General features: G+C 44.0%; 2 protein-coding genes across 3 annotated transcripts; one reads left to right on the forward strand and one right to left on the reverse strand.

Annotated features, from left to right (window-relative positions):
• Window positions 1-31,215: 31,215 nt before the first annotated feature.
• LOC119436437 (endophilin-B1-like) lies at window positions 31,216-93,382 on the reverse strand. 2 transcript variants are annotated; one of them, XM_037703283.2, is made up of 9 exons: window positions 93,098-93,382; window positions 91,985-92,126; window positions 89,176-89,301; window positions 79,807-79,940; window positions 62,264-62,350; window positions 60,243-60,332; window positions 52,021-52,121; window positions 41,709-41,797; window positions 31,216-32,174 (listed from the first exon to the last, which is right to left on the reverse strand). In XM_037703283.2, the coding sequence occupies exons 1-9, from the start codon at window positions 93,167-93,169 to the stop codon at window positions 32,152-32,154; spliced, it is 864 nt and encodes a 287-aa protein (XP_037559211.1). In that variant the 5' UTR covers window positions 93,170-93,382; the 3' UTR covers window positions 31,216-32,151. The 2 variants fall into 2 exon arrangements, with proteins under 2 accessions (XP_037559211.1, XP_037559210.1); XM_037703282.2 differs by having other exon boundaries at window positions 41,596-41,797; window positions 93,098-93,380.
• A 293-nt stretch (window positions 93,383-93,675) lies between these two features.
• On the forward strand, window positions 93,676-95,029 carry LOC119436438 (uncharacterized). Its single transcript, XM_037703284.2, has one exon. The coding sequence runs from the start codon at window positions 93,999-94,001 to the stop codon at window positions 95,007-95,009; it is 1,011 nt and encodes a 336-aa protein (XP_037559212.1). The 5' UTR covers window positions 93,676-93,998; the 3' UTR covers window positions 95,010-95,029.
• The last annotated feature ends 9,628 nt before the right edge of the window (window positions 95,030-104,657 follow it).

The following is a 104,657-nucleotide window of genomic DNA, read 5'->3' on the forward strand; positions in this document are numbered from 1 at the left end:
ATTACCCAGCACCTCCACCACAACTGTTACGGAGAGTTGGGCAGAAATGACTTTATTTACAGGAGATGGATGATGGTGAGCGCGCAACCAGGCCTAGAAGCACTTCGTCCTCCTCTTCCTTCCAACTGCTTCTGCTTCTTGTATGCTCGTTACAATATGTTTAGCATTTCTGTTGTGATTTCATCAGGACCTAAAGCTGTGGCACGCAAACTTAAAACAACAGAGGATAGTTCTAGCATAGAAATAACCTCAAAATCTGCTCATGAACCAAACATTCGAGAAGAGGATGGAAGACAGGTTGAGAATCGAATCTATAAACTCCTCTCTATCACCTGAGAGAGTTATCAATCTCACTGGTCATCTGAACAATAAACCCAAAGCATACAGGACACATAATGTGTTTTCGAAATCTTAAAAACCAAGTGCGCCCTTGGTTTTCAGCTTAGAAAACAAGTAGCAAACATTGCATTAATCTTCTGCTTCGGATGCTGTGCATTTAAATGTTCCAGGATAAAAGTTGTCATTGCTTCAGTTCTTGCGATACTGATTATGAACGTGTTGCTTCTACGCAGCTTTCCAGTGCCTGTAGTCCCTTGAGCATCCTACAAATTATTAGATTTTGAATTTTTACACACTTTTACAAAAAAATTACACTTCTTTCGTGAAGCCAATAATATAAAGCGAATACTAGGGGCTTCCTGGTGATTCACAAGGGATAAAAATTTAAGTGCCGTTTGCAAGCAATGCTGAAATCGCTGCATGAATACTATAACAAAAGAGCATATATGAACCCCCACAGAGAACTGTGGACCTATAACCACAAAGACCTAGATAAGAAGGTGATTACTGTACTATATTGCATAATCAACCCTCTCCTAAGAGGATATAGGAAGACTAGAGCTGAAAATAAGAACTAGCGCAGTTCGACATTGTCCATGAAATGTGACTGAGCCTGAATTAAGGGATAAAAATTTGTTCACCAAGGCCCAGTCCCTCAAACACTTACCACACTGGTCAGATCTGAAACCCAATGATATGTTGAGCGAGTTGAAGTCCCCAGCCAAAGCAATTTATTTCCCACAACTAGTCAGAACTAGTTTGTCTCGCACCTCGATCCCCACAGTCTAGAGGACATGTATCTTGCACACCCAATGTAAAATAAATATTAACTAAAGTACTATCGACCAAAAAGTTTACGGACCAAGGGATCAGACAAGCTGAATATCTCCGCAGCCTCAAAACGCAGCCTGGTATTCCTATTTCCGGCCTCTACTGGTATTTATGTGAACAACATTGCGATGTACGGTTTTACTGGTTACTTTTAAAGGCTGCTCGGTTATTTAGCGTTTTCTGAGATCCCATGGTCCGTTAACTTTTTTGGTCGATAGTTCATGGGTGACTGCCAAGCAGTATCAATTCTGGCGCAAGAATTTCACACTCGGGGGGGGGGGGGGGGGGGGGGGGACGCCAACTGACATGTTATCCTTGCCCTGCAACACAACTTAGTAGAGACAAGAATCACAAGACGCCTGCCTCTTGATGGGTGATCTAATTGAAAATTCCGCAAATGAAAAGTTTTACCAGCAGATAACCAAGTTTCATGAAGTAAAATCGCATCAAGAAAAATCTGAACTGCAAAACAATTTAAATCTGTAGAAACAGAATACCAATATGCAGTTTCACTGCAGCACCCTCATTATACATTACAGGGACAAGAGCAAAGCAGAGGCAACTGCCAAAATAGCGGCTGTGGACTTGATGCCAGTGATGTTTTTCTTTGTATTTCAAAACTCAATGTAAAGCAACTTCCTGTATGGGAAACCTTATTCTTTTCTGGGCCTGTGAATAAATTTCCACGTTTGATGTATCCAGCAAAAATATGTTGAAGGCCACCAGCCTCTGCTCAATAATCCTGGTTTGCCGTCCATGAGCTGGGGTCACAACTACTATGCCTTCTTGAGATCGAGGTGGAGTGGAACTAACATTCGGAGCTACAGGCTGTGCAGTAGCAGCTTGTAGCAGCTGCACTATCTGTGTAGAAACAACTCCAGAAAGGCACTCTGCGACACTTTCTACTATCCGCTCTATAATCTTAGCCACAGACACTTCTATAGCAGCTACAATTACTTCAGGCAGAATTACAACAGCCTGATTTTGTGCTATTACATTCATATGCCCATACGACCATTCTTTTACTACGGCATGTGTAGTCCTTGTCATCTTCATCGCTGAGACAGCTGTCAGCACCCTCAGCTTCCGGTAGAAGACATGCCCTGAGCCAACTTGATCCATAAAAGGTATGCATCCATTATAATGATTATATCAAATGAGCACAACACCCTCCAATTAGTTCAGACCATTCTCCAAGCCATGCATCCACACTCTGAAGCAATGGGAGGGATTAAACAGTGAATAAAAGCGTTTTATACCGTACCTTGATGTGGAACTTCGTGGAACTGGCTGCATTTTTTATATTTGTTTACTTCTCACACAGTCCATTTCTATTTAGTAATGCAGTGATGGGGGTTTGTTGGTAGAAAATCATGGCTAGATGCATTAATTGCTTCATAGCATAACAGAAGACTAATTAGTAACAAAGAGATACAAGGTGAAGCACGACATGTCTGCCTAACTTTGGGAGTGCAGAAGAAGGCGCAAATTCCTACTGTCACGTATTCATGATGAAGTGAAAATATAGGTATCCTGTTGCTAAACTCGCATTCTCATCGACAACAAAAGTGTGAACTTGCACATGGTCAATACCAGGCTAGTTGTCTTCATGCGCGCTTGCTTCTACTTTAGTTTATTGCCCGTAAGTGGTACTCCAAGATTCACATTGAAAGCACCACCTATGGAGGTCACACAATGACCAAAACTAGCCCAGAATTTCTGCACGTTAATGTGGATTCGGTTAACAGTCAAACGCTTTTATAACTAAGTGCTTGGGACCTCCAAAATCCTTCGTTAATTATACAGGTCACTTCATCGTAAAAATCGCACACCGTACCGCTTGCTACAGAGTAGGCTAAGCACATTGGCAAAAGAAAATCTTAATTTAGCATGAATTCAAGAGGTACTTACTAATTAACTCCCTGATTTTTCTCTGCACACTTAGTTTGATGGAATGTGCGACTGCAGCTGACACAATTTAAAGGAGAACTGCAGAGCATCAAATGCCGCTATTGTCTGCCGCATCAAAATTCTTGGTTAGTGTGAAGGCTCTTCACTATTAGTCGACCTTCACCTCCGTCCCTTGATGATGACGTCAGTTGTCAGTTTTACAAAGATCATTATGTCGGTTGAAAGTGAAGCGTGGGGGGTCATGTTGTCCAAACTCTCTCACATGGTGGCAGTCCTTATGTGCACTGCTGTTCAATAGCGGCTATGGAGGAAAGTGGCAGCGCCGCTACGCGCGTTCACTCTAAAGCAACAAGTTAGCCCTCGATGACACCTATATTTCTTCGTTGTACAGGCAAATTCGTTGTAGGGGTATTTATTCTAGAGGCGTTCACAATACACATGGCAGACAGAAATTCAGCTCGGACATACGAAATCCTTCGTGATGCAAGTTATTTCGCTGTAGAGGTGTTAGAATGGTCAACGACTGATTTTCCGGATGCCAATTTTTCGAACATGCCCAATAATTCGGACGCCATCACGGCACCGCCACGTACCCCATAGAATCAATGTATAAGAACGTCTGAAATTTCGGACACAAAAAACCTTAGCCGTCCGATTTTCCAGACATTTTGCCATGACCGCAGCTCCGAAGCGGTGTTAATCGAAACCACAACCACTGCCATTTTAATGATCTCACCCCCTTGAACCGGCGCTTTCGCAAGCAGATCTGCTGGTAGCCATAGCCACCACCGCGGCGACGCTAGGCCTAGCTACTTCGACGTTCGCTACCAAGCTTCTTGCTGTTCGGTGCCGTGTTTTTCATTGAAAACAATGCGCCGCTGTTAGCAATGGCGCCAACTCCGTCTTTGCAATTTTCACCAATGGCTTCGAAGCTCAGAAATTACGGCACAGTTGCATAATGCCGGTTCCCGAATGTCAGCTTCGCATCACTACAGCAGTGTTATGCGGTGAAGCATACCAAGAGTGGGAAGGGGCAATTGTCACGGGACACAGTATATATATATATATATATATATATATATATATATATATATATATATATATATATATATATATGTTTTCCCTAATTATACATGCGTGCACCCGCCGTCTACTATCACAATATGAGCACTGATACGTACTGGCAGGCCTTTAGAGCTATTTCGGACGTACCTGTGGTGACTTCACCACACAACTTGGTGCAAATAAAGTGTTTCATCTTTGCTAAAATGTTTTTCTGTGTACCGGCGATACATTTATGAACCTCATTGAATTTGACTTGATTAGCAGATTTCTTTGAATTCATGTGCTTTGTCAAGAAAGCAATCTATCTGCACATACAGGCCATCTGCATTACAGTATAGACCACTTATAACGTAACCGCTTATAGTGCAGGACCGGATATAGTGCGGTCTTTACAGACTCCCGTTAATTTCCCCATAGCACTCTATGTATACACGTATCGCTTATAGTGCAGTTGCGGGAAACGAAATACCGGTTACAGTGCGGCTGCCTGGGAGTACGGAAGTCAGCGAAGACGGCGAATGCTCCCCTCAAACGGGCGCCCCAAGGAGTGCTCGAGGAAGAAAGAGAGACGAAGTGGAGGGGAAGGGCACGTGGTGCGAACGTACAGCTAGTGAGGCTGAAACCAGAATCTTGAGTGCGAGTCGTGAAATATCGCTGCGCGCATAGCGAGCGAGGGCCACGAAACTGCCAAGGCCGGCCAACGCTCGCTTCACGATAACGGCAGTAAACGAAACTTCAGGGAGCGGGCGGCGCCGGCACGGCAAGGGGAAGGGCGCACGCAGAGACCGTGGAATGTGAGGGAGGAGGGCGGCAGAGAAGCGGATTTCACCTCGGCAACTCCGCCGCTTCGGTGGCTCCCCTCGCCCTCCCTCACTTTCGACTGTCACCGTGCGCGCCCGCCTCCATGCAGGCGCCGCCGCTACAGCCGGCCCGGCGCCAGCTCCGAAGTTTCGTTTTCTGCCGTTATCGGGAAGCGGGCGTTGGCCGGCCTGGGACAGCGCCGCTGCTTCCCTCTGCGCCGTAGCCGCAGCGTGCAAGGTCAACACGTGACTAGAAAGTATAGGAAGCATAAAGAAGAAAGAAGGGTTCACTGCCATTTTCTACGCGTGGCAACGGTAGCGTGGCTGTGACGTCGGCACGTGCACGCATGTTCCGGCGCAACGCAGAATTGGCGACCTTGCCATTTGAGAGAGGGTGAAATTTCCGCCGCATTTCTTTCTTTTTTTTTGTTCGCGCGCGACATTGAGGGGTCACTCCTAAGCTTTTACTCTATGGCGGTGCCGGTGCAATGCTGGTCGGAGGCGCCGCCGCGTGATTTGGTTCGAATTATCGGGATTCGACTGTAAATTGAATGCAAACGTTCTAGCCGCATTCCTCGACTGTCGCATACGCGTGGCAGCTCGGTGCACATGTTTTGCATATGTGCGGGCCTTGAAAATTGTTGCTTTGGTTATAGTGTGGTACCGCTTATAGTGCGGATATTCGCGACTCCGGTGACTTACGTTATAAGCGGTCTACACTGTATAAAGTAATCATAAGTGAGCACTTGTTCAGTCCAGACTTCATTTTGTGCTTGTTTTCTTTATTACAACTCGTTATGATTACGAAGATAATAGGCACACAGCCAACGTTGCACACTGCCTACACGTATGTACAGCTGCCACTGTAATTAAACAACACTAATACTGCCCGATTGACAAGCTCGCAACCACCAACGTTCACACCAGCAAGCACAACCCACAAGTCACCACGCCAAAGTGTATTGTGCAAAACGAAAAATTTCTGGGTTGCTGTTTGGGCACTTATATCTGCTTTCGCAATGAACAAGTTTGCGTCTTGTATTACTTCAGGTTTGCGTCTTGTTGTAAACATTGAACAAGTTGTAAACATTGAACAAAAAAATGTCACAGTTTCGCCCTAAAGGCGAAGCAATGAATGCGATAGCAACACAGAAATGTCATACGAAGTAAGGTGAGCGGCATTGGTAGCAATATGAATTGTAGTAAACATGAGCTGATTAAGTAAGCAGGTGTGCTGCGGCGTAAGTAGACCGACATGAAGAGAGACTCGATGACCACGAGAAGGCGCGTGTGAAACGGTGGTGTTGATGAGAAGCGCTTACCGTGGGCAGCGCGTGCGAAGGGACACACCTGTAGTGCTGCACTGCCGATCTGGGCAGCATTACATGTGTAGCGTGCGTTGGAAAATGTGGCCCGACTATTACTAACTGAATGAACAAGCGTGGTGTGAGCGCGCACAAACAAACATGAATAGATCACACTGAATGACTGCAGCCAACGACTGTCAAAACGCTGGCAGCGAGCTTATATACGCCGCAGCGGGCGAAGGTACGTGCGGTCTATCGCTTCAACGGAAACTGAGCGGCGAATGCACGGCGCATAAAGGTCAGAGCCGTGTGGAGATAAGAGACGGTGCGGTCGAACGAACGAAGACCGCGGTTGTTGGCAGCGTAGAAGTGCGCCCCCCCCCCGCTCCCTCCGGCGCTGGCTTCCCGCTTCCTTGCTTGCGCGTGGGAGAGATAAGAAACTGTGCGGACGAGCGACGAGCGTAGTTGTTGGCAGAGAAGTGCCCCCCCCCCCCCCCCTGCTCCCTCCGGCGCTGGCTTTCCGCTTCCTTGCTTGCGCGTGGGAGATTGAGTGCGTTCGCTCTCCGTGATAGCGCGCGTCCCCGCACGCTTCCGCTGGGGCATACGGCGCGCGGCGAAGATTTTATCTATACGGAACCTCACGGCGACGGCGACGACGGCGACGGCTACGGCGACGCCGACGGCAGAAATCCGGTTGAAGTGTCCATATAATTGCTATCGCAATAAATTGAAAATTGTAAACATTGAATAAGTTTGCATTTTGTTTTACTTCATTGCACCGCCTCGGATTCAAATTATTTTGACAATGGTCTTGTAGCGGCTGTTGTAAAATGTATTGTGTTGATGTCGGCTTTAGTAGCACGCGGGTGACTGATTTTTCAGTGGCAGTGAACCAGCCTAGAGTGAGGATGCCCTTCTGGCCTAAAGGAAGGGAAGGTAGGTAGGAAAAACTTTATTTCGTCAGCGTTAGGTGGAGTTATTAGGCGTGGTTTCTTCAGGCGGGCCAGATGGCCATCAAGTGATGTTTGATGGTGACCTCTTCAGCTCGTTCTATGGCCTGGAGTTGGGTGTCCAGGCCAGAACTGAGAAGCCCCGCCTCCCATGCTTCAGGTGAGGGAGAGGCCATGAGGTTAGGAGGAGGCTGGTCCTCCTCACAGTTCCATATTATGTGATTCAGTGTTGCTAGATCCCCACAGAATCTACAGAGTGGGCTTACTTGGTCGGGGTATATGTGTGCATATATGTGCGGATTTGGGTAAGAACTAGTTGGTTTGTCGTCACCGCCATGTGATTTCTCAGTGTTTGGTGAGCAACTAGTGTGTTGGGGGTTTTGTGTCTGTTAGGACTATAATATTGCATGATGTTGTGGTATGTGTATAGGCCTTTGCTGGGTTGTCTGGGGTCTGATGGGCTCATCGCTCGGCTGTCGAATCCTCGAGCGTGTTGATGTGCCGCTTCGTTCCCCGAGTTCTCCGCGTGTGCCGGAAGCCATACCAGTTCTATTGTTTTTTCCTTCCGTGTAGAGTGCTGTCCTTGGAGGATTCGCTTGATTGGTGTTGCTATTCGGCCTTTGACGGAAGGGAAAGAACCGAGCAGTAGCAGCCTTGCAGTCCAGCTTTACATACATAGTTCCACAATGATAGCAACATGCACTACATGTCAGCCCGAGTAGCCAGCTCAATCCTGTCATCCAGAAAGTGGGGGGCCCTCTGTGTTTCTTTCTGGTCACTTCAAGGCCACAGTGGCATTCCCACAGCAGGTGGTGCAGAGTGGGGTGCGCTCCGATGTCATAAGCCCAACAGATACCAAACAGCAGGTGCACTGAACGGCATACAGTCCCAGCTTCCTTGATGCTGCCTCTGGAATTGCGTGTTCTTCTTGAGGTGGACAGCTCCTGTTGACCAGGATTGACCAGGACAGAGAGCTGCAGGGGCGCCTTTTGGGGAGAAGGTGGGCATGGTGCCGCACCCTTGCCTGAAATTCCTATTTAGCTGCAATCTTGCTCGACATGTCATGGGCAGCACAACTGCCAAAACTGCCTTGTCGGAAGCCAGTATATGCACATCTTCACCCCATGCAAAGGCTAAAATTTAGGAGTGTGCAAATATTGTCGAAATTGTTGAATATTCATTTCTTTCAAATATTGGAGTCTTGAGGGAGGAAGAATGATGGTAGTAAGGACTGTTCCAAATGATTTCAATGTAGGACAGCTGCAGTTGCTGCGTAGATGCCAGTTCCTGAGCAAATGCACCAGGCAGGTATCTTCAATAAAAACACTTTTATGCAGCCTATTACCGAATTTGTTGTTTCGATTTATTATTCAGACAGTCTCACCATGTTCGCATCTCTTTAAGGCAATGTTTAGTGCTGTAGTATCTACATATCTATCCATGAAACACAACTCTGTAGGTGCATCTGGTGATATGCTGTTTCCTTGTTTCATTACACTGCAATGGTCATGGTGCCTTAGATAACAAAGCAGTTGCTACTTATTATTTACAAGCTCCTCAGTTGTCTGGACGTCTAATTGCAAACAATATTACATACATGCATCAAATCATGTATATATAAACCCAATTTTCTCACCAAGCAGGATCCACACAAACTTCATACTTCTCACTCCCTTTTGAAATAAAAAAATATTCACCCTTCGATACCATATTTTAAGGTAGTTTTTCCAGAATATTCGTATTTGATTCAATTAGAAAAATTCACTATTTGAACACGCTCACGTTGAAAAACACAACAAATGTATTTATGACGTTTCAGCTGGGGACCACATGTGGCTTTCTTGAAGTAGTGCTGCCAAGTACCAAACCATGGAGATCTACAAAGGCCTCCAGCACGTCAACATGGTCATAGTCTAGCCATTAAATATGACTGTTGCCTCTTTCATTCTCAAACCCTGAAAAATTATACTTATTTCCAAAAATATTCATCCAGATTTCCCTGGCTACATTTCATAGGTTTTGCACCTGTGTTCATTGCACCCGTGTTCGTCTTCCTTTCTGTTGTGCCGTCCTGTTGCGCACTATTTCAGGATGGTTCTCATGTGAAAATATCAACTAGCCCAACATTCAACTCTTTATCATGAGCAAGGTGCGGAGATCTTTATTACAATAAGTGCCATGAGAGTCATGCAAGGACTTCAGCTTGGCTTGGCTTCATTACTTTGCCTGTTGGTTTTGATTCAGCTTGAACAGTGCTGAGAATGAAGGACAAGTGTTGACATGTATCAAGCTAAAATTATCAAACACACTTAAGTTATGCTGCACCACGTGTTTGCAATTAGAATACTGTTTCTGCATCTGAATTGTTTTTATTTTAATTTATTTTCATATGCTTCATTTCTTGCATGTTAAACTATCAATAATTTTAATAAAAATGCTTTAATAGCTATGCAAATGCTGCTTGTACAGGGGGTTTATGTGCTTTGGCAGACACAAACTTTGCAAACAAATGCAGTCAACAAATCCATAATTAACAATATTTGTTACTCTTTAAATGTTGCAAATATGGTACATGATTATATTAGAAACGTGAACACAATTGTATTCAAGGGCCAGCTCGATTTATTTGACAATTCTAAAGCATTTGTGTTCCCAGACATTCATAATCAAATTTGATGCTCAATGTGCTAATTTCAACAAGGTGTTGCGTCCCGAATCGGCTGGGCGCATTCTTTGATTGTTTCCCATCGAGGCAGGCCCTTTCATGAGCGTCGTCCAGACGGCGACAGTGCCAGACACCGACGAGACGGGCAAACAAGCGCCACAACTAGGCAGTGCGCATTCTTTAGGTGCTTCCCCCGATGCCACCCCCTTCATCAGCAGCCGCCTACTTGGCGACGCGGCGCGACACCGGCTGGGACGCGATGACAAAGAAGCTCACGAAGCTTGCCCCCCTTCGTTAGACGCGGGGATTAGTGCAAAGGCCATTCTCCCGACCCGGGCAAGACGACCGTCGGAGGGCAAGAAACAGTTCACCGACTTTCGTGGAAGGAGTGTCAACCCCCTGTTTCCGGATTGCCTCGTCCTTGCTTCGAAGGTGCAACATTGGAGGCGGAGTTCAGCAAACAAGACGGCCCGTCTGATTGGCCGCATCAAGGTCATCTGATTCCCTAGTCGGGTCAACTAGGGAAGACCGATGTTTTATAAGGAGACACCTTGAGTGCAGTGGTGTGTCCTGACGAGTTCTGACATGTGCTCAGACATGTAGTGAGCTGAGACTTTCAAAGTGGTCTCCCATGGAGTGGGCTTCCATATTTGGAGCCACTGTAAATAGTGTAAAATAAACCCTTTTTTTCTCTCGCTCTTACTCCCGGACGTACTCATCCCTTTGGCTGAAGGATCACCGGCCTAAACGCTACCCGAGTCTCAACAAACTGGCAGCAGCGGCGGAATAATCTCCGACCCGCAACAAACTGGTGGCAGCGGTGGGATTAATCTCCGACCCGCAACAAATGGTGGCAGCGGTGGGATAATCTCCTACCCGACCCGCAACAAGTGGATGGCAGCTATGGGATGAATCCTAACCCCGAGCCGCGAGCAACTGGATGGCCATGGTGAGATCGACCCTTCAGCCAACGCCAGTCGCCGGCATCTCGTTCGCGACCAATTCGATGGCCGCAGTGAGATGGACCCTGCAGCCAACGCCAGTTGCCGGCAACTGATTCACGAGCGACTAGATGACAGCGGCAAGATGGAGCCTGCAGCCAACGCCAATCGCCAACTGGCTCGCGAGCGGCTGGATGCACGCAGCGCATCATGACTGCACGGTACAGGGTGAGTGCCTGGCTTTGCGCTTGAGTCATCGGATCTTTTAGCCTAGACTTTCTAAAAACCGATGAAGCGTGTACAACTGCCCATTTGATACTGTGGTTGTTGCGCATCCAAGCAGAAAGCAGCTTTCAGCATAGATCTGAACCAGCTACTAAAGCCAGACCTCATACTTTTGTGGGAGTAATTGGGACGTAGAGACCTACCGGAATTATAATCAGTTAAAGGCGACCCAGGATTTCCATTGTCTTGCAATTGATTCGATGCGGTGGAGGAGAACTTGGGGACTTGTCACTACTTCTGTGTATAGGCGTTTGGTTTATGCGATATTTTCCAGGCTTCAAATTCTCTTGGGAAAACAGAATTGAACCGCTGGTAGTTTTTTTACTTGTATTGTGATTTGTCCGGGTTTTGCAGCAAGTATTGTGGAATAGCTGAGCCAAAGCCTAAAGTAGTGACCATGGACCTCATGAGTTTGACTAGAGCTAGCTTGTTGCGTTTGTGTGAAGAGCTCGACGTAGAAATAGAGGATGATAAATCAGAAGCCGAAATTAGAGCAATTTTAGAAAGCAACAGTGATCAGGAATACTTTGAATACTTCGGCAACTCAATCAGAGTGACCTAGAATATGGGAGAGTGTCCAAAGCGCCGGCTCCGGCGAGGGCCTTTTTCTGTGAACTGCCGCGCCGCGCCGCTGCTGCTCCGGAGCAGCAGGGTCAAACAGGAAGGCAAAGGGTCAAACAGGAATGCAAGGAGCATTTATGGCTAAAAGGGAAAGTTGCAGGAGAGCAGACACTCCTTGGCTTTGTATACCTGTGGACAGGAGCAAATGCCAAAGAGGAAAACAAAAAAATGCTGGAATGCATATCAAGTGACATTAATGAGCTAGGAGAAGGGTGCGAGATTATTATACTAGGAGATATGAACGCACACATAGAAGACATGGACGGGTACACAGACTCAACAGGCAACATGATGCTGGATATGTGTGAAATGCATGACTTAGTTGTATGCAACAGTACTGAGAAGTGTGAAGGGCACATAACATGGGAGGTAGGGAGCCTGCAGTCGACGATAGATTATGCACTAATGTCACATAGGATGCACGATAGGCTAAATGTAATGAGCATAGATGAATATGGCTCCAGAAGTCTAGGTAGTGATCACAAACGTATTAAGGTGAGTTTTAGAAGGGAAATGAAAGTAGGTAGGAGGCAAGATGAACAACCAGGTGGGATATTTTACTCGGAAAAGCAGCTTGAAATAGCAACCCAGCAAATTGAGGAAGTAATTTCAGAGGATACAAAAACAGAATGGACATATGCAAATTTAACAGGACTATTTGAGCTAGAGCTTACTAAGGTACGAGTCAGGACAAAAGGGAACAGAAGACGTAAACCCAAGAGCTGGTGGGATGAGGAGGTTAAGAAGGCCATAGAGAAACGCCAGGAAGCATCCAGGGAACACAGATATTCAAAGCAGAGGGGTGAACCAGAAGCTGATGTAGGCAGAAAATGGAACAACTTCTTAAACTGTAGAAGGGAAGCATCCAATTTGATCAATGAGAAGATCAGAAGAAAGGGGAGCCAATGGTTGTCAGAAGTAAACAAAAAGGATAGAAAAGCAGCGAAGAAATTTTGGAAACATCTCAACTCCTTGAGTAATAAGACTAGCCTAGAGCAGAGGTTTATAGTTACAGCTCAAGGTGTTCGACTAGAGGAAGATGAGGCAATGGAACATATAAGAACAATGATGAGAGAAAAATTTAAAGAACGAAACATAGCATGTGCTCAATCAGGTGAGGATGGACTAGTCAGTGCAGTGGCTCCACTGGCACAAAGCGAGTGCGAAAGGGCAGAGAAGAGGGTTCCTAGTAGCACGTCGACAGGTCCTGATGGCATCCCAATTATGTTGATAAAGACATTGGGCCCAAAATCTAAGAAAGCATTAAGAGAGGCAGTGAGCAAAATGATAATGGACGGTAAAGCCCCTGACGGGTGGAGACTGAGCAGGATGAGCATGATATATAAGGGAAAGGGGGACAAAGCCGACATAAACAACTACCGTCCCATAACAGTGACGTCAGTGGTTTACAGGGTGGTGATGCAGATTATAAAGGACAGACTGCAGGCATGGGTGGAGAGCGAGGAGGTGCTGGGGGAACTACAAAATGGGTTCCGAAAACAAAGAAGGTTAGAAGATAATCTGTTCTCATTGACACAGTGTATTGAAATAGCAGAAAAGGAACACATGCCCCTATGGCTTGCCTTTCTGGATATCAAGGGAGCCTATGACAGTGTAATCCAAAAGGATTTGTGGGACATACTGGGCACTCTAGAGGTGGAAGATGGAGTAAGAAATCTTTTAAAAGATATCTATAAAAGTAACAGGGTGCTTATAAAATGGGGAAAACAAGGTATCTGGGCCTATAGAGATACAGCAGGGGCTTAGGCAGGGGTGCCCTCTGTCACCTCTGTTGTTCATGCTGTATTTACAAGGATTAGAGAAAAATTAGAGAGGAGCGGACTTGGCTTCAACCTTTCCTATTTCAAGCAGGGAGAATGGATTAAACAGTCATTACCAGGACTGATGTATGCAGATGACATTGTACTTATGGCTGACAGCAAGGAAGACTTGCAGAGATTAATGGACATCTGTGGTAAAGAGGGAGATAGCTTAGGTTTGAAGTTTAGTAAAGAAAAATCGGCAGTCATGACTTTTAATGATAATCAGGGCAGCGAGCATAGGATACAGGAGGTTACGCTGGAGGTGGTGGATAAGTACAAATATCTTGGAGTGTGGATAAACAATGGGGCTGAGTACCTAACGGAACATGAAAAATATGTGACGGCTAAAGGTAGCAGAAATGCAGCTGTGATGAAAAATAGGGCACTGTGGAATTACAATAGGTACGAAGTGGTGAGAGGGATTTGGAAAGGGGTGATGGTCCCTAGTTTGACTTTCGGCAATGCGGTCCTGTGCATGAGATCAGAGGTTCGAGCAAGGTTGGAAGTTAAGCAGCGAGGGGTAGGTAGACTGGCTCTGGGAGCACACGGAAATACACCAAATCAGGGGGTACAGGGTGACATGGGATGAACGTCATTCGAGGGCAGGGAAGCCAGCAGCAAGATAGAATTTGAGGAGCGATTGAGAGAGATGGCAGAAAAGCGGTGGGCAAGGAGAGTTTTCAGTTATTTGTACATGAGGAATGTTGATACAAAATGGAGGAAGCTGACCAGAAAACTGTCAATCAAATATTTGGACTGCAGGAGGGGTGCAAACCAGGAAACAGCGGTTAAGAAAAAGGTTAAGGAAACAGAGAGGGGTCTGTGGAAAACAGGGATGCAGACGAAATCAGCACTGGGCACATACCGAACTTTCAAGCAAGAAATTACCAAAGAAAATATCTACGATAATTCTAGGGGAAGCTCTTTGTTGTTTGAAGCCAGGACGGGAGTATTGCGGACTAAGATGTACCGAGTCAAGTACCAAGGTATAGACACGTTGTGCTGTGCGTGTGGAGAAGAAGAGGAAACGGCTGAACACCTCATACTTTTCTGTAAGGGGCTTAACCCTACAGTGCAAGGCAACGGGGCTGATTTTTTCAAAGCATTGGGGTTTAGGGACAGTGAAGGCAAAATAGACTTTAAGCGGGTAGAAATAACCAAACAGAGGTTATCTGATTGGTGGATAAAATTAAGGCAGGGGTGAAATTTCACCCACCACAAAGTACAAATTATGTTAATAGTCATGGCTAGGTGGCGTATGCCACCGCCCGATTTAAAGGGTTCAGCCTCATACATCCATCCATCCATCGTGGGCTTTTCGCGCTCGCGAAGCGCGCGGGAAGCGAGGGTCGTCTGCTACGCGCTGTAGTTTTTTGCGTTCATTTTCCACGCAAAGCACTTAAACTCTATTTAACTTCAACAGTGTGGTGCTGCATGGAGCTTACCCATCTTTGAGCGTTTCTTTGTGCTTGGGCAGCAAGATAATGCAAAAACTAACGTATCAAACACATCAGCGCGGCCTAGCTCCGCGGTGATAGAGTTCGGGAACGGTATTACGGTAACTGTGCGTGCGTAGAAACGCGCTAAATGAGCCCGCGCAAGGAAAGAACGTAAAAAAAGAAACGTTATTCGCATGGGTACGCGGGCAATAGCACCATGCTTGCAAGAATAAGAGTAACGAAAAAAGTAAATTACTCGCGCAGTCAAGTGAAATACTTACGTGCGTGCAGTGACGGCTTCGCTCACCATTGCGCGCTTTTCGCTCACGGTCAGCAGTGGTTTACAGCTACATGCTTATGTATTTATTCGAATATTTTTTTAGCCACGACAATATTTTATTATGAACAGAGCAGAGTGAGAAGGTGTAAGGGAAGCAAGAGAAAGAGCAAACATGGCCCTAACGCCGCAACATTGTTGGCTTATTTCGGTTCAGAGATTGCGTACACGAACAATTCTTGCTGTACGCTATGTCTTCAATACAAACTTCGCGCATGATGTACCTTAAGGTTCACCGTGAGCAAAGCTTGTTTCAAATTCAGACATTCGAAAGAAAAGCCATATTCGATCCAGGCAATAGCTAAACAAATATATTTTTCTTCTACATTTAAATGAATAGATAGTTACTACTGGCCTAGCCATTTAATAATTTGTTATGTAAAAGTTATTACTGCAATAGCCTTATTTTAATAATCCGTGAATCCTCTCTGACCAATTAACATGTAACTTCTCATTATATCATAGTTAATGCGTATAACGTGTGATTTTTTACGTAAACTAACAAGTATTCATGGCGCGTGACGATGTTTGTGCTTGCATTATATTGAGTGGAAAATCGTCTTGAAAATTACTATCTTTGATGCACTACAAATATCGCTGTTGATTCTACATAACCCCATAATAGTTACCTTCAATAACAGCAAAAAATGAAAAGTTTATGTTCTGGTAATTTGTTGCCTCTTTCATTACGTAACGACAAGTACGTAGTTATTGATCAGTAAGTATATTTGCTGTGTACGAACCAGCGGGCATACGCAATAAATATTCCTAAAGTTACTTTCATGTTAAAGTTCGCTTAGTGTTTGCGCTCTTGCAACACAAGAAAGCGAAAGACGAGTTGCACATACGTAATGCATCACGTTCGTTTTCTGACGCTTGCTCGTAATTATGAAACGAGGCATACGTATACAATGTTGCACTGTTAGCGTTCCATTTATTTTGGTTTGTCTTGTTTTTTGCCGCGTATATTTCTCGCATACCCTTTACCTATACACGCCGTGCTATAGCTTAGTGGCTTTGGTAGGCTGTACTGCTAAGCTCGAGGACGCGGGTTCGATTCCCGGCCACGGCGGTTTACATTTCGATGGAGGCGAAATGCATAAAACACCCGTGTACATAGATTTAGGTGCACGTTAAAGAACCCCAGGTGGCCGAAATTAACGGAGCCCTCCACTGCAGCGTCTCTCATAGCCATATTGTGCTTTTTGGGTGTAAAACCCCAGAAATTATCATTACTATTATTACCCTTTACCTGTGCTCTCAGTTCTTCATGATATATGGGTAAGTTCGACACGTTGAGATCGAGATTGGCATTCAACACGTTTTTATCGTCACACAGCCTTGATGTCATTAGGTAGCATGCGAGGGTTTATTAGCCACGTGTCTGCTCTCCCAAGATCACATGTATCGTGACGCCATCGGGCTAAAAAGGATTTTCCACATCCGCCCACTATGGTTCTGAGTGGCACTGGCTAACACTCCTAGGGCTAGATCTTGTGAATATAAATACCTAAGTTAGTGGACGAATTGATGGCCGTCGCCGTAACACAATTGGTAGTGCAACGCACGCGTAATGCGGAGGTTGCGGGTTCGGCTCCCGCCGGCGACAACTTATCTTTTCGTCCACTTTCATTTCCCTTTTATTCATTATTTTCTACATTCCATTTTCAACTACACTTAATTTCCCCGATGCTTTCCTTGGTATCATTGTTGGTTTTATGTGGTTATGATTAACAAAATCGAGCCCTTCGGAATTCACCTTCTTCTTTCGTACCACAGCATCAGAAGGATTTCTGGCCGTCGTCATATGACCACACGTCATATTATTATCGTTAATCGTGACGTGAGTGCAAGTATGTCAAGTTACTAATGTCATGGCCCATCAGTCATCTTAGTCACACATTTGTGCCTTTCCACACTATACTTTGATATATATACCAAGTGAACGAGCCGCGAGAGTTAGGCGGTTTGTATTTATTTTTGGTACCGCGGCATCGGCCGACAGACACATTCCGCTTCCCAAGAGCCCAGTTAAGGATTTCGCCTTAATAAAGAAACAACAGAGCGCGGGATGCAGTCTTGTAAAGCAAATCGAATGCACGAAATAAAAGAAAGGAAACGATAGGGTGTAAAAGCGTTAGCATGAGCTAGCCATATCTGCTACGTTCTCTTGGTTATTATCGCGGTCTCCAGCTATTTTTCTTCTGCAGCACGATCACGTTGCTCATCCCACGCATATCTAAATGAAGTAAGCGCGCGGAATGCGTTACTCAAACAGCCACGTAAGCGCGGACCAAGTGAGCTAGAAGGAAATAGACAAAATACCCGTATTCACAGCCGGCAAACGCGTTCTCTGTGCAGCGAGTCACTGCGGTATTACCTTGCCGTGAAGTGGTACTTAATATATCCCAAGTTATCGCAATGTTGGCTAATAGCAACCAAAATATCGCGCTCGTAGCAGACGCCCGCCGCCTCGGCGCGGCTTCCGCAGCGGAGAAAGCCCACGGTGGATGGATGGATGGATGGATGGATGGATGGATGGATGGATGAGGCTGAACCCTTTAAATCGGGCGGTGGCATACGCCACCTAGCCATGGCTATTAACATAATTTGTACTTTGTGGTGGGTGAAATTTCACCCCTGCCTTAATTTTATCCACCAATCAGATAACCTCTGTTTGGTTATTTCTACCTGCTTAAAGTCTATTTTGCCTTCACTGTCCCTAAACCCCAATGCTTTGAAAAAATCAGCCCCGTTGCCTTGCACTGTAGGGTTAAGCCCCTTACAGAAAAGTATGAGGTGTTCAGCTGTTTCCTCTTCTTCTCCACACGCACAGCACAACGTGTCTATACCTTGGTACTTGACGCGGTACATCTTAGTCCGCAATACTCCCGTCCTGGCTTCAAACAACAAAGAGCTTCCCCTAGAATTATCGTAGATATTTTCTTTGGCAATTTCTTGCTTGAAAGTTCGGTATGTGCCCAGTGCTGATTTCGTCTGCATCCCTGTTTTCCACAGACCCCTCTCTGTTTCCTTAACCTTTTTCTTAACCGCTGCTTCCTGGTTTGCACCCCTCCTGCAGTCCAAATATTTGATTGACAGTTTTCTGGTCAGCTTCCTCCACTTTGTATCAACATTCCTCATGTACAAATAACTGAAAACTCTCCTTGCCCACCGCTTTTCTGCCATCTCTCTCAATCGCTCCTCAAATTCTATCTTGCTGCTGGCTTCCCTGCCCTCGAATGACGTCCATCCCATGTCACCCTGTACCCCCTGATTTGGTGTATTTTCGTGTGCTCCCAGAGCCAGTCTACCTACCCCTCGCTGCTTAACTTCCAACCTTGCTCGAACCTCTGATCTCATGCACAGGACCGCATTGCCGAAAGTCAAACTAGGGACCATCACCCCTTTCCAAATCCCTCTCACCACTTCGTACCTATTGTAATTCCACAGTGCCCTATTTTTCATCACAGCTGCATTTCTGCTACCTTTAGCCGTCACATATTTTTCATGTTCCGTTAGGTACTCAGCCCCATTGTTTATCCACACTCCAAGATATTTGTACTTATCCACCACCTCCAGCGTAACCTCCTGTATCCTATGCTCGCTGCCCTGATTATCATTAAAAGTCATGACTGCCGATTTTTCTTTACTAAACTTCAAACCTAAGCTATCTCCCTCTTTACCACAGATGTCCATTAATCTCTGCAAGTCTTCCTTGCTGTCAGCCATAAGTACAATGTCATCTGCATACATCAGTCCTGGTAATGACTGTTTAATCCATTCTCCCTGCTTGAAATAGGAAAGGTTGAAGCCAAGTCCGCTCCTCTCTAATTTTTTCTCTAATCCTTGTAAATACAGCATGAACAACAGAGGTGACAGAGGGCACCCCTGCCTAAGCCCCTGCTGTATCTCTATAGGCCCAGATACCTTGTTTTCCCATTTTATAAGCACCCTGTTACTTTTATAGATATCTTTTAAAAGATTTCTTACTCCATCTTCCACCTCTAGAGTGCCCAGTATGTCCCACAAATCCTTTTGGATTACACTGTCATAGGCTCCCTTGATATCCAGAAAGGCAAGCCATAGGGGCCTGTGTTCCTTTTCTGCTATTTCAATACACTGTGTCAATGAGAACAGATTATTATGGGGACAGGTCCGGTACAGCAGCGCCGCGGCGCGGGAGTTCACACAAAAAGGTCCTCGCTCCTCCCATGCATTCGCGCGGCGCTTTGGACACTCTCCCATATTCTAGGTCACTCTAACTCAATTCTAAAAGAACAGGAACAGGAAGCAATTGAGCATGAGCAGGAATTGAAGAGACAGGAATGGATTAAGCAACAAGACGAAGAGATCGAAGCTCTAAGACAAGAGGTTGAAAGATTGGAAAAGGGTTTTGAAGTGTAGGAACAGGGTTTTGAAGTGGAGGAACAGAAATGTCAGGCACCCGTAGAAGTAGAGCACGGAAAGTGCAAACAAGTAGCACGCACGGTTCTACCGATGGTAGAAAGCAAGGCTGATCCCCGTGAGCCTAATGGTACGTTCACAGGTGTGGACAGATCCGTAGACCGTGACGTAGTTCTTGAGGAGCCCGTTAATGGGGACCGTATTGAGCGCGACGAGATACTGTGCCAATGGAATACTAGAGAAGCAGCTAGGCCAGCTGTGGACGATTTGGCACAGTTATCCAGGGAGTACGTCGCGAAGGTAGCTCTTGCAGAAGCCAGAAGTGGCCCCGAGTCGTCAGACAAGAGCACCTGTGCAGAGTCCAATCGGTCAGAAAAGTGCGCTAAAGCACAATGTAAGCAGGGAAGTGCAGTTATGGACAGCTCCCATGTATACGAGCTAGTTTGTGCAAATGAAAATAGCTGCATTGCCCCTGAGTGTTTGAAGCTCTCCGCCAGTCGAGATAGCATTGAAAGGAATGATTTACCCGCAAATCATTCAGACTGTGCGGTTGAGATAGAAAAAAATGTCACAGTTTCGCCCTAAGGTCGAAGCAATGAATGCGATAGCAACACAGAAATGTCATACGAAGTAAGGTGAGCGGCCTTGGTAGCAATATGAATTGTAGTAAACATGAGCTGATTAAGTAAGCAGGTGTGCTGCGGCGTAAGTAGACCGACATGAAGAGAGACTTGATGACCACGAGAAGGCGCGTGTGAAACGGTGGTGTTGATGAGAAGCGCTTACCGTGGGCAGCGCGTGCGAAGGGACACACCTGTAGTGCTGCACTGCCGATCTAGGCAGCATTGCATGTGTAGCGTGCGTTGGAAAATGTGGCCCGACTATTACTAACTGAATGAACAAGCGTGGTGTGAGCGCGCACAAACAAACATGAATAGATCACATTGAATGACTGCAGCCAACGACTGTCAAAACGCTGGCAGCCAGTGGCGCACCGACGGGGGGGGATTCGGGGGTTAGAACCCCCCCCTGAGGCCGACTTAACCCCCCCTTTTGTTGAACCCCTTTTCTTTCCTTACGCATTTGAGTACTGCAACTAAGATGTAAGACGCGCAATCGTCTGCACACTCGCAAAAAGCGCATTTTATTGACAATTTCACGTGAAGAAATCGAAATTAGTGCTTTTAGATGGTATTGGCAAACTGTCAACCCCCCCCTGGCAGAGATCCTGGGTGCGCTACTGCTGGCAGCGCAACGTACCTTCGCCCGAGGGCGAAGGTACGTGCGGTCTTTCGCTTCAACGGAAACTGAGCGGCGAATGCACGGCGCATAAAGGTCAGAGCCGTGTGGAGATAAGAGAGACGGTGCGGTCGAACGAACGACGACCGCGGTTGTTGGCAGCGTAGAAGTGCGCCCCCCCCCCCCCCCCGCTCCCTCCGGCGCCATGGCTTCCCGCTTCCTTGCTTGCGCGTGGGAGAGATAAGAAACTGTGCGGATGAGCGACGAGCGCGGTTGTTGGCAGAGAAGTGCCCCCCCCCCCCCCCCCCCCCTGCTCCCTCAGGCGCTGGCTTTCCGCTTCCTTGCTTGCGCGTGGGAGATCGAGTGCGTTCGCTCTCCGTGATAGCGCGCGTCCCCGCACGCTTCCGCTGGGGCATACGGCGCGCGGCGAAGATTTTATCTATACGGAACCTCACGGCGACGGCGACGGCAGAAATCCGGTTAAACTGTCCATATAATTGCTATCGCAATAATAGTGACCGATGAAATAAGTGCCGGTCAGCACGAGATTCAAGTGGAAGGCTTGAAAATTAGCACTACAAAGCGTGCTAGGATGAAGCGGCGTCGCAAACTCAGGAATGCGGTAGACAGGGCAACGCGGCCGAATAAAGGCGCTAAACCCAGTGGGGAGCGCAGTCAAAGAGTTTGAGCGGCGCGTTTGTTCCTGGGAATGTTTTCAGACAGATCGCGTCCGAACCGCCGAAGGACGAAGAAAACGCCGTTCGGCGCGAAAGTTGACAAAGGCGAAGGTGGCGCGGAGGGGGCATTTATGTTCCCCCTCTTTGGGTTCTTTTCGAGGCATGCTAGGCGTGACACAGGAGAGCGAGTCGGTAAGCCGACGCGAATTGGCCATAAGCTGCAGTAAAATCGCAGTCCGATGTCCAGAAGGCATGTTGTCTGCATGTAAAGTGTCAGAGGTCGCCAGCGTGCAGAATGGCCTATGTGTCCTTTGTGTTCTCTCGTTAACACGAAGAGCCCTCAGACCGCGCCCGCCTCGAGTACGGCTTAAAGATACGGCGCCACCATAAGCTACGCGGAATGAAAAACGACGCAGGTTTTGTGGAACATAATTTTGTTGGTTTGTTTCTTTATTTTTGTGTTTGGTTAATTGTTTTAAGATCTCTGAGACTAGAGATCATTTCGATATGACAGTTTCGAGCTTTGTTGAAATTGTTTGTTTTAGAAGCTCACTGATGTATGTTTGAAACTTTGTTTTTTCGACATGTCTTCTTTTTTTTTTTTTTTTTTTTTTTTTTTTTAGTAGATAGTCAGTCATATTTTTTTATGTGAAATACGCTTGCAGTGTCAGGTCCAGGCTATTTGTTTGAAGCCTGTAGTGGCACGCCTGATTATCACTTCACTTTTTAGAAATGTTCGCGAGTCTTCTAGTGTTAGCGTGTAACTTACGGCAGATTTTTTTTCTTTTCTTTTCTTTTTTTTGTTTAGCGTGTGTCCTTCGTGGACAGAGAAAGAAATTGTTAGTGCGTGAGTCGCACGATTGTCCGCAAAGTTAAAGCGACTCTGACAGTACATCCAGGATGCAAATGTGGCTCGCAATGGCACTGTAGTATGTGCGATACCAGCGGATGTAAAACTGTTCATCGCGTTTGCGCTGCATATGATATCATTTATTTAGAGCATTTTCGAGTATTCTACCTTTGCTCTCTGCAGCACGACGATTTGGTTTTGGTGAACTCAGAGGTTCATGAGAGCTCGCTTTGGCGGCACAAAATTTTGGGTCCAAATTATTGTGACAAGCGAGGCCTGGTGGATTTGAATGGATTTCGGGCGCTTGCACACTATGCGGCACTTGGTCACTGGGAATGACTCTTCCGTATCGGATATTGCGAGAAGGTTGCACAATCCTGATCTAATTTCAAAATTGTGGGCTTCAGTGAAGGTTTAGTGATTTGATGGCTGCTTTTGTGGTATTAGTATATAAGGGCAGGTGCGTTGATTTGTTCGCTAGACCCGATGGCTCTCGGTGCGAGCAAGGCGCTTTCCTGTGCCCTGTGGTTCGTGTGTGTGCTTGTGTATTCCCAGGAAGAAGGCCACAACGAGGTTAATGCTGGGACCTCATGCTCGAGTGTGTCATCGGCCATCATTTAAAGAGCAAACCCCGAGCTCTCGACCAACCACCGACGCTTCGGGCAACCTGACAGCTGGTCACCCTCAGGTCGGATCTTCCGGCGGGGGAGGAGTCTGTTGCGTCCCGAATCGGCTGGGCGCATTCTTTGATTGTTTCCCATCGAGGCAGGCCCTTTCATGAGCGTCGTCCAGACAGCGACAGTGCCAGACACCGACGAGACGGGCAAACAAGCGCCACAACTAGGCAGTGCGCATTCTTTAGGTGCTTCCCCCGATGCCACCCCCTTCATCAGCAGCCGCCTACTTGGCGACGCGGCGCGACACCGGCTGGGACGCGATGACAAAGAAGCTCACGAAGCTTGCCCCCCTTCGTTAGACGCGGGGATTAGTGCAAAGGCCATTCTCCCGACCCGGGCAAGACGACCGTCGGAGGGCAAGAAACAGTTCACCGACTTTCGTGGAAGGAGTGTCAACCCCCTGTTTCCGGATTGCCTCGTCCTTGCTTCGATGGTGCAACATTGGAGGCGGAGTTCAGCGAACAAGACGGCCCGTCTGATTGGCCGCATCAAGGTCATCTGATTCCCTAGTCGGGTCAACTAGGGAAGACCGATGTTTTATAAGGAGACACCTTGAGTGCAGTGGTGTGTCCTGACGAGTCTGACGAGTTCTGACATGTGCTCATACATGTAGTGAGCTGAGACTTTCAAAGTGGTCTCCCATGGAGTGGGCTTCCATATTTGGAGCCACTGTAAATAGTGTAAAATAAACCCTTTTTTTCTCTCGCTCTTACTCCCGGACGTACTCATCCCTTTGGCTGAAGGATCACCGGCCTAAACGCTACCCGAGTCTCAACAAACTGGCAGCAGCGGCGGAATAATCTCCGACCCGCAACAAAGGTGTGTTCACCTTTGTATCGAGACTATTGCCTCTGAATGTGAAATTAGCATACAGGGTGTTAAATTTGATAATGAATCTCTGAACAGAAATGCTTTACAAAGGTAAAATAAATATAGTTGTCTTTGTACACAACTGTCTTCAGGTTTCTAATATACACATATACCATAATCCCAAAACTTCAAAAGCTAATTAAAAAATTTGTTAACCTCTTCAGTCACAGCATAGCGACCTATTTTTGACATTTCTGTGCATTGGTGGCAAAAAATAAACCACGAAACATAAGATTAAGATAAACATTCTGCTTACCTAAAATACCCCCATTTTGCTTCCGAGTGAAATGTATCGGTACAGACAACTTGTTTGGTGCAGGCACGACAGTGTTTGATAGGATGTTTCAAGTGTGCCGTTTTGGTAGCAATTGCGAAATAATTGTTTTTCCTTTCCAGTAATCCTTGCAGCCAATAATTAACTTGTGCATCTAATTCGAGTGGGTGATCCAATTATTTTTATGAAAAAACGTAGCAAGACTGACTGTATAACTAGATATTTCATTACTCTGTAATTATGATGACTCACTATAAATTGCACAAGGAGTCATTCTACTACCTGAACTTGCTTTAAATGGAGTTGCCAGCACCTTGGCATAAAATTGTGTAAATTTTACATTTATCGATAGTCAATCATAATTTGTGACTGACTTGCAGACTCCACTTGTTCATGACAATTGTGTCAGCCAAAGTGCATAAATCACCTCATTCATGACAATTGTGTCAGCCAAAGTGCATAAATCACCTCGGCAAGCAGCATTTGTGTAGCTAGTACAGCATTTTTATTAAAATTACTGATAGTTTAACTTTGAGGACCCTGTATATCTTGCACTTCAGAAATTAAAAATTGTTGATAGTCGGCACCCATGAGTGCTTGCCTTTTTGTCAAATGTTGTTCTTTATCTCAATGCTATTAGGCATTCAAGATGATTCATCACTCTGGCTTAGCTTATTACATTGGCATCTTCGGAAATGGAAGTGGGCGAGACATATGCATGCGAAGCATTTGGTACATGGCTCTCTTATTGAGAAAGAGTGTAAGGCGTATGTCGCCGGGGCAGATGCCGCGATATGTTTGTGGGTATATTTTGCTGTATGTGTGTAGGTTTAGGAATGTGTTTGTTTGGATAAGTCTGAGGGCTATTGCGTCTTCAGTGCTGAGCTTTTTGTGAGGGGGAGGATAAATCTTGCGGTTGAGTCGCTGGATCTCGAGTCGGTCGCAGTAATTTGATGGCAGGGGCACGAAGGTAAATGGTGGGGATTGACGAGACGATCTCGTGGGGGTGCGGGGGCAAACCTGAACATTTAAAGACGCCTAACACGTCATTTGAGCGGTGGGAGGTACAGCTGACCGGCGATACCCTGGCGTGACAAGAAGCTCTCGTCCAGCGAGTAAGTCAAGCAGCCATGGCCAGTGGAGTCCTAGAATGAGGACACCACCCACTCGTCCTCAAGATCAACGACCTCGATGGTCTAAATAAATGTTTTTTCTCTCTCTCTTATTGAGAAAAAGCCTCCACCAAGTGAAAATAGGAGCTTGGCATCGGAGACGGAATGCTTCCTTTGTAGTCCAAGAATACAGCAGCTCACAAACAATTTCACCCTAGCACATACGAATTGAGGTTCCTGTGCATGACACCCTACGTGAGGATTTGTCACATTCACGTCCTGGCACACAGTCGAGGTGCTGCTTACTGTCCAGACTGTAGACCACAAGAAACCATACTGAAAGAAGCCCAGGAAACCCAGGCAGAGTTCCATATAAAGCTGTTGATAAGCGTGATTTTTTAGAGGACTCAGGTGCCATCAATTTATTCTTGCACCTTTTTAAGCCTCACATACAGTATGGAATGAGAATCCTTTCTACGAAAATGAAATAAAACATGACTGCGTTGAAATTCAGCGTGATTAACAAAATTAGGAAGGCATCAAACACCCACAGGCTTATTAAATACTAGCAGATCACAGACGTTCACGCAAGCACAGACGCAGTTGCGAGCTGCACCTTTTTGTGCACTTTACAAATAAGACCTCTGGATTTCAGCAAAATGCTGCATTAGTATTCTATACAAAGTGTCTACAACATACTGTATTTACTCGTATATTGAACACACTTTTTTTTTTACAAAAGAACAAAAGTAAAGTTGGGCAAAAGTAAACTTAATATGCAGAGTAAATTTCATGGGAATTTTTTTTTGAAAGAGCAAGAATTAAGATGGTAATGACTAAAAAGAATGGAGTGGATAACTTTGCTTTGCAGTAAATACAAGTTTATTCAGTGAACACTTTCAAAAATTTTAAAGGTTGCCTGTGGCAAATAGCACAATTCTCATGAGCTGGTCTACTCGAAGAGGCAGACATTACTTGCACAAAAAATTCAAATGCATAATCCACTAATTAGAAAAATTACTAGTTAAGTTTTTAACTAATTACAGTGGAATCGCGTTGATACGATCTTCATGGGAACCTCAACAAAACATAATTTTATGCACTGAAGCACAAAAGTAATGGAACGCCAATGCATTCCTCCACAAAGTTCGGGAATTAATATCTCGAAACTGGTGTCATCCTGAGAATTCGGTCCAAGTAGATCCGCATTGCGAACTCCGCGGCTAGAATTCGTAAATTGCAATATAGGCCATAAGGTAATTAGTTTAAAACTTAATTAGTAAATTTTTGTTAATTAGTCAATTATGCATTTCAATTTTTTGTGCAAGTAATGTCTGCCTCTTTGAGTAGACTAGCTCATGAACTAGAATTGTGCTATCTGATACAGGCAATCTTTAAAAATTTTTGGAAGTGTCCGCTGAAACACCCGGTATACATGTCCACTTTTTGCAAACAGCGACAACTTTCCATTCTTCGACACCCAGAAGGCGCACGCGGAAGGTGTGGTGTACATGGTGGGATTTGTAGTGAGCAGCTTGTTGTGCTGCTGCCGCCTGTAGTGCATGCAGACTACGTCAACACTGAAACGCCTTTCCAAAGCACAATTCCCATGCTCCACAGTATTTGACTTAAAACTGGCCATATACAAGGCGGTATCAAGAAGTTTAGAGACTGGCTCCGTTTTGAATAAAGTAATTTATGTGCATTCAAAAACTGTCACCTCTAAAATAGGGTTCTTGCACAACAATACAGCACTCCCAGCATTGCTGCAACGTTGCGAATGTCCTAGAAGTCTCTTTTCCATAAAGAATGGAGCTCCCTTCAGTATTTCTAGCTTGATTTAAGCAATCATGTCTAAATGGTGACCTCTGAGCTGGGTTTTTAATCTTGGGAATAGGGCGAAATAAGCGGAAGCGAATCCCTACGAATTACCTTCACACCGAGGGCCATCACTAGCGACGAAACTTATGTGCACTGGCACCACCCTAAGATGAAGCAACAGTCATCGTAGTGGAAAAACCGAACACCTCTATGACTGAAAAAAGGCTAGGCATGTCCGCATCTGTACGACAAAGTGCATGCCGATAGTGTTTTTTGGCAATCACGGTATTGTGCATCAGGAATTCGTCCCGAATGGCCAGACTATGAACAGCGAACTTTATTGCCAAGTTTTAGGGTATCTGAGAGAGGCCATTTCGAGAACGCAGGTCAATCTGGGGCGCACAAGGAGCTGGATGCTGCATGACGACAATGCACCCTGTCACAGATCACTCCACACAAGCAAGTTTCTCGCCGGAACCAACATGCTTCCTACCCTGCTCATTAGATTTGGCTCCCTCTTATTTCAATATCTTCCCAAAATTAAAAACCCAGGTCAAAAATTTTCATTTTGGTGCAATTGCCAAAATCAAGCTTTAATTGCAGAAGGGTGCTCAACTACTTCTGGAAAGATGTCCCAGACATATTCACAAAGTGGCAGGAACACTGACAGTGCTATATTACTGAGCAAGGGAACTATTTCTAAAGTGACAGTGTTTGAATGCACATAAATAAATTACTTTCTTCAAAACAGAGCCAGTCTCGAAACATTTTTATACCAGCATGTAACTGGAATTACGGTGCGTTGCCCACATCAAAACACAAGACAAGCAGAAGACCAAGTAACATACAGCACTGTTAAGGAAAGGTCACCTTTGAAATAGAAAAAAAAAGTCATGAAGATACGACACACTGTGGGAATCAGTGTAAGCAAAGTTTTGATGGTCTGGCAAGACAAAAAGAGTGCATCACGATAAGAAATGCATAGTGAACTTTGGCGATGAGCGCATCCTGTAATGGTCATCAGCCACGGTGGTGCATCTTGCAGAGCAAAGGTACGTCTTATTCAGGGGGCAATATTCTTGAGTGATCACTTTCAATGATACTATCACCTTCACAGATTTCACATGACTCGGCACCAGACGCATCAAAGTAAACAGCTGAAATGGTTCCTGCAACAATGCGAAGATAGCAAGCTTGGCACAGCGCCAGAAACTCTGCCTGTCATATATAACGACATGTCCAGTACAGATTCATATGAAACCACGCGAAAATGGTCATTTCCCTAATAGTGGCAGCTTCTACTGAGCGAGACATCTGACAATGACATGCCAAATCACGGAGAGGTAGGCAACGAAAGCTTCTCTTAAAAAAATTCAGCAACGATTATGATACTCCGTAATGTGAAATTTGAGTGCAGCTCTATACGTGTTTTCATTTCACGTGTCAATATTTTGTATTATGGTTATATAGGTACACGGTTTATACTAGGAAGAGAACGCTGTGAGTAGGGTAGCTGGCGCGGAAAATCTGTCTCGTGTGGCACATAACAGAGTGAAGTGTGGCACGACTGATCCCGAGAGGCAGTGCGTGGGTGACGCGTGGGCGCAATTCACAGCAGCTACCGCAGATAGACCTCTACTAAAGCACTTTGTTTCCATACAGACGACGCGCACTACTCGGGCGCCATATCGTAGCCATTGTCGCCACACAGCCTGTCTTGTGCCGCACTGCGCTTTTCTTAGCACGCTTTTGATCCACTAACGACGAGAGCGGCCCTTCATCGCCGAGAAATCGCGCCACCAGTGCCAGCGGCAACAACATTCCAGGGAGCGTCACAATGAGCCTTACTCGTAGCTGCTTGCCATCGCCCCTTGCAGGAGCAGTGACCCCTGTCACACACGCTGGTACCGCGGACTGACCTCCGCAGCTGACGCCACAGACGAGCGTAGACCTCCCCACCTCACACCACCCTGCCACCCCTCGGAAGCGCAGGTGAGATCGCCCATGCGGCGACACTAGGCATATGCACAGGCCGTCTCCCCTCCACTCCCCCTCCACTTTCTGCCTTATGCTTTCTTTCATCTCCCGCTGCGCTCTGCGTTCGCTTTGATCTTTTGCTGTGCTCGTTCACTCGGTTACGAGGTACGCAGACTAAGAATAGGAGCAATTTTTGGAGCAGAAAAAAAGCTGTTTTGTAGCAATTTAGGAGCAGCCACATTAGCATTTTGTAGCAGTTCTGTAGTACAAAATTTTGCATTTTGGATCAGTTGGAGCAAGAGAAAAGCAAGTGCATTACATTTGGGGCAGCTTATTACTACACAATTGTTAAGTACCTCTTTAGAGCAAATCGACACAAGCAAGACAGACTGACGCAGCCATTTAGCTCACGTGCACAGAGCAGCAAATGTTGCAAACAGACTTTATTTGCCTATGTAAATAGCACTTCTAGATTACTGAGAATAGTTTTATGCAATCAGACATAATACAAAAGCGACTAGAAATGCAACAAAACAATTTTGTGCAACTACAATGCCTAGCCGTGGGCTCGAGGAGTCGACGCTCGATGTGCTTAGTCGCGCAGTCCCAAGTGCCGATGCGCAAAATGCGTAGCCGTGGGCTCGAGGAGTCGACGCTCGATGTGCTTAGTTGCGCAGTCCCAATGCCGATGCGCGAAACGCCTAGCCGCGGGCACGAGGAGTCGGCGCTCAATGTGCTTAGTCGCACCGTCCCAAGTGCCGATGTGCGAAATGCCTGGCCGTGGGCTCGAGGAGTTGACGCTCGATCGATGTGCTTAGTCACGCAGTCCCAAGTGCCGCTGCGCGAAATGCCTAGCTGCGGGCCCGAGGAGTTGATGCTCGATGTGCATAGTCGTGCAGTCCCAAGTGCCGACGAGCGAAATGCCTAGCCGCGGGCACGAGGTGTCGGCGCTCGATGTATTTAATCGCGAATTCCGAAACATCCAGTGCTGAAAGGCTTAACTGCGCGTCCGATCGAGGATTGCGTGCGCGAAGCTTGGTTGCGAAGTCCGCGTCCCCGATGCTCGGAATGCTTAGCCGCGGGTCTGTCCACAAACAGAGGGATCGGCCACGCTACTGCGATGTCCGCGTAGCGCCCAAGGCAAAGGTGGCGCTTTGGCACACTTGGCGCAAGTTGCACTTCGGTGGGCGCAGCAAAATGGCGCAAATGGCGCAGTTGGACCACCACTGATAAGAGCATTAAAGCCTAAGATACGAATATAACCCAGGAAGCCAAGTTGACATGCCAGAATACGGGGGTAAAAAACCTCATTTTATGTCGGTTTTTATATTACTGAAAAATAGTATTAAACTACCAGACGCGCACGTAACAATGCAAAGCACTGATTCCCCAATATTAATGGTTTAGTGTTCAAAGAATGTCATTCCATTTTTTTTTCCTGCCAAACCTGCTGCACTGCTTTCTCAATGGTACATGGGACTCTACAGAACTTTTCACCATCTTTAAGCTCAATCTTTTGATTGGCCTTTTTATCTGCTTTTTATGTGCAGTATTTGTGACTGTGACTAAGGGAAATATCACCTTTAAAATTAAAATGTGTATGTTCATATCGGTGTAGAGAAGGAAGGGTGCTTTATGTGAGGTGCAGCGAGTCATTGATAAAAAGATTTCACGCATTAACATGTTGCATTTCATAGTGCTCACTATAGTAGTATGTTCTATAATCTACATTAAAGGTGCACGAAGAACCGGCATGTCCGAGAAAAAAAAACAGGCTTCAAGCATGCAACGCTTGGACCAGTGCAGTAGTCCGCTTCACATGTACAAGTGCAGAAATGAGAAAAAAGAACGTTTTGAATAATGTGCTTAAAACAGACAACTCTAAGCAATTACTAGCTGATATTGAATTACCACCTCCACCAGTATCACAATTTTTTTGCTGAAAAATTCAGCACGATATTCACCAGTTGGTCTACATATACACAAGTACCTAGGGAGACACATTAAAGCCATTTTTATTCATAATATAATAAGTTCATTAAACACTCAAGAAAGATAGGAAGAATTGACTCATTCTTTTCAGCACTTAAAGGCAGCATGAGTTTGCATTGTTGGAAGAGATGACAATTTTCCTACACACTCACTCAAAAATGTAAAGTTGCATGTAAAGTATGCTAAGTTATGTACAAATATGAGAATACTACTACTTCTTTCTTATGACATAACTTGGTTCCAAGCATCATATCAACAGCTTTTTTGTGATGTTCCTAACTATCTGTATGGCATGCAGAATAACAGGGTAAAGACTAATGGCAAGCACTCATGTAGCAAGCCTCAACTAGCAGAGATTGAACAAAAGAAGCACCAGCTTCATTAGGAGAATGCACAATGCATTCTTGTCAACAGACAGCAAGCTAAAGATGTCATGACCAAGATCATGTTCATATAGTCTCCCAACATGTGGAATGTATGCACCACTAACTCTGAATAAGGAATGACTTCTACAACTTGTTAGTTTCATTATGTATTGACACATCAGACAGTTGAACAATGAGCATTAGCAGTTTTGTTGACGTGCTAAATAGAGAACTAGCATGAAAGGCAATGGACTATGAAAACAGTGTAGAAATGGCATCAAGAAGCCTTACAGGCCTATGTCAGAACTAAAACTGCCATGCTTTTTAAGGGCATTGTTGTTCTTCACTGTCGTGCTTGAGTTTGATTGAATAGATGTGTTGCATAGAAGCACAGGGAAAGCACTTAGCAAATAAACAAATCTGCCATATGGTTATGACTGTACCAACTATGCAAGCACAGTAATTTTTACAGAAAAAGCATGTTTATCTAATCAGTTGAGAATTTCCAGGTATGCAATTGGGACCTTTCCCTTCTGTAGGCCTCGCTCCCCAATCATCCAGTCAGGGTCCATGTTCTCAGTCTGGGATATGATGATCACCTGCAATACATAAACACCAAAGCGATTTCTGTTAGCAAAAAGCAGCTATATATAACCACGGTGCTTTTATAAAGGTTCATTCATTTAGAGTAAGCTTAACAAACATTGGTTATTATTCCTGTAGTACAGTTGAACTTGTTAGGTAGAACTCAACTCTATTTTTTTTAAATTGAACTATGGTTTAAGATTCCCGCTCAGTGCCCATATATACAGTCGAACCCGGATATATAAAACTCTAAGGGGATCGCGAAATACAGTCGAGAGCCTCTACAAGAAACGCCTCTAACACAAAATGACCTGTATAGTGAAGGATTCATTCTGTCCCAGTTCTATTGCGAGTTGTGCAGTGCGCAACCTTTACAACGAAGTGACGTGTATAATGAATGATTTCGGAGGCCCCGAGCACTTCGTTCGACTTCAGTTCAATAAAGACGTTCGACTTCAGTTCAATATATCAATAATATTAAATATAAAATACGCCTACCTGAAGCTTATCTAACACCTCCGCACATCTTGCAGTTTCCCGAGATCGTGAAAAGCGGGAATTTGCCCATTTGCTTTTCCAAGGGTGATTGAATGCACAAAAGCTTACATATCTTTTGCAGACGAATGCCGCAAGTCACTCACGCTGCAGAGTGGTCTTTGATATACTGATAGCAACACTAACCCTAAAAGCCTGCACCGCTCTGACCCAAGACCTTGGTGCATCCCACATGCGTCGAAGTGCTTGCTGCACATTTTTGTTCAGAATAAGGTTGAAGTTAACGCAACGCAAGAGGAAACCAGCCTTTATAGATATGCACCTTGCTGCCATCAGCACACTTGAACTGTAAATCATGCATGAACGTGCCTGGTCGCGTGTCCATTACAATATGCCGATTTGGCCAATCGTCATACATCAGCAACATCAGCGCTCTAAAAGCGTTAACAATATTTCTTGAAGAGAGCGGCATTGTTGGCCATTATTTACGCTGATAATGTTCCTGTTATGACAATGTCGCTGTATATGTACATGTGTTTGTGGATTATGTTATGTTTATTATGCTCTTCTGACTATATGTGATAATGCATTTACACGATGTGTGCACCACCCGCTGATTAGAGACTGTATTGTAAGGTGCCATTGTTATTTCTATTTGTAGAAATGTTTTGTTTCTATTTCTATTTCTATCTGCAGTGCCATGGAGTTATTGAACTTCTTTATTGTATGTACGTTTTTTTTTTTAATGTTGTCGTGCTGCTGTGAAAACGTTGCTTGTATGCGAAGGTTACTTGACATGTATTCTTATATGTTGAACCCTGTATGTGGTAGGTTAGACCCATTCAAGAGCTAAGAAGTAGCCGGCACCTTATTTGTGCGTCAACATCTCCTTATATCATATCAATAAATAAAAAATAAAAAAAAGGCAGTTTGATGGAAATTACACATGCACTCTATAACCCATTTGCTTACACCCGTGTGGCACTCTACCTAAATTCTGCTACAGACATTGCATTTAAAAAATGCCTGGTTTATTTTGTTCACAAAAGTCTTTTGCATCACATGCATTAAAAATTATTTGTGAATATGAAAAAGCCTAAGGCATGCAGGGTTGCAAAGCGCAGCTTTGCGTTTTTCATACTCAGAACCGCTTTCAGACTTTTCGCCTTGGTCCTTGCACACTAAGCACAGCCTCGAAGGGTTCTTCTACACAGTGTACATTGGGGGGTCAACTTTCAAACCAAGTAACCAATTTCAATCAAATTATATCGAATGATTTATCTTTTCGTCATTACAAAATATTTTATATTTAATCCACCTGGAACAAACAGAAAAAAAGTTGTCATCATATTGAGCAGTTGTGTTGTCAGCTTAGGAAAATTATCATTTCAAGGTTAATGGATATATTCATTGTCTTTATATAGATACCTTCTACGTAGTCTATAACGCAGGACAAGGCCAGCAACTTGAATTTTTATGCCATTTCTGTAAAAATCCGGTCACTTGAAAACCAAGTTCATTTTTTGAGCTGTCACCATATGTCAAATATGTGATACTTACATTCTGTAAAAAAACTTCAGAAATTTAAAAAAGTACTTTATTTTGTTCATGTCAAAATTTCACTCTAGAAACCACCCTGAGAGCAGGTTTTGGCAAAGCAGTTTGGAAACAATAGTTTTCGTAAAGGTGTTGTTTTGCCAAAAAAGTGCGAATTGAGGAAAAATCTAAAGATTGCAGAACATACTATTTTACTTTATGGTCAATAGTGATTAATCAAGGACCCCCTGCTGCATAAATTGGGGCCTCTTTAAACACTGACACTGCTCGGCAGCAATAGTTTCAAAAAGCCAGGCATTCCTTTTTTCCCTGTAAACACTTGACTGCAGCCAACAAAGAGAGCAGGCTGGCTTCAGGAAGGGATATTCTACAATGGATCATATCCATGTCATAAATCAGGCAATAGAGAAATCTGCGGAGTACAATCAACCTCTCTATATGGCTTTCATAGATTATGAAAAGGCATTTGATTCAGTAGCAATACCAGCAGTCATAGAGGCATTGCGTAATCAAAGAGTACAGGAGGCATACGTGAATATCTTGGCAAATATCTACAAGGACTGCACAGCAACCTTGGTTCTCCACAACAAAAGTAGAAGGTTACTATCAAGAAAGGGATAAGGCAAGAAGACATAATCTCTCCAATGCTATTGACTGCATGCTTAGAAGAAGTATTCAAGCTCTTAGACTGGGAAGGCTTAGGAGTGAGGATCAGCAGCAAATATCTCAGCAACCTTCGGTTTGCAGATGACGTTCTATTCAGCAACAATGGGGACGAATTACAGCAAATGATTGAGGACCTTAACAGAGAAAGTGTAAGAGTGGGGTTGAAGATCAATATGCAGAAGCCAAAAATAATGTTCAATAGCCTGGCAAGGGAACAAGAATTTAGGATCGCCAGTCAGCCTCTAGAGTCTGTAAAGGAGTATGTTTATCTAGGTCAATTACTCACAGGGGACCCTGATCATGAGAAGGAAATTTATAGAAGAATAAAATTGGATTGGAGTGCATACGGCAGGTATTGCCAAATTATGACAGGGAGCTTACCACTGTTGTTGAAAAGTGTACAATCATTGCATTCTACCGGTGCTAACATAAGGGGCAGAAACTTCGAGGTTAAGAAAGAAGCTCGAGAACATGTTAAGGACTGCACAAAGAGCGATGGAACAAAAAAATGTTAGGCCTAACGTTAAAAAGGCAGGAAGAGAGCAGTGTGGATCATAAAGCAAACGGGGATAGCTAATATTATAGTTGACATTAAGAGAAAAAAAATGGAGCTGGGCAGGCCATGTAATGCGTAGGATGGATAACCGGTGGACCATTAGAGTCACAGAATGGATACCAAGAGAAGAGAAGTGCAGCCGAGGACGGCAGAAAACTAGGTGGGGTGATGAAGTTAGGAAATTTGCAGGCGCAAGTTGGAATCAGCTAGTGCAAGACAGGGGTAATTGGAGATCACAGGAAGAGGCTTTCGTCCTGCAGTGGACATAGGCTGATCATGATGATGATGTACCAAAAACCACAATCTGATTATGAGTCAAGCTATAGTGGGGGGACTCCAGAAATTTTACTGAATGACAGGAAGTTATTCATCAGAATTTATCTGCCTTGTATGTTTTCACTCAGGAATCAGTCCCTCTCCGCGCAGCAATCGCAACTCTCCTGCAGCAGAATAATTCGTAACAGGCTCCACTTGCATCCATCTTTCTACCCTGAAGCTCCAATAGGTGCTCTTATCCTTGATATTTCAGCTAATGAATAATTGCCAATTTAGAATAGCAAACCCTTGAATCAAATATGAATCAAACAGTCAAGACTATTCGATTCGTACTTAAAATTTAGTATTCGCACACCCTTAATAACTTCTTACTTATATAGAATATTTCTTTGATTACTATAATCCAAACACACTCACTCTAATCCTATATGGAGGTTTCAATGTTGAGATGCTTGCAGAATCCACCTCGAGAAATAACTTTAAAAAACGCTATTCTTGCATGGCTTCACAAATCTGATCCAAACCCTCACACATGTCACCGCAAATACTCTTTATAACAAATTTGCCTCAAAGTGAAGTTGTCACGGGAACTCTCTCCTGAAGCATCAGTGATCATCTAGCCATTTTCTTTTTTGTGCATAAAACTAGTAGCGACACTCAGATCTTACCAGTTGCCATCAAAATGGTACAGAAAATTATATCACATTTCGCGGGGTTCAGCACTCGTACAGCACAATTCAAAACTCCTGCATCCCTGTGTTGAATACACTGTCAAGCAATACTGGTCTTTCTCACGGGTCGGTCACAGGTTCTTACAGGTTGCGCTAGGGACTATAGTGTTGCCTTGAGATTGCATCGGTGCCGGCGTAGTCTTGTAGGCCATGAGCCAGCCAAGCCAAACCAGCACAGTGAGGTTCACTGACTTCCTCGCTTACACAGCGGAGCTATGTGAGAGTGGCAGATCAGTCTGGATCAGCTGTGTAATCAGCACACAGTGTTGTGTGCCACGTGCTTCTTGACGACGACGAACTTCGTTCACGCTGCAGCATAAAGTTCTCTACGACCGCATCGCCATTTTGGTTTTGCCAGTTTCACGACAATATGGATGAGCCAAGTGGAAAGTGGAAGCACATAACATGATGACATTGGAATAGAAGGTAGGTATCGTAGAGGCTGTTGTATGTTAGCAGATGCTGTTGTTGTTAGCATGAGGTGCTAAGAAGTTGTGCATTGTGCACACCGAAGATTCTTTTGCTGTTTTATTCAAATTTCATCGCATATGCGGCCGTGTAGCAGTTCTGTGGGCCACAACGCCATCTTCTTTGTATGTTTAATGCTGTGCACCCCACTGGACATATATATTGCAGTAACGGACAATAATTCTTTTGCTGTTTTATTCAAATTTCATTGCATATGTGGCCGTGTAGCAGTTCTGTGGGCCACAACGCCTTCTTATTTGTATGTTTAATGCTGTGCACCCCATTGGACATATATATTGCAGTAACGGACAATAATGGATATAACTAAGTAATGGATCGTGCACTGTGAAAAGTCAAGTCTCTAATTACGGCACAGATCACAAACACTGTAGTGTAAGGCCAAGTTGCTGCTAGTACCGGAGCGAAGGCTGTAAGCATGCTCTCTTTAACGATCGTTTAGGCAACAACCAGTCTGTCTAATATAGGAGCGTCTACAGGGAAGAGGCACCTCGTACTCCACGCCTGCTTTGCACTGGACGAATGGTGTGGCATGGTTCTTTTTACAAGCTGGCTGTTCGGATTTTTCCTGGTTGACCTGACAGCAATGTCGACCTAGCTTGTTAGGCGCGGACAAAACTACATGAACACCTGCACGCTGAGCGATTCTCTTTATGCTGTGGGAGAGGCCATGAATGTAAGGTATGACGGCATACCTGCTCGTGGAAAAACTACTTGAAAAGTGTGCAAAACTGTCCCCCGTGAAGCAGCCAGACGGCAGCAGAAGCAAGTATGCTGTCATACCTTACATACCTTCTGAAAATTTTAAGACTGCAGCAGTCATGCTGAAATGTCTGCCGAACGTGGCTGCTGTCGGAAATGCTTTCATCTAGTAAGCCTATTCACAGTCACGGGGGGAAGCTTCGGTGGCGCTCGGCACAGGAAGCAAACTATTGCTGATGTGTTCCGAAGCCACTGCGCAGTGTACTTTTGAAAGCTCAACATCCTTCGCTTTTTATTTCCATTCGCCGAATTTATGCTTGGTAGCAAACCTTGGCGATGAATTCAACATAGCTGTGCAGCAAGTTCTAGCAGCCGCTAGCAGATGACGCTGAAAATCCACCAATGGCATGCCGCACTTATGGTCACATGTCTCAGTCAACAAATCGAACTGCGCATAAGAACACCTACCGTAAAAACCCGCGTATGATACGGACCCGCATATAATACGAGGTGTTATTTGGGGATAGCAATAACGAAAAAAAAAAATGTTTTCATCCGCACATAATGCGAGTAAGGAAAACTCACAGAAAGCATTTACCGTTAAACCTGGGTATAACGAAATTTAAAAATTCCCGAAAAACTTCGTTATAAAGAGAATTTCGTTATATGCAGGTTCGGCACGAAAATTTGAAAAAGAAACGCTTACCGTATTTACTAGATTCTTACGACTTACCGATGGCGTCGTGGTGTCGTATAAGGCCCGTTTATAGTCCGACGTTATCGGCGCGGGCCAGCGTCGTTTGCGGCCAGTCGTGCTACACCGGTTGCGCTGCGCGAGCCGAAACGCCATCTCCTCTATACTCCGACACACGCGCCGTCGGCTGTTATCTTCAGAGCATGCACAGAACGATCCCAAGCCTGTGCGCAGCTTTAAACGGCTGTCTGCAACCGTCGGCGAAGCGGCGTGGGCTCGTTTATTTATTCGCGTGAAATGGCATTGTGGGTCGGCGCAGTCGGCGCGACCAACGCGCGAATGGGTCAGGAGCCAATTCGGCGCCGAGCTCGTCGAGGTGCGTCGGAAGCCGCCGGATACGTTGGCTGCGCCAGTGCGCTCGAATATAGAGGGGGTCGTTTTCGCCAATGTGACTAAGCGCGTGCGCGTTTGCGTCACGCCGGACTATAAACGGTCCTATAGTGTGACCTAGTGTCAGGTTAGTAAAAAGGTTAGCGTAACAAAAAAAAAAAAAAAGTTTTTTTTTTCTTCGGCAACATCAACCGGAAAAGGAGAGTGCCGGCTTGGCTGGCTAGGCCAGCTGCAGCAAGCGGCGGGATCAGGTTTGAATTAAGGGAGGGGGAAAGGTCACGCCCGCGGCTGCAAGATCACCGGGTCGAGGGATACAGGTCCGCCTCGCGCACGCACGCACGCACACCACGCACGCACACGTGCGCTCGCTTCGCATTCCATCGTGGCGGAGAAGGTGCTTCCGGTTGCTGCTCGCGCAAAAATGACAAAATTTGGGGCGAAATCTCTAGGTTGTCGGCGGGAAAAATTTGTTATTTCGAGGGGGTCTCCCGCTGCCACTTCATTACGTCGAAGTCTCAAATACATGCGCTTCTATGAAGTAACAGCGGGGAATAAAAAAATTGCGTCATATCCAGGAATTCGTTATATGGAGGTTCGTTATAAGCAGGGTTAGCTGTATTTGCATTGCAGTTCATGTTCAGTCGTACTTTTCACTGGCACTGTCTCCCGAAAGCCCCTTCTCGGAGATATCCTCCCACAGAAAGTCGTCTTCGCCGCTGTTCAAGATGCCGCATTTCTTAAAAGAGAGACTGACGAGCTCCTCAGGGATGCTGACCCATACATCCGTGATCCAGCTACAAAGCACCGCTGGAGAGGCCCATTTCAGCCATCCGGTAGCCGTTTCTTCAGGGTCTACTGACCTCATCCACTGTTGGTAGCAGCACTTGATCCGGTCTTTAAAAGGCTTGTTAATGCAAACGTCCAGCAGTTGCAACTGGGATGTCATCCCAGCCGCGAACGCTGCCCTCGGTGACACCGAAGTGTCGCCCTGCGGCGCAATTTCCAATGGTCTCGTCAGCTAAAATAACTTTCCTGTTAAAGGCAGCTGGGTATTGCTTTCGCGGTCCCGACATCGTGCGAGTTAGACTAGCGAACGTGCCGCTTCTTAAGCGTGGTCAAAATGGACCCGCAAGATGACGCATCCTCCGCTACGAGTCTTAATGATGATAGCACTGAGCAAAAACGAAACTGAAACTGCAAATTTCAGGCTGAAAACTTTGGGATCCGCTTATAATACGAGGCAGAAATTTTACATGGTAAAATTCATAAAAAACCTTGTATTATACGTGGTATTTTGCGGGCTTTTCTTTCATAGCTATTCAACGCACGTAGTAGCAGTGGTCTGAAAGCTAAAGCGGAAGAGTGACTCTTTCACACAAGAACACGATGGCTGTAATTGGAAACGTAGAACAGCAGCTGCCCGTCAGGGAATAAAGCCTCTATTTGCACGTTTATCGTTAAAAATTCAGTTTGCCAATGTGATATAAAAGGCTACCGTATTTACTCGCATAATGAATGCACTTTTTTTTTTCCGAAAAATATGCGCAAAATTGGGAGGTGCATTAACTATGCAGGGTAAAATTTTAAAGGATTTTTTTTCTGCGGCCACTTCCCAAAAAAGTCACAGTTTCGCCCGAAAAGCTTCATTGATTGCGATAGCAAATGTGCAGACAGCTATACGAAGTAAGGATGGTAGTTTTATTGGCCGTATAAACTTGCAAAGTAATTTAACTGGCATGGTGTCGGCGTGCACAGGCAAACATGAACACATCACACTCGCTGTCAAAACGCTGGCGTGACGAAGCGTGGCTACAACAGCGAGCGAAGTGACCTTCATTTATCTTCGTGCAGTGTATCGCTTCAATGCAAACTGAGCACACACAAAGGTATAAGCCGCTGTCGTACCTAGACTCAGCCCCCATGCAGATCGCTTCCAAGTTAGGGCGTGTGCGGCCGCGCAATGCACTGTTGCTGCACTGCCCTCCTCTCTCCCCTCCCCCCGGCGCCATGCATGCGATGGAATATGGCGCGTTTCCTCCCCGCTTTCCTCCCTCAAACGCAGCAGATAGAGCCGCGATTGTTGGCGCCGACGGCAATAATGCGCCTGGAGTGTCCATATGATTGCTATCACAATAAAAGTAGGAGACACACGGCACGATTGGGAGTCCCATATGGCATCCGATACAACCTTACCCACTGGACGCCATATCGGATATCGGACGCCGAATTGTACCGTGTCTCTCCTACTTCACGGTAACAAGTTCAGGGTGCGTTTATTATGCGGGAGAAAAAAAAATCTCAATTTTGACGACTAAAGTTGGGGGTACGTTCATTATGTGAGTGCGTTCATTACGCGAGTAAATACGGTATTATGACTATAATATTGATTGAAAGCTTACGCCACTTCTTGTTTTAAACATAAAGTTGCAGCCGTACATTGTGCACGCTGTTTGCACTGCACTAACATGGAGCTACAGATCAACCTGCAAAGCCGTATACGGCATGCTAGTTTGGAGCAGTATACATTTGTGCACATCGCAAATCGCTCAAATCTTTCAATTGCATCCAAGATTAGGCAGCACGCGCCAACCCTAACAAACTTTTTTTTGCACATTTCTGGCAGGGTAGGGTGAATACGTCATTGCAACGTGAAAAACGGGGATTGGCAGCATGTTTTGAACTGGTTGGATTGAAGGCTGGTGTAATCATTTGTTGTGCTCTCGAGGAATTCAGGCAACTGGGTCTACAGCTCTCCATAAAAAAAAGATGTAAATTTTGTTAAATGAAGGCTCTATTGTATCCGCATTGGATTAAAGGGTACAGGACACAGAGCTACAGTTACTGAGGCATACTAGCACAAATGTAGAGCTTGTGAAACTTACTTCATCGGCCATCAGCGATAACTCGGAGTTGTCATGAGCATCATAGTCATAAAGGACACGTGCCCGCTTCTGGTTGCTGTTGATAAATGTGCTGACATCATTGGATGGACTACCTGCACTGGCTGTAGGCGACGAGAAAGCACCCTGGAAGCCACTGCGACTGCCATCACCACTGCTGCCTGTTCCAACGGCAATGGACATGCTGCAGAAAGAAAAGGTGCCAATGATTTTAACAAGGCAATTTTCAATCTGGAAAGCCTGTTTTAGGTCCAGTACTTGTAGATCAATCCATGTACAAGATTTAGTGTTTTAAGTAAAATGCTTGCTTTTCAAATACTTTGAAAGAGCAACTAATAAATGAGCACTAAGCATTTTTGAACTATTTTAAAGGCCCAAACACTGATGTTGGTTTAAACACGTACAAGGAATAGACTGTCATATAGCATGCAAGCAAGAACACCAGCTAGCATAGCAGTAATGACTACGAATGGGCTCATTGCAGCTCAAAAATTACATGCAAAGTGTAAAACTTGTGCTATTTAACCATAAATGACACCGAAAATGATTGTTTTGTACAAAATGCCGGCTAAATGTTTAAATATGTTTTAAAACACTAGCTGAACATGATAAGTAGACCTTTCCGGCTATTAATCTCATAGTGATGAACATTCAAGGCAAATAATATTCTTCCACAAAAAGCTCACTTAGAAGGTTGCCCGTTCCTATGCATTCTGAAGTCACATTTTTTAGGACTTTTGTACTCATTTCCATGTTGAAATAATAATACAGTCCTGCAATTTTATCAGCACAACACTGCAGTATGAGCATACGTTGGTGAAATGGATCCCTTTCAGGTTCCAATTAATTTTGTCCGTTGAAAATTTATTTTCAACACATATTTTACATTTTCAGAATCATGAAAATCCTGCTGCTGTTGGAGAATATGCACTTCATACCAGAAATTTCTACAGGAACGTTACATATGAGAACATCAACTATTTCATGTCTAGCATACTTGGAAAGCACCCATCCAGCCACTTGAATCATATGCCAATATGTAAAACAGTGAAAAACGTGAAAGAAGTGAGCCTGTTATGGTCAATGACTGATTTTCCGGACTGACTGCCATGTACCCATAGAGGCAATGTATAAGAATGTCTGAAATTGTGGATGCTGAAAGCCTCATTTTCCAGACTTCTATTGCGATAGCAATTACATGGACACTCCAGGCGCATTTCTGCCATCACCATTGCCGTCACTGTAACGTTCTGTATAAAGTCCAAGGGCAGTTGCCGCGAGCTGTATGCTGTATGTGCAAGTGAAAGCGTGCGAGGGTGAGCCGGCAATCGCAGCTCAATCTCCTGCACGCAAGGGAGGAAAGCTGGAAGAAAGCGCGCCGTCTTCTGTCGCGCGCAAGGCTCCAAAGGGAGGGTAGGGAGGGGTGCGCGTTCTACTCTGGGCAGGCTGCTTTATCTTGAAGGCCATCTGCGACGGGGACACAATACGCCGTGCACTGTGTTTTCACGGCTTAATTCGCGTTCATGCACGAGGCAGCACAAAGGTCAATTCACTTGCTGCTGCTGCCGCGCTTCCTCACTCCAACAAGTTTCTGCGGGCATCGAGTGAGATGTGTTCATGTTTGTGTGCGCGTGACACCATGCTTGTTAATTTAGTTAGTATGCTTATGTTTACAAGTTTATACGGCCGATAAAACTACTATCCTTGCTTCGTACAGCTGTCCAATAATTTGCTATCCCAATTGATGCTTGGCCTTCCGGGCGAAACTGCAACTTTTTTTTCATGACCGCAGGTCCGAAACGGCATTAATCGAAGGCACCACCGCCGCCATTTTTATTATGTTGCAGCCTTGAACCAATGTTCTCGCAAGCCGATCCGCTGGCAGCCGTAGCCATCACAGCAGCAAAACTAGGCCTAGCTGCTTTGACGTTTGCTAGGCTTCCTGCTTTTCAGTGCAGTTTTTTTCATTTCAAGGATGAGCTTCTGTCGGGAACGGTCCTGACTCCGCCTTCGTCCTGCTCGTCAATGACATCGAAGCACAGATAGCACGGAAAGGGTCTAAAGCACTGCATAACGCTGGATCCCAAAAGTCAGCTTTTGCAATACAATGGTGATGCGCGGTCAAGCATACGCAATGTATTGCAGTGAAGGATACCAAGAGTGGAAAGGGGTCGTGCTTATACGAGACACAGCGGGCCTCTTCGATTATTCGTCCTTGACAGTTCCGAACTGCCCGAGGCAGTGCTTTCTGCCAATGAGCACTGCGTATGCAGCATTTCAGACAGTCCGGGACTGTCAGGAACAGATAATCGAAGAGGCGCACTATGTAGTCAATTATACACACGTGAACCCGCCGTCTCCTGCCACGTTACGAGCACTGATATGTCTAATAAATGTACTGGCAGTCCTTCAGAGATATTTCATACGTGCCTGATGCGATTTGAGCCATTGGGGGCAGTAAGATGCATGCAATCACTTTTTTGGACTGCTTGAATCTTTGGGACTTTATCGTGGCCCCTAGGGGGTCCAAAAAAATGAGACTGTATATCATGACATAATAATACTGAGAGCATAACAATGCTGAGTACTACAGGGAAGCTGCCGCAGTGAACGGCTCCAGTTCTAATGACGTGCGCTTCGCACCTTTCCTTGTTCACGTGGGATCTAGCGGCCAAAAACATATGTACCAAACGTTGGTGCCCAAATGTCGTGTTTTCTGGAAATGTATGAACCGGTACAAAAAGAAATGTATCTGTAGGGTGAACCCAGATAAGAACGAACAGGTGGTCCTGGTCACCATTCCCAATTTTGATTAAATTTACTTTTGGCACAGCTTATGGGCCCAGAACATTGATTCTGAACTTAGTTTTGTGAAAAAAAAATTGCTTGCCTGAAAAAAAAATTCACAAATTTCAGCCTTCAAAAACACTTTTCCACCAGTTTTGCGATTTCTGAATTTGGAGCACGCACAGAGAAACAATGGTACACTTCTTGATCACAATATTTTTTTCCCCACAAAGAACAAGTGAAATGCTACCTTATGAGTATTTTATTGAACTTGGCTACGCAAGGAACGTTGAGAAAAAAAAATCACAAACATGGTTAACAGACCAAAATACCTGTAATTCAAGAATTTATTGCTCTAGACTAATTAAAGTGAGAATAATGAAACTCGGTGCACATGAACGTCTTCACATTCCTTTGAAATTATTTTCTTTGCTTTGTCAAGCACCATTATATTTAAAAATTACACTGAAACATAAGTGGTTTGCCAAAAACATCGAAATTTGAAAATAGTTTTCTGAAAAAGGCCATTTTTAATTTTTGTGAAAATCACTCTGGTTTGAAATAAGGACGTTGTCTACCACTGTGCGTAAAAAAATGTTGCATTATTTGAGTATCAAACAAATTACAATGTGTCTAATGTGTCAGCCTAGCGGCCGCAAAAACGCTTTCGTGCATTCTGATTTGTTTAGCTATGCAAGAACTCATTCAACGTAATATTTATTGTTCAAATATAACGCTGCCAACAAGCGATGATGTCCAGTGTGGGTTACAACCTTTTTTAACCGCACAATTGCGCATGTTGTATGCCAATGTGGCCGAGGAAGAAGGCCGACGGTACTGTTGCCATAGGGTTGTATTTCATTAAGCTGGTCTTGCACCTTTTTAAAAACATGCGACATTCGATTTCACTGCCGAAGAAGTTGCTTATCCGAAGCAACTGTTTTTGCCACGAGCTGCAGTTTGGAGTTTTGGGTCCACTTGCACATCCACATATGCCACGACTGAATACCAGGCCTTGCAGGAACGGCAATCCATTCTCTTGCCTTCAATCGCCTGAAGGATTAAATGGCAGCTTTTGGAGCATAAATTAATGAGTCAAAACGTGCACCATATCAGAAACAAGTTGATGGCAAATGAGGCGGGATTTCGAAGGCTGTGTAGCGTCGCCTGGTGCTTCACAATGCCCCCGATTCCATTGCAGGCATTTTTCCCATGTCCAGTAGCGCAAAATAACCACTTGGCTGATGCATACCCGTTGTTTTTCAATTCATGAATTTGAAATTTGTTCTTGAAATGAGCAGCAGCACCCTCACTGACCTAAGTCACATGAACGTACACTGTGATGTGCTCTTAAAGCCATTCGTGCACCTTAGCCAAGGCGTAGCATGCACGGGCACAGTCATGGCACATGTCATCGTTTACGAGAGCAAAACTGTGTGCCCCTTTCTGGGTCGTGGCGACGCAGGTGAATATGGTGACTTGGCTTTTACTCCAGTGATGAGATTGAATTTCGTCTGGTAGTGTGACTGTCCAGTTCTCTGCAAAATCGAAATGTGGAACACTTGCTTTCTGCATAGACTTCTTTTCTTTACTGATTGCTTCACCTTGAATGCGCTTGATGTAGTTGTGGTTTATCCATTTTTTTAAGCATGTCTGAAGGTGCTCCAAGAATGCACTCGGGGTAGGCTCTTTCTTTAATAAGTCATCTTTCTCCCAAGCCGCATGTAATATTTCTTCCAGAATTCTCAGGTCAGTCAATGTGAGAGCTCTGACCAATGGACACGCTGGACGCTCTCCAAGTTCACACTTTAAGGAAAAGGGACTGCACAGGCAAAGGTCGCAAAAGTCTTTGGTACTTCTGACTGGAGCTCTTTTCCAGCGCACATACTGCCAATTTTATGTTGGCACAATACATACAGACACATACTTCCTGTGTCGGCGTCGGCGTGACACATTTCGGTCGCAAGGAGTAGAACTTAGTCCGACCAATTGCAGTGTCAGGGTGAGCTTCCTTAAACATGCGATAAGTTTCACGTATAGAGCGTGTCATTTACATGTTTTGCAATAAATTCTTTGTCATCCAGTATAATGTGAACCACATTCTGCTTATTTGGGCTTGGTTGGCTACAATTAAACTCATCTTCAGTGTAATAGTGCAATGCTGCTTCGAGATCTTTTTGGTTTACCCTTTTTTTTTGTGTAAGGGTCAGGGCCGGACCACACACCATGATTTTCTTTGTACTTTCTGGATTTACGGATCATGTAGCGTGTCGCTGCAGGAATGACATGCTGTATCTCTTTGATGTCAAACGGCTTTGGCAGCAAAGTCAAAAGACGATAATGCTCACTGAACGACTCCGAACTTCGAAGGCTTGCTTTAAGTTGTTCAGTCAGTCTGAACAGGTGTTGCAGCTTTCTGTCGATGTCACAGGCTGGCTTTCTGTGTCATATGCTGCTGATAAATTCAACCTAAGTGTCATCTTGAGACCATGCTCAATTTCTCCTTCCTATCGCTTGGCATATGAGCTTCGATGTTTTCTTATAATCAAATGTGGAGGTTTTAGTGGCGAAACTTCGGGGCATCGCACATATCTCTCGAGCTCTTCAACAGCTGCTTGTTTTCGAACGAACACTTCCTGTGACGTAGATGCCTCCTCAGACTCAGATGAAACGTCATTTCCAGATGTTTCAACCAGTGTCGATGCATCCTCATGTCTCAACGTGTGCTCAGGAGCCGGGGAAGTTGAAGAATCCGCGGTCAGTGCCTTAAAGCGATTGACACAGTTCCCGCAGAGAAAATCCGTTTCTCGAACAGGAACTTTGGTGTCAGGCAGGTGTAACCTTATTTGAACAATGTCGAAGTCCTTTATGATACGAAAGTTCCGCTGATACAAAATTTTCTTCTTGTGTCTCTGCAGATAGTCAGCACAAACCACGCGGTTAAGGCTATAATTTGCGGCTTCAGCCATCACAGCGGAGGAAGAAACATGCGTCGTGCACTGGAGGCGTCCTCCGAAAAACTATTGGCAGACTTAATGTAATATACCTTGTTGATGCACTGACAGCTTTTGCCTTTCACTTTCTACGTTCCTTATCTCATTCACTCTCCGCACTTCGGTGTCACGCGCAGGCGGACTCCGCTTACAATAGAAGCGGCACTAATGAAATGTGAGCGCCCGCCGCCGCAAGTGCCTGCCGCCACGGATCGCCTGCTAAAGATTACTAAGCACCGGATCGGAAGACAAAGCTTGAGGCACCATGCAACCTGGCGGCGTATTTCGTTTATATTTTCTTATTTTTATTTTTTGAAGGCTTCTTTATGAGTATGTCGGGTACAATTATTTTTGAACGACCTGCGTCCAACTTGCAGCACAATATCAGTGGCGCGGCCGCTAGGCTGAGTGTGGTCACATTTGACGCATTGTAACTTGTTCAGTACTCAAATAATGCAACATTTTTTAACGCACAGTGGTAGATAACGTCCTTGACTTCAACCAGAGTGATTTTCAAAAAAAATTTAAAATGAACTTTGTCAGAAAACTATTTTCACATTTTGATGTTTCTGGCAAACCACTTACGTTTTAAGTGCAATTTTTAAATATAACAGTGCTTAACAAAGTACCGAAAATTATTTCAAAGTAATGTGAAGACGTTCATGTGCACCGAGTTTCATTATTCTCACTTTATTAGTCTAGAGCAATAAATTCCTGAATTACAGGTATTTTGGTCCGTTTACCATGTTTGTCATTTTTTTTTATCTCAAAATTCCTTCCGTAGCCAAGTGCAACAAAATACTCATAAGGTAGCATTTCACTTGCTATTTGTGAGGAAAAAATACTGTGATCGAGAAGTGTACCATTGTTTCTCTATGCGCGCTCAAAGTTCAGAAATCGGAAAACTGGGGGAAAAGCGTTTTCGATGGCCGAAATTTGTTTCTTTTTTCCAGGAAAATAAATTTTTTTTTTTTTTCACAGAACTATGTTCAGAATCATTGTTCTGGGCCCAAAACCTGCGCCTAAAGTAAGTTTCATCAAAATCGGGAATGGTGACCAGGACCACCTGTTCGTTCTTATCTGGATTCACCTTGTACTGGGTCATTTACTGTGTCTCAATAGTGAAGATTGGTGCCAGGAAATTGTATGTAACAGGAAACTATCAACGAGGTTCTATTGTACACAATCAGATAAGGCAAAGCATGCACACATGCCAGACAACCAAACAATGCGGTGTAGTGACATCCCATCTTGCCCTTTTCGTTGAAGAAACAATTACAAAAATGGGCAAACAAAATCAACATAGCAAAATGTCAAGTGCAATCATGACCCTCAAATAGCTTCACTATTCAATCATAGCGATTCACATAAGCACCTAGTGCCTGCCTTGCTCACCACCAGTGTTACCAACTTAGAATTAAGAACAAAAGGCCCTGTAACCATCTCAGTTCCACCACACTCATCTAGGAATGCCCTAGGATTCTTAAGAAACTAAGAGGATGAGTCTTTATTATCCTCTTCAAGATCACTGTACAAGACCAATACTCGGCAACTCCTTTTGAATGGTGCTCCTTGTGCTTCTGCCTCTGTCTACACCACATATCAAGCATGGCCAAGGGGCCAGCTTTATATTAGTGCATACTTTAGGGTACTCGATCCATGTCACACCTTCTGGCAAAAAGGGTGGTAGAAGTCTGGTAGTATGGTGCCTGTAGTGGTTGAGCCACTGTTGGCCTCAAAAAGACTTTCTTTAGGAGCACGCAACCGCTAGGCCTTGAAGGCTTTAGTTTTTTTGGCTGCATTGGCAATGTGGAGCCTTAAGTGCCTGCCTATCAACTGGTAGTTTGAAGGCATCATAGGTGCTGCTCTTTGTACATGCAGTCTGCTATATTTCCAGACAACCATCAACAAGAATAACAAGCTAAGTCGGGCAAGGTCACTAAATTGATTCACAAGCTTGACACTTTTCAACAGCTTGGTGCCCTACAAGCGAAGAAATTAACACTTCCCAGCTAGGCTGCTGAAGAATCACAATGTGAAAGTTGTGAAGAAGCCCACCATCTCAAACAGCAGAGTTGGTCCTTTTTTTATTATAAGGCCTCAACCAGCTGACGAGAGTTGCAGCTTGAAACCTTTCTTTATGCAAGAACTAAGAGATATGCTGACATGTGATTTATGTACCAAGTTTACTTTGCCCACGTTAGCCAAAATCTTGATTTCACTGATGGATCCATTAGCTACGCTAGATACCTCACAATATTCACACACCTAAGATTCCATCTGTTTTTAGGGGACTCGAAAAAGCTCAATGACAATGATAATTTCTTTTCCAAGAACAGGATATCGCAAATGCAGTTATTTTAACTTGCAATATGGCTAAAAAGAAATCATTTGCAATTAAATGTTAAGAAAAAGTATGTAGTATTCCAACCAAAGAACGAAACTATTAACAGTGATTTCTACTTGATATATCACACCAACTACATTGTACACGAATCAAAAATCAAGTTTCTTGGTGTTTTATTTCAACAGAATATTCTGTGGTCAGAACACATAATTTATTTATCCATTAAAGCAGCTCTTTCTATTACATAATAAATAAATTTCGTTATGCATTACCCATTCAAGTAAAGCTGCTATTGTATTAATCTATTGTTTACCCTTACTTTTATTATTGCATACTAATATGGGGAACGACTACAGAAACTAACCTAATGAAACTTTCCGTACTCCAAAAATGAGTTGTATGTTCCTATTGAAAAATCTGTCACTTCGTGAGAGCATAAAAAGTTCATTTTAAAACACAGCCTACTGAACATTCCACAACCATATTTATATACATCAACTAGTCAGAAAAGATAAACAAAATTTAGAGCAAAAATGTTAAAATGTTACATCCTATGATTTTCAACATAAACACTATCAGAACACAAACAAATTATGGCTTCTAAAAACTTTCAAGTATTATACTTCACACCTTAAAGGGGCCCTGAACCACCCCTCGGGCTTGGTGAAATAACATAGTCCGTGGGTAGCATACGCTGTTGTGAACATCTCAGCCAAGTTTTGCCGTCGTACGCGATGCATGCATGGAGCTCGCAAGTGGAGCACGAAGTCACCTTTCTCTCAAACACTCTCGTTTCAACAGAAGCCACGATTCTCATTCTTCTCTGCGTGCTTTATTTCGTAATAAAGTCCATTCCCATACGCGGTTGCTATTGGTCTCTGCGGTCGGCTACACTGCGGCTGCCGCGGGGTGCCGCCCAAGTCCACTGGCTAACCACACTGCGGCTTGCTGAGGACAACCGCATTTGGCTTACGTTTAGCGCGTCGTAGGAATCAAAATCGGAAGTCGTGGCGTCTACCTTAACATCCAAAATTAAATTTGAACTGCGCGCCACAGTGGCATTTCGAAGGCGAAGCGCTGTGGCCCTATCCCACTCTGTCGTAGCCTTCACAGTGTAAGGCATTGAAGAAGGAATGGGAGCACAGCGGAGGCAGCGTTTGATTGCCAATAACTCCATTTCTGCTGAACGCATTTAAGTACTTTTTGCGGCAAAGTATTTCTGAAATAGCCTATTTTCACTTCAAATGCCTTTCTCCACTTCCATAAAAAGTGGCTCAGGGCGCCTTTAAACACTCATCCATAAATCAATTTTCCAATTAGGAAAAATTCAAACAGTAACCTTCCTTCTCATCGTTTAAACAGTTTGCTCGTAGGAGAGATGTAATGCCAATATTGTTAGCTTTGTCTTCTTTTCGTCTTCAGTGACCTTGTTATGATTTCTCTATCTACCAATGAATGCTTTGCTACTAGCAATAAGGTTTTGTGTTGTTTTTTTGAACTATTGTTTTGCATACTACATAATGATTTGCATTGCTGAAATGTATTTTAGCTTCGTACAGACAATTTTTGTATTTTTTTCTTGTTATACATGTTACACGGAACATGTTCGAATTCCACTTAGTGACTTTGTAAGCAAAAATGAGTAAACTTTTGTTATATCTTATGCTGCAACCGCATGTGCTTTAGTTACCAATGGGAGGTTGGACCTTTGTCAGGTGTTGCAAAACACCTTTAAGCCAATCTTCCTCAGTTTGCAGTGTATACTGTGAACCAAAAAAAAAGTTTATTGTTTTCCAGGGACACAAGCAGCAGAAGAAAAAAAAAAAGCATGAGCCTCAAGCAAAACTGCTGTACTCTATGAGACAATACATATGCTGATGACCTTCCAAGAAATGTGACTAATAGCTAATGATCTGTTATGCAACTAACAGCCAACAGTTATGCAAGAAAACATGTGAAGCATATCTCTGCTGCCTTTATTTTATTGTTTCCCAGTGTGTAATAGCAATAGTTTAGCATTCAACATTAAACATACAGTGGCACTTTTTGATAAGGTCTATTAAGCTATTATGAATATTTAACATATGAAGTGAACAGCATGAGCTCAGCTCTCTTAAAGCACTTACAAGCTACATTATACCAATGGTCTGGGCTTGTCTTAGTATTTGCATAAGACGTTAATGTGTGGCCACAGCCCATTACTTGTATCTTTATTTCTGTAGAAAGCACTTCTTAACGCACTGGGGAAAAGCTGGAGCAATACTCAGACAAAAAACTTACTTGGCCAGTTCTTTCTGCAGGTCCGTCATGTACTGCTGACACTGAGCATAGTATGACATTTGGGCCTCTACAAAGTCACTAAGGCAGCGCAAATGGTTCACCTGGAAGCAGAATGATCTTGTAAGATTCCAGATACATCAACCCTGTGAAGTTAGTATCCTTGTCTCGCACTCATCAGAAACAATTCACTCTGATTAATTTCTGCTGGTGGAAGAAACAAAACTGGATGAAATATTCAGAAATATCTGTTTGCAGTGTGGTGATTGAGGTGCCTTCCCACAGCTCATCCCCCAGCTTGCGCATGGTGCTTAGCTCGATCTCCGGGAACCGCTGCCCCAGTGCCAACATGGCAGACACGGCTAGCATGCAGGAACTAATTTCACAGGCAAACCATGCTTCTCCCTCCCGGCATCGAGTCACTGCGCAAACATAGGTCCCCAAGGCACGCCCTAATTGGCCTCCCAAGTGGCGGCCCCCGGGCGCCCTATCCACCTAAGCTCTCTTCCACTGAACACTTCATCACCGCGGCAGATGCTCACAGGCTCGCAACGAGTTGGTTAGGTGGGGCTTCTGCTCTTGCGACTTCTCGTTTTTGCGCTTGGTGGACCGCTATCTGGTTAGCCCTAGCACAGCGGGCACACATACTCGATCGGTCTTGCGATGAGCTTTTGCTCGTGAGCGCCGTTTGTTTTCTCTAGTGGAGTTTGTGCATACTAATTAATTTAGCAACATGGGTCTACAGATGTGTATTATGATGTATGCAGGAGTGACCAGAATTGTGGCACAGCAATAAGGTCAGGAACGATAGAAACTACAGATACAGGCACTCCTTTTTGTGCTGTTTCTATCACCCATGTCCTTATTGCTACATCACAATTCTAGTCAAAATCATGCAACAACTAGCCCAATGTGTTTTTATTTTGTATGCAAGACACTTTAGATACCATTATTTCCATTAGGATAATTTTGATTTTGAGCCATTGTTTTGCTGTGTACACATCTACACTCAGCATCTGAAAGGAATCTACTAATGATTTAATTTCAGATTTTCATCTCTTTGGACCCCTTCTAGGATGAATTGCATGAAATAAGGCTTGAAGGTCAATGCGTTACTCGCGCAGTGAGAACATGGCTTTGTGCACAGAACAAGATATCTTCTTTCTGGGGTTTTACGTGCTAAAACCAGTTCCGATTATGAGGCATGCCATAGTGGAAGGCTCCGGATTAATTTAGACCACCCGGGGTTCTTTAACATGCACTACAACGCAAGTACACGGGCGTTTTTGCATTTCGCCTCCATCGAAATGCGGCCGCCGCGGCCGGGATTCGATCTCGCTACCTCGTGCTCAGCAGCGCAATGCACAGAACAAGATCGTCTTACAGGGTATGCATGTATGCCCTAGTTTAATGTTTGTTAAATATGAATTACTTGAACAATATGTTGCGAAATACCATGTGCGCTCGACACGACAGCTGCTGACACGTAGGATTTTCATGCATTTTATATAATCACTTACAAACGAAAAAACAAATCACGAAGGACAACTTTTTGATTGACTTCTGTATACGTGAAATACTCATCATGTCAATCTAGGCATGCAGCTTCTTGTTGGTTGACCCCTTATCATTTATACTGCGTAATTTGTTCCAAGATGGAGGAAACGCAGGAAACGAAACGCTATGCAGTCCTCGTCTCCCTGGCCACACCACAGCAACTTGAAAATTGCCACCTTTCTGAACGTAGCCAAGTTTTTCGTCTACAAGGTGCGGACAGAATTGATGTGTTCTGGCGGTGACATGGCATCTGTGGCGAAAAGGAAAAAGCACAGTCAGCGATCAGACGTCATCAGAACCCCTGATTTTCTCCGGCGGCTGCAAGTCATCGTGAGTGACGACCTAGGGAAGTCAATGCGGGCCATTGCAAAGGATCTCCAAGTTGCAGAGTCGACTGTCAGGTTCGCTGTGCATGAGGACTTGAGGTACCATTCCTATGTCATGAGGAGGGGGCAATTCATGTCCGACAAACTCGGGAGAATCATCTGCTCCGGTCCAAGCGCTTGCTAAGCAAGCTGAAGAGACCTGAGGAGCCTGGAATGCTTTGGTTTTTTTTCAGATGAAAAAGAACTTTGACCAAGACCAAAAAGTTAAGCCTGTATCGACAAGTCGCTTTGTGCAAGCACTGATGAGGTGCCTACAGTGATGCACACAAAATTTCAGTCGTCTGTAATGGTGTTAGCCATTGTTATCAACGAGGGTGACGTCATGCCGCGACACTTTTTTGCAGGACTCCACGATAATGCGCATACGTGGAGGTGCTTGCCACCGTTGTAAAGCCCTGGATAAAGATTGTTTTGAAAGGAAGACCTTTGTCTTTCAGCAAGATTCGGCTCCCGCCTACACTGCCTGCGTCTCGTATGGCCTCGCTTGCACAGCACATCAGTGCTGCTTTCAAACATACTGCTGACAAACTAAACATGCTTCTGCCTAACTCAACAATTGCCTCAATTTGACGGGCATTCATGATGGTGTTGCTGCTAAATCCTACTGGCAGTGAGTCGTGCGGCTAGCTTAAGCAATCTGGAAGAGCTAAGCTACTACAAACCACAGTGCAGGCTGTTGATTTGTTGTGTAAAGCCAAACCAAACAGCAATATGTGTGTCAGCATTATAAGTAAGGCTGGCAATTACACGAACAGAATTAGTTCATTCGCAGCATAGTTGAGACTGCGTCAAAGTTTTTCGAATTTCGCAGGCACTTTGGCAAAGTACTGATTAACTTTATTTGTGTGCATCTTATTTCACTGTGTGCATATCATACATAATTTTACTTTGAACCATACTGTATTGAAGTTCAGATAATTAAACACAAATCTATGGTTCTAAGGACTTTTTTTGCAGGACTCCGCGATAATGCTGCCGCGTACGTGGAGGTGCTTGCCACCGTTGTAAAGCCCTGGATAGAGATTGTTTTGAAAGGAAGACCTTATGTCTTTCAGCAAGATTCGGCTCCCGCCTACACTGCCTGCGCCACCCATTAGTGGCTAGCTGACAACTTCTACGACCACGTCACTCCTAACTTGTGGTCTCCCAGTTCTCGAGATATAAATCCACTGAACTACTATGTCTGAGGCATCATTGACAGAGAGGCCAACAAACAGCCACATAATACAAAAGACTCGCTGAAGGCCACCATTGCTGACTCAATGGCCAACATCTCTAAGGACCACCTGATCCATGCATGCAGCCATTTCCAAAGCCGAATTGAATCGGTTATTGCTGCGGATGGCAGATTCATTTAGTAAGTGTGGAAATAAACTGTAAGAGAAGTATTTCCCAAAGTTTGGTGAAAATATGTCTATTTTTGCTGGAAATATTATTCTCCGCCTGAAACCAACATGTGTTCTCAAATACCTCGTGCACCCGGTATATATGGCTGTGAAAGCTGATTAAAAAAAAGCTTTAGTAGAAAGGTAGATACAGAAACTAAAACCAACCAATTTGAAAAAATGCTGATGCTTAGGTATGGACCCATGTAAGTCATAAAGAGACTCGTATATTTTATATTTTCTGCTGGAATCAAAACCCCGGGAAGATCTCACTAAGAGATTGTTGCTTTATCTAGCTCTCCAAATGAAGTGCAGTGGCATGTGACAAAAGATGGTTGCTGAAAGAGAACATGTGGTTTCTTGAACCACCATTACTGCCACAGGACAAATATTAATATTTATTATGAAACATATTGTACGTACAATATTCAATGTAAATTGTAAGAAACAATTAAGAAGATGGATGGTTATCAAACACGCAGTGAAATAAGCTATATATTTAAAATACCAGTATTTGTGGCAGAAATGAGAGCCATAGGCACCGTGGAGACCGTGCGTCTACGTGCGCCGTGAGAAATGCGTGAGCGGGCTCGGCTGCCGCCAATGCTACGATTGGCTTCACTGCATTTTTGAAAATGATGATAGTATAGAGGGGCCGTATTCTGAAATGTTCCACTTCGGCGATAGTTCGCCTTTCACCTTCAGGTGAGCGCTGATTGGCTGGCTGAGCAAAATTGGATGACGTTGGGCTCAACGAGCCAATAAGCTCATCCAATTTTGCTGAAACAGCCAATCAGCGCGTGCCTGAAGGCGAAAGGCGAACTATCGCCGAAGTGGAACATTTCAGAATACGGCCCCAGGTTGTTTTCGGTTTCTTTAGGTTGGTCGCACTGTTAAAGTTCCTCGTTTTCATTTTCCCAGCACCGTTTCGGAGCAGGTTCAGAGCAGTTACTAACAAAAATTACTGTTTGGAGCAGCATGTAGCAGCATTTCTCTTTTGGGGCAGTTTGGAGCAATTGGAGCAGCACTTCCTTCTCTTCAAAAAACATAGGGTTGTTCGTTTTCGGGTTTTATATTTTGTTAAATTTGGGGGGCAAAAAACGGGTGCTATTTTTCAAGCTGATAATCGGGGAGAAATCAGGCTTGTTGTGAAACTATTCTGAAATTCATTTTTTTTCGGATTAAATTTACAAATGTAATAAGTAATGCACCACATTCTTTTTTTTCTTTTTTTTTATCGGAGGGTATCACAAGCTGCTTAACGCAAATGCGGGAAAACTAGGGGTCTGTTTCAAGCTGGTAATCGGGGGACATCGGGGTTTTCTAGCAAATACTTCGAAGCTCGGCATTTGTTTGGAAATTAATAAGCAATGATGACAGTAAAGAGCATTGATAACTTCAAGGAAATGAAACATTTTATTAGGGATGGGCGAATATTCGGTACTGTCGAATATTCGATCGAATAATTCTATATTCGTTATTCGCTTCAATTCGAATTCAGGTATATTCAATATTTTCGAATAATTCGGCGCTCCCGAATAGACAGCCAGAAGCCACGGACAGTCGGTACACATCTCGGAGGCTATGCTTCATGTCACGGCTGCCATTTATCAACCATTAATCTCGAAGGCTATACGTTTTTGCATTAAAGAGCCGGAAATGTGGGACGCAAAAGAGCAGAAACGGCGCTAGCGTACAACCGAAACGAAGCGGCAGAGTCCGCATCACCTTAGTCATCAGCGGAAATCGTACGTGAATGATATTAATGACGGAACGCTTCGTGCCTATTTGTGCCTTTATTGCGTTTACCGCCGCGCATAACAACGCGTTGGCCGCGGGATTTCATAGTCGCCATGCCATCCATGATCGCATCGATAGTTGCCGCGGTTGCGGCAAAAAAGTAGTTTCGTTTTGACTCAATACGCACGTTAACATACAGTATCATTTGCATGCACAACATTTGTGGTCTCCATCTGAGACCTGCCCAATTGTTGAACGTATCTCAGCTGTAGCGTGTAGCATCCACAGTGCTGCACGCAACTTGTGCGATGAACTATAGGTCACTGGAGTTCACTTAAGCCAACAGGATTGAACTTCGTTGTCCCGAGGCAGTGAAGCTAGCGCCTGCACACCGCGAACTATGTTCAGCGTTAAAAAAAAAAGAAAAAAAAAAAAAAGGTTGGTATGTGGTTTTGGAAATCAGGGAGAAGTCGGGTTTACCGTGATTCTGCTGAAAAATGTTCGGGGTGTAAAAATCAGGTAAAATCGGGTTTTACCTGAAAACGGACAACCCTAAATATACAGGGTGTACCAGCTACCATGCACTAAGTTAAAGCAAAAAACAAAAATGCTGGCTGTCCAGTAATCAAGAGTAAATGTAAGCATGAAATGGCTACCGGCAAAGCAGATTGGTGCCGCGACGCAGTCCTGAAAGCTTACTGATCCGAAATGAATCTGTTTTGAACTGAACCTTGTTGCAAGTCTCGTGCAAGCCCCCAACCCCTTAAGTTTTGACTGGTTGCCCGGATGATCTCGTTTTGCTCTCGCAACGACGCTCGGATGTCCTCGCAGGTTCTCATTTTATTCTCACGCCCATTCTTGTCTTGAGTGCCCGGATAACGGATCTGTATTTTCGCTCAAGGTCTCTTGAAAGATGCCAACAACAGGTGCTAAAAGCATTTCATGCTTAAAAATTGAAGCCTTCGATGTGGATGAAACCATGTACTTCATTAGCAGCCACCTAAAGAAGGCTCCATTATTTTTTCTTCTTAATTTATTGTCATGTCATTGATAACTGGTAAATGTCATTGGTATGATTGGTAATTGATTGGTAATATGTCGATACAAGGTTACCAAAGCATATTTGTAAACACAGTTTCAGTTGTTTGCAGTGCAATATCTTTAACATAGCTCTTTTTCGGTTTTTAGAAAAAGCCAGTAAAATTTGAAAAATGCCAATATGGCCTCTCGCTTGCACACCACATCAGTGCTGCTTTCAAACATACTGCTGACAAACTAAACATGCTTCTGCCTAACTCAACAATTGCCTCAATTTGATGGGCATTTATGATGGTGTTGCTGCTAAATCCTACTGGCAGTGAGTTGTGCGGCTAGCTTAAGCAATCTGCAAAAGCTAAGCTACTACAAACCACGGTGCAAGCTGTTGATTTGCTGTGTAAAACCAAATCAAACAGCAATATGTATGTCATCATTTTAGGTAAGGCTGGCAATTACATGGGCAGAATTAGTTCATTCGCAGCATAGTTGAGACTGCGTCGGAGTTTTTCGAATTTCACAGGCACTTTGGCAAAGTACTGATTAACTTTATTTATGTGCATCTTATTTCACTGTGTGCATGTCATACATAATTCTACTTTGAACCATATTTTATTGAAGTTCAGATAATTCAAACACAAATCTATGGTTCTAAGGAGTTTGAATCAACACAAGTTGACTTAATAACTTGAAAAAACTATACATATTTTAATGCAAAACTATATATATATATATATTTTTTGAATTCAAAACTCTCCATATTTGTATGGAACTTTGTAATTTTTCACCCAGCATAAATTTACACACTGTGAGGTTAATGATGCAAGTATACTTAAAGGGGCCCTGAACCACTTTTTATAGAAGTCGAGAAATGCATTTGAAGTCAAATTAGACTATTGCAGAAATACATTGCCACAAAAAGTTCTTTAATGGGTTTAGCAGAAGCAGAGTTATTGGCAATCAAACATACCGCTCGCGGTGCTTCCGCTCCTTCTTCAACGATTTGCACTGCGAAGGCTACGGTGAAGCGGGGTGTGCCCACAACACTCTGCCTAGCGGGCAAGAAGATGTCCTTCTCGCCCGCTGGCGAGGAGGACATCGAGGCATTCTTTAGCCAGTGGACTCGTCGTGGCACCCCGCGGAGGACACGGTATCAACACAATGTTGCAGACTGCAGCTATTTGCAAGTGCAGCATTTGCTTTGTGCACGACTTGGCTTGAGTGCGCACTCATATGCTCCTGTCTCGTTGTGCTACGTGGTGCGGACCGGCTTTGTCCTGCACCAGCATGACCGACGGATAGTAGCCACATCCAACTTGTGCACTTTGAAGCACTATCAATAGCTCGATTATTACAAAGTGATATCTGCCAAGGTGTCTTACCAGGAGCAGCCAGGAGTGAGCGCGCGCTGGCAAGCGTGCGTGTAGTCTGACCTTAAGTTTCGCGTGGTTCGAGGCTAGCTGAGTCTTCAAAACTAGCCGAAATTAGGGAGACCTGATGGCTATGACACCGCTAAGCAGGGTAGCCAAAGTTTAATTCGGACGTGGGCGGCAATGACCGAGCGTGACCAGACGATAGCTGCCTTCTTTAGGAAGTACGTAATTCTTGTTGAAATTCGAAAGCAGATTTTTCCTTACTTCAGCCTGTACTATTAAATTGCGTCAATAAATATACACAGTAACAATAGGAAGAAGCGCACTGATCCAAACATTCTTCTTGATTGATGTCAGCTATTGGCCAACAGCAGCTGCATATGGGAATCCACTATATTACGAAATAATGCGTCCAGAAAAGAGTGAGGAGCAGGCTTCTGTTGAAGAGAGAGCGTATGGGAGAAATGTGACTTCACGCTCCGCTTGCACGTTCCACGCGCCGCGCACGACTGCAGAACTTGGCTGAGATGTTTACAGCAACATATGCTATCCGCGGACTGTGTTTTTTCACCAAGTCCAAAGGGTGGTTCAGAGCTCCTTTAAGGTCAAGTCAGAAGTTATGGATAAAACTAGACTTCTGTATTATAAAACACTCAACAATTCACTCTATCCAATACTGGCAAGAAGAGCTAAAATAATTATCTCCCCTCAATCCTGATGTAACGGTGCATGTAAACCTGAATACATACATGGGTGCTCGAGATTCCTTCAAGCAGGAGCCTAGTGATTTCAGCTTGACGGTCGAAGTCAGACTGGCAGGAACGCACATCCTTTTCTGCCTGTTAATAAGAGCAATGCAAGCATGCGGTTTTAAAATAACTAGAGACAGTGATTCACAATATCATGCAGAATAGCTAGAATTTAGCCATAAGCAGGACACTACATTTGAAGAAATTTTGACAACTTAAATGCAAGCAATTTTCACGTTAAAACTGAGCAATAATAAAAAAATTCAGTTCTCTACAACTAGAAAACAACGGACTCCAGAGGCTCTTTTTGCTAAATTACTGGGTAAAGCACTATCCCCAAAGTGATATCCCCAAAATGAATATGCTAACCAACAACCCAGAATATGGCCCTTAGAAACTCTCGACAATGATAAGAGGCTCCCCCTCAATCTGAAGAAGCATGCAGCTTGCATGCGGCAGTAGATGCACACTGTCAGCAGTACTGTCCACTGGCAAGCAGAAAGACATGTAAGACACACTCAGTTAGGAAGGCTACCATGAGGTAGCCTTTACCGAGTTTGCTTTCTACTCCTGGTGCCTTATTTTTCATTATTTTTTACACATGTGCTACATGAACCTGTATTCGCTTCGTGAACCTGAACATGTGCATGTCTTCTTTGTGCCTCAGTTGGAACACTGCTCCTCCATAGCAATTAAGACCGTAATTATGAAGTCAACAGCTATCCATTAAAGAAGTAAAGAAACTAGACGCATATCTATGACAGCACTCTTTAAAAAATTGACTCATCACCCCTTAATTTGGCCATTAGGCACCCCCCTCCAAGTACCCCCTCGCAATGCCTATTTCCCACAAATAACAAATCCAGGCATGTGTTAATAAAGAATCAATAAAAACATCTAAGACAACTTCTCCTTGGAAGTAAAGCTAATTGGTGTTGACAACGACCAGTTTTACCTGTTGAATTTCTTTCTCAAGAACTTCATGATTGACTTTGGAGGCCAGTAAGCAGCAGGAAAAGACAACACATAACAATATAAATAGTGGCATATATACTTCAATAGAAATCAATGTTCAGCAATTCACAAATCATGGTTATCAATGATTATTATTGATATAGTTATGTCAAAATAAGATGCTAGGGAAGTAATTTTTTATTTCACAGGTTACCCTTCCTGCTTCGAGCCCCAAAAAAATGAACTACAATAATTCATTTACCACTGCACTTAGAATCAAGATTATTGCTTATGTTACTCATGCTTTAACTTAAAAAAAGAAAAAAGAAACATCACAATAATATCACATGAAATGCATTCCAATTCAGCCTAACATGTAAGTAACAGCTGTAAAACAGGAAGCCACACTTATTTTTTAAGCTAGTAGTGCTAGTGGCTGTAATCCTTCGAGATTCACATGGCCTTAAGCTCTTGAGCAGATGGTCTTGTCACTTCTCAAAAATCAAACTGCTTCCTTCTGCTCATCATCATCAGTTAAACTGTTGTCCTTGCCAGTCTCCTTTCTCTCATGGAACAAGAAAATGTCACTAGAAAAAAAAAAAGGGGGGGAAGTTCAAAAAGGTAACTGTAAGCTTTTGGGTCACATTCAAGTATAGGAGCCTAGGTTGGTGCAGGATGTGCTGTGATCTGGCACCAGAGTGCAGGGATCTCAAACATGCAGTCTGCTGGCCACATGCATACGTGGTAACTTCTGTTCTAGGAGCTCTCGTGTTCTTCCTAGGCAGTTGTAACCACAGCAACCACAAGTAACTTGAAGATTACAGAGACCCTCCTCATCTTATTGAGTATATGTGCTCCTAAGTGTTCCTCTTTAGTGCCCCTTCCCCAATACAAAATTGATGCTTTTTTTGCCTTGGTGTACTGAGAGACAATGTAGATGAAGTGTACCTTTTCAGTTCAAAACCTGTAGAACTTGAATTAATATTAAGAATACCTGAAAAGTATTCGGTGAAGGAAGGATAATAAAACACAAAACAGACTAGTAACAAAAATGTGTCACAACTCACTGCTGGATCAGTAGCTTTGGCCTTACGAAGTCTGTTCTTTGCAGCATCTAGATCCAATCTCTTGTTTTCAAGTAGCCGACGTTCTTTCTGCATCAAGAAGCAATACCAAAAGCTTGGAGGATGCTTAACCTTCGCCTTTAAGAGTAGAACGCTATAGCGTTATCAGGACCCGTTCGCATCGCATCGTTCGCATATGGCAAGTAGGCTTCATTCACTGCAACACTGAACGTGGGAAAGCCAGCTTACAAAGACCAAGCTTACACCGATTCCCTTAAAGTCAGCTTCACTTTTAAACTGAAATGCATTGCTAGAAAGACGTTTTTCCAGGGGCAATGTAAGTGGTCTTATATTAAAATGTGAAGGCCCTAGCACCTTTTATTTATTATTTTATTAATTGTTTGCTATTGCCCCAACGCGCGCAGGTCTGGTAGAAATGTTCGAGTTTCCTCATAGCAGAATTAGGTTTTCTCGTACATTCAAATTACAATCCGACGCCGATTGGTAAACAATCCGATGGCGAATCCGACGCCGAATGATAAAGTGCTACTTTACCATTTTTCTGACGGATTTCACTGTGAGAAATTCAATTTTTGTTCACCAAAACCTTGCACCACATGGAGGGCCTGCGCGGTAGATGTGGTTGGATGATTTTCTCCGCCACCCGCGATCACACGCCGGTTGCCGACGCCACATTTTCTGTGACACGGGGACCTAAACACTATCGCGTTAACAATATCAAGGCTCCTTTTTCCAGGCAACAAATACTTTGAGCCTTTAAAAAAGGGGAGGGTAAGACAATAAGTAATGGTAGGGTAGCGAAGACACTGCTTTTCACAATATGCTGCTGCAAAGGCATTTATATTCCATGTAAGGGCTAGAAAACAGTCACATTTTTACAGACAAATGAGTAGGAATGTATAAGTCTATACAGTTAAACATCACTTCAGCAAAACTTCACTTGAATGAACATTTCAGTTGAAATCTTCTCTGCACAGGCATTGCATTGTAACCTATGGCCCCAAAAGTTTCAGTTGAATCAACCCAATATGAGGCAACTCTCAGTTCAAATTTTTTTTTTTTTTTTTGCTTCTATGGGTAGCCTCGTGAAATTTATGAGGTTTCATGGCAATAACACAGTTCAGAAATTCTGTAAGTTCTCATAACATGCAGTCAACTTAAATTGTAAATAATGTCTTGATGAAAGCACGAGCACTGTAAAAAAAAAAAAAAGCTTTTCTTTCACTGGTAGTGTCGGTCACTGAAATGTGCCTGAAATTTCCTAAAATTGTTTTACTTGACTGTTCTACACACGCTTTATTAAGATTCTTAACACATTCACTGAGTCATGGGTTACCGTTAGGCCATGGCCTGTATTCATGCTATGCGGAAGACAAATTACATGTATTCATCTTCTTGCGGCTGCAATAACTCTAAGGCACTTGAATCCAGAGGCACGGCCGCTGGATAAAAAAAAAAAGGTGCGGCCTGCCGTGTGCATCGAAAACAATGTGATCTTCCGCGGCGCCACACGCCGGGGTCTGTTGTCTGGCATCGGCATAGCAAATGCGTCAGGAACACGCTTGGAACGCCGTCGCGCGTGCAAGCCGAAGTGTTCCATCCCCCTCAGCTAGCGCCGTTCGGCATGGCCAAGTGGCCGACAATGCAACTACGGCCGTCACGTTCGCTCCCATAGCAGCGCGCCCGACGCGGCAGGCCGCACCTTTTTTTTATCCAGCGGCCGTGCCAGAGGTATAATTTTTGTTGCCATCATCATGAGCAGCCTATTTTTATGTTCACTGCAGGACGAAGGCCTCTCCTAGCAATCTCCAATTATCGCTGTCTTGCACTAGCTGATTCCAACTTGCACCTGCAAATTTCGTAACTTCATCACCCCACCTAGTTTGCTGCCACCCTCGACTACGCTTCCCTTCTCTTGGTATCCATTCTGTAACTCTAATGGTAAAACGGTTATCCATCCTACACAATACATGACCTGCCCAACTCCATTTTTTCCTTAATGTCAACTAGAATATCGGCTATCCCCGTTTGCTCTCTGATCCACACCACTCTCTTCCCGTCTCTTAACGTTAGGCCTAACATTTTTCGTTCCATCGCTCTTTGTGCGGTCCTTAACGTGTTCTCAAGCTTCTTTGTTAACCTCCAAGTTTCTGGCCCATATGTTAGCACCAATAGAATGCAATGATTGTCAACGCAATAGAACGCATATCTTTTCAATGGCCAAGGCAATGTGGCCATCAGAAAATTCGCCATTATCCTGCATGATTGCTCGTGGCAAGCCATTGTGAGAAGCTTGAAGCTATAATGATATGTTCGCACAAGTGGCTCATCACTGATCTGGCCTGAGATCGCAGACATGGGCCTACCAATGGCGTCAGGTACACAGGCAACAAGCCAGCAACTATTGCTACAGCACCTACTAAATCCATCTGTGCACTTACTTGAGAAAGTGGGTTAAGCTTGCATGTTAATAGAAAGCACCAAAGCAAATTTGCGCAACACAGTCTGGTGTCCTACAGTCAAGGTCGCATGCAACAACTAGACTTCACAGAATCGCTATGACACGTGAACACGAGATGCCTCTGAGGCCTTAAACATCATTAAATTTTAAAGTAGACTGAAGTACAACACTGAGAAGGAGTCTGTATGTGAATTTTCTGTACTGTTGCCTCTCATTTTTTTGCTTCAAATTAATTTTTCCAGATGGTCTGAATATTCTGACATCTTTGCGGGGGGCCCCCTCCATGTCTTCAAGCTTTCACTATAACAATGTTTCAGAACAACAAACAATATTCCGCAGTCCCCCTGAAGTTCGTTATATCAAGACTTCACTGTATTTGTGAATTTCTGCACATCAAACTTCAAAATTCTGAACTTGCAGCACAAAGCTGTACAGTAACTCAAATTGAAGGAAATTGAGGACCAGGCTCCTGGCCTGGTGCTTGGCCATTATGGCACCTCAACGCTTGGAAAAGGGTGTTTGTCGCCAACCCGAAGGCGTCACCCACTTCAATAGGTGCATTTAGGGCGCCACATGGGAAATGGCCGCCATGGGAGCAGCCGAAACATCACTTTTTTTGTGCTCATGTGGGTTTCAACAGGAAATTTAGGGCGCAGGCTCCTTTCCCAAACGTGTAACCCCTGAAGGAAGCTGAATGCCAGCCCGGGGTACACTTGTGTCCATTTGAACCAGTGGGTGCCCGGCAGCGGAGGGAATCGAAACCACTACCTCCTGCAGCCGAGGCAGGCGCTCTACAACTAAGCAACGGCTGCGGTTGTCAAGGAGGCTAAAAACAATGATCCCTTTAACAGGGGACTTGGCGTTCGAAATCAACTTCTGAAGTCAACTTCCTTATTTCTCATGAATTCTGATGAAAATTGGCAGAGGCAGTGGTACTGTTTCTGTGATGTTGTTATAAAAATTTCAATGTTACAGCTCAACAACTTCTTTATTTACAAGTTCTTTCTCTTTTGGGGCTTGTCCCAAGCCTGAATGACATACAAAATGTGATAAAAGACTTGTTCGAAGCACTGTGCATTCAAAAATGAATGGTTGAGGACGTGATATTCTTGGATTTTTTTCTTACAACATAATTTTTTGTCGTTCCCATTTTCTTTATGAGGTGACTGCACAACAGGCATCTAGGCTGTGAACAACTAGTTGAATCATCAACTCTGAAAATGTTGCACTGGAAAAGCAAGAATGTCACGCCATGAACTACACTTCAAAGAACATAGCAAAAAAAAAAAAAAAATGGATTGAAAGAGAGAAAATGGCTTTCAAAATTGTAACTTATATTTTAAGTTATCAAAAGGCACCAGAGCTGTATCCATTGATGTCCTATCAAACGTGGGGCTTTTGGAGTGTTTTGCCTTTAGCCTGAAGGGCTTTGCTTGCCTTTTTTCCCTCAAGACATCCTTCTCCGCTGCTCTGTGAAGAGTTGCAAAACAAATGTTGCACAGTATCCCACAAAAGCACAGTGGGTCCCAGATTTGTATTTGCATACTGCCTTGTTGACGGCTGTCTCTAGTGGAGCATCACGCACATGATGTCTGCGTCGCATTCAATGGTTCATTTTTGTCTTTTTGTAGCAATGACAAGATGGCTAAACGAAGGCTTTCAGCAGCATTTCGAAATTCTTTCTTAGACAACGGCTGAAGATCTAGCTGCACATAAAAAAGCACAGGTACATGGGCAGCAATGCAGCTGAAACCAGCATGCCTTGCAAGCGAGCCCTTATGTGGAGGTCTACCCTGTGTTTTTGCGGCCTAACATTTGCACCAGCTACCATACTTTCAGAACATTGTATTGCACAAAGTTTTGCTCCTTTGAACCTTCTGAGGGCTTGGAGAGCTTACAGAATGCAGTAGAAGGTGTTGAATATTTTGAGCATAGCTAAATGTGACATTTTTGGTCACGCAAAAAGCCTAGCTGCCGGTCCAAAGAGCACGTGCAATGAGCATGGTCACGGATCCCGATGATTGTGTGCGCGATGTGCATGGTTACAGCACCGATGCTCGAAAGGCTGAGCCACGGGTACGCAGATCGCTTGCGCGATGTGCTTGGAAGTAAACTTGGAAGCGAAGTCCGAAGCATCGATGCTCGAAAGGCTTATCCACGTGTTCGAGGATTCTGCGCACGAAGTGCTGGTCGCAAAGTGCTTAGCTTGGAATGCTCAGTCGTGGGTCGGCTGCACTTCTGCGATGTTCGCGTCATGCCCGTTTTGACACTCGTCGAGATCACGGTGGTCGAGACATCAAGAGCTCGTGAGACACAAAGAGCAGACGACGCCCCTACAGAGTGAGCGCCAGATCAATGGCGAACCGTGCTGGAGTCACTTGGCAGGCGCGGCAAATCGAACACTGCAGAACGAACTTCAAGCATTTGCTTTTTGTGCACTTGTTTCTGTATGGAAGACGTAGCTAATGTGGCAAATTTGAATACGGAGAAATGTGCTTTCTGACGAGACCAAGATGGCGGCGCCTGGTTGCGTCATTCCGGAGATATTGTGCTTGAAAAACGCTGTTCTTTCGTGATTTCCGCGAAATTTTTCGACGCTTTGGCTGATACAAGAAATCTTTTAGAGCACTGCTACATGGTCTTCAGTGGTGATATTTTGGAATCAGATAGAAAAAGGGTTATAGAAACTGAAAATGTGAATTTCAAAAACTGAATTTTTTTGGCCATTTTTCACTATGCAAAAGCCACATCCTGCCTTATGTGGCTGTCTGTTTAAACATTATGCCATTTTTGTGAATTATTCTTTCTTCAACTCTACTACAGTCGATCCCAGATATATCCAACTCAGATATATTGAATTATTGTCTATATCAAACAGCTGTAAAATCCGCTTAAGAACCCATGCAAAAGTATACCAATGTACTATGTGTATAGGCGCGGCCACTACTAGCGGAAACACAGGAGCCCGTGGCAGCATAGGGTGCCTCGATGTACTCCTCCCCGCCGCTCCGTGCATGGTGGCGACATTCATTGTTGGGTTAACTGCCGCCGCTTTTGGCGTGTCCGCCATTGAGGTGCCCATGCCTTTGCTGGTGCGCGTGCCAAAGCGAGCTCGCACTGTGGGTTGGTCTCCGCGAGCCGAAAAAGATGCCGGGATGTTGCGGGGCTCCTATGCACGAACCACTCCAGGAATGGTTGGAGAATGTTTCTATTTCCGAAAGAGCCAAAACGAAGACTTCTCTGGATAGTCCTAATCAAGAGAGGCAAGTGGCAACCGACGAACTACTCCCGCGGATGCAATGTGAGTACATAAGCGTTGAGCTTGGCAGGCCTTTTCAAGTACGTGTGATGTTTTTTCCGAAAACTCAATTGTACTTTTTCTTGTTCACTGCATCTTGCTTGTAGTATTTTTTTCTAATTAGAGCTCGCGCACGTGCAGCCAGTTGTTTTTTAGCTGAGTCTTTTTTTTTTTCTTATCCCGCTTGGGCCAGTGCCTGCTGTACGTAATAAATAAAATCAATAGGATACATCTTAACGGCCCATTATAGTTAACAGTTGAATTCTACTGCGTGGGTGGCCTTGTTTGTGTTCCACTTGCAACTAAATTATGTGCCTGCGTAAAACGTGAGCTCACTAGTTGGAGGTGCACCTTTTAGTCTAGCGTGAGTTATTATTTCTGATAGAAATAACACCCCCTTTTCATCTGTACAGCAAGTAAGCTGACACATCCGAGTTAAACGATGACCTACTACCCCGCTATTTTTCTGTTTTGTTTTATCCTGCATTTTTTAGTCACTAAAGTTTATTTTTGATTGGTATAGCCAGGGGCCCTTTGGCGGCCATAATTTCATCATTTATTTCTTAAGAAGCCAGATGACACATCGAGTTTCTGAAAGTGTTTATTTGCCATGGATTGAATCAAATATAATAGTTTTTATTAGATTGACAGGCTCACTTTGAAAGAGCAGTTTTGAGCAGAACAGGGCAGATTGGTCGAAAAAGCTGAGGCCAGACGCTGTGCCACAGGTGTTCTAATTCAGAGGTAAGACAGCTTATTCCAGCATGCTGGTTATATGAGATTGCACATCCCATCAGGGACTATATGCAAATTCTTAGGTTGGCTGCTGTGCATGAATATTTTGCAAGCAGAAAAGTATTCTTTAAGTGCTCTCACAAGGAAAAAGTGCGAGCACAAAGGCTTAAGGACATACTCTGCCGTGAATTAAGACACAGAAAAGGAAGAAACATAGACGATGCATGGGCGGCTTGTAACTTGCCAAAGCTTTTTACAACCCCGTGCCAACCGTGCGCTGCCGAGAAGTAGGCACTGACATGGCGGACGCCGTAGCAGACAATGCGGTTGTCGCCACCCTGTATGGAGCGGTGGGGGAGGCGGCGCTGACATCGAGGCACCCTATGGCAGCACTCCGTGAAGCGCCACCGCCGGCGCCTCGCGAAAACGATAGGCAGAGCACCCCCGCGCGTCATCTGTACGTTTCCTTCCCTTCGCTACTTTCACTGCACGCGCGTTGGTATCTATAGGTGGTGCGCACTCGGGGCTCTGAGTTTACATGCAAGTGCTGTGAAAGCCAAATTTATGCAGGCTGATTTATCATGCTGCATGCAGGCACACAGAATTTGGAATGTGAATAATACTTTCAGGGAGCTTACATTTGCTAAGGATTATTTTAAACTTTTTTATTGCTTTGTAAAGTATAATGCTGATTTCAAAACTCCGTGCTTTGAACTTATTCGAAAATACGTAAAAGGAAATTATCACTTTCCGAGGACTATGGCTGGCACCGTGGCAAATCCGCTTGGGTGACAATCGTAGGAGACACCTGACTATCCGAACAGCTGTGGGGAAAACAGCTGGGTCAGTATTCTGGGGTGATCACTTTCGTGGATATTTTCACTTTAGTGTGATTTTGCGTGACTCGATTTTGCATGACTCGGCACCAGACGCATCTATGTTTAGGCCGACAGTGTTTCTGGCGTTTTGCCAAGTTCGCTATCTTCACACAAGACCAAGTGCTTTGTCGGCAATATGTACTTTGAAGAGTCCAGTGCAGAGCCTCGAGGAATCTCCAAAGTGCCTGAGAGTGATCGTTCGATAATACCGCCCCTGTAGGACGACGCATCCAGCTTGTGTTGTTTGAGCCCATGATGCAATTACCGCTTGGTTGCATTGCTCTCATATGTGGTTTTTATTGGCGCAAGGGCCAGATATGGCCAAAGAGCGCCATGACAAATGGTGATGGTTTCCCAATGTACTATAGATAGAGTGGTCTATGAATTATAAATGGTTGATGTAACGTGACTGTAAAAAGGCCTAAAAGCAAGTCGCTGTAAATTGCGTAAAATATATTGGTACAGTATAGACCACTTATAGCGTAACCACTTATAGTGCAGGACTGGATATAGTACGGTCTTTTCAACCTCCCGTTAATTTTCCCTTAGCACTCCATGTATACGCATACCGCTTACAGTGCAGCTGCGTGAGACAAAATACCGGTTATAATGCGGCTTCCACGGGAAAATCTCGCCGACAAGGGCGGCAGCGAGCACGCTTCTCAACAAGGTGCGTGCTGCCGGCCGGCGTATGCATAATTCAATGCAATCAAACTCTCGTTAATTTGGACTTATTTGGGGACGCATCGGTTAATTCGGACTACTTTCGGAGCTCGGTGAGCGAGGAGCGCCGCAAATGTGCGACGCAAAAGAGCAAGAACAGCGCTAGCGTCCAAGCGAAACGAAGCGGCGGAGTCTGCATCGCCACAGCCATCAGTTGAAATCGTACATGAATGACAGCAACGCCGGAATGCTTCGAGCCTATTTGTGTCTTTAAAGCCTGTATTCTTGCGTTTACCACCATGCATAACACCGCATTGGCCGCGGGCTTTCGTAACTGCGTAGTCGTCATCCACGATCGCATCGATAGTGGCCGTGGTTTTCTCCGCAGCGGTTGCGGCGAACAGTAGTTTCGTTTTTACTCGGTACGCGCGTCCGCCGCGTGCCTAAAATACTGCGTAGTCGCCATTGATGATCGCATAGATAGCGACCGCGGTTTCGACGGGCAGTTGCAGCGACTGGACCCTCGGTGCGTGCATCGGGCGCGTGCCTTCAGTACCGCAAAGTCGCCGTTCATAGTTGCGTCGATAGCGGTCACGTTTTTTTCCGCAGCGATTGCGGCAAACAGTTGTTTCGTTTTGACTTGGTGCAAATCTGTCGAGCTTGAAGAGCACCGGCTACATCGCGATTATGTTTTCGCCAGCTCACTGGAGAAAACGTAATCGCGATGTGCGCGCGATAGTACAAAGCATACGTACAGGGCTTGAAAATCGTTGTTTTGGTTATAGTGCGGTACCGTTATAGTGCAAATATTTGCGACTCCGGCGACTTACGTTATAAGCGGTCTACACTGCATTAAAATAATGACAATGTCTAATGGTTAGAGTTATGACTATAAAAATTCTGTTACGAATTAATGATGTATTAAAACGTATACAATAGCACTAGTACCTCTAGAGGTTCCTTGAAGTCAAGGGCTGAGAGGCACGTGCTGTACAAACTTCTTACACTGCAGCTGCAGCCTGCAAGACGAGGCTACGCTACAGATACCCTGGCCAGATGATTTGTAAAGTGTTTACATCTACTAAAAACTTTAAGACTGCATTAAAATCAAAAAGTGGCTCATGGCAAAGAAAGAATGCTGGGTGAAGAGGGATGTGCTCACGATATGCGGGATAAAAGTACTTTTTACGCTGGACTTCTATTTCAGGGCACTGGACAAGAACATGGAGGACTGTAAGAATGTCGCCACACCTATCACATTTTGGAGGATCACTTCCAGAAAGGAGGTACGAGTGTGTGCCATAAGTATGACCTATTCTTAACCTGCAAAGAAGCACTTCCTTGTGTCTTGCCGTTTTTTCGGACATCCATTTCCCTATTCTTGGTTTGATCATATGTAGCTTGTTTGACATTTCGTTGTCCCACTGCCTTTGTCGACATCTCCGCAACTGATGGCGCAAGAAAGGCTTTAGGTCTGTGGGAGGGATAGCTATGTTTGTGTCTGTATACTTAAAAACTACTGACGTGGCATTTTCGTCTGCAGCTACATTGCCTTTTATGCCTCTATGGCCATGTACCCAGCACACTATGACCACTCTATTGCCCATGTAAGCTGAGCATAACCAGCTGTAGAGTTTGTTAAAAACTGCATTCTTGTGTTTTCGTAGACTCATTAGAGCTCTAACGATGCTCAATGAGTCTGTGAACACAACTGCTTTGGTAACATTCATTAGTTTTATGTGTTTAACTGCCGAGAGGATTGCGTATGCTTCCGCTGTAAACATACTTGTATGTGGATTTAGTGCACCAGATGTTGATAAAGACGGTCCCAGAGCTGCGTAAGCAACGCCAGCAGGAGATTTGCAAGCGTCTGTGTAAAATTCTGCACATGAGTACTTTGCCTGAAGCTCGAGAAAGTGTGAGCGTATATGAGTCTTAGGTGCGTGCTTGGAGATCTCTATGAAAGAGACATCGCATTCAATAGTCTGCCACTCCTACGGTGGTGGAAGCCGACTGGGAGCCGTTAAGACATTCTCCTGAAGTAGTATGCCTGTTTCTTCAGCCGACGCTTCTAGACGCATGGACAAAGGAGTCCTCACAGACGGACGGTTTTGATACAGCCTGGCAGCCGATATGTCGCTTATAGTGGAATGGCATGGGTGTTCTACATCTGCCTTTACCTTCAGGGAGTAAGATAGACTTAAATACGCTCTTTGGAGATGCAGGGACCATTCATCCGACTCAACATACAGGCTTTCTAAAGGGCTAGTCCTGAAGGCGCCTGTAGCAAGCCGAATACCCAGATGGTGAACGGGGTCTAACATCTTTAAAGCACTAGGTGTTGCAGAGTTATAAACTATGGCTTCGTAGTCAAGGCGTGACCGTACAAGGCTTTTGTATAAGCTAAGGAGGCATCTCCTGTCACTTCCCCATGATGTGCGTGACAAGAGCTTCAGCAGATTCATAGTCTTCCGGCACTTTGTTTTGAGGTACTTCAGGTGCGGGGCAAAAGTTAACTTAGAATCTAAGATGAGGCCTAAAAATTTAAATTCATGACTCACAGATAGCCGTTCTCCATTAAGGTCAATAACGGGGTCTGGTTGCAGACCTCTTTTGTTCGAGAAGAGGACGCACATGCTTTTTTGTGGGTTTAGTCTAAATCCATTCTCGTCCACCCATTTGGAAATTTTGTTGAGGCCAAGCTGCACCTGTCGCTCGCAGATAGCCAGATTACAAGATTTGTAACCAATTTGCACATCATCCACGTACACCGAATAAAACATTGTGCGTGGTATGACACTGTGGAGAGAATTCATTTTTACAACAAATAGAGTGCAACTCAGCACACCTCCTTGTGGTACACCAGTCTCTTGCGTGAATGGACGAGATAATAAGTTACCAACTCGAACACGGAATGTGCGGTTCGAGAGATAACTTTTAATCATGTTCAGCAAGTTGCCTCGGACGCCCATTCCTGCCAGATCACGAAGGATTCCAAAACGCCATGTGGTGTCATAGGCTTTCTCCCCATGTCTAAGAACACCAACAAGAAAAACTGTTTATGCACGAAGGCATCCCGGATATTTGCCTCGATGCGGACAAGGTGGTCCTGTTGTGGATCTACCTTCCCCGAAGCCGCACTGTAAGAGTTCTAGTATTTTGTTACTTTCAAGAAAATGAATCAGGCGCCGGTTAGTCATTTTCTCAAAGAGTTTGCACAGGAAACTTGTTAGGGCTATAGGCCTATAACTGCTGGCCGAAGTCGGGTCTTTGCCCTCTTTGAGAATGGGAATTATTATTGCCTCTTTCCAGGCAGCCGGGATGTACCCACCACAGAATATGGAGTTAAATATTGGCAAAAGTGTTTTGTGGGCTTCAGGGTGTGTTTGATCATGTCATAACCTATTCTGTCTCTTCCTGGCGCTGTCTTATTACAGCAACTCAGTGACGCCTGAAATTCCGCCATGCTGAATGGACGATTGTAAGGTTCATTCTTTGTTATTTTCCGATCCAGGGGCAATTGCTCTGCTTGCCACTGGTACCGTAGAAATGTATCTGTGTAATTGGCCGAACTAGAAATGTACTCGAAGTGGGCACCTAGAAAATCAGCCTGGTCTTCAAGAGTGTTTCCCTGGTTGTTTACTAATAGCAGAGGATTAGTTTGCCGGCTGTTTAATTTTTAACTCGGTTCCAGGCTTTATTTTCGTCTGTGTAAGAGTTTATGCCTGATATGTATTTTTGCCAGCTTTCCCTTTTGGCACGTCGGTGCGTTCTTCGACCCTCACTCTTTACTTTCTTAAAGTTTATGAGATTTTATGTTGTTGGAGAGTCACGAAGGCGTCCCCAAGCCTTATTTTGCCTTCTTTGTGCTTCCCTACAGTCATCGTTCCACCAAGGAACACGTCGTTTCGAATGCTTTCCTTGTGTCTCTGGGATGCATATGGAAGCTATATTCACAATAAATGCTGTGAAATATGCCACTGCGTCGCCTATGTTAAGATTACGGATGTCATCCCATGTTAGGCAGGTGAGCTCTCTGTATTGCTTCCAGTCGGCAGAATCAATCTTCCACTGGGGAACATGAGGAGAGTTTTCTTCACATTTTGTTAATGTTAAGGGGGGACATGGCTTTGAAAATCAAATTCCTGATTTCTTTATTGATTTTGATGAAAATTGGCACAAATGTTTAGAATGTCTCCCTGATACTTCCATAAAAGTTTCAGAGTGATACCTTGAGAACATTTTATTGAGCAGAATTTTTCTCTCTTGAACTTTCTGGAGGGCCTGGGGAGCTTAAAAAACATCATGTAAGGCTCGTTGAGTATTGACTGCATAGCTCAATGCATCTGAAGGTCGTGACAGTCTAACTTTTTTTTTTTCACAACACAAATTTTTTAGATAGTCATTTTCAAGTTACCTTCGCACCAAGCACACTTTCGGGGTGAACGAATAGCCACACCATAAATTCATAAAAAGTCAAGATAAAAATGCGAGACTGTCTCGACCTGCACTGTAGTCCAAGGAACGTGACAAAAAAAAACAGAATCAAAATAGGCTAAACGGTAACGAAGAAATCAGCTCCAGAAACTCAGCAGAAAGGCGAAAAAACAGTTTTGAGAAAATGGCTCTCAAAGTTGCACCTTCTCTTCAGTTCTCTAAAACGCACCAAAGTTGTAATCTTTGATGTGTTTTGTGACGTGGGGCTTCTTGGACATGTGGCCTCTGGTCTGCTGAGCCTTCGTTCTGCCTTTTTCATGTTTGTATGGCATTCTTTACTGCTGCTCTACAAAGAGCATGGTGCCTGGGTTTCAAACCAAGTGAGGTGCAGAACTATGTGGGCATAAATATACAGTAGTTCTAGCATTCTACCTGCAGAATGCCTCATTGATAGCAGTCTCTAGTGCTGTCAGTGAGGCATTGTTTTCTTTTGGTAGAATCGACCATGTTACTGAATGAAGGCTCTTAGCAGCCTTCTGAATCATCTTCTATTGACAATGGCTACGGAAGTTAGGAGAGCCACTGATAGATAGGCAGCAATGCAGCTGCTAGGTGCTTTCCAGCCTGTACTTTTGTATCATGCCTCACTTCTGCAGCCAGGTGTCTGTGCCAGCCCAATTGGCCTAGTGAACAGAGCTCATAATGAGGTTCTCTTTATGGAGGGGTGGTATGATAGGTATTGTTACGAGATATCGTGGCATTATGATAATAGAATCGGCGCGCGATGTGCTAAGTTGCGGGTCCGAGGTGCCGACGTGCGAAATGCCTAGTCGCGGGTGCGAGGAATAGACGCTCGAGGTGTCGACACTCCATGAGCGATGTGCCGACACGCGAAAAGCCTAGCCACGGGCTCGAGGAGTCGACGCTCGTGGTGCCGGCGCGCGAAGTGCGTAGCCGCGGGTCCGAGGAGTCGACACTCGTTGAGCAATGTGCCAACGCGCGAAATGCGTAGCCGCAGGCTCGAGGAGTCGACGCTCGATGTGCTTAGTCGCGCAGTCGGAGGCGCCGATGCACGAAATGCTTAGGCAAGGACCCGAGAAGTCCGCGCGCAATGTGCTTCATCGACGAGTCAGAGACGCCTACGCGCGAAAGGCTTAGCCGCGTGTCCGAGGATTCCGTGCCCGAAGCTCAGTTGCGAAGTCTGCGTCACCGATGTTCGGAATGCTTAGCCGCGGGTCTGAGACGTCCACAAAAAGCGGGATCGGCCATGCTACTGCGATGTCCACATAGTGCCCGTTTTAACACTCGTCGAGATGACGAAAACTGTCCAGAGCTCGCGAGGAGACCACGACAAGCGGTGCAGACGACACCATCACGGAGCAAGCACCGGACCAATGGCGAACTGCGCTGGAGCCACGTGGCGGGCGCGGCCAATCGGTGGCTCCGGCACGACCTTCAATCATTTGCTTTTTGTGTGCTTGTTTCTGTATGGAGGAGATAGCTGAAGCGGAAGATTTGAAGACGGAGAAATGCGCTTTCCAACGAGACCAAGATGGTGGCGCTCGGCTGCGCTGTTCCGGAGATATCGTGGCTTGGAAAATGCCGTTCTTTCGCGATTTCCGCACAATTTTTCGGCACCTTGGCTGATACAATTTTTTTAGAGCACTTCTACTTGGTTTTCAGTGATGATATTTCGGAATCAGATAGAATAAGAGTTATAGAAACTGAAAATGTGATTTTCAAAAAATCGATTTTTTAGCCATTTTTTGTGATGCGAAAGCCTGAATGGATGCATTTGCGGGAGCCTGAGCTGAATGCTGCAACCATACTGAGGGAGGCTCAGAATTGCATTGATAGTGAGTCTCGTCTGAAGCGCCTCTCGTCGTCTGCGCCTGTGCAGCTGCACAGGGTAGCAACATGACGGCACCCTTGCGGTTGCCGATTTCAATGCACGGGCGCTATGGGGAGCTTTTCCTCTAGAGTTGGCACTCCCATAAGGGATTTGCATAACATTCCACTCCAGATATGGCATGAGTGTACTTTATGCGATGCTTAAATCTATAGATGAGTATGTTTTGTGTGCAACGCTGTAGAATGTCGGCTCTTTTTTATTTAACAAGGAGGCATCAGATGAGAAAAGAAAGTTTTCAATTAGGCGCCTTCTCGCGTCACAACGAGAGTCGGCCCAAAGGCTGCTATGGGCATTTAGATCTCCAACAACGATATATGGCTGAGGAAGTTCAGCGATAAAACTTAGAAACTCTGATCTCGAGAGTTCATAATTCGGAGGGATGTATAGGGAAATTATAGTGACTAACTTCTGAAAGAGCACCGCTCGAACTGCGACTGCCTCAAGAGGAGTTCGGAGAAGTAACTGCTGACAAGCAACATCTTTGCTCACTATGATTGCGACACCGTCCGAAGAGGCGAGTGCGTCATCTCGATCTTTTCGGAAAATGGCGTATTTCCTGAGGAAGTTACTTTGTGTTGGTTTCAGGTGCGTCTCCTGAACACACAGCACCTTTGGATTGTATTTGTGTAGAAGTTCTTTAACGTCATCGAAGTTGTGCATAAGACCTCTCCCGTTCCATTGTAATATTTGTGTATTCATATTGTTTGTGTTCTTGTGCTGTGTGTCAAGAGGAGTCAAGTTGGCTTACGAAGCCTTTTCAGGCCCCGTAATACGTGGTTTGTCTTTCTGGGAGCAGTCGCGAGATTCGCGCCGCTCACGAGGCGCTGGGTGCGCCGGCTGGCTTGTAGTTGTGTCCATCGACTCCTGGGAGCCGCTGGACTTCTGCTCATTCGAGCGGGTTGTTTTCAGGGTAGGCCTTGCCTCAGAAAGCAGGGTTTTGGAGGCCACCAACCCAGAGGTCGATGGGCCCTCTTTAAGAGATGGCGCAGCAGCACTGGCTGCTGTCGCCTGGGGGGCTGGTGGCATAGCCGCGGCGTTGCCCCCTTATGCGCAGCACCAGCATACCCTGCGATATGTAGGAAGGAAATGCGCTTTCGCGCTTCCTGAAAGGAAATGTTTTCTTTGACCTTTAACGTAATTATTTCTTTTTCCCTCTTCCAAGAAGGACATGAGCGGGAGTATGCAGGGTGGTCACCGTCGCAGTTTGCGCAGTGTAGTGTCTCAGTACAATTGTCGGCAGGATGATCGTGCGATGCACACTTTGCACATGTGGTACGGCCCCGGCAGCTTTGAGAGCCGTGACCAAATCTCTGGCACTTAAAGCAGTGGCGTGGGTTTGGAATGTAGGGCCTAAGTTTGATTTTCAGATAGCCAGTTCCAATATATTCTGGTAATGTACTTGTGCAAAACGTCAAAATTAAGTGTTTAGTGGGCATCTCTTTGCCATCCCGCCTGATCTTAATTCTTTGGACATTTGTCAGGTGCTGTTTTTTCCTGCCCTCAAGGAGCTCGGTTTCACTCAAGGAAATCTTCTGATGAACTCCGCGTGAACTGTTCAGAGAATGGTGGGGGTTCACCAAGACAGGGGTATTGCCAATTTCAGCAAGTCCGGACAGTTTCTCGAACTGATTCTTGTCACTTAGTTCTAGCAACAGATCACCGCTGGCCATTTTTGTGACCTTATAGCCGGGACCTAGTTTCTCAGTGAGGCATTTCGCAACAACAAATGGTGATAGTGTTCTTGCAGTTTTATCAGTGTTTTGACATTTTAGCACGTGGTACTTCGGGTATATTTTTTTGGTCTGGACGAAAAGTTTCAGCGAGTCATCGGTGCACACTCTCTTGGAAAGAGGGCGATCGGGGAGTCGGGGGAACGACGAAAAAGCCATTAAAGTTGCTATAATTTTGGTAACTATGCCAGCCGCCCACCACCGAGCCCAACAAGGAGACGCTACGAAACCCGAAAGCCACTTGGAAGCACTTGGATGCGCACGAGACGCACCGCGGTCTTGTGTCGTGGTTAGTGTTGTGAAGACCATTATTTCCGCAGCGCGAGCGACTTCCAACGTTCGTGAGCAAAAAATAAGCCAACTTTTCTGCAGTCTATATGGTCTTGGAGAAGCAAATTGGTAAGTTCCGGCTTTTCACGATCTTGGGAAAGTGTCAAGAGGCGTGCGGAGATCTCAGATAAGCTTCAGTGAGTAAAATTTTATATTTAGATTTATCGATATACCGAACTATTTCGCGATTCCCTTCAAGTTCAATATATCCGGGATCGACTGAATTACCAGTGGTGCAACAGCCAAAATAGGATTTGGAGCAGGTTATGGAAAAAAAAAAAGTCCGTTTTGGAGCACTAAATTCCAAATTTGAAGCAGTTTCACAAAAAACGCTTACTCATAAACCGTCACAAAATTTACCCAGCATAATAAACGCACACCCCAACTTCGCATTAGATTTCGGGGGAAAAAAAGTGTGTTCATTACGCGAGTATATACGATAATTCACATTAGCAGCGTAGGTGAGGGCAGGGGCGCGATCGGAGATCGTTGTTCGGAGCGCACATTCAGTTTCGCCGTGCACGGTTGACCTAGGCCGCGCCCGACAAAATAGAATGCGCGCTCCGAACAACGACCTCGATCGCGCCCTGGCAGCGCACTGCACACAACTTTTCCCGCCAAACATGTGGAAAGTACACATGCATTTCTTCGTGATACGAAATTGTATCAAAATGGCGCAACTGGCGCAGCTGTTGCACCCCTGAATTACCTTCCCCAAAGTGCTGAAAACAAGTCTTGTCTTATGAAGAAAACGAAACAGACACCAACTGTAATGAAGAAATTATTAAAACTTGATCTTTCTGCCCCCACACACGAGTCTTGTTCACAATGAGGGAGAAATTAGTTTTCATGAGACTCTTGACTTCACCAACCTTCGCAAGACATACAGGCCGAACAATAAAGTTTTTGAATAATTCCTTTATCTCGGTCGAAGTCTGGTTTGTTTTCTTGACGAGTCTTCCCAACCAGATGAGATTTCTTCAGACTCTTGACTTCAGCAAGTTTTGCCTTATTTTGACTGATTTTCGCCCATGACAGTAATGGTCTCATTTAGGAATGAGGAGAATAAGGATTTATTTACCAATATTGTCTTCATGTCGCCATCCAGAAACCTCCTTAGCGGCTGGACAAAGTTTGTGTGCACCAGGCGGCCAAACTCTCGCTCTGCCTGGCCCAGCTTCTGTTGCGCCTGCCCAACCTTGATGAGGGCACTCCCTGTAACAAAGCCAGATAACCGAAACTGCCACATTGTAGTTAAGATGCACACGCTAATGTGACATAAAAGAGCTCAGCAAAACCCTTTGAAGATGCATGCGAATCCAAGCAACTTGCACAATGAAAGATAGCAATGCTGTATAAAAGAGCTCTGACACACTTTGGAAGTCTTAGGGGCCTGGTTTGCCGCCAACGTGGAAATAAGTGAAATTGCCTAATCGAATCGAATCCCAATAGCTGAGAAAAACAACCTTCAAATAGGGAATTCAATGCAGAATTTTTTCGCACTTCTAAACAAAGCAAAATAATTAAGTTTTATTAAAATCATTTTTGCAGTCAATTTTTAAAAGAAGCACTCATTCACATCATTTGTCACATCACTTATTCACATCATTTGATAAATGCATTTATGATGCCATTTGCAACTGGATGTCCAGCCAACTGAGGAACTACTTTCAGTTCTCAGGTGACCATGACATTGGCAGTAATAAAATAAGAGGACAACATGTCACCAGATGTATGCAGCGTTGTGTTTGTTCAAGGAGAGAAGCCTGGTGCTACAGCACTACACATTGTTCGAAAGGAATGCAAACATAGATAGCAGGATAACTGATTATGCCGTTTCTGTTAATGACAGACTATCAGAACACAAACTTGTCCTATTGTGCATAAAAAAAGTTTTGCCAGTGAAGTTTTACACAGAAACAATACACGTAAAACATTTTGCTGCAGCTGATGATGTCAGCTGTCAGCATCCTAGATTGCCTGGAGATGGCACTGGAGACGTTTGATAGAGCAGCTGAGGTCAATACGTTGTGGGATGAGTTTAAAGGTATTGTCCATTACTGTATGCATAACTATGTCCCAATGAAGATAAAAAATGTGAAAAAGCAAAATCCTTGGGTGAACCGAGAAACCATCCAGTTAAAGCGGAAATTAAAACGTAGAACGAAGATTAAAAACAAAGATCATAGTGCGATTCGAAATCTTCCGATAATACTAAAGGAAAAATTATCTATTGCGAAAGAACATTACTATTCCCACACTTTATCACGGTTTATGAAAGATTCGCCACAGCGTTTTTGGCGTCACCTTGCTCCATCACGTGAGGATGTGAGGTATGTTACCAGCAATGAATGTATAATTACAGACTCTGCACAAATTGCTGATACAACGAATATTTCCATTCCATGTTTGACCCTCCCCTACCATTGCCTGCAGAAATAAGAGAGAAAATGACTAATGCCCGTTCACACATGCCAGACATTATCTTAACTGTAGAAGGTATACTTTCACTTCTGTTAGGTCTAGACACGAAAAAATCTCCTGGCCCAGATGGCATCCCTAATGAATTCTTGAGACGACATGCTGAATGGATCGCAAAATATTTGCTGATAATTTTCCGTGCGTCTCTTGAACAGAGCAATTTATCAAATGATTGGTTAGTGGCGCGAGTCGTGCCAGTTCATAAAACTGGCGACAAACATAGAGTTCAAAATTATATACCCATTTTAATTACATGTAATTGCTGTAAGATGTTCGAGCTATCCTATCAAAAAGTTTGTTTCACTATATTGAAAGCTCGAACATAATTATTTCTAACCAGCATGGATTGAGGAGCCGATTGTCCACTATCACCCAGCTTGCAGAAACAGTACACGATTTTGCTAAGGTAGATAATGAAACAGGTCAGGTGGACGGAATTTGCCTTGATTTATCAAAAGCTTTTGACCACGTTTCCCACTCGGATTTGATTGGTAAACTACATGATCTCGGAGTTAATTTAAATATAGTTAAGCGGATTCATTCATACCTTACTAACAGGTCACAATATGTGGAAGTGAAAGGAAACAAATCGAAAATTCTAAATGTAACATCAGGTGTCCCTCAAGGGTCTGTGTTAGGACCAATATTGTCCCTATGCTATATTAATGACATGACAAATGCGCTTAATGGTAAGATAATGGTTCTTTTATTTGCAGATGATTGCTTAATATACTCTAAAATCTCATGTCATGAGGACCAATTAGAATTAGGTTCAGTACTAGAAGCAATCACCAATTGGTGCACGCGATGGAAAATGAAAATAAATTATGAAAAAAACTTTTATGCGCGAATAACTAGAGAAACAAGAAATGTGCGACTTTTCAATTACAAGTTAGACGGTAAACCAATAAAACAAGTGAGCCATTTCAAGTATTTAGGCGTTACGATATCAGATGACTTATCTTGGAAAAAACACATCACTAATATATGTAATGCCGTAGAGGTTAAACTTGGGTCAACTAACTGCATATCTAGCATTGGTACGTCCCGCGCTGGAATATGCTAGCATAATATGGGATCCGTATAAAAAGAATGAAGTAAATCAAATTGAAAAAAGACAGAGGTGTGCAGCAAGGTTTATTATGTCAAAATATAGGTACACGGATTCAGTGGCTGAGATGCTCACTCAACTAAACTTGCCTGAGCTTTCATTGCGGCGAAAAATGGCTAGACTAAAATTTATTTATTTAATTAAACATAACCACATCAATTGGCACTAAGAAAGCTCTGTGTAAGCTAATCATAATGCAAAAAAATGCTGTCCGAGCGATTGCAAAGCAGCCATATGATGCACACACAACTCCGTTGTATATACTGACTCAAAATTTTGAAATTACACAATTTGTACGATTTTAAGTTACCATCCAGCCTTAAATGTGAAATACGTAAGGACACACACTATCTAAGAGCATTATCAAACTTGCGAAACAACGCTTCTTTACGCTCATTGAGGCGCACAGAACTTTGGCATGTACCAAGATCTCGCACCAACTATGGATTTCAGATGATGCAGTCAAGCGTCCCACAGCTTTTAAATAAATTTCACCTCACGATAGAAGATTTGCGTGTACTTTCGAGAAATGACTTGTATGCGCTTTTTGTATAATGCTTGTTATCATTTGCTTTTTTAGTTCATTTGATTACATAATGCAGTAGTTTCCATCTTGTATCTATTGTTTACGCAATGTTGCAGCTTAAACAGTATTCTTGTTCATGTATTATTTACTTCTGCGAAAGTGTCCGCTATTGTTTAGCAAACTAGTACCGCAACTGAAACAGTCTTTGTGTACATGTATTACTTCTGCCAAAGTGCCCACTGCCGGGTACTGGGAGGTGGGGCCAGTCAAGCTACATGTTGTAGCTTTTTTCCCGCTTTCCCAACCACATCTCATGTGCAATTTTCTTTTGTACTTTGTGTGGTAAATAAATAACTTCAACAATTTCGACACTCAAAGGTATTTACAAAACAGAATGTCACGGATATCACGGTCCGTTATGTCTAGCCACGAGGACCAATATATGCCCATACCTGCAAAGGTTGACTCATTTAAGTACTCCCTCTTTCCTAAAACAATTGAAGATTGGAATGCGCTACCAGATAGCATAACGAAAATTGATTCTCTAGAACAGTTTGAAAATCGGTACTGGCCTATTATTCTTCTATGTAGCCATCCTCACACATTATTAGCTTCTTTGTGGAATGATAGGCAGCATGTGTAATATAACATGATTGAAATGACTCTATGGGATATCGACGAAATTCCTGTGTGTGATGTTGAAAATTTGATTTTGTGTGGTACAGTTGTTGTTGCTTGTAGTGTTCGGTGCCTGTAATACAATGCTCATTTATATACCTGTGTATATTCTTGTGTAAAATTGGCATAATTAAATGTTGTATTTTCTGGTTTGATTTGTGTAGCGCTCGTGTTTGTAGCGATCTTTGAAGCTTATTTTATAATTTCTCCACCCTGTATCGGCCTTTGGGCTAACAGTATCAATAAATAAAATAAATGGTAAGACTGGCCAAATAATAAATCGCTTTGCTTAAATTACGACAAGTTCGTATTTAGGCTGCCTAAATGTGAGGTATTTTTAGTGAATAACGGAAAATTACTGAGCAGAAATTATCTGCCCCATGTGTTTGCTAATGTAAAAAATTGGGAATGTGCTGTGTTGACCACCATGTTTGGCAACAGTAACCATGCAATTTATTCAAAAGAAGCTAAAATAATGCCAACAACTGCTGCAAAGCCTGACAAAACAAAAGGTAGAAATCTAATCACAGGTAAAAATGTGGTGTCATCTTGGTGGCAGGAGAAGTACCTCTGATTTGATACCATGGCCTTCAAGAGTAGGCAATGTAGCACAAGCTCTTGGTCACGCCACCCAATCTTGGACGCCATGCCGATATCAAAGCTCCGCATGATGATAGGTGGAGCATCACAGGCATCAGCACAGTGACTTTGGCGGATGCAGATCATGTGATCTGTTGAGTGTACCGTATTTGCATGATTCTAACGCACCTCCCAATCTAACACGCACCCAACTTTTGTGGGCTTAAAGTAAGAAAATGAAAGGGCACCTGAATGCAAGATGTACCTGAATGTAACAGGCACCAGAATGTAACATGCACCCCCATTTATAAAAGTAGAGCATCTCCCCATGCTCACAATGGGAAAAAAAATAGGTGCAGAATGTACCTTCACAGAAGGTGAACATTTTTTTGAAATGAGCTTTAACAATGAAAGCGGTGTGTCATCATCGCCATTTGCGCTTCATTGACCACAGATACCATACACGCAAGATGGAATTCTCGAGCGATCGCTTTTAGATATTTTACTATCTACAAGAAACTCTATGACAGCAGTCATAGAGTTAGTTTACTAACTCTATGACATTTACTAAGTTTACCGAGTTTACCAACTCTAAAGGAAAAGCTGGCCGAAAAAAAGCGGCAACATGCCAAGACTCATTTTTGTAGCGTTAAGAATATTCAAAATGTTATGCAAACAAGCATTTACACGTATTACATACGGATGGACAACATTTAAAATTCTTTCCGTATATATTTCAGGAAGGTCGGATAGCTATTTATAAAAATTTGGATATAAAATTTACGGTGCCTGAAAGGATGCATTTGCAGGAGCCTGAGCTGAATGCTGCAACCATACTGAGGGAGGCTCAGAATTGCATTGATTGTGAGTCTCGTCTGAAGCGCATCTCGTCGTCTGCGCCTGTGCAGCTGCAAGGGTAGCAACATGGCGGCACCCTTGCGGTTGCCGATTTCAATGCACGGGCGCTATGGGGAGCTTTTCCTCTAGAGTTGGTGATATTAACTGTATGGCCGCCATCATAGAGTTAGTATACTAACGACACAAACTTTGCATTCGCGTAACTAACTAACTTGAAAAATGTAAACTTTGAAAAATGCGGGTGAATGTGTCTTTCCTTTCTCTATTTGACAAGTGGCACCATCGCATTGAAGATATACAAAACAATGATGAGAAAGCGCGGGAAAATGGCCGCTTCAAGCTTCTACGGTGCGAACCGTAAGTAGCTCTTCGTTTTTATTTGTTTTCATGGTATTAACTTATTAAATACACCCAAAAGCCATTTATTTGTAAAAAGCAATGTTTCGTGATTGTCAAATACTTTTCTTGGAGTACCAAGTGTAAGAGAGCCGCACGCAACTACCGAAAGTTAGTGTCCACATTTGCGGACATGGCGCCTCAAAGCCACCTTTCCGAGCGAGCTGCCTTGTATAGCACGACGCCCCTTGGCTAAAATAATCAAAACATCTTAATTTTTTCAGGCATTTCTTAGCATGCAGTAGAGAGAAGAAAGGTCGATGACCAGACTATTGACAAACTTTGAGCAAAAATTCAAAATGGCGACATATCCGATGCAGATCTCTCAAATGATGAATGCACGGAGCAAGACTTGGCGCATATGGTGGCCCGTGAGAGTTATTTCTCATTTTCTGTGTTTTGCACTGAGCAACAGCTGGTTAAGAGTACCTCAGGAACGCAAGCGCTGAGAAGCTCCTACAGAGAAACACCATGCCCATGATGGCATTCCAAACAGACGTTGCGAACAGCCTGATCACTTGCAACAGAAATGCTCAAAAAACCAAGTAATGACAGCTCTAAGCACATTGTCAAGGAGGCTACAACGCAGTCACTTCCGACCGCTGCCATTAGGTATGACAGGTACAATCACTGGCAGGAGCACGTGCACATATCAAATGCACAGCGTTTCTGCCGTGAGGGATGCGCAGGGAAAATCCAAATTCGCTGCCGAAAATGCCACGTGTTTTTATGATTGTCGGCTCAGAATGATTGCTTTCATTTTTACCACACAAAGTAGATTACAAATGTTTAGATAATCAATGAAGAGTCACAGGAAAAATGTTTTGCCCCACTTACCTAGCTAAGCGAACTAGAAAGTGCAGTGCAACCTTTTTTCCGGATTAAGGATTAGGTCGACCACGGAAAACTATGAAAAAATACAATTTATTTTTCCATCTTTTAATGACTCATTTATTGAAACATGGAGTGCCGAAAATGATGTTAAAATAATTTTTTTCATTGCCAGATTTAATTCACGCCTGAACGGGATATTCACTCTATGGCCGACGTCTTGTGATGGCAATGACGCTGCGTTCGACAGCTCTGACAGTAAGCTGTTGCGAATGCCGTGCACACTGTTTTGGTTTTGCATCCGACTGTAATGCACAGGCAATTTTCAGACCCATTTTTTTCAGAAAAATTGGAGCGCATTACATTCATGTAACTACGGCATGTCTCTAATGACAACTTCCCTTTGCTTCACAACTACAATGCATCCAAAAGTCCTTGGCTGATTCTTCTGATAAAGGAAATGATCAGGCTTCGTGCAGTCATCTGTACATTTTATTAATAGAGAGTTTTAGAATAGGGGCCCCAAACGTTTTGGGGCCCCAAAGAAATAGCGTCGACACCACTGCGCATGCGCGAGACGCTAACTGCGTTTGGGTTTTGCGTTGGGCACGCTATTTCGCCGATTTAGTGGGAGCCCCAAAAGCAGCCCCAAAAGTTTTGCTTCAACAAACATGGCGGCACCCATCGAAGCGGCGGCTCTCCGAGTACCAAACTCTGCTTGATTCGTGGTAACGCGTGAAGTTAGTAAGCTAGGAGAAGTGACTGCGGTTATCGCTTTCTCTCAACTAACGTGTGTAATGAAGATTGATTCATTAGACGCCGCTGGTTCTGAATTCGATTGTCGATTTCATGGCTCGTAGGCCTAACGTGGATTAGCTTGGCTGGTGAAGGCACGTCAAGTTGGTTACTCAAAATTAGGCGCAATAAATCGCTTGCTGCTAATAGAATAACACCTTAATTGCAATTAAACGCAAAACCACGAAAGTCAAAATTACTCTTCCTATCATAAAATGGTATAGTTTATTTTAATATTTATAATAGCTTTTCTTTGACACCAGTAGTGGCGCTGCAAGCGCAAGACGGTATTCGCAAACGCAAAGCCTTATTCTAAAACTCATCGCTCTTGCATGCCCCAACGCTAACACCCGCAAAGCTCTTTGGGGCCCCAAACTTTTGGGGGCCCTATTCAATGTAATGAAAGTTATTGCCTATGCTGAGCATGCTGTGTGTGATTGTCGCATTCTTTATCCGTCTTATAAATTCCAACTTGCTTGCCACTTATAGTACTTAAAGTAGAACAAAGAAGTTCAATGCTTTGCTAAGGCATCTGTCTCAAAGGAAAAGTTAGGCCATTTGTACATAATCACACTGATTCACAAACTGACATTAGTTATTGGTCAGTGTGATACATAAAAAAATATTGTCATTTGCATGCAATGGCACTATTATGTCAAAGAATAAAAGCCGCCAAAAAGTTCACAATGTACGTAAAATGCATTTTTAACTGTGCGTGCTTTTTAAAGCTAACATTTATGGCTTCATGGCAATTACCCTTATATTATGATAATGCAAATCAAATTAATTTTATACCATGTTAATGTAAATAATCAAGTAGCATTTAAAGACACAAACTCGCAAGGCTCGAGCCAGGTATGAATTCATTAAGTTGTCAATGAACAAGATTGCGAACATCGGAATTGTGATGAGAGTGCACAAATCTTGGCTTTCACTGACAACATAAAACACATAGCAGCTTTGGGTTCCAAAAATAAAAAAAACATCGCATATCCACGGGGTGAATGATGATGAGTGGGCGAAGCTCCGGAGAGAATCATCGGTAAACCGTGAATCTTCCGTGTAATTCGCCCAGTCTCGCCACACTAAATCGAACGATTGACTTCCGCCAATGACATGCGCCATATGTGACGTCATTCCTATTTTATAACAGCGCACTTCATTATAATTGCACCATCTCCCGCTTAAGGGGACGCTAGCACAAACGCGTTAGAAACGTGCAGTACTCTAAGGGGAAGAGGCCACAGCGTCTTACGCAGCCGTTTACACATGCCGGAACGTGCACCGCGTTTGCCGACGCCATCAGCGTTTATGAATACGGGGGTAAGGCGGAGAGGCCACAGCGTCTTACACCAGCTTCTTGCACGGGCCGTAACGCGCTAGCACAAACGCGTTAGAAACGCGCAGTCTTTCGTTAATGTTGGGTATTTATTGCCATCGTGGTGCGTCTGTCCATGTGCGCTTCGTGGCGTAGTGGTTAGCGCCACGCGCTCAGAAGCGAGGGGTCCCTGGTTCGATTCCGCTACGGCCACAACTCTCGGAATTTTTTTTTCTCATAAAAGTAGACGTGGCTACCTACTACGACGACTACTACTACTACTACAGAGGAGGGACAGACCCACACCCTAAGGAGCTTCGCCCCTAAAAATAATATTTTAAACACTGAAGCATTATATTTTGTATATTGTACACATTTTTATTTTCTCTGTTTGCTCATACACATTAAGATATGCATAAGGTTCTGAAACACATCGAAATGTATACTTGAACTCATTAAATTATGTATGCATTCCATCCAGTGAAAATCCCTCTGTAGCAGTTTACTCTGATGGAATGGTAAAGGAAAAGAAGGCACTGTTGGTAGATGAGCGAGAAACTTTAATGAAATCAACATATTGCCGCATAAAGCTGGGATCATGTTTCATTAGCATCAGCTTTTATCATGCAAGCCAGTTCTCCAGTCTATCTCCTTCAGTAGTCTTTGCTAAAGGAGGGCGATTCAAATCATTGTAACATACCTCTCCCTCTAAAGAAAAAGACAGCATAGAAACACAAAAAAGGTACAACCGATCGCACGAAAAAAAGAAAAGGCCTGTCAGCCATTGCCAGCAATAGCCGACTGACTTTCACTTTCTTGCAATAGGCTGTACACAGTAAAAAAAAAAAAAAAAGGAAAAAAAAAAAGTCATTTGTACCGTAAGAGGTGCCAGGACCAAAGTCGGTTCCAGCGTCTATCATGTCTTGGCCCAGTAGTTCTGTATTATTTAGCCTGTCTCGCTTCTTGTCAAGTTTTTCAAAGAGATAATCTTCTACCCGCACATCTGCAGTATGAAAGAAGAAAAGGTTAATGACGCTATTAGGCACTCTTTGTGACCACATGCCAGGTCTGCACTTGACAATGTTTACATTATAATGGTATACATGATTAATGGCAGACATTCAGGATTTCATAAAAGCAATATTTTGCAGCCCATTTCATTTCAGGATCCACAAAGTACGTTTCATTAAAGCGCGTCATATGCTACAGAGTGTGTCAACTGGAACATGCATTAAAGCACTAAAGCTGAAGTTCTAATGTCACATTTCACATCCCATGGCTGTTATATCATGACAAATATTTGTATTTCTGGTGCATTACATTCATATCATATAGCTAAATGGTGAGTATGGCTAGTATTTTACTATTCACATACACTTCTGATAACTGTTGCTATTTGCTATTGATATACTCATGAAAAATTTTCTGTGGCAATGAAGGGAATGCTACAGGGAAGTCAAGTTTTACAATCGGAGGTCTATTTTTGTCTTATTTTGCTGTTTTAGGATGTTTGCGTTTTTTTTTTTTTTTTTTTTTTTGCAAAGCTTTAACTAATCCGGTGGAGAATGTAGGACTTTTTTCAGGAGTACTTATGTGCGCTTTCGTGCTGTAGCTTTCCCTTCATTGCCACAGAGAGTTGTTCATGAGCATAACAGCAACAAATAGGAACACAGCAACCAATTGTCAATTTACTCCTCCGAAAACCAATCAAGTTAATGTAAATTAGGTACGAAACAAATTCCCAACATCTCATTTTCTTTTTCTAAAAAAATTGCAGTGCACCAACCAGGTCACTCAGCCACTGTCACCACCAAACAATAATTTTTTTTTCTTTAGTTTATGGCAGTGTCTACAATTTTATGTCCCCTATGGTAAGCTAGTTTTGAACTTTGGAACATTTTTTTTGTTGCATCAATATTTACATTCTTTGCCTTCAGCCTATGCATTGTTGGGTTGTGTTTCTGCAGAGCGCAACGCCTCAGGCAGTGCAGGGCATGCATTCTATCTGCTGCCTTAGTCAATCAACGTCCTGCGACAGCGATTTTCCTGAAAGCGATCAGTCCAGAATATGGTCCAAGGCTGGTTGATAAATTTCGAAGGCAAAAGAGTCAGAACCGTTTCCTGTTCAGTGAATTTACTGTTCTGCCTTGGTTATGTATTATGGTTGTCCTCTCTTTCCGCCATCATTGTGCCTCAAAAGGCACTGGATACACTTATGTAAATGTATGTAAATAACTGTTGGTTGGCATCCACACAATGGAATAGTCTGATATATTATTAGAATACTGAGCTCCCACATTAAAACACACACACTGAGCATATTGTTAAAGGTCATGCGACCAACAAAGTATTCATGTGCATGACACAGTTCCCTGCACAATGCAAGGCTAGATGAACAAGCACCAGCTTGAAATAACTGTTACTTTTGTTCCTGTCACTGAAGCGTCTGTCTGCTGCCTAAAATGCAAAAACTGGTACAAATACTAAGCTCATAGATAATATGCACAATTGTACACACATTGAGGAGAAAAAAATGCACTGCACAATTGCAACACCCAGAAGCTTTCTGCTTATTCTGTTATAGATGCAGTTGAACAGTATGCATGAACAAAAATACACATGCAAAAATAAAAAAATAACAACAAAAGAGGAGACTGCCTACAAAGATGAATGAAAAGAAAAATTCAGCATATGAACCACTATGGACCCCCTGCAAAATCTTCAACAACTTAGCCTCCCTGCACAGCAGAAATTCCTTCTGTGGCTGCCACAGTGAAGGAATTGAGGCCGAAATTTTATGCAACATTGTCTCCTTTATATACGAGGCAGATGGACGCGTGATCATTGCGGACATCTGCAACAGAGTGGGTTGCCACAGCTGCTTTTTATATGCATCTGAGTACTACTGGCAAGAAGGTGCACCCCCTTATGGAAAGGTAGAGATGTCTGCAGCAAAGGGCTATGCATTACAAGACTCCATGCTGCACGTAGAATCCATGACAGCATGGATTTTGACGGTGTTTACTCAGACCTCGTTAATTGTTTATAGGTACGAAGGTCTCCATTTATTCTAAAGAAACCAAAGAATCAACCTAGCAAGTTTCTTTTAAATTTTTCTGTGTAAAAATAGCCTAAATACAAGAAAATACTTTGAAATATGTTTGTGCCACTCACCTGATGGCACCGAGGTTTCAGCATAAAGTAAGTTTGGCCTTCATTTTCTAGAAATACATCCTAAAAAAAGTTCACACCCTTTGGGGCATATCTTGTCCTCAAAGAATAATTGTCACCTGTCGTGCTTTCGTTTTCTTACTTGAAAACTCTGCACTCGCTACCTTCCTGTCAAGAATGCCATGTCACGCTGATAACACACATGCTGTTCGTGACCTGGAAGTACCAGGTGTGCAGCAATAAAAAAGGAAAGGAACGCAAGGTAGATTATTATTGTTTGGGGACAAGATAAGCCCCAAAGGGTGAAAACTTTTCTTTGAGTGTATGTAGACAACCTTCTGCAAAATGAATGAGAAGCTGAATTTGCAAGCATAATTTACCAGTCTAAATTGACTTATGTGTTGCTCTTTAGTGTCTCTTTAGTGGGTCTCTATGAAAATGGAAGTGGTTGCACTTCTGTTTTAACATGAAGGGCACCTCATTGATGTAATTCCTAAACAGGAAGTTCAGCTTACTCGGATTGGGTTGAAGGACTGCTTCCGTTTTACCAACCAGCCTTTCAGTCCAATACTTGGTTCTGTCAGAACGTTGAGCCAACGTCTCAAAGTGTGCATCAAGTTCAGTTTTGTCTGATGTTCCCAGCCGTTCCTCGGTGTACTGTTGGGAGAAAAAGACTTATAAACCTCATTGATATATTCAGGTTTCATTCTTCACAGCTTCTGCGAGACACCTCCAACGTTATCTTCACAGTTAATCTGTTTGGTCGGATGAATGGAAAATGTACCAGCCAGCACAGCGATCAGAAAAATGATGCACAATTTTGTACTCAGTTATAAACAATGCAGATAAAGAGTAACTGTAGTTCTTGATGAGTCAAATTTTTAATGGCCAGTCACTTTCAGAGGTAACAGACCACCAGTAAAAGATAAGTAGCGAGTGGCTGAAGTGATGCTTCAGGGGCCGTATTCTGAAACGTTCGCCCTAGGCGAAATTTCTTTTTTCGCTTTCAGGCGTGCGCGCTGATTGGCTGGTTGAGCAAAATTGAATGACGTCGGGCTCAACCACCCAATCAGCTCATCCAATTTTGCTAAAACAGTCAATCAGCGCACGCCTGAAAGCGAAAAAAGAAATTTCGCCTAGGTGAACGTTTCAGAATACGGCCCCAGTGCTCATACCAACATGCGACAGCTTTCAATGCCACAATTTGTGAAGCCTTAGAGCACATTCGGCCCTGCTATACAAATGGCACGTTCAATACATACGGGGGGATGAAAAAAAAAAAAAAAACACGAAAAAAGAAAGTTGAACTCGTCTAAAGCCCCTGTGCCTGCTGCGATAAGACATAAGCGGTCGTGCGCAGGGCATCGTTATTTTTCCCAGACAAGACGAATAGCGCGTAAACAGCTCGTTTAGCAACGTGCTCTTTTTTTTTTCTTTTAATTAAAGCAGATGTAATGCGTGGTGCTCACAATAAATGTTACTGGTGCTCACGATCATGCGGCGAACTCGGCGTTCGAAAGTACCCGTCATGTCGAACAGTAACGATAAAGCGTGCAAAACAAACCGATAAGGCGTGCAAAATGAGACCACAGCGCACGTAAAATAGTGCATAATGCTGTTACTGTCACCTGAACGGCTCTGGTGAACACAGTTGCAGCTTCTGCCGCAAGACCTTTGAAAGACTTGACGCTAAAGTCCATCGCTCTGATGTTTCAGAACATGCGTAAACACCAGCTGAATCACGCTCAAGGAGTCGCTGCAAGGACCTTGGCCGATTCCCTCCAAAGTCAGGTCTCTTCAGAAGATTTCTTTAAAGTTAGGTCAAAAGCAAATTCAGTCTGAAACAAGAAGTGACAATAATAAAAAAATTAACCAGGGCCCCACAGAGGTTCACTGCCGGGTGGCTTTAGGGTGGCTTTGGATGTCACCCCCTCTACAGACAGCCACCCGCAACAGCAAGTGCGGTCGGTGCGATCCAACGTCTCGCTCTCGCGCACCGGGTGTTCTAAGATGCGCTTTTGCTACTTTGTTATGCTGATCATTTGAACTTTTATTGGTTATTCTGTAATCTTCGAATTAGTACAAAAAATGTTCCAGCGTGCTAATCTGAGTGTTTGGCAGCTGACAGGGAAGATTGAATGGGCAACACGAAGTTACTACGCAACTGACGCAACGAGCCACATGATCATCCACATGATCCTAGAAATCCTAGAAGTTGGTGTTGCGCTGTTTTACTTGTCATGTGTAGTCAGTAGTTGTCATTCGTAGTTGACCAGTTCACCGTGAAATCAGTAAAACTACTGAAGTGGAAGCACGTGCGTGGTTCTCGTTCCCTTGAATGTCGTGACTGTAACGTTGAAGAAAACCCCACGCAAGCGCTTGACGACTTCAAAGCGTACTATGTGAAACGTGTCAAAAATGCGTTTCTGAAGTTTTCATGAGGTCTTCGGCACTGCCATCGTATCATCACCGTGTTTGCATTACTGTGCAAAGAGTGGCCTTTGAGTGACTAGCGTCTGAAGCAGTGCAATGAGTGATAAAGACACTCATTTTGAAGAATGGGAAGCGCCGGACAAGTCATTCCGCAAAATAATTGTAAAGGCCGGGCGTGTTGGAAAGAGGCCTTTGCACGAGTCGTCTTGCCGGTGTAATGTTTTATCGGACGAGGAGGGAATTGTTGGTCTTGGAAGTGGAATTCGAACTAAAACCTTAGTTATCGGGGATGTTTCGAGCGAAGTGGAACTGGTCCTTGAAAAATGCTTGATGACAATGAACACAGAAGAGATTTGCGATTTATTATTTACTCTTCCGTTGAGTATTACAGTGCCGTACATACCAAAAGCTGCCTACCTCCATTGCGGCAACCAGCCAGCGACGGACCTCGGCAACGTCTCACGGGCACAAGGGGACGCTTTGAAAGACATTAATAAGGAAGCTGGCGATGTGTCACATTACAGTGGAGTACCACCTGGGAAGCCTGATGTGACCCCTAAGAGCTACAGAGTTCGAATAGAACTGGAAACGTTTAGTAATGTTCCCCATGTCTGCGATATGACTGGTGCAGACAAGTGGCGACACGCATGTGAACACAGGGATAAGGGCAGTCAGTTATTTTCTGCAAAGCATTACAGGTGGGCCTTCAGACACTTTAGCTGGTCATACAAGTATGTAGTTTCATTGGAGCATGATAATGTGCCTGATGATATGGCCCCACAGCTAGAACTAGACATCCAAGGCTTGAAACTGAAGTGTCTTCTGAACCTTGCAGCCTGTCAACTACATAATTATTCCTATGATCGTGCTGTTGAGAATTGCACGCTTGCCCTGGAGATAGACCCAAACAATGTCAAAGCCTTATACAGACGGGGCACTGCACTAATCCAATTACAAGAGTACGAGCGAGCAAAATGTGACCTTGAGCAGGCGAAGCATTTGGACCCCAAGAATCTTGCTATTGATACAAAGTTGGAGATTGTAAAGGAGCGCACATGCAAGCTAAACAAATATTTTGCTGTAGCCATGAAGAAACTGTTTGAATAAAGCTGCTGAAATAAGTGTAATTCAGAAGTTTTTTTTAATCCTGCATACAGCTTATAATTGTGCATTCCAGTGGCTAAAAACTGTCAAGTTTGTTTTACATGGTGCCATTTTATTTGCAAATTTCCACCAGCAAATTGAAAGTGCAAATTCTGCACTTTTCTCCAAAATCGCTCATGCAGTGTGGACTAATAATGTGGATCGTTAGACAGATCACTGTGGCTGGCCTGCTCAGTTTTTGTTTTGACAGAGTAACGAATCCAAATACGAAAAATGTTTCCTGAAAAGTTTCTAATTTGTTTAACTTCATTTTTAACCGAAGCACACTGAATAAGCCTACGCCAAGAACAATGCAGTCTTCCAATAGGTGCTCACAAATGCAAAAATTACAGCTGCCATAGTTGGTGCATGTGAAACGAATGCGAAGTTCGCATTTGTGAAAAATTTAGTGTAAAATCGCAGCATGTGAAAAAGGCATTAGTGCTTAGTGGCTATGGTGCTGTGCTGCTGAGCATAAGGTCATGGGTTCGATTGCCATCTGTGACTTCACTTGTCACTCAGGTGTAATTAATGGCGCTGTTTCTTACCGTAGCAAGCATTAGTGCTTTGCACAGTCACTGTTTAATACGACGGCATGGAACAAAAGGCATACACCAATAAGCTGAGCAGGCAGAATGCTGCTGAGGAGCCATTGACATAACACTGGGGCAATTTTCAGGCAAAAGAGATTTCCTCGACTCTTTAGGATTAAGTTTCCGCTGTTCCATATACGAAGCAACATCGGGTGGAAGTTATGGCAGCTTTGGTGCATGTTTCGCTAACCAAAATTTGCAAATAGAACTTTGATCGAAGTATGTAATGAATGTGCATCAGGACAGTCAACTAAAGTTGCTATCCACATTTTATTTGTCCAACTGTTCTGTTTAAGAAATCTTTATTTAGCTGAAGTCCATTGTCATTGCTTTCTACCTGAATGATGTCTTTGCAGTTAAGCAGAGAAGAAAACTGAATACTGTGTTTTTTATTGAATTAGAAAGTGCTGGATTGGCTTTTATAATTTTCAGAATACTTCCTCTATTTTATCTCAGTATATTAGGAACATAATAATGTGGATCTAATAATCCATCCAGAGGTGGCTGTGGCAACCAGGATGAAACCCTTATGCTCAGTATGAGAAAACCATAGCCACTGAGCTACCTCGGTATACTAACTTTGCCATGGCCATAACACATTTCAGTGGTGCATTCAGATGTAAAAAATGTTTCATTTAATGAAAAATTTTTTATCACATATTGGGTCTTGCACACTTCATATTCCCTTGAGGCATCGTGCAAACAAAGGTATAGTGCCTCAAAAGCAAAATCACAAATTAATATAATGATGCTTAAAACATGTCAAACACATCTCAGACACTTCTGGTTGGGTTTTGCTGCAAAACTGATTAATAGTACATGAAAAGTGCTTTAGGAAAGGAAATGAAAGGTAGACATTTGGATATTTGCTCTCGGTGCCAATATATTGCCATGTAGCAGGTTCATTTCTTTCATTGGTTCTAACAGTGTTCAAGTGTTTTACATGGACACTACATGAACAGTTTACCAATCCTGGTGAACATTTTGGCCATTGAAAACTTATTGCAGTACATTCAGAATACATAATGTGCCCCAGGTTCTGTCACATAGGTGTGCTCAGGGAAGAGAATTGTTCTCACCCACAAGATTTATACATCTTTAAGCCCCATCTGCAGAAAACCACACAACAGAATTCTCCCTTGAATGTGTATGCAGGACAGGCCTTGCAGCATACATATGAAACATTCAATGCCTTCTTTAAAAATACACACACAGATACTGATACAACTTTACAGAATGTTTCTTGTCTTGCCAAGTTACTAGTGGATCCAGAGGGGAGGCCCTGGGATGCCCTTTCTCGAGACATTCGTGCACTTTAGTGTCGACAGTACTGAGCATGCCGTTACCCCCCTCTAGCCTGGATCTGCCCCTGTGCTAGATGATAGATGTCCATTTTTGCAATCTATAGTTCACTTCGCTTGGCTTTATTGAAAGGTGTTGGTGAACATGCTTGGAAATATTTTTTCTTGTGCGAGTGGACACGTGGGCAATATTTGATGGACCAATAACGGCTCCCATACGCACAACCATGGTTTTATAGGCCCTTCGTATTGGTGTGAAACAAACTTTTTGCAGATCAAAAGCGTCAAAAAAATTCTTATGCCAAATGCAGAAACTCGCGGTTAGTGTTCCCGCTAATTTTACAATCCTTGTGAGGATGTGGTTTTGCCTGAGAGAGTGCCCAGGTAGAGTGCAGACTGTAAGGCTTGTTCCCAAAGACTGACGCACCCAAATGCAGTTGCAATCTGTGCAGGGGCTACTGGTACTCAGCTTCAATTTCAATTTTATTGATAAGCAAATTAATACAGAAATCGTTATATACAGGAAGGGGTCCCAAAGTAGTAACTGCAGGCTTCTGAAAGGTAGTGCATGGCAATGCACCTTGGGGGAAGATTGCTCACATTTGCACAGAAGGAATGGGAAATGATTTGCCAGTGACAGTGGAGTGGGCTGCGAAATGAACAAGGATCTTTGCTTTGTAGAAAAAGCATAAATTTGACACATTCATAGCTGGAGCCATATTTATGTTCTACAAGCTCTCATTTTGTTAATAGAGCACTCGTTTTATGCAATCGTTTTGTGTCAGTGTTTGACTGACAGGTTGCCTTCTTTTCAAAGCACTGGGCCCTCAGTGATGGTCCTCTTCAGAAATGCTTGAAGCCATATACTATTGCATTACAGTGGAATGCAATAGAGCTAGGGTGCCTCGAGGCACCCTACGCGGAGGCACCCTACGCGGAGCTAAAGCCCTTTATATATAAAAAGTAGCGCCATCCACTTCCCTCCTCCTCCGTTCCACTATCGCGCTCGGCGCGAACAGCGCGATCGAGGCGCGATATCGACAGTGGCGCCGCCTGCGTCGGGCCTGCCGTGGCAGACGACAGCTAACGCGCTACCAGAGGAAATCCGAGGAAAACTTCGATCGCGCCCTGCGGAGACGTTTTTGGGGCGCGATTTTGCTTCGTCAGTCAGTAACTGGTCTTAATAATGCCGTTTTGGAAGTAGCAACGCGACGATACGAGACGGCGCAAATATCAAGTGTGCAGCAAGCGTTTGCGCACGCCGGATGGTAAACAAAAAAAGCCTTTTGCCCTCGCCTTGTCGGTTGCGGCAACTTAAGGCGCAGCAGCATGCCATCACAACGAAGTTCTTGTCCCTAACACGTTTGATCCGTTTGTGCGTACAGCACTTTCGTCGCACAGGCCCGAGAATGGCAGTCGGAGCGCGCTGGAAAGAAAAAAATATACAAAAGCGCGACGCGAACTTCCACGTGACACGGATTGGCCAATGGGGGAGCGGAGGAGGCTGGGGCGACAGGAGGCGGCTAAGGGAGGGCGAGGAGGAAGCGCCGGGGTGAGCGCGGTGGCGGCAAGATCTAAGAATGGCGCTACGTTTATAAATATAGGGGTTTTAACCCGACTGAACGTGCCGCGCTACCTTGCGCCGTGGATTACGTGCCGCGCTATCTTGCACCATGTGACTCCGGCAGCGAAACAGACAATCGCCCTGTGCCATCGGCACAGATAACGCAGTCGACGGAAGACGCGCCAACGGAGGCTCCCGCGCCTCGGCGTACGGCCGCGCGAATCAGCCGAGATCGTATCTCGGTGGACATAGCTCGCTGCGACTAGACAAAATGGCGCAAACACAAAGAACGCGGCCCGAAGCACAGCAGCCACTCCGTCCGGCTGATGGCACGCGGAAAAGCACAAAAGCAACAAAAGCGTCACCGCTTCAAACTCTTCGCGCCCAGTCGCGGCCTCCGTGCTGTCCGGCGCCGCGTCCGCGCCTCCGCACCAAAAGAGAAAGGGAGAAAGCACGTGACTGCGCGCTGTTCTCTTTCGCGGCCGTCGGTGGGGCGGCGTTTATTCGTATCAACCGACGCGAGTCGAAAATCGATTCGTAACAACCGTTCTCTAGCACGTTGCAAATGGGGCTCAGCCGGGACCACAGAAAAATTCGTATCATCCGGAAATTCGTATTAGCCGTGATCGTATCATCGAGATTCCACTGTAAATAATTTGTACAGTCATATATCGAACCCGCATATAACGCATTATTGTGCATAACGGACAACAGTGAAATCCCCTTCAAAATTTTTGTATTGTTTATTTTGTATATCGCATTACCTATATATCAAACTTTTTTGTGATCACCTTCAGATTCGATATATCTGGGGTTGGCTGTATAAGCATCATTGCAGTACAAATAAAGATATTTTTAGGCAAAACAATTACTCACATCAGCTGACAATAAAATTTATTATAATTATTTAACTGTACAAAATTCATTAGATAACATTTTAATTAATGACTTTAGTGTGCATGCTGCAATTACAGAATTAAAGCCACTAATTGAGCATACTAGTGTTCCTTATGTTGCTCCTGCGGTGGATAAGGAAGGCTATGTGGAAAAACAAGCATAATGCAAATGCACTTTCCCTACAAGCCACTCGTGAACTGGTGCCAGACCTGGAAAACCCCCTAAATGGTCATGCCTTGAGTAATGACTGGCTACAGTTCAATAATTGCCTCATGTGAAGTGAATTAAATACTTGTGAATTTCAGGCAGTGTTAGGTTTGGGCACCCTCTAAATTGAAAAACAAAGTTTTCTACAGCTATATAGTTGTTATAGGCAACTTTCCATCTGTATTACAACATTTTGTTTTCTTTTTGCTAGACACCATACATGCCCTTGAGCAAATAACAACAGTGTCACATCTTTATCGTTTCTTGAAAAGGAAGACTGTCATTCATCCAGAAGTAGCTCAAAGCTACAAAGGAAACCCACAGGGGGTTTCCTTTGTAGCTTTGTGGTATGCATAATTCTTATCCTTTTCATGAAGCTTCCTCTACCTAGCAGATTTCCACAGAAGCCTTTGAGTTTATTAATTCACTCTCACCAAGCCTCCTAGTTAGCTCAGTTGACAGAGCGACTGCCCTGGAAAGGAGTCGATGCCAGCCTTCCAGGTTCGATTCGTGGGACAGGTTGACTGTGAATGACCTATGACTGAATAAAAACAAGGGGGGCCAAGGGCCATAGCTTTGTTTGCCACAATTATATGAAGCCAAGGAAACCATAAGACAAATTATTTGTAGCTTAAATTGAAGTGTAGAAATGATAAGCTGAAGGAAAATTGAAGCGGCCGAAAAAAAAAAGCATGCCGCTGGTGGGCGCCGAACCCACAACCTCTGCATTACGCAAGCGTTCCACTACCAATTGTGCTACGGTAACAGCTGTTCCCACGTCCACATTCTTGTGCATTTGTGTATGCGTACAAGATCTAACCCAGGGAGTGTTGGCCAGCACCACTCATGGCCATCCTTTTGATTGATGTCATCACGTAATATGTCAACTTTTAGGTGCAAGCAACTAACCAATAAACACTCGTATGCTACCTGAAGGCATCACACTTGCCGGAGTCAAGGCCCTCGCTATGCAATAAATGAGAATAAGGTTAACCAAGGCACCCAATTCTTGTTGGTCACAACCTGACTCTTGATGCTTTAAATAGTTTTCCTTTATAAGGAACCAGCAGTGATGCGAAAGAAGTTGAACAAAACTGGTGGCAGAAAGTGAATTACGCATAGAGAAAAAAACTTGGAGGACACTTATGAATGCGATAGCATTATTGGGCCCCGTTCGCATTGCCTTCTCATTCGCTTGCCATGCTCTTGAGACACATAATGCAATTCTCATGACACAGCATTAGTTTATTTATCCACAGTATGACTTTCTTGTCATTGTTTGTTTTGACACGTGATATTCACATTTCTTGTCCTCCAAAATCGCATTTTTATGCAATACAAACACATCCAATTGTTCAAGTACAATGAACTATCACAATCGCCTCTAATTTCCCATTATTACCTCATTGATTCGAATCCATCATATACGTCTCAAGAGGGTGCACGCACTTTGGCGCTTTATGCCCTAGAGCTGACGTCATCACTCCTCCTAGCGGCCTTCACGAACAGTGAAAGCTTTCCGCTCCTGTCTCAATATCACGTGCACATGCGTTCCTTCCCTCACGGCATGGTTGAGGTGTCCACAGAGAAGCGAGATTTACTTCGCATTTGCTTTCCTCGAAACGGTAGCGGCAAACGCTACGCATTATTTTCACATTTCTGTTATTGCTTGGCACTTTTAATATTTCAGTAGGAGAAGATTTAACATAAAGGGCATGCACTGTCAATGTTTTGTTTGATGTCATTTGTTTGTGGGCTGTCATTCTCAAAATTCCAAGGAATAACTTTGTCAGGAATGCAAGACAAGGTATGAGTAACTTTAGTGATAGAACTTTAGTGCCATATAGAACGTATACGGCAATTTTCGCTCACGGGACGCCAACGCCAGCCACGGCACCGGACGCCGACACCGGATTGACGCTATCCATCGCTATTGACGCTATCCCTTCGCGCTGTCGCAATAAAAAACAACAAAACAGGCGGGAGCATCAAGTGACAACCTAGATGATTAATCATAAAAAAAATTGGTGGACTCCAGGCATATGTGGGAATCAGTGGATAAGTGAAGATTGCTTTGATGTTTACTGAAATGTCCTCAGTTCACTTCTTCACTTCTATGTAGTTCAATGCTTCTTGCTCAATGCATGCTCTGGTTCCATTTTGTTCACTGAAACTGTTTTACACTTAGCTGCTTCTGTTGCTGACTTCGTCACTCAAACCTACAATAAACTACCATGATGTTACTACGATTCAATGCACGATCTGCGCATTTGCCATGGTTCCCCAAGTGACTGCAGGGGAGAAAACGGCATCAGAGGAGGTGGCCTTGTGAAGGCTGGATGACTAACATCATGCTCCCACCTAGTATTCTCTTTCCTCCATGGAAATATAAGATATAAGAGAGGAAGGAGTGTTAAGCTCGTTAGGTTTAAAATTTCAGGAAAAAGGATGGCTGCAGTGGTACATAGGGTGTGACATCAGTGTAAACATTGTAACAATTTCACGTAAGCTGTATATTCATATATCGCATTTGTTTAGATGCTTTAACAGATGCAGTTTACAGAACTACAATATCTCTTTCTAGTGAAGAGTTATACAGATTTGTGAACTTTCTTCATTACCAATTTTCGGGAACTTTTCTAAAAAATTTCAAGCCTAAATAACAATTCTGTTACTTACAGCCACTACAATTTAACTTACCATTTCAAATGCACCAAACTTCATTCAAATCAGTCAAGCAGTTGTCTCATAAAAGCATTTCCGTGTTTTACATGTACTCAAATAGGAAAATTGAACACTGTTTTTTGCTGCGCATCTGCATGTACTCCGCGAATGTAAGCAACTGGAAGCTACGTAGCATAAGACAAACTGTACCAAATATATTATTCATATTTTTTCATTCCCCATTTATTTTATTTCAAGAAATAAAAAGCTTGCTTAGGAAACGAATTTCCATTTCTGCTTTTCCTAGTTTTCTGGTGTCCATGTTTGGTTTTCCTGGTCTTGTAAACTGCAAGCAAAATGTTGGCTCTACTTGGTGTAGTAGCACAAAAGCTGTTCCATACGTGCGAGCATGTGAGCACAGCTTTGTCTGTGCTGCCACAGAAAGTTGTCATCACGTATAGATTCCACGTTGACAGATGAGATTACATAATGCATAGGATAACAATAAAGACAATTGAGCGCATCGCATTTTTATAGCATTTAATTAACTGCTTGTCGAAACGTTCAATTTGCATAGATTTCACCATGTGCATTGTATCTACATAATCTTTTCATTTTCCAAGTTATTGAGCAAGACGGCAGCCACAGTCAGCAAAGGTTGCGAGGGTTCGCAAAGGAAGTTCACTTTAAAACTGGAAGATGAAACGTGTAGGCTTCACAACCAGCCTCAGCAGGTGTGCAGCTATGCAGCTATTGCCACATCACTTTCCTACTTAAGGCGAGATGCTACTCTGAATAACTTTTTCTTTAATATTTGTGACAGCTCAATGAAACTTTCACCATTTACAGAGTGTGAGCTCCTCTTTCAAAATATGCTTTTAGTTTTTTGATAGCTCATTTGGTTAATTTCTTGCACACCATACATTTTTGCACACCATGCATTTTTGTGCAAGCTTAGGCGAAACAGTAAGCACAAGAAAACATCAAAAATAGCTCATAGTACTCCCAATGAATAGAATTCAATAAAGCAAAAAAATATAGTGTAACATTTGTGTTTTAGTCTAGAGATAAATTCCAACGCTGTGTTTCAGTTTAACCATTCTCAACGAAGAAACTATTGAAATTATCTGACTGAATGCGTTTGTGGAAGGCTCTGAAAGTTGTTTCTTTGAATTCAGGACATTAATTAAAATTAAATTATGGGGTTTCACGTGCCAAAACCACGATCTGATTATGAGGCACACCGTAGTGGGGAACTCCGGAAATTTGGACCACCTGAGGTTCTTTAACCTGCACCTAAATCTAAGTACACGAGTGTTTTCGCACTTCGCCCTCATCGAAATGTGGCCGCCGTGGCCGGGATTCGATCCCGTGACCTCATGGTCAGCAGCCCAACACCATAACCACGGCAGGTGAATTCAGGACATGTTAAGGCACAAGCATGCCAAATTTTATTATGATCAGACTACATAAAGTGCACAAATTTTAGTGCACAACTCTAAAAATGCTACAAAATGAGGAACTGAGAAAAACATGTTTGAAAGTTTAAAGTTAAAAGTTGAAAGTCGCAATGTTAGAAAAACGCACGTTTTAAAAAATTTCTTGAGCTGCAGCAGCCCGGGTAACCATGGTTAATGGGAGAATGAGACTTGGCCGAGCTTCTCATGTGATCCACAATGGCGAGCGACCGTGCGCTGTGGGCCGCAAGACGCTAGAAGACGGCAGCCTGTTCACATGTGTTGGTACCTGGTGATGTGTTCAAAAAATAACTTTATGGCGCTAGCACCTAGCAACATTATGTTTCTCAAGGAGTACACCAGAAGTCGGCCTCAGGCAACTGGAAGTTGATGTGTCTCTGAAACTGTGAGAATAACAAAAACCCATCTAAGGTAATGGTTCAAGTTAAGAGTTGTATAGGATAGATATGATATTGGAGCATAAGCTTATTTAAGGAAAGGGTCAATTATTCGTCAGGTCTTTCTCATTATGATGATTAACTATCATCATCAGCAATGGCTCTAGCGTCGCCTTCTTCTACAGCTGGCTCGTTGGCACCCCTCGGCGCAACTGTAAGAACGCGCTTGTGCCAATGCTCACGCGCTCGTCGTCGTGGTCTTCTTCCACAGCTGGCTTCATTGCCTCTCATCATTCCAGCGTAGAATTTCACTTTTCTGTCATCATAATGGGGAGGCCACGTTTACAGGGGTACGAGCCATTGCTTAAGGGGGTATGAGCCATTCATTGTTCGTGTCCTAATGCATGCTCCACTTGCTTCTCTAGGTGTGATAGGAGAAGGACAAGTGTTAACCTAAGGTCTAGGGGCTAGCGCCATTAAAGACACTTAAAGGGAACATTAAGGTTGCCTAGGTTTTTTTTTTTTTCACTT

Source organism: Dermacentor silvarum, chromosome 1 (assembly GCF_013339745.2).
Source record: "Dermacentor silvarum isolate Dsil-2018 chromosome 1, BIME_Dsil_1.4, whole genome shotgun sequence".
Classification (NCBI taxonomy): domain Eukaryota; kingdom Metazoa; phylum Arthropoda; class Arachnida; order Ixodida; family Ixodidae; genus Dermacentor; species Dermacentor silvarum.

Bases quoted from the DNA above. Each gene is read 5' to 3' on its own strand.
- LOC119436438 (XM_037703284.2), top strand. From the start codon at position 93,999: ATGAGTGATAAAGACACTCATTTTGAAGAATGGGAAGCGCCGGACAAG.
- LOC119436437 (XM_037703282.2), bottom strand. From the start codon at position 93,169: ATGGACTTTAGCGTCAAGTCTTTCAAAGGTCTTGCGGCAGAAGCTGCA. The intron at 60,333-62,263 runs GTGAGTTGTGAC...TCTTATTAACAG, and splicing joins CCAAAGCTACTGATCCAGCA to GCAGAAAAGGATGTGCGTTC. The intron at 32,175-41,595 runs GTAAGTTTCACA...TATGTATTGCAG, and splicing joins TATCGCTGATGGCCGATGAA to GTGATCATCATATCCCAGAC.